This window comes from Notolabrus celidotus, chromosome 1 (assembly GCF_009762535.1).
Source record: "Notolabrus celidotus isolate fNotCel1 chromosome 1, fNotCel1.pri, whole genome shotgun sequence".
Classification (NCBI taxonomy): Eukaryota; Metazoa; Chordata; class Actinopteri; order Labriformes; family Labridae; genus Notolabrus; species Notolabrus celidotus.
Window position 1 is genome coordinate 28,133,569 of NC_048272.1, and position 116,446 is coordinate 28,250,014.

The 116,446-nt window shown below is 40.8% G+C and overlaps 11 protein-coding genes across 14 annotated transcripts; 7 read left to right on the forward strand and 4 right to left on the reverse strand.

The window, feature by feature from the left end:
- Nucleotides 1-13,722: 13,722 nt before the first annotated feature.
- On the reverse strand, nt 13,723-16,481 carry snai1a (snail family zinc finger 1a). The gene is made up of 3 exons (XM_034691826.1): nt 16,158-16,481; nt 15,134-15,652; nt 13,723-14,466 (listed from the first exon to the last, which is right to left on the reverse strand). The coding sequence occupies exons 1-3, from the start codon at nt 16,231-16,233 to the stop codon at nt 14,282-14,284; spliced, it is 780 nt and encodes a 259-aa protein (XP_034547717.1). The 5' UTR covers nt 16,234-16,481; the 3' UTR covers nt 13,723-14,281.
- A 3,786-nt stretch (nt 16,482-20,267) lies between these two features.
- On the forward strand, nt 20,268-24,766 carry tp53inp2 (tumor protein p53 inducible nuclear protein 2). The gene is made up of 4 exons (XM_034677997.1): nt 20,268-20,471; nt 21,255-21,447; nt 21,854-21,959; nt 24,290-24,766. Exons 2-4 carry the CDS (start codon nt 21,339-21,341, stop codon nt 24,543-24,545), a joined length of 471 nt encoding a protein of 156 aa, XP_034533888.1. The 5' UTR covers nt 20,268-20,471; nt 21,255-21,338; the 3' UTR covers nt 24,546-24,766.
- Nucleotides 24,767-28,301: 3,535 nt separating this feature from the next.
- On the forward strand, nt 28,302-34,212 carry cyldb (cylindromatosis (turban tumor syndrome), b). The gene is made up of 14 exons (XM_034700584.1): nt 28,302-28,428; nt 28,811-29,305; nt 29,580-29,709; nt 30,353-30,600; nt 30,697-30,865; nt 31,413-31,545; nt 31,734-31,838; nt 32,104-32,183; nt 32,309-32,375; nt 32,460-32,592; nt 32,698-32,806; nt 32,924-33,042; nt 33,127-33,331; nt 33,615-34,212. The coding sequence occupies exons 2-14, from the start codon at nt 28,871-28,873 to the stop codon at nt 33,818-33,820; spliced, it is 2,139 nt and encodes a 712-aa protein (XP_034556475.1). The 5' UTR covers nt 28,302-28,428; nt 28,811-28,870; the 3' UTR covers nt 33,821-34,212.
- Nucleotides 34,213-36,350: 2,138 nt separating this feature from the next.
- top1l (DNA topoisomerase I, like) lies at nt 36,351-48,327 on the forward strand. The gene is made up of 21 exons (XM_034679880.1): nt 36,351-36,518; nt 36,924-36,948; nt 38,988-39,084; nt 39,207-39,327; nt 39,855-39,907; nt 40,006-40,098; nt 40,201-40,270; nt 40,482-40,573; nt 40,684-40,799; nt 41,569-41,690; nt 41,783-41,905; nt 42,327-42,514; nt 42,588-42,732; nt 42,977-43,120; nt 43,299-43,484; nt 43,569-43,637; nt 43,758-43,872; nt 44,088-44,215; nt 46,546-46,640; nt 46,736-46,885; nt 46,999-48,327. Exons 1-21 carry the CDS (start codon nt 36,486-36,488, stop codon nt 47,099-47,101), a joined length of 2,268 nt encoding a protein of 755 aa, XP_034535771.1. The 5' UTR covers nt 36,351-36,485; the 3' UTR covers nt 47,102-48,327.
- A 671-nt stretch (nt 48,328-48,998) lies between these two features.
- si:ch211-232b12.5 (zinc fingers and homeoboxes protein 3) lies at nt 48,999-94,979 on the reverse strand. 3 transcript variants are annotated; one of them, XM_034683396.1, is made up of 5 exons: nt 94,582-94,979; nt 92,952-93,077; nt 92,066-92,163; nt 51,023-53,926; nt 48,999-50,487 (listed from the first exon to the last, which is right to left on the reverse strand). In XM_034683396.1, the coding sequence occupies exons 4-5, from the start codon at nt 53,728-53,730 to the stop codon at nt 50,454-50,456; spliced, it is 2,742 nt and encodes a 913-aa protein (XP_034539287.1). In that variant the 5' UTR covers nt 53,731-53,926; nt 92,066-92,163; nt 92,952-93,077; nt 94,582-94,979; the 3' UTR covers nt 48,999-50,453. The 3 variants fall into 3 exon arrangements, with proteins under 3 accessions (XP_034539287.1, XP_034539280.1, XP_034539292.1); XM_034683389.1 differs by lacking the exons at nt 92,066-92,163; nt 92,952-93,077; nt 94,582-94,979 and adding an exon at nt 62,027-62,314; XM_034683401.1 differs by lacking the exons at nt 92,066-92,163; nt 92,952-93,077; nt 94,582-94,979 and adding an exon at nt 61,012-61,121.
- Nucleotides 64,761-68,873, forward strand: fam83d (family with sequence similarity 83 member D). The gene is made up of 4 exons (XM_034683425.1): nt 64,761-65,431; nt 66,873-67,040; nt 67,197-67,321; nt 67,501-68,873. Exons 1-4 carry the CDS (start codon nt 64,946-64,948, stop codon nt 68,387-68,389), a joined length of 1,668 nt encoding a protein of 555 aa, XP_034539316.1. The 5' UTR covers nt 64,761-64,945; the 3' UTR covers nt 68,390-68,873.
- mafbb (v-maf avian musculoaponeurotic fibrosarcoma oncogene homolog Bb) lies at nt 86,494-88,287 on the reverse strand. Its single transcript, XM_034683450.1, has one exon. The coding sequence runs from the start codon at nt 88,009-88,011 to the stop codon at nt 87,031-87,033; it is 981 nt and encodes a 326-aa protein (XP_034539341.1). The 5' UTR covers nt 88,012-88,287; the 3' UTR covers nt 86,494-87,030.
- On the forward strand, nt 90,542-93,032 carry si:dkeyp-97e7.9 (DEP domain-containing mTOR-interacting protein). Its single transcript, XM_034683436.1, has 9 exons — nt 90,542-90,624; nt 90,734-90,912; nt 91,034-91,157; nt 91,344-91,522; nt 91,729-91,941; nt 92,035-92,172; nt 92,295-92,365; nt 92,696-92,800; nt 92,907-93,032. Exons 1-9 carry the CDS (start codon nt 90,542-90,544, stop codon nt 93,030-93,032), a joined length of 1,218 nt encoding a protein of 405 aa, XP_034539327.1.
- adnpa (activity-dependent neuroprotector homeobox a) lies at nt 94,632-100,238 on the forward strand. The gene is made up of 4 exons (XM_034683413.1): nt 94,632-95,032; nt 96,457-96,569; nt 96,867-96,959; nt 97,056-100,238. Exons 2-4 carry the CDS (start codon nt 96,462-96,464, stop codon nt 99,387-99,389), a joined length of 2,535 nt encoding a protein of 844 aa, XP_034539304.1. The 5' UTR covers nt 94,632-95,032; nt 96,457-96,461; the 3' UTR covers nt 99,390-100,238.
- Nucleotides 100,239-100,764: 526 nt separating this feature from the next.
- LOC117815988 (bcl-2-like protein 1) lies at nt 100,765-103,925 on the forward strand. Of its 2 annotated transcripts, none has more exons than XM_034688155.1 (3): nt 100,765-100,917; nt 102,199-102,838; nt 103,685-103,925. In XM_034688155.1, the coding sequence occupies exons 2-3, from the start codon at nt 102,314-102,316 to the stop codon at nt 103,823-103,825; spliced, it is 666 nt and encodes a 221-aa protein (XP_034544046.1). In that variant the 5' UTR covers nt 100,765-100,917; nt 102,199-102,313; the 3' UTR covers nt 103,826-103,925. The 2 variants fall into 2 exon arrangements, with proteins under 2 accessions (XP_034544046.1, XP_034543962.1); XM_034688071.1 differs by having other exon boundaries at nt 100,769-100,895.
- A 6,791-nt stretch (nt 103,926-110,716) lies between these two features.
- gata1a (GATA binding protein 1a) lies at nt 110,717-114,832 on the reverse strand. Its single transcript, XM_034689259.1, has 6 exons — nt 114,721-114,832; nt 113,083-113,294; nt 112,489-112,986; nt 111,710-111,855; nt 111,480-111,605; nt 110,717-111,384 (listed from the first exon to the last, which is right to left on the reverse strand). The coding sequence occupies exons 2-6, from the start codon at nt 113,291-113,293 to the stop codon at nt 111,097-111,099; spliced, it is 1,269 nt and encodes a 422-aa protein (XP_034545150.1). The 5' UTR covers nt 113,294; nt 114,721-114,832; the 3' UTR covers nt 110,717-111,096.
- Between the last annotated feature and the right edge of the window lie 1,614 nt (nt 114,833-116,446).

Genomic DNA, 116,446 nt, shown 5'->3' on the forward strand with positions numbered 1-116,446 from the left:
AGACAACAGCTGCTAAAGGTCTTGTTCTATATGATGTCATTAGTGAAACTTGTTAGTTGTGTGTGATTTTCTTAGCTCACACACGTTAATATGTAGAATACACTAAAAACACAGGATCCACACCATAGGCGTTTCTAGCCCATTTTTGGGGGGGCTGAAGAACTCCCTAAATTGAATCCCAGCACCCCTAAAATTGAGAGATTATTACTTTTTTTACTGTATGTTTTTTTTAGCTTTATTTTACCAGGTAAAAATGTTTGAGAACCAGTTCTCATTTACAAACATGACCTGACCAAGAGGCGCCAACAGGAACACATACACATGTAAACTACAGTTAATGTATCACTAATGGAGAAGTGATCAGCAGGAGCAACAGTCAACTACAATCTGTTGAAGTTTAAGCTTGAAGGTTGCTAGTGGAGTCAAAGTTGAAAGTTTGAGGGTGTATTGTAAGTCATTCCAGTCGTTAGCTGCTGCAAAACGAAAGGAATTACGGCTGAAAACAGTAGAAGTACCGGGGATGGTGAGCTTGATGTATTCACTGGACCTAGTGCGATATGAGGCTTGGGTGACGTGAAGAAGAGAGGACAGGTAGGGAGGTGTCTTGCCCAGGATTGACTTGTATACATAATGAAGCCAGTGGTGATGTCCTTTTTAACAAGCTAGAAAAGTTTCAAAACCATACAGTACTTGGTTGAAACGTAATATTTTAGCAACAAAAATACAGCAGCTCTCTGGGTGCTCAGCACCCCCAAACAACCGATCCTAGAATCGCCCCTGATCCACACTAGGGGCCACGTGTTACTGTGGGGGGTCTGAAAAATGGAAATGTTTGGGAAGCCTGGGTGAAGGCACCAACAGCTGACATGAACCAATGCATTCTGGGCTTAAATACAGCCATGAGCAGATGCCATGCATCATTCCACCCTCCTCCATACAATGAAAGAGAAGTGTTTACTACATTTTAATGAGTCAACCTTCCTTTACTGATACAACTTCTCATCCTCATATTACTGGCTGTCTATGTTGTTGACTTTTTGCTGAAAGTCATAGCTACTTCATTCACAACTACAACATTAGTGATGTGAAGTATGACTATTTTTCCCAGTACCTTTTCTAGCAGAGAGCATCAGCCTCAGTCCCACCTAAAGCTCCCTTCCAGGCCTCTTAGAGATCCTGCCAACATTTAACAGCTAGTCAGAGCTATGTGAGGCCCCAGGATGTTGGGCAGTGAGAAGCTGGAGCAGGAGCAGGTGAAGAGAGTCCTGAGGGAAGGCTCTTTGCCCCTGCTTCACTCCCTGAGACGAAACAGGAGGATCAGCCCGGCATTCAGAGAAGTGCTACTCTGCGGCAGCAGGCCAGACACTCAGACAGCTGGCACAGTGTCTGTCTCGATCCTCCTCTCCTCTCACACTGCATTTAGCGCACAATATGACAGTGTGTTAGCAGTCTGTTGTCGTCTGCTAATTGGAAGCACCAGAATAGTGTGAACATTATAAGCTGGGGTCCTCTTACCTGTGTCTGATGCAGGGTCGAGAGTGGAAGGGGGTCTGCATACAGAGGTCATTTTTCTAAGAGGCATAGAATTCATACTGACAGTGTATTATTGATTCTCTTGACTACTCATTGTCAAAAATAAAAAATCAAGCAAACTTGTCCTTTTGGTTGAAGCTACTGTGATCCTGACCAATGCTACCCTCTACTGCCACACAGGACTAATCACATGTCCCCACTCTGTCCACATGTCAGATAGGCATGTTACATTGTTGCTTTTGTTATGGCATCATGTTTAAAGTTTGTTTTCTATGTTTCTGTTAGGAGTAGCAACACAGTGACTTCTTTAAATAAAATAATCTACAGGAGCATCATGGATTAAAGGTTAATCCATGTTTTATGGTGACCATTTCGATCATCATATCCAGAAAGGTTAGGTTAGGTTAGGTTAGGTTAGGTTACTTTATTTGTACCTGTAGCTAAACTTGTTTTGCAGCCAGTGAGATGTTAGGTCAATACAAAATTACAAGATAGATGTCAGACAGAACAAACTACTTAATGTGCAAAACATACAAAAATATCTTAAAACTAATCTAACACTAAAAATGGTAAAATGAACAGACATGATAAAATCATAAAGATGCTAAAGGTTCCATTTAAAACGCATATCAGAGAATGGTCAACCAATAAAAACGATAGAATCACATGAATAAATAAGACAATCTGGGCTCAAGTCTTAAAATTGAAAAGTGTAGTTAACCTTTAAAGTACCTGTTCAGTTGGGTGGCGGCAGGTATACTGTACAAAGAGGGTGAGTGGGGTTGAATATTTTTTGTTGACCGCCATCGTCATCGTCATTATCATTGTTTATTTAGATCTTTTTTGGTATTGATTTATTTTTAGTGTTTTGTTAATAAATAGAAAACTTTCTTTGGACTTTGATTTTGATTTATGGCAAGACGCGTCACAAGCATGGCCTCATTTAGTCTCTGCGGCACCTTTCAATCTGAGCCCCTTCATATAGTGTTTGGTTGAGTAATATTTTGATGACTCCAGCTGAAGTTGTGTTTCATTACCACAAACAACTCTTGAAACCAACTCTGAAGTCAGGGGAGAGTTTTTTTGGGAGTCAGTCATTCATCAGTACCCAAAAGGCCTTGTAATCTTGACTTTCTGACTTTTCTGATGCAGTGAGAACACAAAAAGTGCTGTTGAATGGTTGAAACATCTTCACTCACTCTTTTCTGGTCGCCATGAAGTTTATGTGTATTATTGTAATTACCTGGATATGAACAAATAGGTCAGTTTGTATTCTTTATTAAGATCAGTGCTTGTACTGGATCCCACAGAGACATGACAGATCTCCCCTGAACTTTGACCCAAGACCAGGATATTGACCAGACTCAGGGTTTGGTCTTAACCCTTTATAAGGTCCTCTTTCTCATAACTTCTCTGTTGGCATTTTCTTCTCAGTTTACTCTGCTAAGCCCATACTTTGTTGCTGTTCGTGATTGCTTTGTGTAAGTTTTCTTCTTAAAAACATCATCCCTGTTTTTCACTGATTATATCAGAAAGTTATGTTATTGTCACACTGTCAACAGGGAGAGGAGAAAACATGAACTGTACACTAGATGTGCTGTAACTCCTCTCTGTGGATTGATTTATGAGTATGATCAGGTTATCTGTAGTGTTGCTTTTGCTAGTCAGAATATATTACTGTTGTTATTGGGTTTTGACCAATCAGAGTAAAGTATTTATCATGAGTGAGTAGTAAGAAAGCCTGGTAATAAATGATAACAAACTATACTCTTTCACATAATAGTCATGAATGACATTTACACACACATGAATGTTTCAACAAGTGTGTTGTTGAAATATGGTAAATGCTAAATGGATTGCGTTTATGTAACACTTTCCTTTATATAACCTTTTAACCACTCAGAGCTCTTTTACACTGCATGTCACATTCATCCAGTCACAAATTTAATGAATTGAATGTAGCATTCATACACTGTTGGAAAAGGCTGCAATGTAAGGAGCCCATCAGTATTGATTGACCTCATTGGCACAGCCACCAGGGGCAGATCGGGGTCAAGTGTCTTGCCCAAGGACACTTCGGCATGTGGAGCCAGACATGGAATTGAACCCCTGACCTTCTGATTGAAGGTTGACCGACTCTACCACTCTACTGAGCCACGGCCCCCCAAATATAGGAATTTGATGACATCACATACTTCCTGAAGTAGAAATGAAGATAATAATTTCAAATATCAGATCTTGCTGTGTACATGTTTTTCATTAAGTAGTTTTTTTCCAAAGAAAATATATCCCTGACAGCCAGTTGATAAGAATTAAAGTTTCCTGTCAGATTCCATCTGAAATGATAACAATTCTTAATGCAGAGATAATGCAAGAAGACAACCTCAGCGGTTCATTTTTGGCCACACTATGCATCCAAAGGTTACAGCAGGTGGTTTTGGCCAAGACTTTGCTAAACTCCTAAAGAACAATATGCAGTAACATGTCAAGTTTTAAACACTATGAACCTTCTTCAATTTCAGAAACAAGCAAGAGCAACCTATAACAAATGGACGTTTATAGAAATGTTGATGAAATGAAGTTATTTGCCTGCAGGCTCTATGATGTTCACTATCTCACTAATGTCATTTCCTGACACGTCTTAAAAAAAGACACAAATATGCAGACACTGGACTTGAGACTTTCTATTAAGTGTCAAACATCTAACAGTGTTCAGTTTAAACTACTGGCATTAACAAACTATACCAGGTGTCTTATGTCAAATAGGTTTTATGAAATAGTGGTAACAAGTAGAAAAAAGATCTGTGAACTGATTGAAGTGATATGCATGAAGGACTTGTGTGCTTCTGTATCAAAGGAAAAAACGTTTCATGAGAAACACACAATCATGAAGATATATGAACTACTGGTTAGATTTTTTTAGGACACTTCAACAACCCTAGTATTTTAACACACTGTGTTAGATTTGTTAAACCTGACCGTACATAATCACTTGTTGAGAAACTTAAGGTTATCATTGTGAACTCTCTGTTCCATTAACACAACATTCCCTGTATTAACGTTGTGAGGCAGTTTATATCGTATTCACATTAAGTGTGAGATTTGGAGAGTTTGATAGTTGAAGGTGACTTTACTTTTATAAATATAGACATGGACACACCAAACACACACACGCGTGCACTTCCAAAATGCATTTTTTATTATTAAGGTAATACTGCTGCTCTGTCGCTAATCACCAGCAGAGGGAGCCAAGTACCTGTAAGATCCCTCTAACATCCCAGTTTGGAATCTGTTCACATGTGGTCAGCCCAGTCTCAGAGGAAGCACAAAAGGAACCTTGTGAGAGGACTGCACCTTGCAAGCAGCTGGTTTTATGCCTGTCAGAAACAAAAGCTTCATTTTACAAAATAAAGTTTCCTAGTTTCCTCTAAACCAGCATTGGGCTCTCAGTGAGACCTAATACAGTTGTATGATTGTAGACACTTAAAAAAGTAATTTCACTAAAGTTATTACCAAGGTGTTCCTCTCTGTTTCTCAATGACAGGAAGGGGCTATCTCACAGGAAGTGGAAGTAGGAGCGTCCCTCTCTTTCTCACTCACACACAAACATACACACACTCCCCCACAGTCGTCCACTCGCCTGCCCATCCTGTAGCAGTGAGCCTGTGTAAGCCAGGAACACCCCCTCTCTGCAGGGCTATGGCTGCCTGCTAGTATTTTGGTAATCGTCATCCTCCCTGACCTGCTGGCCTGATCCTGGCGCCAGGAGTCTCCTCGCCTCCCCTCCGCCTCCCCAAAGCTGACTACCCCCGACCCCACGGATAATTCAGACCAGCTGTTGCAAGGTGCCTTGCCTACTCCCACCCACTTATACTCACACTTGCCTCTTCTACAGCCTTGAGTTTGCATCAGGAAAAAAAAAAAAAAAAGGCCCAGCTAGGAGGCCTCTCGGTCTTTGCATGGGGTTTCACTGTTGCATAAAATAAATCCAAGTCAATCACAGGCCTGGTTCTTGTTCTGCAACAAATCAGCACTGTGTCTGGATCTGATGTTGCAATATGGAAACACACATTTAATGGATGCTGTGACAGGGAGTCAAAGCTGAGATTTGCTTTCCCAGTTCTTCACTAGTGTCACTGACCTGAATTTCTCTCATTCCTCGAACCGCTCAGTCTTAATGAAGTGGAATGTGTGTCACTGTGAAACCAGAATCCCGCACAGACTTGAGTTTTGTTGTGATACGCTTCTGCAGAGCCATCTCTTCATTGGAGTCACATGAAGAGCATGTGCGTCCACAATGATCAAGTGATACCATGAGGGGAATTGAGAATTATTGCCAGGGAATGTTCAGGAGAAGGAAGGGAAAGAAAAAGCACACTATTTGTTACCAATCATTTTCCTGATTTGATGTTACAGAGGAGGGAGCGTTCACAGTGTATATGTTTGCCCCGTCTTTTATTACATCTGAGTGTTTTTGGCATTTTGGGGCTCTGTGTAAAACAAGGTGCCTCTCTGTCTATGGCTTAACCACAGCAAGACTTTGGACTGAGATGGAGGGGAACCCCAAGCTTTTGATCCCGGCTCCACAAGCCTAGCACTGCTGAGTAACGGCCCACAAGTGAACTGCATACATGTATATGTGTGTGTGTGTGTGTGTGTGTGTGTGTGTGTGTGTGTGTGTGTGTGTGTGTGTGTGTGTGTGTGTGTGTGTGTGTGTGTGTGTGTGTGTGTGTGTGTGTGTGTGAGTGTGTGTGTGTGTTGGAGGTTTAGATTGTTTTTTTTCACGGTGGTGGCAGTGGTGGTAGCGGTGCGGTTGCCTTGTAGAATAGCGGTGGATGGTTGTCAGAGACAGAGGCCTGATAGAGGGGGGTGGGGGGCTGGTACAAAGAGCTTCTCTGGTGGAACTTTGGAGGAAAATAGTTCATGCTGCACTGGGATTTCCTGCCTTTGCCCTGGCTAGCCCCCCTCCTCTCCCACTCCCGTCTACCCACTCTGTTCTTGACGCCCTTTAGCAGCATGGAAACTGCTCGTACCATTTTTCAGCTGGAGATGGGTGAAGCAATTGATTTAATGGAAAGGACTGCAGGGATCATGAGGCAAGAGATTCAGTTTTGATCCAGACGTTTGCTATCAGGTTTTCATAATTCCATTTCCTCCCTTAATCTGTCCATGCACAAGCTTTGGTGCAGATGAATAGTTCTAACCGTGCACAGTCTCATTTATGACTCACATTGTCATGCAACATTTTAGGATGGTGTTATTTGATCTCTTATCACACACAGCTGGAATACACATTACTTTGCCCTGACATTGGTCCTGTGATTGAAAGCACAAAAAAGGAACAGCAGTGATGCTTGTGTTAAATGTAGGAAGGACAGGTGTTTGTCACCATTTGGCTGCCCGCAGACATATCGCGTGGGTGTCAAAGAGGAGGTGGATGGGAATGTGGGGCTCTGGGTTTAATGTTATAACCAGTCCCCTTCTCTTGCAGGGCTTTGATCTTTGGTGTCAGTGGCGGAGCTAGGGGGCATGTGTCACTCATTAGCAGTGTGGTGAGAGTGTGCTGGCTCACAGGTTTTTCTTAGTGTGGAGCAGAGTGGAGAGGATGCTGTGAAAATGGCTACTCAGAGGTGTTCCTGCTAATAATGGCGTCAGGGCTTGGGGGCGGGGAGCTAAAACAGGGGGGGGGGGGGGGGGGGGGGGGGGGGGCGGTGTCAGGAAAACATTGCAGTTTATTTTGGTGACTGTGTATGTGTTGAGCATTTTTTTTCATTACTCTTTGTGGTCCACACACTTATGTTAAACTGATAGCACAGGAAGTGGAATAGACGAATTCATTGAAAAGCCCTGCTGCCAGCACTCAGTGTCTTAGGAGAGGAGGGAAATGGAAACCAGATGTCTGAGATCCACTGTGAATATGTCAAAGCTCTCAGACTATGTCAGTTCCTGCGTGTCCTATTGGTGGACTGAAAGTTTTCTGCACAGTCATCAGTAATGTCTATAATACTCCCTCCCCGTGGACATCTCATACAGTCTTGGCTGCAGCTTCGAGCTGGAGACTTTGGGAAAGAAGCCTCACTGTTCCAGAAGATGTTTTTTCTTTATTCCTTAGGTTTCAGACTTCACCACATTCCTCAAATTTCAGGGTAACTTCCCATATCCCATGGCTCAGTCGGGTGGCAAATCTCTCAGCACTCCTTTGTGGATAGATTGCTTTCTCTTGCTTGGGAAAATAACAAGCTATAGAGTAATGACTTAACAAGCAACAGGATAATGGCTTCAACATGTGGAGGACTATGTGCATGTGTCTGTGTGCGTGCATAGATTTGGGATTGCAGGAGTGCTTTTTTTACTCTGTGTGTGTGTGTGTGTGTGTGTGTGTGTGTGTGTGTGTGTGTGTGTGTGTGTGTGTGTGTGTGTGTGTGTGTGTGTGTGTGTGTGTGTGTGTGTGTGTGTCTATTGTTTGGGAACCAACTGTGCAGAATCAACTGCTTCTCTGTTTGGTTGGAGTTGTTTGAAAGCTGGGCTGCTGATGAATAGATCGTTCTGCTCGGGGTCTGGAGTGGAGCCTTTGGGTGCGTTACAATGACAGAGATGGCCTGTGGGGTGTTCGTGGGAGTGCTGGGTGTTTTCCATCATAACCAGCTGCTGCATAAGCCTCCCACACAGAAAAGCAACCCTCAGTGTGTTTGTCTGTTCACCTACATCTGTGTGTGTGTGTGTGTGTGTGTGTGTGTGTGTGTGTGTGTGTGTGTGTGTGTGTGTGTGTGTGTGTGTGTGTGTGTATCTGGAGATGTTGAGCAGTGTGACACCAGTGTAGTAATTAATGACTCTATGACATCTGTCATTTGCACTGAGTATAAATACATGAAGCAGGTTGTTGGTGTTTTCTATCCCTCAGTGTTTTGATGCTGTGCATCTGTTCCTGAGGCATGCTGCCTTGATTCTTAACTTTCTTTGATCTCTGTTGGAACAAATGGGAAGCACTCACACCTCCGCTTTCAACAGTGACAAACAACACTCCTATTCCTGCCTACCTCTCATGGCGGTGGGGCTAAGACTCTGTAAACCTGTGAGGCTGTTTATTGGGAATAACATGCTACTGACACAATCGTGACTCAATTAACAGTCCTCTTCCTGTCAGACATATTCATGTGTGCGACACATTCAGCCTTGGCATGACTCAGCATGCCCACGTTAGTCTTCTCCCTTTCACACACAGCTTTATACGTTTCAACAAATCAAAACCCTGGAAAGTAAGCACCAAGCAGGGAGAGAAGCTGTTCCCAGCACACTGCCTGGTGCTGTTTACACACTGTTACACCATGACAAGTCCTAACAGGTGGGCAAAGATCTGCATCATCTCTTTCATAATGCTCTGTAAAGGCCTCAGGCTACAGCTCAACGTTGCTTTGCACCTTGTCTGGGAAAATATGCTCAGGTGCATTCCAGTGTGGCAAACAGGTGATATTTCCTCCACTCGCAGGTGAAGAGGAGTTTAGTATGGGCTTAATGGGCCAGGTGACTTTCTCTGTTCTTAGCTAGTGCGATGGATTAATGGATTCATGGAAGGAAACATCAGTCTCTTATTATGTTGTTCCACTACTTTGGTCTAGACTGAAATACCTAAGGATGGATCGCAACAAAATCGTGATTTTCAATAGGAATTTTAATGATTTAACTGATCCATGGCTTTTACTGCTCTAACACCATGCTTTTAGCATGAAGTTACTTTTAGTGAAACATCTCTTATACATTTGTTATTAACAGCCCTGTCTGCCTTCAATAATGTATTATCCCTGTGGTGACAAGCTTTTATTGTAGCCCCATCACAAAGTCTAAATTAATTTTTGTGCTGTTCGTTTGTTGAAGACTAAAATCTTACAAAGCTAATGACATTGTCATCAGCATCATCTGGATTTTTTAAAATTAGTGTTGGTGGCAAACTGACAAATGTGACAACATGCTAAGCGTAGATGATGGCCAAAAAAGTATCTGCTTCTCATTAGCGTGTCACTTCTTAGTGTGTTTGGCATGTTAGCACAGTGTTTTCCCAGGTCAGAGCACCACTCTATCTACTTCAAGAGAGAGCTGCTAACAAGACACTTTTTTGTTTGGCTAAGAGAAGTCATATTGGAGTTATGACTGTCTTTGTTTTTATTTCTGTTAAGGTCAAAAGAAAATAAGTTTTGTTTTCTTTTGTGTTGAGAAGAAAAGCTGCTCCACAGTTTGCAGAAATGCCACATAAGAATTTAGGAGTATTGATTGTTAGAAAAGCTGGGTCAGGATACTCTCTGAGAATCTCTTGTTTCCTGTCCCAGGGTAGAAGTCAGGTTTATTTTCTCCTCTCCCGTCCCTCAAGCCCATGTGTGAAGCAATGCCCAGAAGGACACACAGCTCAGGCGCCATCCATCCCTCTACCTCTCCCCCTTTCTCTCTGCTCTCGCTATGCTTCTCACTGGCATGGAGTCCACAGCAACACATGTCTCTGATCAAGTCCAGCCTGCGTCATCAGTTAGTAAACTCCAGGCTCCAGGAAAACCAACAGAGAGCACATTCATAGCCGGCGACCCTGTGACTGAGTGTGTGATTCATTACTCTTTAATATGCACCCCCTACCCCAATCCTCTAACCCACCCAACCACTTCTCCAATCCAGCCTCTGGGCAACTCCACAGCCTGATCAAATCCATCATTAAGCATACTTGTGGTGTTACCGCTGTTGGCCCTCTTGTTTACCAGATGCAGAAATTGTGTCTCTGGCTTGTTTGCAGCTCAGTAGAGAGGTATGAGCTCTGCATTCTGACATTTACATCAGAGCTCTGAACTTTACTATGTTCACATGCAGACAGCATGGCGGCCAAGATCTTTTAGGGACAAGAACACCCACAAAACCCAGGAATAAAAAGTATCATCACCCAGATTTTAGAAAGTAATGAAGTACTCTTGATCCAGTTACAGACATTAGTAGATGCTTTCCTTGGAAGTACGAGGCCATAAAAGTGACTCATGAGATAAGAAGAGGTTTCAGTGGAAGGATAGGATACTAGTTTAAGTGTAATGCACTACCTTTCTATTCATAAGCATAAAGCATGTTGATAGCTCTGTTTTCATTTCCCAAGATGGCTGCATATCACATCTGTCCCAGCATTGAGGGGATTCAATTTTACACATTTAAATACCAAAAGAGCTTGATGATGCAGCCATGGTTTAATTTGATTGCCAGCTGCAGATAATCTATTCACTATCAAGTGTCTGTAATGTATCCGTGCATTGTCCTCTTATTCCCAGGTGATAGTCACAAGCATGAAAAGCGATACGCGCATAGTCAGTATCTTTATTATGAATCATCATACACAAACACCACAGTCTTGGACTAGCTGTGTGTTTGAGGGCTTTTCCTGGGAGAGAGCTCTCTCCAGCTTTTGTGTGTCATGAGTGCAGGATGAGTCCTGTTTATGAGATGCTGACAGCTCCTTCCTGTCTCCCAGGCCATGAGCCCCAACTGCTGCTACTCTGAAGGCCACTCTACAGTTCCTGGCCACCCAACTCCACCCTGAAAATGTTGCCAAAAGAGCAGCCATGGGTGGAACAGCTGATAGGGGGATGGGACATGGCGCTGGTAGCGGCAAAGTGCAGCAGCAGAAATAGTGCTGGAGCTCTGCAGCGCCACGACCCAGGCTACTTTTTGGGGGTAAAGTAGGCCAATGTAAACTCCTACTTCCTGTCGGCCTTGTCTCAGAGGGGGAGAGATGATCCTCCTGTGAAGAGCGAAAGGGCTGCTGCTCTGTGGGGACTGTTTCCACTCACTACACACACACACACGCATACACACAAATAGAAATACAGCTAGAGAGGCAGGCAAGAGAGTGAGTGGGAGTGAGCAAGCGAGTGAGAGAGCGAGGAACACACAAACACAGTGGGGTTCAGGAATGTTAAACACATGCTTTATGGCATAAATAGCAGCCACTTTTGGTAAATTACAGTGAGTGCTCTGGCACTGTAAAGCACACAGCAGGAAAACGCTCTCAGATTTCAGATCCAGGCCCTCCACTCTCCCTGAGGAACATGAAGCGGAGCATGTTGTGTTTTCTTTTCTCTACTAAAAGGCAGAAATAAGTACAGTAACTTCTGATGCAGCACAGACTGAAAATATATGAGCATTCTGTGGCAGAAAAAGGCTGTGCCACTGTGGCAATGGTGACCTCACAAGACTCAGAAGACAAAAGACGGTGAGTTATAGCAAAATGTTTGGTCAAAACATATCAGTTCTAGAAATGCAGCACTTAATGAACATTGACCACATCAACGAGATGATGAGAGAAATTACACAATACAAACCATCAGAAAAGTAGAGACAAAAGCCATCCTTGAAGTAAGTATGAATTAAGGATGTTTTCAAATGTGTGTGCTAGCAGAACTAACACCCTCACCTCAGGACATAGCAGCTGACATCATCAAACAGTCCTGAGATAACCTTAAACAGCTGAGAGTTTAATGACCCTCTTTTCCAAGAACATCCTGGGAAAAGACACAGGAATATAATGGTCAAAGAAACCACAATCAAGGACTCTCATGTTACCTCTATATTGGACCTGGTTGGTGTTTGGGCTGAGATGTTTGAGAATCTGTAAAACAGTTTGGTAAGAAGTACAGAGTGTGTGAGGTGAGCCTCTGCGTCAGGCTGCGGTGGTCATCCTGGCTGGTAGCTATGAGCACATTTCCCTGACTAAGAAGGAAATATGGAGCTGTGCCGTGGAAGAGCTTACCTCACTCCTGCTGGACTGGCTGGGCCTCAGCCCACGCACAAACTAACTGATTGACTAACTGACTAGTGGCTTGACTTACTGACTGTGAGTAGAGAGCCATGGGAACCTACAGCTCCAGTCTGAGCACACTCTGACTCACTGTCTAGGCAGAGGAAGAAGAGAGTGTTATACTCTCCTTAGGGAGGAAAAAGTATACACACACTGCTATCACAGCTATAGCTTATGAGATTTTTTTTCAAGAGCCGTAGCAAGAACTTATGACTTCATGTCCAATCAAAGGATACTTGAAAGGAGGAGTTAACTTTCCCTAAAGTTCTCTTGTAGCTGCAAACACACACACTCACATTCACACACCCAGCAGTATTTGCACAGCAACAGTGAGAAGTAGACGGCAGGTGGAAACTGGAAGCAGGTGCAATCAGTTGATCCCGTCCATCACACAGTGTGCTCACCTTCACATCTGCAGTTGAGCTTTACTACAATAGCCCCTTCACTCTCCACGTCTAATGTCAAGATTTAACAGAAATCTCCGTTAATGATCAAACAGAATTTAACAACCAACGCATCCTGCACTCATATTAACAAGGTATCATTGAAAAGATACAACCACAAAAGCAGAATTGAAATAGCAAGGGTTAATAAACATAAATTACTTTATTGAATGAAAATGTATCAATGTATACAACGTACAAGAAACTGAAAAAAAAGGAACACACAAGCATACAAAATTGAAATAACACATAATCAGCACATTGCACTATGAAAAAACTGCCATAAAAGATGTAGGAAAGTTAAAAAATTCATCTTTGAACTGTCCATTTACATGGCTCTGATCACATTTACACAGTCATGTCTCCTTAGCGTAAACCTTAAACATTTTTTGGTCCCAGCCTTAGTTCATTTCAAACAGTTTGGTGCTATTTTTTGATAATACTGCAATCATTGTTTCTCTTAAAGCTACAAATACTGAGGTAAAAATGGCACGTTTGGTTTCAAAAGTCATACAATTTCAAGGCACAAATTCATTTAAGTTATAAAATATGGCTTTGGCTGTTATTAAAATTAACACTGTGGTAACTTAGAGTGCATGGCTTGCAATGTCATCCACATTCAAGTGGTCCTGCAAAGTGAGGCGTCTCTGGAAAACGACAGACAGAAGGTCTTTACCTATCTCTTAAACCATCAGATTAAAGAGAAGGTTTGGATGTAGTCAAAATAGAGGCTTACAACAATCCCCACTGGTGAAAACGACTAACTGATGCCATTCTTTTGTAATGACATGCTTCCTCTTTTTTCTTAAGCAAACCAAGGGCAGTGGAAGTCACCTGCTATCAACCAGCGAAGGTCATGGCTATAGCACCTGTTAGCACCTCGTCTATCTACACTACAGTACCAGGGACAGCTGTGTGTGCATTTGCTTTTGTGTGTGTGTGTGTGTGTGTGTGTGTGTGTGTGTGTGTGTGTGTGTCTGTGTGTCTGTGTGTCTGTGTGTTATGAGGCATGCTGAGAGATTTATTCCACCCACGCACCCCTACCTCTCAGCAGCTGTGTCTGGGCCATGATCCTGAGCTAGCCGGCACCAGGACGGAGACAGGAACACCTCTTACCCCTATGAGTTCACTACATATTTTTTCTTTGGAATGGGCACGATGGCAACAAAGGGGTTGATATCAAGTGAGTGTTTGTATTGCTCTGTTCAGCTTTGGTCCAGCCTCATGACCTCAATCTAGATTAGAATAAAAAAATCTGCTCCTCAGATGTTGTTTTACAAAGCAGAGAAGCTAAAAGGCTTGTAAAGTCAGATCCAATAATTATGCTCGAGTCCCTCCAGGTCTCTTAAAGCAAGCCACTTCATGCTCTTTGTGGCTTTACAGATCATCATCAGGCCAGCTGGGCTTGCGTAGATGCCTTCTCTGGGGCTACTAGACCACCACTGTCCTGAGCTCTTAGTGGATACCCTTTGTCCGTGTCTGTGGAGTCTCACACCGTGGTGGAGCAGCACCCTGAGGAGCTGTGCTTCTGCAGCAATGACATGCGGCTAAAGGTGCGAGAACAGATGCCACACTGATACTTCTTCACCTCTGCATGTGTCTGCAGATGAGCCCGCAGGTTGGAGCGGTCAGCAAAGGCCCTGTTGCAGTGTGGGCAGGAAAATGGACGTTCACCTGGGCAAAAAAAAACAATGGAAGTTAAATGACTGGCACCCTATTTAGATGTGGCAATAAAACCTGCCTTAATTCAGTGACAAAGTCATGTGTCTGAGTTCACAAGAACTGAAAATTAACACCTCAAACACATAAACACACTCCCACACACATTCAGAAGATAATAAGGAAACACATGGGTAGGCTAGTGGGGTCAGAGCCTGACTGAATCAGCATGATTCAATCAGAGCCAAATCAGATTAGCACGCTAACAAGTTGCTGCAGGTACTAAGTGCTCAGTGGTTACAGAAGCCTTCAGGCATTCCTTTAACCTTTTGTCACTCCCGTACCCCCTGATCTGCTGTCTTCCCCAGCAGCCGTGATAAGATAATTAGCCAACGAGTCATTGTTGCAGAGACATTAAACACAAAGAGTAATCAATGAGAGCAGGGTGTACAGAGGGCTTCCCCATGTGGTAACGTCGTCTGATCAGGTGTTAACCTCATCAGACTGATTGTCATGTATATTCTGCTGCCTTACTTCCCCTCTGAAATGATGAGGGAATGACCTCCTGACTCACAATGACAGTAACTTACAGCTTCACAGAAACAGGTACAAAGATATGACAAGTCTACCTGATGAATCAGGATGTGTGATGTTGTTGAACATTGTCAGACATGGGTCTTACCTGTGTGTGTGCGGATGTGGCCGCGCAATAACCAAGGCCTGGAGAAGGCTTTGCCACAGGTGGTACACACACAGGGCAGGGTGTGTGAGCGGATATGCATCTTCAGGGCCCCCAGGCTGTTGTATTCTTTAGGGCAGTGTTTACAGAGGAAGGCTGGTCTTGCTGCTGTGACCTGTGTCTCTCTTTCCTCTTCTTCCTCAGGGGGGCTGATGTGAGTCATAGAACCTGTGCATTTCATCCTCTGGCGAGGGGCATACGTGTGTACGGGTTCAGGGCTGGGGGGGTCTGATGTGCGTCCTTCATCTTCCTCTCCACAACTGCTTGCACTGCTGCTGAGGCTGGATGGGGAGCTGAGGTCCAAGGGTCCTGCGTTGGTGGAAGGCTCAGTTTGGGAGGTGGGTAGGTAGAGGGTAGGAAGCACACTCAGGTCCCAAACCAAACCTGTTGTGAAGCAGGTGGCAGAGGATGTGTTGTCCCCTGAAGGAAACTCAGCAAAGGGAAACCTCTCCAGTGAAGTGTCTGAGACAGGAGGCAGAAGATAGTACAAAATGAGCCAGTTTCAGAGTATACACAAAAAAGTTGTTATTTCTTAATTATGTTGATATCAATTAATCTCCACTGTCTAAGTTGTAAGTTTCGTCAGACACTAAGACACTGCCAGTGTCTGATAAAAATATTGTTTTTCTCAGCACTTAATAAGTGTATGGCTGGAGCCATGAGACGGTTTCATGGGCCGTTTCCTCCCACGTATTCACAAGAGCTTGTAACATGAATGAGGCTCTGTCTACTTACAGAAAGGGGGGAAAGTACGTCTAACGGGCCCCGACTTGAACGGGGAGTAGCCGGGTTTGAAGTTGAACCAGGCACAAGAGGCACAAAACTGATTTGACTAAATATATGTATATTTGACCAAAACAAAGCGAGGACACCAACTCCGTTAAACAGGTGGTTTTCTATCAGGTTTGACATTTAAGTAAGCATGCTTTCATAACTCATAGAAGAAATAGAAATCCTCTCAACTTACCATTCTGATATTCCAGTTCACTGTAGTTAGGCTTTTGTCTAGCGAAGTACTTTTTGACCAAGAAAGATCGAGGCATTGTGTTTGTGAGTTGGAAATAACTGTGCGTTTAAGTATCCTGTTGTAACGACGCACACTTTCTACGAGAACAAAAGAAGTATTCGTGGTCCACAGATCCTTAAGAAACAAGAAATGTCCTGGTGTTGTCAAAAAGTTTGAGCGGACTTCGGCGGACAAGTTTGAGTGCAGCTTCCATGCACTATGACTAAATGCTGGCCTGTGTTCTGAAATACTCTGACACAGGCAGTAGGGGTGTGCTCGCCCTGAGGGCCCTCCCCACCTCCTCCTCCCCCAGCCCCCTGTATCACCGCACAAGTGCGCAGGATGAAGCCCTCACCCTCACACTCATTACAACAACAAAAAACGCAAACCTCACACCACTGACACTCGGAAACCCAGTGGTGTTGATCTGGACGAGAGCAAATTATCAGTTATTCCTTGTCGAGTCTATGTAACAATTAATACTCATAGCTTACGTGTTTGGGGTCTGAAATCACCACGGGGTCCTGAGTTACACAAATATGCGTCTATGGATGCATGGTTATGTGATGGAATTAAACTTGCTAGTTGTACTGTATTTTTGAGATTTATCTTAAACACCAGACCCACTGCCAGATACCAAATATATCCCTATCCCTATAGTTTGACATGCTTGCTGAGATACATCATCAAACTATTTCAACCTGTCAGTATATCACAGACCTTACATGCATTCACATGCAAAATCAAAGCTATTCCAACTCTTAATTTGCATGTTCTTGTCACTTTGAGCTGTGTTCATTAACTTGATGCAATTATCACCAGGTTCTACTGCGGCTATTACGGGGATTTTTAAAGGACTCAAACCTAAAATAAAGAAAAAAATGATTAAAAGCTTTTTACCAAGTTTTCTTGTTCATTTATTGTCATTAGATTAAAGTAAGAAGGACTCTAATTGTCAATTCAAATTGCTCATGTGTTGTTTTCTGACAGTCCATGGTTGTAAAGTTGTTGGCTAACTGTGTAAAATTGGTGGCGTCACGGTGTCATCAGACCTGCCTCATTTTAATTTGACACACACTGTATCAGTCTGAGAGCCACATGAATACATCAGCAGAGTATTTGCGCCACCTTCTGGAATAAACTGAGTGACAGAATAATACATTTTTGGACTGACAAACACACGGTGGCGCTGGTGGCTTCATGTATTTCTTAACATTTCCTTATAGCTGCTTCCAGCTTGTCTTACATGCTCCATGTATTTCATGTCCATGGCCATTTTCTCTAAGACTATATCATGTTATCTCTTTCTGTAGTTTTTAGTCATTTTTAATCGTAAGGTGTTATTTGTACTCTATGTTAACTAATGGCAATGGATTTTTGACCTACTCTGGCATATTTACAGAAATGTTAATTAATACGTATGGTCCTTGATAATAAAAAATGAATCAAATTAAAAATAAGAACAGAAATCAACATGACTGGAAAACTCCGACTGGTACGGAAGCCTTAAAAGGACATGATTAAATACTTTTATTTTCCCCGTTTTCTCGAGATAACAAGTTAATTCACTTCTTTTCTGGAGATCTTGACTTATTTTTCTCGTTATCTCAATATAACAAGCTTTTTCCCGAGATAACAAGAAAATAAGTCGAGTTCTCGAGAAAACAGATAAAATATTTTAACATGATTTTATTTCATCATGTTCTTTTAGGGCTTCTGTACTAAAAATAAAAGGAGCAATTTTATACATAGGCTATGTACGGAAGCCCTAAAAGGACATGATAAAAAACATTTTATTTCCTCAGTTTCTCTCGAGATAACGAGTTAATCTTCTTGTTATCTTGAGAAAACAAAGCTTGTTATCTTGAAATAATGGGAAAAATGAGTCGAGATCTCCAGAAAACAAATGAAATAAATTCTTTGTCTCAAGAAAACAGAGAAAATAAATCTATTTAATCATGTCCTTTTAGGGCTACTGTACATTTGGTAAAGAGTGACTTCAGGTAATAGGAAAGACCTGTTTTAGAAAATTTTGCCTCAGTAAAAAATAAAAATAAATTTTGTTACGAGACATTTATTTTACAGGTTGAAGATCAAAAACACTAAAAGCGAGCTTCGTCTCTGGATAAAATTAGATTAATGATCCCATTATAGAGAAAAATAAGTAGAGATCTCAACATAACAAGCTTTTTTTTCTCGAGATAATGAGAAAATTAACTCGTTATCTCGAAGAGAAAAAAAGAGAGAGAAATGAAATGTATTTAATCATGCCCTGTTAGGGCTTCCGTAGACTTGGACTAAATACCTTGGTAAAAAGAATTAGATCTCTTGTTGAGCATAAATCAAGCAGCTTCAGTAACAATCAAATCTTCTTTTGTTTATTAGGCCTTAGGCCCTAAAGTAGCTATTTTCCACTCTTCACTCTCTTTGGTAAAGTAATGACCGACCAAACGTGACTGAAACTGAATCAAGGAATCATAAATTATTGCCCACAATTAATTATTAGGCTCACAACAGTTACAGTAAAACCTTAGGAAGTCAGACAGGCTGCCATGACTCACAATTAAGAAGTAGACTTACCACCATTGTGGTGTAAAATCATTCTGACATAATATCAGCATTGCTCAAGCTTTAATAATTGGCCTGAGTGTATGGGGAAATGTCAGTCCTCCCCTGTAAAATAGAATAATTTGTGTAAAGTCATTTAATTTTGAAAATGAGTTGTAAGACACTTACATCGTTTGAGGCTGTGCTTTAAATATCAAATCCGACAATGATTACTGCCATGGCTACAGTGTTATCACTCATTTGAAAAGTTGGCATCAATATGAAAAAAGGAAATTACATATTACATTTAAATCCATCAGATTTTCCTCTAAGGTGGGATATTAACAATGGACCCACACTTAGCCAACCATTGCTCTACACGGAAAGTGTGAAGTTCATCCAGTGAATGAACTTATAGAACTTACAAAAAAATGTGTGGGTGGGGGGAATTAATGGCTAATGCATTAGGAGCTAATAATTTCACAATGGAATTATTTCTGACTATCTTTTGATATGATTTCCCCAAATGATCACAATGTTTCTTACATATCTCTGCCTGAATCAAGCAACTCAACTCTACAGAAAGGGAAAAGGTTTGTTACAGCAAAAAAGCAATATAAAATGGCCTCACAGAGACGCCTCACAGAAAATTACTATACTCACGGCGTACCACCATGGTACGCTGTGAGTAGTGTATAAGTGATTTTGTGAATCATTTCTTGACTACAATGCATCAGCTTCTTATCCTGAATGTTCATCCCTCAGAGCAGGGATTCCCAAACTTTTCAGCCGACGACCCTCAGAATATAGGTGCCTAAGACTCGCAACCCCCACTGTGCCTCAAAGTGATTTAATGTGGCTTCATTTAGCTGGTCTGGAGAAAATTAGCCTACCTACATGAGCATGTGGCTGTGTTTCCTGTGCCGTTATGAATTCACCTACTGCTACTGATGCTTTTGATAATTAACTGTTCACTAACCTTAAACTTAGGAGTCATCTGGCAAAAAGAAAGGCATACAACTCATTACATTTTCTATTTTCTAGGTTCTATTTCAAGTTTAGCAACCATTTTTGACAATATTTTTTACTATAATGGGTAAAATGTACTAATTTTAGAGGACTTTTAAACAAAACATTCTGGAAAGACATCTCACGACCCCTATTTGTCTCGCCACCCCCCAGGGGTCCCGACCATAGGTCCCGACCCACACTTTGGGAACCTGCCTTAGAGCAGTGACTTAGTCAACTCAAAGTACAAACGTTGCTTCTGTTTTTCAGCAGTGTTATATGTGTTGGACCAGACCTGTTAATTAAATGAAGCGCACAAATTAACAGCGTGTTTTTATTAATTGACAGTAGGGTTGAGAAGAAGACGGGGTAAACGAGCAAAGAACCGACAAGTTGAAAACATTGATCACTTCGACTGGTCTCCCTCTAAATTTTACAGTCTATGATCTCCCTTCATGTTTCAGTCTCGCGAGAATCAAATCAAACCTGAGTCCGCGGCCTCTGATTGGTTGTTTCCTCCTGGTGGGCGGGGACACAGGCGGGTCATCTGCTGCTGTCTGTGATCGGTTGAAGATTTGAAATACAAAACAACAGCCTTGCGTGGATTTAACAGCTGTGGGGTTTTATTTAAAGACCTATCAAACATTGAATTTACCCGTGATATATTTTCATATTGCGTCTCTACGATGATCTGCGACTGAAACTGAGAAACCATATCAGGTAAGGACACAGCAGGGTTTCAGCTTATTGAATTGAACACCACGGGCGATAGGCGTCTGTTATCATAGCTACTGAACATTATTTAGACTATTGGTTTCATCATCAATATTTACTGCTGCATGCCATTGATGGTCTCATTTGATGGAGCTTGCAGCTTTGAAAACTAACACGACTCACCACCGAGGACCCATTGTGACCCAAATACCTAAATTAATGTTTAAAAATACGATATCATTGAGACAGACTCAAATGCATAAGGGATTTATCATTGTATCTGCACGAGTGTTATTTCTGTAGTCTTGATTCGCGCCTCTCTTTATACTGCTGAAATAACTCATTGACAATACAACAATGTAACAGTTTGAAGTGCTGAAAATAACATAATGACAACCAGCTTTCAGCTCAGTGCAGTGGCTTTCATAGCATCTCGGTCAATCTCAGAAAGGTGCAGGGGACTCTGGATAAAGGAGCCCCTCCCCCATTTATCAAAAGACAGATGGACCCTAACAATGAAATTCTGAGGGAGTGGGCATCATTATTATAACAAGTACGTTTAAAGAACTTTCATTGGACAGATCCAGTCAGCTGACCCACATTGCTTGAATTTGAAAAATAATAATGAATGAAGATCTCTTTGCATCAACCACTGCCAAACAGTCAAACAGGGATTAGAGATAGTGTTACTACTACTATATGTATTATTATAGTATTCTATGTTGCTGTGTTATGATGTTCTTTAAGCAAATAAATCCCTATTTCAGATGGTATTTTTCTTATCTTTAGACTCAGCACCTGAGCCTCCTGCTGGACAAAGAAAAGAAAAACAGCAAAAACAAAGACCTTTAGGAAAGGAAAGGAGAAGCAGTAATGTTCAGAACAATAACTCGTCTACTCTTTGGTGGAGAGGAGGAAACCCCTCAAGAGGTCAAGTCTGGGGAAGTGTTGGAAGAAGAATGGCATGTTGTCAGCCATCAAGGTCAGTTATGGATATGTTTTTGTTCTAAGTAAACTATTTCTATTTACATAACAATATACACAAATGTACAGTGTAACTGGTTAATAGGTAAATCTGGTAAGTTATTTTGCAATATCATGCAAATTGATAATGTTAATGAGGACTTGTTAAGTGATGTGAAGAAGGATGCCTTTAAGCTACCTCAGCCTAACAGTTCAACACATTTCTTTGTCTAAAACAATCTGTGTAACTCATGTGTAATGTGAGATATTTTCGATTTTCTGTCTAGTGGTTATGTTAAGCTTAACCATTGTGCACTGAGATTTTATAATAGTGTGCTTTTGGTTTAAAATTTTTTACAAAATACTTACCAAACTCTACATTTTTTTGTCTACTTTAATGATAAAGATTAATTTTGTCTCCACAGAGGCAGTTTTAGCCGAGAACCAGGGTCCAGAGCTGACTGAAACCCAACAGACATCAAACTCTCCCCCTCATGGAGACACTGTTACACACTTACAATCTGACATCAGGTAAGCAACCAGGAGATATTTTACCTTGCAATATTTTTAACATTGAAAATCCAAATACATTTCACAAAGGCCAACCAACCTTCAATAAGGACACAGTGATGAGCATCATATCGGTCACCAGTTATGAATCAGAGAGCAGAGTGGTATACAAAGTCCAAAGGCATAAGAGTTGAAACTGCAGCATGTCTATAAATCACATCGGCATAATCTAAACCAGATAAAAACTGTGCTTCAACAACTCTTTCAACAAGACAATGGACTGGATTTGTTCCTGTACAAGAAGCCAACTTTGTGTTTTAACTTGGTGGCAAGACTGTTTACATGTTTTTTAAATGTAATGTCATTATCGAGCCATATTCCAAGGTATTTAACTTGGTAATGCTCAATTCTTATACCATTTAAAGTGGATATGTGCACATTTTCATATTCAATATCTCTGGCCCTGGAGAACAACATTAAGTTTCTTTTACTTTCATTTAGTAAATATGTATGATTAATGAGAGATTTTTGAAAATTATTCAAGATAAGCTGCAAATTGTTATACAGAATCTGCAAAACAATAAGCAATAGCATCATCTGCATAAAGGTGGACATGACAACTGTTCAAAATGGAAACAATGTCATTGATATAAATAGTGAATAGCACTGGGCCCAAAACAGAACCTTGTGGCATACCTCTATTCATCAACAAAAATTTAGATCCGGTCAGGAGGACAAATGTAACACATTGACACCTCTCAGACGAATAGCCCTGAAACCCGGCACCTTCATCCAAACCTATATGAGATTACTTTGTTAAAAGTAGATGATGATCAACTGTATCAAAAGCTTTCGACAGACCTATCGTAAGGGCAGCACAATGCTACCTTTTATATTGGTGTAATTTGTAACTCATGTAATGGCTGATGTGCTATGATTTGGAACCAGATTGGTGTGGTCTGAGAATTGAGTAAGTTGAAAGAAAGGACTTGAGTTGATTTAGGATTATTAAGGATTCCATTACTTTTGCTAGACATGGTAATTTGGAGATTGGTAGATAATTATTCAAATCTTCCCTAGCACCACCTTTATGTTAGGGGTCCACACATTACATTTTCAGTGATTAGTCGAGCTGCCAGTCTTTGGCAGACAGAGTCCAAATTACCCTTACCACTAGAGCTCCTGAGATCTAAGGATAGTAGTGTATCTAACACTTGATAGTGTGAGAAGGGTCTAAAGGAGAAACGAGAGACGTGGGCCTCAGCACTCACCCTGTCAATATGTGTGCTCATTGCCTGACAGCTATGCAGTAGTTCTGGTTAAAACTATGTTCACCTCTTAAATAACGTGCTAGATACAATCAAATCCTCCGTGTTAAGGCAACTTGCAAACAAACTCATTATATGGTTATAAATAAGACTTCAACATTTCCCTATACATATTAAGATATAATGAAAAATGTGATAGCTGTGAAACAGAAAAGACAGAACTGGAGATGAAAAAAAAGTTGTTTATGTACATCAGTGAGTGCAACTTTTTAGTACCTCAGCCTCTGCACACCCCAGACACACAAGCTGTGTAACAGGTGCTAGAAATACACTCACTCCTTGTGCTAACTTATACTTTGGATGACAGTGATAATCCCACATCCTACTCAATACTCAACTTTCTACTTAAGGTTGTGGCTGGCAGTAAGCATACCAATCATTTATACATTTGTGACTTGGCTGGCCGATGGTGTTGTTGTGAAACATACTGTCAAATTATTTACACTCAATGTTGACTGTAAACAGTGTTATTGACTTTGAATCTTACAGCCTATCATGTCATATGTGCTAGGTGAACTTGAAATATCTCTTGTTATATTGTCAATCTAAGATCCATTCTTTTTACTGGAGCGGTAAACATTTTCTCCATAAGCATGAGGACCACATTGGATGTAATGACTGTTTCAGGTAATAGACAAACCCTCAGGTGTTAGGGAAACATGTTTTTAGCTTCTCATATACCTGATATTTGATCACATGACTTCTAAAAATCATACATTTATAGTCCCACTATTTTGTTTAAGTAAGTGATCATGGTATGAGTGAGACAATGCCCTTACAGGTGACAATTATCAGGACTGTATGGGCTCAGTGTAAGCAACTATCCAAATGCATCTAGCCTCCAAGTTGTCCATAATTGATAATAGACACTTTTTTCCCCCCCATGTACTCATTATTCTTTAAACCAAACTTTTCAGTTAACTCTCATTTTTGTTTTATTTCTCTTAAACTTCAAATGAACTACTCTGACAAATAAAGACTGAAATCTGTGACATTATCTTACTGGCTTTTATATCTCTCCAGTGTGTTGGACCAAGAGACCACTGTTCAAAGTAGCAGCAGCAGCGACCCTACCAGCCGAGCCATCGCAGGCTCTGTGTTACATCCTAAAGCTTTGCTAGAAGTGACGCAGTTAAATTCCATACAGAAGGCTAAGACCTGGGCAGACCGACACCACATGACTCGTAATGCCATTCAGCGGCAAAACCGTATACGCCAAGGAGTCCATCATCACTCCTTCCCGCTCCAACAGCCAGGACATCGCAACCTGAGCCACTGAGGCCCTGTTTGACCAACAGAAAAAAATCGTCAAACAGACATCATAGTTATGAAACATTTCCTACACATATTATGGGCTTGTGCAGATTTATCCAATCTCGATGTAACCCATTACAACACTTGAACACTCTTACCCAGGTAGTAGGCAGCTACATTTAAACTCGTACTGTATTTATAATGAAGATGTTCATCTCATGAAATAAAAAACACTATGTTCTATTGTTTTTGTGTGTGTGTGACTTTATACCTTAGATAAGGAAAAGATGCAGCCTATGCAAATGTGCCCTCTTACGGACATAACGTATCAACATGAATGTACCTTTATATTCTTGGTTTAAAACTTTTTTATACATGGAAATAAACAATGATGACTGCAGCTTGTCTTAATGTATTTGTCAAATCTGTTGTTGATGGTAACATGTCAAAATGACTTGAGACTTCTGAGTTTGACTTCTGAGTTTGATCTCCTGTGAGATCTCACAGGATGGGCAGTAATTGCACCTGCTGTGTTTGAAATGTACAGTATGTTCAGCTTAGGACACACTTTTATAATAGGGAGTGTCTGTTTATTGAATTAGTCCACATCAGTGGAGATGGATGTTAGGCTTGAATCAAAACTGCAGCAGTAGTTAACGTTCAGTTGCAAAGTTTTGCTGGGTCATCCCAATTGACAAAATTATCACATTAATAAAATGATTATTTCATACAAAGAACATTGTATTACTGGGAAGCAATTACTTTTCAGTACCTATCCACATAAATAAATGCAAATCCAGACGTTCAAAAGCAGCATTCAGATATTACCATGTAAGACAGCTCAAGAGATGTCAACAGGAAAACAAATCTACAAGAAGATCATGAAAACAGGAAAGACAACAAATCAAGACAGTAAATAAACAGGCAGATGTACAGTCAAACAAACAAAAGAATCATAGAACAAACAGACAGACAGAAAGGAAACCAAACAATTGTAACAAAGGACAGACAGACACATAAACAAACAATCAGATGGAAAAACAAACCGTGTTTGACAGAAAAACAGGCAGAGAGAGGGACAGAAACGGAGTGACAAACAAATAAACAAACAGATTGATAGATAAACAAACAAAGAGATGGACAGGAAGACACATGGACAGACAAACAGAAGGACAGAAAAAAAAAGTGGGAGGGACTAACAGCCAAGCAAATAAACACAGAAAGGGACAGACCGACAAAAAGGAGACAGACGAACAGACAAACAAATAATTAAACAAACAAACAAAAACACAGACAAATAAATAATTAAGGATAAATACAGATGGACGGACAAAGAGATGAACTGACAAACAGATGGACAGACAGACAAATAAACAAACAAGCAAAAGGTATGGACAACCCCACCAACAAACTAATAAACAAACATAAAAAGAGGGGTGGAAAATCAAAACAAACAGAATGACATACAAACATATAGAAACAGAACGATAGATGGAAAGACAAATAAACAAAACAACAGATGGAAAGATGAACGATCATACCAACAGAAGGTCAAATGGTCAAAAATACAAAGAAGCAGGCGACAGAAAGACAAACACAGAAAAATATTGAATCTTCTTTCAAAACTTACTAATTTCCTCATATTACCAAACAGGGTAATGATAAGATCTGATATTTCAATGAATGTCCTGTTTCCTCTTTAGTCTTAATAAAACAAGGGACGACCTTGAGTATTTTACCGAACAAATCAATACTCACAAACCTCCACACCTGTTTGTCACTTTTATATCTCACTTCCTAAAGATACAGCTGGATGCATGTAGCAGTCATGTGATCATATAACCTTATGGTGTGACTTGCATGGTGATGCCTTTACTGCAGACAGTCTGACGTAAACACTAGATATGTTTGGTATGTGCTACTGGGTTCACTGACATTCTTTTATCTTATCTCTTGTCATTATGAAATTGCAGTTCTTTGAGCAAGTCAATCAGGAGCTGAGTCACAACACGGTCTAGGGTCACTCTTAGCATTGCCATCCTCGACTCTCCATGGCCAAACAAAACTTGAGGGCAGGCATTAACTAACCAGGTGCATTAATAAACATCACCTAATAGATCAGTCAAGTGTTGTTGTAAAACATGGCTCATTGCTTGTTATAGGTGTTTTAAAATGACTTAGTCAAGCAAGGAAACGGGCTTTCATCATCTCATATTACCATAACAGTGGTGCTGGCATGGAGTAAATGTGAGATCTACATGGCATAAGGCAGACAACAGAGTTTGAGTTTGATTACCTAAGTTTGGTCACTTCAGATTGTTAAAGTTTTGGATTATTATTCCGTGAAAGATGCTTTCTTATTTTTCTGTATAACAAATTGGTTGTTTTGGTGCATTTCAGGTACTGAGCACAGCACTGTCCTTCCATAGAGAGAAAAATGACAGCCTCTCCATGGAAACACTTCATCCCCAGTTTATGCCAAAGAGGGTACTTTTTTATACTTGTAAGTATAAGAGAGTATTGAGTTATTGGCCTTTGGTATCACATTAGTCATTTTCCAATATTCGTCATTTCTTGCTGTATAAATCCTCCTCGTCATGCCTGTGTTTCCAGGAGAGACTAGTGTGTGTGATTTTTAAATGAAAAGGACTATAAAATCTCAATGAGGGAAGGCAATGTTGTATGAATGTTGTGGTCCAAGGCATCCTGAGGAAGAAAGATATCATCTGGGCTATAACACTACCTCAGTTATCTGAAGTATAGTTTTCTTCACTTGTTTCACTTAAATTTTAAAGGGCACATCAGCAAATGGTAGATGGGTAGATAGGTTTAGCTGCTGTTGTGATACTCTGTTACTAATCACCTGCACACAGAGAGCAGACCTCTGACAGATGCTCAGTGAAAAAGGAGGCAAGACGAATTGTCTAGGCATATGAATTGTCCTAAAAACTGAGGAGTTATCTCTTCATACCTGACATCTGATCTGACATTTTGACATGGAGTTTTAACAAAGAAGCAGCACAGTGTTCATGCTGGTTGAGGACACATGCTCACTTTGCTGAAGAAAATGAGGGCTGTTACATAAAACCGATGTGCTGTCAAGATACCAACACACATTCTTACCAAAATACATCACATGGTTGGACATGTCACGTGTTGAGCAGACAAACATGTCACTCAAAACCTGGGACTCTAGGCATGTATGCTCTGTATGTTTTGACAGAGTTTGCCTGCAGATTCTAATGAATAATATTGCACTGATGATTTATCATCGAGGCAGTGAACCTCCCTGTGGTTTTAAAAATGACAATGGAGCCTCACTATTCTGAGACATTCTTTGGCTTATCTTGATGTCAAGTGTAATGACAGTGCAGCTTAGATTGAGGATAATACGCCGAGTGTCACAGGTCATGAGATTGATATGAGAATATGTCAGGAGATCATTTCCCCAACAAGTAATCTCTAACAAAATGTTGAATTTTGTTGAATGAATTAAATCAAGATTGTATGTTGACACTCAAGGACCACTTGTTGCACATTCTTTTAGAATGTTGACAGAGTTAACTAGTCTAATGGGAAGCTGGTGCTAGCAGCAACAGCAGTGAAAACATGTTTCAATAGGACATACTGTATGTGCTCTGTTTTTCAATCATATGCTACACAGTGTGTTGTGGTAATGTAGTCAACATGGGAGTTTCAAGGCAAAGGATTGTGTAGCTGTCATGAGGGCGTTGACAGTCACATACAGGTCAGTATTTAAATGCCTGCAAGTTATCCCACCCACTTAGTTCAAACCAAGAGGGAAGAACAGACACCACAGGAGTGAACCTGCTCTGACGAGGAACTCATTCATACAGCAACTGAGAAGTAAGATGTCGCGGAGTAACAGCGGCTGACAAAATAACGCAGTAAGTGAGACATACCAATAACTTAATAAACCGATTCTCTGATAAATACTAATGATAAAAATGTGAAACAGTATCGTAAAAAGACGCTCGTTTTGTTTGTCGCAAAATTATCCTAGAAACTGTTTTTCAAGGTGGATGTTGCGGGAAAGTCTGGCAATGTGTAACACGCAAGTAGACTATAGCTAACTCCGAATTTCACGCACAATAGTCTACTATTTTTGTCATGCTTTCTTGGTAGCGATGTTTTCTTTAAAGGAGTAATTACTGTTAAATATAAAAATTGTGATTTTGATTTGAAATACGTGAGTTTTCTATTGTCCCCGTACTAAAACTCACAAGGGGTTATCCTTTTAACGAAGTCCACTGTTGTTGTATTACACAGGTTGACTCCAACTCTCCAACTCTGCTTCAATAATTTATTCTGGGAAGGTAAAGGGTTATAATGGAGCCGAACAGTAAAGTAAAGGAGAAGTTTTTCATTGTGTTACGCGGAAAGTCGAGGAAGGGCTTCTGTCGAGGATGCATCGGCCGTGTGGAGGCAGAGACGCAGCAAGGAGAGCTGATGGGGCTGCTGTACGGCGGGGGGAGCAACGCAGGGAGCCCCAAGAGCGGAGGCATGGTGAGGAGGGAGGACACATACTCCCTGACCCGCCACCAGGCTCAGCTACTGCTCTTCGTTTCCTCCATGGGCAAACGCTTGGAGCTGCTGTGCAACCCACAGCTTTTTTCAGCCATCTGTGAATTATCTCAGGATGACCTGGTGGTGGTGAGACACAAGAAGGGACACATGCCTGGCCTGGTGAAGAACCTGATGCTGATTGGAAGGAAGGAGAACAAAGATGACCTGCACATGCTTGGCTTTGAGGTGGAGTTTGTGGTGGGTGAAGTTCTTTGATTTGTTTCTTGCAGACTTAAAATTATTATGAAAGTTTTCTCTAAAGCTAATTGTGACAGATAAAGAAACATAAAGAAAACTGCATCAACAGCTAACTAATCATCTCTAACACTCAGTGAACAGAGTTGTCAGTTGCCAGAGAGATATGTGACTCGTGGTGTCCTCTGTGTACTGGGTTCATAGGCACAATTGTTAATTTGTGTTGTGTAGTGTGAAAATACATGTGATATGTGTGTTGTCTTTGTGTTTCTTACAGGAAAATGATCACAAAATGCCAACAAAAAAACCTGCTCCTCTGCCCCTGTTCAGTGCTGCAGATATTGTCCAGGTTGTCCCATCCTGCTCTCTTCCCCTAGGGCTGCAATGGAAGGATGGCCAATGTGGGGGTAAGTAAACTGGTCAGAGTCGATATGTGGCACTATTGCACAAATTACTTGGAAGTGACTTCCCTGGGTTTCTAAAATGGTAAATGCACTATATTTACTAAAATTCTTTAGTCTTCTGACCACTTGGACTTTATACTTCATGCCAACATTTACCCAGCCTTTAATAAATGTTGTTAAGTGTCTTGTCCAAAGACCCTTTAGCATGCACACCTGAGAGGCTGGGAAATACTGATCCTCTAATCAGTGGATGATTCTCTCTACTTCCCATGCCAAAATCACTTGATTTGATTCAATGTTTTGAAACAAAAAGATGCCCCAAAATACATTGTTACCCTCAATACATTCAGTGATGTAATGTGCTTTACAAAGTATTTAGAAAAATCATGCGACTACAGAGAAAATAGTGTCCCAGGACACAGCTGGAAAAACTGGTCCTGTAACACTGGAATGCAAGCAGGTAGATTTGTCAAATGGTCTGGCATTTAGCACACTGTGAACCCTCAGGTGTCTACGTGCCTCATATTTAGACATGTGCAGTTGACAAAGGTCAATCTGATGACACAGTATGTGATGAACGAAAAAAATGTCATATGACTTACTATCAACCTCTCCAACCCCAAACACCCTCCTTACCTCTCCTTAGGACTAAACAGAAGAGCAGTGACGCGCATCAATTCTATGCCGAACATGGGGTCACAAGTAAGACAAGGGAAAGAGAACCATACAGAGCGGAGCGTCTCTCAGAGCCACAGTTCAAGCCCACTGCCTCTGCTTTTGGAGGTTGGATCCATGGTGGAGGTGATGTCCAACACAGGGGTCACTGTGTATGGGGTCGTCCACTGGTTGGGGGTCCCTGTAGGGAAGCTGGACGAATGGGCTGGGATTGAATTGGTGGGTGACTAAAATGCGTCATAATTAAAATTTCCTTTCATTTCAGGGATTTAAGACTCATCATAACAAATAGTTTTTTTTTTTCCATTTCTTTAGGACTATGAGGTAAACGGTTGCTCTGATGGCAAGTATGGAAGCCAGAGATATTTCACCTGCAGAGGTAACCGAGCCTTGTTTGTTCCCATCACCAAGTGCAGTCCTGACAGCAGGTTTGTCCACCCCTCTACAGCAGCAGAAACTGTAAAACCAACCAACACACCTCCAGGTTAGATACTTCTCTTGTTTATGTGAAACATGCATACACCTGTAGTTCAATTTTACATGTTAAAGCATTTAATATGGCTGATATATTAACCAATGTTACATATTGTTGCTAAAATAAAATGAAGGATTTGGCATAGGTTGATATTCTTCAGTAATATCCACCCTGATCTGTGGTTGACTGAGTCTTATCTTGCACAAAATCAGAGGGCTGATCAGGGTGCCAGTGTTATGTTATTACATAAATCCTTGTGCTTGGATTCTTACACAACCTCACGTAATCAGGTTTGAGGAACTTGGCAGTGTGTTATAATCATATGCTTTCATACTGACTTCATTAACTTCCCCTTGGTACAATTATGCTATCAGCAGGAGATAGTAAAGACTGACATCTTAAACAGCTCACAGTTATGACTGTGTTTTGAGCCTTGTGAGGGGCTGGTGCAGGAAACTACATAAGTCCAATTTTTTTTTTCTCCTGAAAATAAGATCTGTGCCAAAAAGCAGTTTAAAGAAAACACATGTTGACTGGGTTTGCTTTTTGTTTTCAGTTCCTCTTTTTGAGGACTCAGAGGAGGATGCCCCACCTATCCCTGAATCAGGAGCCTTGTCTTTGTTGGTGGGAAAAATGAAAGGGATTCAGGGACACATTAACTCATGTTACCTTGATGCTTCACTCTTCAGGTAAAACCTGTCCACCAGCCCTTAGGTATTGCATTCTCAAGTAGTGTGCTGCATTCTCAGCTCAGGTTTATTTATTCCTTTGTTATCTGTAGTAATTTCATTCAAAGGAGATCATGTACAACTTACAGAGCACAGTGAACTCCAGTCAGATAAGTGTTTTATTAAACAATGTGCTTTTCTGTCTCCAGTTTGTTCAGCTCAGCCCTGACCCTGGATAATATCTGCCAAAAACCTGCTGACACAGAGCAACCCATAACCTGCACTCTTAGGAAAATAGTCAACTGTCTACGCAGGTAAACAAAACCATGTATTCAAGACAGTTTCTGTTATTACTTATTCTGCAACACTTCCAAGCCACGGCATTTTACATAATTACAATTGATGAACAAGTACTGCTCGATTCAATGATATGGGTACTTTATAAACACATTGATAAACAACAAGTGCACATTCTTGCTGCCTAGGAACTTTTTTCTATTCACAATTGTTTTGGTGTATGCTGTGACTTCAGAGTTGAAGTCTGTTTTTGCTCACTAATACCTTGTGTATTTATTGCAGACAAGGGTTTGTGCCTGCAGAGAGTGTGATGAATTTCCGCACACAGCTTGGCTGTGACACCTTTCAAAAAGATGAAAAAGGTAAAAACTCATATTTGTTATATTCAATGTTGGAAATGTATGTAAGTAAAAAGTCTTTGGTGATGCACTAAACTTAAGCTTACCATTTCAGTATTCTATGTTTTTATTTATTTACTTTACTGTAGACCCAGAGGAGTTTATCACAGTCCTCTTTCAGAAGGTGCTTTGCATGGAGCCTCTACTCAAGCTCAAGTAAGACCCTGAGCTGCTTTGCATTAAATCTTCATTCTGTTTTGACTTCGCAAAGATGAATCCTGAAATTCAGCTTCTTTTTAGATCAAGATGTGAAACATCTCAGGGTGCTTACACATTCCAGATCTTTCTGGAAAAAGATCAGATGGGACAGCTGCCCACCGTTCAACAGCTTCTCGATACATCCTGCATGTCAGGTGACCTCAAGTTTGAAGAGGTGAGTGTCTACTCCTCCTACCAGCAAAACAAGCTCTTGTTGGTAAATTGAGTTTTCCTCCTCTAGTCCTATAAATGCAATTTTGCTTCTCTAATTGATCCCCAGATACCATCCTGTCTAATGGTTCAGATGCCAAGATTTGGAAACAAGTACAAGATGTTTTCACATATCATCCCCTCCACTGAGCTGGACATCACAGATCTTCTCTTCAACTGTGAGAAAAAGACATTGTCAACAACATTTTGAGATATAAAGGGCTCAAATAGAAAACTTCTGAATATTGTTTTTGAAGAACTCAAAGATGATTTTATGTTTCTACTTTTCCTGGTAGCTCCAAGGGAGTGCTTCATCTGTGGGCATTTGGCAGAGTATGAGTGTCTTCAGTGTCTACCAGATCGCAAACTGCAGCCAGGGAGAATCAAACAGTACTGTCCTACCTGCAACACACAGGTAAGCCAGATGGCCGTTTTCAGATGAAGTATCACATTTTCTAAACTTATTACATCATCCATCTACTTTATATATTTCTTGAAGGTGCACACCCATCGCTTGCGGCAGCATCACTCTCCTAAAGCCCTGACAGTGCCATCAGATGTAGCAGCTGATACTTCAGTGCCCAGACACATGATGCAGCTGTTTGCTGTGCTCTGCATACAAACCAGTCACTATGTGTCCTTTGTCAAGTACGGCCCTGATCCTCAATCCTGGCTTTTCTTTGACAGTATGGCAGACAGATGCGGTAAGGTTGATTCCAACTCATTTTTTTAAATATAATTTGATGTTACGGGTTGTCTCTTGACTGTAATTGAATTTAACAAATGGCATTGTAGGACTAATGAATAAGAATTTTACTTTAAGCTGTATGCAAAGTCAAACCTGTTTTGCTTTCGTAACAAGTTTTTCCTCATGACTGCCTTTTCTGATAAGGCGGCCTCAATAGTAATAGATAAAGTGACATTGTGATGTCTGTGGCTAGTCTTTATCTTTCCTCAAGCTGATGTCTAATCTGTGCTTCCGTGCAGGTGATGATCACCATGGTTATAATATTCCGGAGATCCAGGCCTGTCCGGAGCTTGGTGACTTCCTGTCCCAGCCAGAAGAGGAGCTAGCTCGAGCAAACCCCACACAGGCACCTGAACTGGTGCGCAGACTGCTTTGTGACTCCTACATGTTTTTATACCAGAACCCAGCCAAACCACTTTCAAAGTCAAACCACCAGGAGTCTTAAGCGCGTGTGAGCAAGAGGACACAATGTTCCCATAACAGTGTCCAAATAACCTTGCATCCCTGCTTAATCAGTTACATTTTATGTTGGTTATTGCATCCAAACAGCAGGAACTGACATGGATGCTTTCAGCATAAGAGGGAAAACAATATTGTTGACGAGCAAAACAAAATCGTGCTCCAGACAATTGACTTTAAAGGAATGTACTTGTATGATTGTGTAAGTAGAAGAACAGTGAGAAGTAAAATCTATTGAATGTCTTTGTGATGTTACCCTGATTATTTATTCCAATAATTATGAAGTAAATTGGAACATGTTGGTAATCTGAATTGCTTTATTCATATGTGTCTTTTCCTATTAAATGGGTAATTAAAGTATTTTAGAGTGCCTGCTGACATTTTGTGTGGTGTTTCATAATTCTTGGTTGTCAGATATAATATGAAAAATTTTGTTTTTATTATTTTGGTTATCTGATGTAATACTGTGTAATGAAAGTATATTGTATGTCCTACTTAAAATATGAGCAATGCAGATTTTACAGGTGCATACTAGTAGGTGTATTAATATTTCAACCATAAAATGTAAATGAAATACACCAGGAAATCAGCAAAGAATGTTTGACATAATTGAAGGTATAAAAAAGATAAAAACAATTGTGACTTAGAGGTTCATTGATTTGGTTTTAATCTTTAGAGAAACTCCACAAGAACACGTGACCACCTGTCATCAGGTTTGAAACAACCTTGTGGAATAGTTTTGATCTGTCATATTACATTTAAAATCAAACATTCTGAACTAAATGGAGTAGCCGAGGTTCTTCTGTAAGATCAGGTGAATTCTACAGTACTATCTATCTAAGATACTGCCCTCTTGTGGAAAAGAGTCGTAATCTTAATTCATTCACATTTGTTCAGTTCATCAGCCCTCACTTAGATTTTTTCCTCAATATCTGAAGAAATGAATGCATTTCTATGTAGATATTGTTTGGGATAATGAACTAGATGGTACATAAGAGTGAACATGACATGATATTGTTAAAAATTCTGCTACAACTACTAAATTGAAATAGCTTATGAAAAATACATAATTTATTTGTTTTTTTTATGCTAAAATCAGTATTAGCAACCAATTCAAAGACTTTGATGGCAGCCTGTGTTGTGTCAGCTAATGTGACATCATTGTCTTTATATTGTTGTAAATCTTCTCTGCCTTTACAAAATTAAGAATGAAAGCAGTAAATAAAGTGTATTTGTCTTTATTAATGCTATTACCGTCAGTCACTTACCATAAAGCTCAAGTGTTGTACTGACCAGCTTCAGAGACACATAATTCAGAGCAGGGGTTCCCAAACTTTTCAGTCCGCGACCATCAAAATATTGTTGCCTAAGACTCACGACCCCCACTGTCCCTCAAAGTGATTTAATGTGGCTTCGTTTAGCTGGTCTGCAGAAAATGACCCTACCCCTACCTATATGAGTATGTGTCTGTTTCCTATGCCGTTATGAATTAACCCACTGCTACTGATGCTTTTCATAATTCACTGTTCAATAACCCTAAACTTAGGAGTCATCTGGGAAAAAAGAAAGGCAGAAAACTCATTACACTTTCTATTTTCATTTTTTTTTTTTTTTTTTTTTTAAATTTAGCTACTATTTTTGTTGATATTAAATGTACTTTTTTTAGATAACTTAAAAAAAAACCAAAACATTGTGGATGACATCTCACGACCCCCCATTTGTGTCTCCAGTAAGTTTTTAAATTATGTGTCGCCCATTCACAACTCTGTGTGACCATCATTATGGTAAAGCTATACAGTATCAAACTGCACTTTGAGTGTCTGAAATTACTTTTAATTAGTGCTGGGCGATACCAAACTTGTATGATTCGATATGATACCGATTACTTTTTTGGCAATTTATTCGATACCCGATACCGAGACTTTCAGTGATTTTTTTTTTAAACAAAATGCAACCCTTGAAAGACAAGTCCCATGACAAATACTGTTAATTTAAAAACTTTAATATGCAAATCCTTTGCTGGCCTTTTTTCAACAATGAAATAAATGTAGAAAAACACATAAATAATAAATATAATCAACACCATCTATTTCAATTATCTGAGTGGAAGGCTTAAAGCAGCCTCTTCACCATGACTACTGTTAAAATGACACTGTGATCATGATGTCTTTGAATTTGTCCGTACAAAACTTTGGAGCAAGTTACCCTTAAAGAATCAGAAGTGACACATGCGCTTTTATTTCGCATTCATTAATTAGTATCGATTTTTTATTAATTAGTAATTGATACGCACCGAATCGATACGCCCACCACTACTTTTAATGTGTCTAACTAAAAGCCTGACCATTTCCATCACTGTCGCAACAACACGAGGGTCCAAGAGATGTGCTCCCAGAATTGCAGTCCTGATACCCTCCGGCTTTGGGACGCATACTATTGGGACAGTCTATGGGAGCAACACGTTTTGGGAGGAGGAGGAGCAACGCTGCCTCTACCATTTAAATTGAAGCGCATGCGCATTTAAGTTGAACTGGGACTTCTTTCTCTTACACAACTGTGTCTTTTCTTCATTCTGGTCTCATCTCCTGGCCGGTGTGTGGTAACCCCTCACGTTGCTCATCTTTGATTTTTAATTAAACACCCCGTTGGAAATGAGTGGAGACCTTTCCCACAGTGAGGACCAGGTAATGACATTACTTGTGTTCAATAGACTCAACATGATCCTGTCCTGGTTTTATTTGCTTGGTTGTGTCAGGGTAACTTAGCTAGCGCGCGTTAGCCTAGTAACTCATTCTGTTGTTATCAGAGCGATGACACGTCCAGTCAGGGTCTGATTTGTAATATGTCGAAAGGGTAGAGTCAGGGTCGCTTTCAGACTTGTTTGGCCAAGCATAAGCGCCATTAAAAGCCACGTAACGCTACATTTGGAGTCGGTGTCAGCTGTAGCCTGTGTTAGCATTAGCAGCGTCGGCTTCAGCACCTATAACACAAGCTAGCTAAGCTAACTGTACCATTCAGCAAGTTCAAAGTTAGTTAGCCGGCTAGTTAGCAACTATCATATTTAACATTTATCTCTTTTTAATCCTCAGGTTGACTGTGGCTCTCGTTTTAATGGTAAGTTTTGACATTGAGCTGTAAACAGGAGAGGTTTGATGAGTCTCTGACACACATTTACTGTACAAATGTAACGTTGCGTTAGTTTCAGTAGAGGACAGAAATGGCGTCCAGAGACTAAGTCCTCTGTCTCACTCACAGGCTCCTATTGTTCAAAAGGGAGCCCTTATAAAAGCTTTTCCACAAGTTCTATTCATAACCCGAATGGTTTAAGGCACACACCTTGAGGTGTTTTATCAGTTTACCATATTAGAAAGTGTTTTTGGTGAGCTCTTCATGCCGCATTTCCCACCTGAAAGTAAGGGTTTGGGGGTTGAGGACTTAGTCTCTGCGCCATTTTCTTTTTCGGTGTAGCGGCCTGACGGCGCTGCGAGCTGAGCCCAGACTGTGGAGTACAGATGGCTGTGAGGAGAGGAGACATGCTACAGCATAGTGCGCCGTATAGATACCATGTGGTGACCACGAAGAGTCTAACCTTTGATAAGCGCTCTTGAAAACGCCTTTCATTGCTAAAGGTATTTTGTTATTACCGGTACAGAGACTTCACTTTCCCTATCGCCTGGAGAAAGTGGACTGTAATAAGTTAGATTCACACTTCATGATAGACACATGCCAATAACTTGAATAAAATGTATCATCGCTTTAAGTCAAATTAAGTTCGTGTCTGTAAATATCCCACATTAAAAAAAAGGAAAACATGTAAATGTGTTTTAAAATACTATTATCTTTTTTTAGTTTTCAATATTCAGAATCTCAAGAATACAAAACAACCAAATTACCCACAACACAATTTCTCCAAACCGTCACAGAAAATAAGATTTTATTAGTCAGTTTACTTCAACTTTTGTTGAAATTTAATATAAACACTAACCTGTCTTTGACATTAGATTTGGCTCTTCTGTTTGGATCTGGACAAATGGCTCTGACAGTATTAGATCATGTAGCAGCCATACATACTGTATTTTTGGACTATTTGGTCCTTTTTGTGCTTTTACAATATTACAATGTCATTTAGCAGACGCTTTTATCCAAAGCGACGTACATACGAGGACAACACAAGCAAAGATCTAGACAAGAGGAAACAAGATCAGTAAGAGTAACAAAGTGCTTCAAGTCCTTTGTTTGATTATTTTTAAACAGCTTTTTACTCGTTTAGAAATCATGTATTTGGTATTGGAACATCTTTCCACATGTCAGCTGAGAGTCTTTAAGACATGCTCTCTAGTTTCTCCTCAATCAACTGATGGAGGGCTTTTTTTATTGAAACACAAGACAATGTGTTTGCTTGAATTATGCTATGCAACTAAACAACTCTAGTTTTAAAATGTGGCGTTTTAAAGAGGATTCATATCATAGTGTTGAACAGAACACAAAATAAAACCCAGTCTGCTCATGTAGCCATTTTGCCCATGGATCAGACTTATTCAGCCAGGATAAACATGTTGCTTGATTGTACTATACTAGCATACTAGAGGAATATTTATAATTAGGTTTTGGGACTTGTTAGTAAATCAGCAGCGGTCAGTTGTGTTTGTGATCAGGTCTAAAAACTTGAGGCATGTACAACCAATGTTTGGATGTAGTGTATCTGAATGAAAAGTTATGGGATGACTTCTATTCAATTTTGAGAACTGGCTTTTGTAAAGATGATGAAAGTCTACTTTGTTCAGGACCTGTTTCAACTTGCCTCACTCATAAACAATGACGCTCATACCCGCAGCAGAAGGTGCTATGCTACTTTGCAATAGATTTCCCGTCTACACAGTATGATGTTCAGATTTTCACACATGTTCACACTTTTATTGTAGTAATTAAAATTGTTTTTGCTTGAGTAGGTGGCGTTCTTCATTGTCAGTTTTTAGGATTATTGTTTTTTGTGCAACTCTACATTACCATGCAGTTAAGATGAATACACTACAGAATCTCGTTGGTAATACTTGTACAAGTAAACATTGTCACAATCCTACCTTTGGTAGTTCATTGTGGAGTTGTTTGGATGTGTTATCACAGAGGAGTAGGTGATATTGTTTTCTTCTCAGACTCTCACAAGCATAAGGACAAGTACAAAGACAAGGAGCACAAACACAAGGACCACAAAAAGGATAAGGAACGAGAGAAATCGAAGCATGGCAACAGGTATGGACTGTGTGCCTCAGCACTGATAATGCTTCAAGTGGACAGATATTCAACATTATCACTTTTTAAAGTCACAGTTTGAACCATCCAAATAATTGCCCTTTGTATGTTTAAAATTCCAGTGATCACAAGGATTCCTTAGAAAAAAAACACAGAGACAAAGAGAAGGAAAAGGTGAAGCACAAAGATGGCAGCACAGACAAATACAAGGACAAGCACAAGGAGAAGAGGAAGGAAGAGAAGGTGAATTAAGATTCCTGTAATTTATGAAAAAAAACGTGTGGTTGTGATATTAGGGCGGGGGAGTCTGACTTATTCTGCTGTATTTTACTGTCAAATATGTGCTTGTCAACTTGGCATTTTTTATCAGGAGCAAAATGTAAAACTCCTGCACATGAATGTGGATGTGAACTTGTCTAAAAATGAAAAAGCAGTGATCATCACATCAAATCATGTAATTTACGTGGCAGCTTGAAAAGTTATGTGTTGACTAAACTGAGATTTGGTAAACTTTGAAAGGATGTAAGTATTCTATATTCCTAGAGATGTATAAGTTTTCATACCCAATGGTAGTCATTTTAATGTTATGGCTTCTACTGCTTAGAACCACACAATTATGATGCATCGCAAAAAATAAAAATGTTAATTGCTGCAAAACACAAATGATGCTCTCTATAATGAACAACAACATTTTGAAGGAAGTGATTCACTGTCTGCATAGAGCTGATTATCAGTTGTGTTAATTTTTTGAACGTTTTTGTTACTTTTAGATGAAGTCCCTTGATGGTAAAATCAAAAAGGAAAAGGAAAACGGATTTGCCAGGTATATTGGGGCTCTACATTACACTTCAATGCTGTATTAGATCACTGAGATTCATTCTGTATGTAACTTTTTTTTTTTGTTTTTTTTGTCTCGTGCAGCCCTCTACATGTGAAGTCTGAGCCTGAAGAGGACTTTTACCACTCTCCTAAACTCGAGAAATCTCTAAAAAGAGAACGGGATGATGATAATGAGTATGTGGCCTATACAATTAGACACCTGTACCAATACATCTGGGCTATAAAGCTATTAATAAGAGAACTCCATGGGACTGAACCATGTTTTTTTCCCCCCAGCGCTGAATTCAAGCCGAAGAAAATCAAGACTGAAAATGACAAGAAGGCAAAGAAAAGAAAACCAGAAGAAGTAAGCAGAGTCTAAAAGCAGAAGTCAGATATGCATTGTCAGTTACAAATGCAGAGGGGCAGCTTTCCTCTGTTTCCTAAAGCACTGATTCAGAAAGCAATTCATGAATTTTGTAAACAGTAGTTACAAAGCCTTTTGTGTTCACACCGATTTGTTTATTCCACAAACTTTCAAATTAAAAACTCAATTGCTTTTCTTCCTCCTTATTTAGGACATAAAGTCCAAAAAGTCAAAAAACAAAAAAGGACAAGTCGCAGATGGAAAAAAGAAAGCAAAGAAAGAGCCTGAGGAGAAGTGGAAATGGTGAGTTTTTAATGTCAGCCATCTTTTTACTGTACATGTAGTTTGCTATTGTTGGACAGAGAAACAGATCTTTCTTTGGAATATCAAAACTCCTCTTTGGTTGATTCCAGGTGGGAAGAAGAGAGATACACAGATGGCGTCAAATGGAAGTTCCTGGAACACAAAGGGCCCGTGTTTGCGCCACCTTATGATCCTCTTCCTAGCAATGTCAAATTTTACTACGATGGTAAGATGGTACCAGAGTTTGCTTTGGCCTGTATTGGCTGGATTTTGCAGGTTTTGTGTGTAGTTGTTGGTAGATAAGAATATCAGCAGCCGAAATGTCCAGTGGGAAAAAATGCCAAATTCAAATAAACACGGGTCTTTATTCTTTATTAGGATCCCCTTTAGCTTCCACAAAGTGGTTGCTTGTCTTCCTGGGGTCTGAATATAAGATGGGTTTCTCCCTATGAAATACATGTGAGAAAATGGGATTGTCCTTTATATTCAGTGTCAACACTTTCACATACCAACATATGTTCACTTTGCAGTGAAGTACCTGATTATTTTTACTTTCACCCAAATGCCACAGATTTACAGATGGACATAGGCACAAAGAAAACGGTGAATCCATAGCATGTCTGACGGCATAATAACGGGGTCTTTCTTCCCCTCCCCATCTCAATGACATGCTGTCTCAGTGCGTGATCACATTAATAATTAGAATGATAATGAACTTGACTTGTTGGGTTATAGCGTTAGATTTTACTGTTTGATTGCTGGTAAACATAGGCTATTAGGTATATATGGCTCTTCAGAGCGTATGTCTGATTGTTGTTCTATATAGCCAGAATTCTAGAATGTTACCGGCCAACTAGCAGCCAAAAAAAATCTACTGTAAACCCCGGATGGTTCTCACTGGAGAATTTGGCAATACAACTATTGGGAACTTAAATGGACAATGATGAGTTTGCATGCCACAGAACACAAAACACTTGCTTTTCTTGCTCTTTTAGGTAAGCACATGAGGCTCAGTCCAGGAGCGGAGGAGGTCGCAACATTCTTTGCCAAAATGTTGGAGCATGAATACACATCAAAAGACATCTTCCGCAAAAACTTCTTTAAAGATTGGAAAAAGGTAGCAAAAAAACAAAAACAATTTCAGTTAAAAATGTCAAATTTTCAGTCTTGTTGAAAGACTTCAGCTGGGTTCTCTGTTTTGATTTGCAGGAAATGACGCCTGAAGAGAAGGCTAAATTAACAGACCTTAAGAAGTGTGACTTCACCGAGATGAGTGACTACTTCAAAGCCCAATCTGAAGCCAGGAAGGCCAAGACAAAGGAGGATAAACTGGTCAGCTTATATAAATGGATTGTAATTAAATATAAGATAAAAGCTCTGTAATGTGTGGCCTAAAATCAACCAGGATACAAAAACACAATGTCACCTGTTTTGGCTTTTCTTAAAATATGTCCTTCACATATTATTGATAATGTTCAAACAAACAAAGTCTGCCAGGGACTTTTCTGTCTGTCATTCTTTGCCTCCACACGTTGAGGTGTTGAGTAAGTTATAGTTTGATTTACTGATGCTACTGAGTTAATCATTTACAGTTGTGATTGAGCCATGGTTCATCACAGTCAAACACATTTTTTGCAATATTTGTTGCTAGTAATCTTTGGGGCATTTTAGAGGTCCAACAGGGATTGTTCAATCCACTGAGCTCAACATTACTGGCATTGAGATATGAGTTTTTCTTCCTTGCCATTTATAGAAAACAAAGGAGGAGAATGAGCGTATTCTCCAGGAGTATGGCTTTTGCATCATGGACAACCACAGGGAACGTATTGCTAACTTTCGCATTGAGCCCCCGGGCCTGTTTCGTGGACGTGGAGACCATCCTAAGATGGGAATGCTTAAACGTCGCATCAGGCCTCAAGACATCATCGTCAACTGCAGCAAGTGAGTGAGCGTCTTTTTGATCATCTTTCCCCGGTGATAATGAACTGGTGTTAAGGGATGTGCTCCTCCATAGGGACTCCAAGCATCCTGCGCCTCCTGCAGGCACAAAGTGGAAAGAGGTTCGTCATGACAACAAGGTGACTTGGCTGGTGTCATGGACTGAGAACATTCAAGGCTCCATTAAGTACATCATGCTTAACCCCAGCTCTAGGATTAAGGTAGGTTGGAGGGGCGTTCTGCACTAAGAAGCCTTGGATATGGTTTATGATAGGTCTCCTTTCTTTATTTTTTATTCTTTGTATGACTACATATGATCCCAGTCTGATCTATATATTCTATCCTTTGCACATTTAATGACCACAGGCTGTGTTTTTAACTCAGAGTTTTGCATAAATCATGGCTCTTGCTAACTTGGTCATTTATCCAAGAATGAGACTTCAACACTCCTTTTTTTTTTTGTAGGGAGAGAAGGATTGGCAGAAATACGAAACTGCCCGGAGATTGAAGAAATGTGTTGACCGTATCAGAACCCAGTACCGTGAGGACTGGAAGTCTAAGGAGATGCGGATCAGACAGCGGGCTGTGGCTCTGTACTTCATCGACAAGGTGAGATGCATGCCTACTGTGGACATAGATCCTACGTGTGTGTAGCGTTTGAAGGAGTTTAATGCGGTATGATCTGATATCAAGAACAGATTTTACTTGAGCTGTTGTTCATTCATTTGCTACAGTGAGAGTCGTGTCTAGAATCCATTTCTAATCCAGCTGTCTTGGTGTGCTCTAGTTGGCTTTGAGAGCGGGTAACGAGAAGGAAGAAGGAGAGACTGCGGACACTGTTGGTTGCTGCTCTCTGAGAGTTGAACACATCAAACTCTATCCGGAAAACGATGGTCAAGAGTACGTGGTGGAGTTTGACTTTCTGGGTAAAGACTCCATCCGCTACTACAACAAAGTCCCTGTGGAGAAAAGGGTAAGGACACCCAAGCACTGGATGTGATTGTTTCTTAATTTTAAATGTACAACAACAGCTGAATGTGTTTTCTGTCTCCTCTAGGTGTTTAAAAATCTCCAGCTGTTCATGGAGAACAAGGAGCCTGATGATGACCTGTTTGATCGTCTGAATGTAAGCAAATACGACCTGTAAAAAGCAACAAAAACTCGGGCTACACTTCTGCATAGATCTTAAGAAGTGACTCAACAGTGCTGCTTTGGTTAAGCTGTAACTCCCCCCTTCCTTCCCCAGACTTCAGTTCTGAACAAGCATCTTCAGGAGCTGATGGATGGTCTGACAGCCAAAGTTTTCCGTACCTACAATGCCTCAATCACCCTGCAACAACAGTTGAAGGAGCTCACGAATGGTTGGTGTCTATCTGCGGTCAAATAGTTTAAAACATACATTTTAAAATCATCCAGCAGATAACATGTTGGGTTGAAATTAAGACACACAGAGCAGATTCATAAAAATCCTGCTTGTGATCAGTAATGGGTTCTTTTAAATTCTTTATTTTTATTTTGCATTCGGTTGAGGGAAGAATAAAAACAAACTAATCATAATCTTCTTTTCTCTCTTTAGTGGATGAGAACATTCCAGCCAAAATCTTGTCCTACAACAGGGCTAACAGGGCTGTGGCCATCCTGTGTAACCATCAAAGGGCTCCACCAAAGACCTTTGAGAAGTCCATGCAGAACCTGCAGACAAAGGTAATCAGATGATTTTGAATACTCCTCAGAAACACTATTTTTAAACTAATTATTTTTGTCTCTCAATTTAAATTGATGTTGAATTATCAGTTATGTCTGTTTTTGATTTCCACTTAGCCTTGAGTAGTGTTAACAGTGCTCAAAGGTATATTTGAACATCTGTTTTTTTTATCTCCATCACTGAAAGAATTTCCTGATAACGTAACTTGACAGTGCAACGTACTGTATGTAAAAATGTGGGCACATTTCCTTTGAATCAAATTACCATTTACAGTCATTTTAACATAATGAACGTCTTATTTCATTTTAAAATAACCAGATGGATCGCTGAACATTTAAATAACAAAATATTGACATCAATTTATAAATTAAAAAAAAAAGCTAACTTACCCTGTAATTTTTTTAAATCACTGAATTTCCTCAAATGTTGCTCTTGACATGTATCGAAGCATCTAAACCTATTAACATGTGTCCAGGGTGATGGGATCACAAGTGGTCAGCACTAAGCACAAGTGTTCACACTTTGCATTAACATACTCCTGATGCATCTCCAGTATGATCAGATCTCTCTTTCCTGCTTCAGATGCTTAAACCTCCTTTATTTTCTCTTTCGTCAGACAATCACATGCCTGTATGATAAACTGTTCATTTCCTGATTGGCTGTTAGAGCCTGTGGAGACATTTGTCATGTATTATATCAGATGTTTATACATCTATACAGGACAAACTGCACTGTTGATGCTCTAAGGAAAGCATTGAAAAACAGACATAAGTATTAGATGTGATTGTGTCTTCAAACACAAAAATAATCTGTAGTGTAAGTCGCCCTCTATATAGTACAGTCTGTCTGTTTTTTGGGGACACCTATAGGGGAAAAAAGTTTACTGTCCTTTTGCTTGAAAACTAGTTCTATGCTCAAATCTACCTCCTTCAAGTACGATCCATTATAACCACACTGCTGGTTGCCATAGTTGAGCACGGCTCATGGTAGTGCTGACAGTTGTGAGGTATGGACTGACCCACTACAGGCACCAGTTTGTTGAGACTCGAGCCACCCCCCCTTGTTGAGCCACTTGTTGACTTTAATTGAAGTCTTTTCAATCAAAGCAGCCCTCCACAAGGTTTATTTACATTCGTCTAATGAGAGAGAAAAGTATCAAAAAGTGGCACTGCTGGACTGATCTGCTTGGCTATGTATCCAGCATGCTGCTTGCTTCTACAAGCTCCATTGCCTTTGTATAATACTGTAATGAAATAGATGACCTTTTATACCTGGGTATAGGATGCAGCTCTACATTAAGATAACACAAATGGTAAAAAATGTGTCTTGTACACCAAATTATACAGTTTACCCCCCCTTCCTGCGTAATTAAAATTTTCAGATGACGCAAGTAGTCATGGGTCGGTATGAGATTCTGACAGTTTGATAAGTAAAAATAGCTCAAATTGACTGTTTTGTGATTACAGTTCTAAAATGTGTTATTTTAAATGTCTGTGACTCTGGGTAAAATACACATACACGACTACAACCACTAAGAAAAATCCAGAATAATAATACAATAATTCTGAGCAGCAACACCAGCACCTTGTCCAAAAGTGATTCACTAATGAAACACTCTACCCTTAAAAAAAGAAGCTGGGTGCAGCTGTTTCTCTCTCCATTCACGCTGCATATTACATTCTCCTCCTTGGGCACAGCTCTACCAAACTTAAATGGACTTAGAATATGAGCTAACTGTGGCTAGCAAGCCAACAGATAGATAGATAGATAGATAGATAGATAGATAGATAGGAACTTTATTAATCCTTTGGGAAGGTTCCCTCAGGAAATTCAGATTTCAGCAGCAGATAACACCAAAGGACAGAAAACAGCACGCAGATACACAAAATAAAAAATCACAGGTTATATACAAATAGTTTACCGTACAGTAAACAGTAGCAGCAATATACAAGTCTGTATACATGCATCTCACCTTACGGTGTCTCTGCAATACAGTTGACTGACAATGAGTTTTACGTGGAATAAATATGAATGATTTTGAAATGGTGAATTTTCAAATGGCAGGATTCTTTGAAACCAGTAAATCCGGCCATGTATAGCCTGTGTAATGCGATGCCAGTCCACCCATGTGTCATGGGCATGTTAAAACCTGTAGTTGTGGCAGTCTACTCGTGATCCACTCACTAAAACATGTTGATACCATAAACACAACAAATATAATTTAAGGGTCTGTGAAATGTTAGGAGCTGCCATGCTATATATTTTTACCCCAGTACAATAAACAGTGTTTTTACTTATTGAGACTGAAAAAGAACATTCTTCTTCCTAGATTGATGCTAAAAGGGACCAGCTCTCTGATGCCAAGAGAGAATTGAAAAGCGCCAAGGCAGATGCAAAAGTACGAAGAGATGAAAAGTCCAAAAAGTAAGTTTTTAAATTTTAGTAGGAATAGTTCTGGTTTTGTGTGACCCTGTGAAGACCATGTCTAACCTTGTGTGCTGCTGCTGCCTCCTCTGTAGGAGTGTGGAGACCAAGAAGAAGGCCGTTCAGAGGATAGAGGAGCAACTCATGAAGCTGGAGGTGCAGGCAACTGATCGTGAGGAGAACAAGCAGATTGCCCTCGGCACTTCCAAGCTCAACTATCTGGACCCTCGCATCTCTGTGGCTTGGTAAGTTCAAAATTAGAAAAGATTGTCTGTAGGGAGAGAAGGATTGTGTTGTGTGCCGGAAACACCATCTTTCCTTCCCCTCATTTAATTCTATTACCCCATCTGTGTTCTAGGTGTAAGAAGTGGGGCATCCCTGTGGAGAAGATCTACAACAAAACACAACGTGAGAAGTTTGCCTGGGCCATCGATATGGCAGAGGACGACTATGAATTTTAAATCCCAGTTTGTGGTTTTAACTATGATACACCCATTTTTATTGGATACTTGTTTTTTTAGCTTAAGTCAATTTTACTCGATGGCCAGACCTGCCAGGAATTTTAGACAGTTTGAGAAGAAAATCAGTGGCAACATGGTAGGATGAAATGAGGCCATGTTGAAGTGGCAGGAGTGGCTGTGGGTAGTCTTAAACATCTGATCTGAGATCAGGCGTCAAGGCCGAACTACACCCACAACTGAGCATCAAGGCAGAGTCCCAGTAATTGGAAGATACTTTTATCTTTGTTTTGCTCCCTCCATGGAGACAAAATGTGACAAGCCTGAACTTTGAACTCTATTGTCCTACAGCTACTGTATTAAAGCAAAAAGAAAGAAATGCTTTTATCATTTTATTTTTTCTTGTTCACTTGCTCTGTATTTTAGCCTCCCATGTATTATTATTGAATTCTATATTTTGATAGACAAAGTTAAATCAAATGAATCCTTGACTACACCCACAGGCCTTTCAAGGAAAATGGAAATGTGAGTTCAACATTTGAGGGGTTTGTGTGTGCACGTGCGTGTGTATGTGAGTCTTGGCCTATGAAGCAATCTGTTTGGGTGAATATTTTAAACTGGACAATATTGGATTGTTTAGCATGAAAGAGGATGTCTGGGCAGGCAAAGGGCAAAAATAATGCAACCATGTCAATATTTACTTAAGCAAGCAGAATGTGAATATCTTGTTTTACAGCCTCCATCAGGGACTTTTCTTTTCAGTGTAAATGTGAACCATTCATTTTTATCATTCTGAGCTGCAAGCATCCTCTCAATCTATCTGCGTTGCCATGTCTACATCTGATTTTAACTTAATTTAACAATTGTTCCCGGAAAAAAATTCCCAACTGTTACTTGAAGAAAATGCTATGATAATGTATTTAAAGTCAGTTAATGGAAAGTGTTTGTCTTTCCAGAAGGGTATGTGAGGGATATCCACTTTGCCAAAAATTACCAATCTGTTACAATTTTAGGCATTTTTTAATTGTGTAAAGAATGAGGATAAAGAAATGTAACATTAAATGTGAATTCAGTTCTTTTAATTCCACTCTTATGATAGGAAAATCGATGTAAGTAGCTGTAAAGTCAACATCCTATTCTTGTTTTACCTTCTGTCATAGCCTTTGATCATGTTTTATTTGAATTTTATGCTCAGTGTAGGTTGAAAACAATAAAATCCTACAAATAAATACAAAGTGTGTATTCTTTTTGTTCTCACTTAGGAAATGGATTATGGGATGAAGTGCTTTCTGCAGTTCTAAAAACACGGACCTTTAATCTGAGCAGAGCCCTCAAGTAGCACAGCTGCTTGTTGGTTTTGGACTTGCAACCATGATGGTGGGCTTGCCAAACATTTTATGTGTTCTACTTGCAATAGATGCTTGAACTCTCTCTGACTTACATGAAATGTACCACTGGGTAAAAGGGTATTGTAAAAAATGTTAAGTTCCAAATGTTGAAATGATCTCTACAAAATCTCACAGCTGTTGATGACTTTGAGTTTACTTCTAGAAACATTTCTCTTTCCACCTTGTGCCCTCCCCTGAAACGGACTTAATTTAAAACCATTTCTAAATATCTTTGAAATGATCAACCTTAATACACCTTTAAAAAATATATATATTTTATAGTAACACGTCTGCCATGGATACAGACTCAGACATGTCCACAGTATTTCAGCTCATTGCACTAACTGCATTGTCGGCTACTAACCAGCAGGTGAGGCTGTATACACTTCTTCAGTCCAAGTACTCTGCATGACACTTTGAAATTCATCACTGAATAAATTAACGGGTATCCATGGTCCAGTTTGTATTTACTCCTGATAGAGGGTGCTCTGCAAATAATGAGACTTCTCTGCTTGGTGTGTATTCAGTTTATTCTGTAAAGATTCAGAAGTGTAGAAAGGATGATACAACAGTGCTTTATGATCAGACTATTTCATAAAAGTTTTTTAAGTGATCATAACACCGTAAGTCCAGATTCCATTTATCGCAAACCAAAATAAATTTGTAACATTCGACACAAGTGCATACACTGCTGGTAGGAGATCAACCTCCAATTTCACTTTGGATGGTATAGCACCGTTCGTAGCTATTAGCAGCTTGACAAAGATGCAGCTTAATAGGATTCATGTAGTGACTGTATGTTTATATAAACACAACAAAATTCAGAGGAGAGCAAAGATCTCCTCATTTGGCTCTCTAGCTAGCACAATATCTCACTCTGTCAGTGTCTAGGGATCAAATTGATAATTTTGCTTTAACAACATTTTGCCAGTAACAATATTTGATACAATTACAGCTTAAAGTTAAACATCTCCAAGTGTACAGAAAGCAGCACAAGATTTTTTCACAGATATTGACAAACAGTGACCATTGATGCACTGGCTTTTTTTTTTTTTTCAGGACAGCACAGTAGCTGAAAAGCAAGGTGATGGACAGATAGGTCATATAAACACATGGACAGAGCTGAGTAAGGCAACGTTAGCGTGACAGGCTTCTCTCTGTTCAGTTTGCAGGGCAGTGTAGTGTATTGATCTTGACAGAGCTGTCAATACCTTTGCTGTGGGGCAGTGTGATTTTTAGCATTGCTGTCTTCATTAGTGCATTGTATATAGTCTCTTGCGTGTAGCTGAACTGCAACGTGATCACCATCATTAATACAGATCTAAATAAACCATGTTTGATTGCATCTGGACTTACAGTGACTATAGAAGAGTAAATAGAATTGAAAAACCATAAACGGAAAAAGTAAAATTCAAGGCAGTGCTGAAGTACTGGTTGCTAAAAAAGTAAAAAATATCACAAAGCCAACAATAACATTTCCTTGACACATCTTTTGTATGTCCAGTCAGTACAAACCCTCTTTTATAGTGCAGTTTCAATCATATATTTATATTTCTCCATCTGACCCAAAAACAATATCTCTTGGCCCTATCCTATCTCGCTGATTCAAGTCAGTTTTCCAGTCAGTGTGCGTCTTTTTCTCTTTCTTTTCTTTGATCCCTCTTACTGACCTCATTGTGCACCCTCCCCACACAACCACAAAGAAGCATGAAAGGCTTAAACATCACAGGACTCAAAGGTGAGAAGTTCTTTCTTTTGACGATGGCAGGAAGTGATGGCAGATGGAAGAGGAGGAGGAGGAGGAGCGGAGGAGGAGGGGTGGGGGGTATTCACAGTTACAGTCAGAGTCCAACGGTCCAGCTACAATCACATCTGCTGTCATTTTGAACACTCTTTTTCGACCATGACCAGGGGAGTAAACCAGCCTTAAAACATCATGTTCCTCCGGCGAGATTGGGCCTGCTCAGTCACACCTCCAGCAGCTCCATCCTTAAGCCATCCCTATCAGCAAAACACACATAAACACAACATTCACATATGTGATTAAGTGACTGGGCAGTTTCTGTTTAATTGTATTGCAGTTGTACAATTGAGGTACTATTTATATGGGAGCATTGTAAAAGGAGGCCTGTGTAAGCATTAACATGCCCCTTCGAAATCCCTCTCACCAAAGACAATTGTCATGATTTATTCACATATATTAGCATGCGCTCTAAATCTATAATTCAACAGCACAGACTCTTACTTGTCTAAAAATAGCTTCTTAAACACAGACCTTTGATTGTGTGAATAAGCTACGCAGCATGAGTACCTGTACACACTTTTCCTGCCTCCTTTTACTGTACATCACACAGCAATGACAACAAACAACAAGCTGTCATGCTTTTATCAGTCTGCCTGTCTTACACTGTTTTTGTTGTCTTGATTGATAAGCCCTAAGCTTGGAAAACATCACGAGGCACAGGCAGTGAGAATTGTATTCAACCTTAGGTACTTGTGTTGCACTTTGTAAATTCAAGCATCATGACTTCAGTACCTTGCCTGATTGGCATCAGCTTGTTGTTCAATGAGTGACTGACTGGCCCCTGGCTGCTGGTGGTCCTCCGCTCTCTCTGACCATGGATCCTGCAGGACTTCTGGCTGGGCTGACTCCTCAGAATGGCCTTGGTCTCCATTCCCCTCGGGTCCCATCAGACCCCTCAGCGGTGAGTATGAATCCTGCCACACAACCCGCTGGCCTGAGTTTAGTCCTGCTTCTCCTTCAAGGTGCCTGTTCATGTCGTTTTCAACAAGTTTCTTTTTTACCATTGGAGAATCCTTAGGTGAATCAGCTTCAAGATCTCCAAGGCCCCTCGCTTCCTCTGGATCTGTGGGTGGTTGTTGATAGTTCTCCAGCCACTTGAGCTGCCCGTTCTTGTGGCTGTACCGGCTGTCGCTGAACCAACGCACCACTTCTGACTTAGGAAGGCCTGTCTGGACACTCAAATCCTCATACTGCTGACTGCTTGGCCAGCGGGTGTTGGAAAAAACTTTTCGAAGGGTGTGCAGCTGCTGGGGGGTCTTGTTCCCCCAGGGGGGTGAGAAAGATGGCTGAGAAGCAGACAGCTCAGCCATCTCAGTCTTATGTTCTTTACGTACAATCTCAGATGTCTCTTGTTCATTCATCATCAGCCTCTTGAAACTAATCTTGATGGGGTCAACTTTCAGCTCTGGGCAGCCTCTGTCCCTTCCAAGTGGGTCCTCCTCCTTGATGAGTTGTTGTAAGATTGACATACCTTTTATGGGAAAGTCCTTGTTGCCTTTGCCCTCATCTACACTGGATGAGCTGCTTTTTGTAATGACAGTGGTGCTGGTGCTTTCAGTTGGGGATTTGCTGGCATGGTTCAGGTAAGGGACACTGTCATTGCAGGTAGTACTGGGGTACTCATTGCTAATACTGCTGTTGTTGGTGTTGTGAATGTAGTTGTTGTGTTCATTGTCACTCTTTGTGGTGAGGGTCTGCTCTTGTGGACTGGTTATGCTGCTGTTATGACTGTTGCAGGTGATGAATTTGCTGGTGTTATCAATGATGACTTGACTCTTCGTACTGTTTGAACCTTCAAATCCCATTGGTAAACTGTGGCTTTTGACATTTGGTTTCCCATTAGTGTCAGCAACACAGTGCTCATCATTATTGCTAATGTTTGTAGAGCAAGTGGCAATGCTGTTGATGCTGTTGGTTGGGCTGCTGCTTTGAACTAGTTTCCTGGTGACAGTTTCACCACCATTACTACTGCTGGAATAGCTGCTGATGCTGCTGCTACTACTGCAACTACTGCTGCTACTGCTGCTTCGACTGCTGCTGGTGCTACTGACACAAACGCTGCTTACAGCCATGTCCAGGCTGAGGCCATTGCTCTTGTCTGGCTCAGCAGGGGATTGAGTATTCTTGGTGAGTACCTTTGTTGTTCTGATTGCTGATGGAAACTTTGGGGGGGCAATTGGAGTAGAATATGAGACCCTAGTGACATGGGGATTGGTTGACAAGCTGGCCTGGGTGGTTATGACTCCAAGGGGCCTGGTTGTTATACTGCTGTAAGGTACTTTGGCCATCTGAAAGTTTGGTCCTTTTGAGCCTGGATGGGCAGTGACAGTGTGGTGGGTTACTATATGATTGATGTGCCGTTGTGTAGGAGGTTGCTTTCGAGGTGCTCCACCTTGGAACACAGTGTTGAACATCTTCCTCCTGGCCTCTTCAATCTCTTCAGGTGACCAGCTTATGCCCTGCTTAAGCCTTTGGGCAGTAAACCACAGTTTAATCTGTTCTTCTGGGAACTCTGAGACCACTGTTAGGTAGCAAAGTTCGGCTTTGGTCGGGTAGGGGAACTTGCCAAAGGAGGTCTTAAGAAAGCTGCTGGTGTCCATTGCTGCATCGTAGGTAGGGATGCTGCTGAGAGGGATCATAACCTTTGGAAGGTCTTTATTGGAATCAGTGGAGGAGGGAGTATAAAGGGAGGGAGTGTGCTGGTGAAAGACTTGGTTGGACACTGTCGACTTAATCACATGAGTGACAGTGGTCCTCGGCATAGCTGGGGCAGCAGTAACACTGGGAGCCCCGTTTTGGAGTTCAGGCACATTTTTCAGCATGCTGGGGTCTACATCCTTTCCAGTGTCTATCTTTCGTACCTCAACGGTGTGAGAAACCACAATCTTTTTGTGCTCCCCCTTGGCTTTCATCATCTTTGCAATTGGTGTTTTGGTGAGGGAGATCCCAGATTCTCTGTACTCTTCTCCATTGTCTGTGAATAGGCTTTGCTCCACAGTTGTTACTCCATCCCTCTGGTTAACGGTTAGGGAGGCAGTGACCAAGCCCTCCATTATCTTAGGGTGGGCATTAGCGTTATGCAGAGCCAAAGCCTCAAAGCGAATGACCGACTCCCCACAGTTCAGGCAGTAGAAGGTGGGCTGGGCCCTGAAGTCTAAGTGGTAATTGTGCATGTGATCCAAAAAGTAGTTTAGATCTCTGGACTCAAAACGGCACTTTGGACAACTGTATGTACCTCCTTTCTGCATCTCAATGCCACTTTCTGATTTGGAGGAGCTGTGAGAGAAATGGCCAGATTCCTCTCCAGAGATGCTGAGTATGCTATCTTCTGGGATTGTTGGCAGGAGTTCTGGGAGTGATCCCAATATGATTTCCTCACGCACATGTTTGGATTTGGATGGTATCATGCAGGGTACAGTGGATTTCCTCTTGCTTGCCATTGTGCAGCTCTTTGTAGATGGGAGAGTGAGTGGTTGCTTTTCCGGTATGATGAAAACAGAGGGCAGGTGGAGAGTGGAGATCGTTGAATGAAGTTTCGTGTCATGGACCAGCCACTATGAAATCACAGTGTTGCTTCATGCCCTCTGCAAGTTAAGGACTCCAGTCACATGGACAAGTTTAGCAGCACCAAAGATCCTGTTAGAAAAGAGTGAAAAAAAAAGAGACTTGTGACTCTTTCCATCTTTGATTTAATAACTACTATACTTTGAGAGAAATAAGACATATATCAAACAATCAAGCATGACATAAAGGTAAGAAGAACTCAGGGAGAGTAACAGCTTCATGCACGGTAGTTAGTGTAGGTGGAAATACTGTGTTATCAGTGTAGGTGGTTTCATCAGAGATTACAGCACTAATGAAAAAGAACCTTTAAAAGAGCCTTTTCATCATGACAGTCAGTCAGTGATTAGTACGGTGAATAATATATTAAATTCATGTACAGGAGAAAAAATATTCTAAAAAAGGTGTGGGAGAGGACAAAATTATAGTTCACATTCAAAAATACATCCTGGTGATTACTTGCAGACTTTAAAATATTTAATACCTATAATAATAATCATAAAATATATCAAACATTCTACAAAAAGTAAATAAGAAAATGTTGTTTTTTTAATGAGAATAATATACTGAATCACCCATCCACACAAACACACAGTCCTTTAATCAATGCAGCCTGTCAGTGTTGTGATTATTTACTTAGATTCACAGACTTCTATCTCGCTGTCACTTATTATAGATTCAGAAAAAAAAAGAACATGAAAGTTAACAGAGCCAGAAATGACAATCTAATCTCAGAAATGTTTGTTGTTTTTCTTCACTGTTGCCATGGGTCTGGCTCTTTTTTGAATTTTTGATGGCATCTGTCCACATTTTATTTTTGTTTGATACTAACATCGGGGAGATGGTAATAAAAAGGCTGGCTGGAGCTAAGATAAATGTTTATGTTCTTATTGTGAAAGTGTGAGATGGTATTTTTGAACCAGAGTTAGCATTGCTAGAAACGGCCTGCCTCTCCCCAGGAAAGTGTTAATATCGGTGGATAAATATCGTCCACAGAGTGCCTTGGGGATTTTGCATCTATTGAGTGGGATGCACTTCACTACTCCAAATTGAGAATGCTTTATGTGTCTAACCTTAACAGCTGTTTCACATTGTCTGCACACACATTTATGCAAACATATGCACACAGGTTTGTCTGGAAACAAAATGTTTAAGTTGTCTTCCATGTAAAGACAGATTTTTTAATGATGTGAATTATTACCGTGGATCAGGACAGTCCTATATATTACATGTTGAACATGTATCTCATTTTCTGGATCTCTCTGTCCTGATCCTTTGTTTGATACTGCAAAGCAGACATGTGATCACACAAAGATGATCTGTTTAACTACTTTGCTGGACAGGGATTGAGTATTTGACTGCGATTCTTGGATGTGAGCCATATGTTTTACATTGGATGCTACAGTGTACCTTCTTAGCAAAAAGTAGCGTCAAAAGGGGAAACCAGGTGACCAGTGAGTGTGTATGTATCCCAGCAGTCAACCAACAACAGCACTATTAAGGACCTGAAACATTCTTGCAAGGTCTTAGAAGGTTAGTACAAACACATTTGAAGGCATTTACAAGCTGCAGGCCCAAACCATCCAAATCTACATGTGATCAACAAGCAGCGTGGCAGTCCATGCATGCATACAAACAATACACAGACCACTAGGTGTATGAAACTATTAGCACACCATATCCGCAGACTTTCTTTTCCCATAACACTCTCTCCATTAAGACTGTCTCTGCAGTCTTCGACAGTCTCTGGTTCCTCTCTGTATTATGAAATGTTCGCTCGCAAAGCCACAAATATTTAACAAAGATTTGGGACAAAACAATGGGTACACTTCAGTAATTCATTAGCATAGCAGCTGGTTCTTATAGTCATTCTCGTGTTTGAATATTTGATATGGGAAAGAAGTGACAAGAAAAAGATGATAACAGGGGAGACACTGCTGGGCAGCCGATGCCCTCTGCATGATCCCCCCCCCCCCCCCCTCTCTTTCACACACACACACACACACACACACACACACACACACACACACACACACACACACACACACACACACACACACACACACACACGCACGCACACACACACACACACACACACACACACCCACACAAACACAACATTAGTGAATTACTCTCTTCTTCCTTTCTGAAGATGGAGAAACGTTTATGCACAATATGATGCTAAAAACTCTCTTATCGTACCAACACATCTCTCCATCACACAGGCATCACTGCTTCACTTTCTCCTGCAGGCTGAACATTCTTTAAAAAGCATCAGTTGGACAAATTCAACCATCATACCATCTAAAACCTGGTATCTATTGAAACCCAACATACCTCAATATCTTGTTCTGCATTTGTTGTTTAACTTGGTTACTATTTCACATACTTTCAACATTTTGTCTTTGTCCCATTGCATTTGTACACAGTGAAAAGCACTCCCACAGACTTTAACCACATCCACGTGCATGTTCAACATGGTCGGCTGGATGGTAAATAAAAGATGAACCTGTTCCAGAATTAAAACCCTCAAATGACTGCCCGAAAGTACACACTGATCCCAGACAGAATGTGACGTCCTCCATGTGACTACTTCTTTTTCAGTCCAACTGATGTTTTCTGCTTTTGGACAGGAAAAAAAAACCTAGAACAAAACAAAACAAACAAAAAACAAAATAAGTAGGTCACCAGCATCTTATGCAGTAATCCCGGTTCACTGCATCCAGACGTGGGCATGTGCTGTATGTTTTGCCGCCAGAGAGGTCATGATACCCTCTGACAGCACACTCGATTAACCCCTAGTGAGGACACGCGCTCACTGAGTTTGTTCCACTGAACAAGGGATTTAGAAGTCAGCTTCACACAACAGAGGAATGCAGTCATGTTCATCCGAAACATCTGTGTAAGAGACGTCACTATGCTATATGACTTTGTTTAGTTGTTCTGAAGTGATTCTTTGTTTGCACTCCAGACGGCTCACTATTTGCCAAGACGATTTGGAGAAGAAAGAGATGGAGATGGTAGCCTGGTGTCGGCGTCGGGCTGCGACAGAGGAAAAGGGGGTCTGTGATGAGACAGAAGCTGACCTAGTACAGAGGCTCCCCTCCCAGGAAGAACACTCTACTTCCTACAAGAGAAAACCCAGAACAAGCCAAAAGTTGGGAAAGGTTACATAAAGAATCAGGTCACCTATCAAAAGAATGGGCCGCTTTATCTGACGAGTGAGACGTGCGATCTGACACAAGACAAGAGCTCCCCAGACAGGGAGCCATTGAGTAGTTCCCTCTGAAAAGCCAGGCCTTATATTTCAGTGGCAAGGTAGACAACCCTCAGACGGCCACTGTCCCCTGTGTGTGGTACGTATGTCCTCACACTGACACTGGCTCTGTGGAGCAGGGAGAGGAAACTGTTTTCATCTCTTCTGACCAGGGGAGTTGTATCTGGAGCGAGGGGAAAGTGGCAGAGCTCTAAGACCAGCTCTCTGAACACCCACGCTCAAGAAAGGCAGAGGGGCCTTGTTCGCTGAACTAAAACCACATTTGAACCATTCAAGTTCTCTCAAACAAGCGTTTCAAAACAAATGGGATTATGCTAGGTTTAAATTCTGATGGGGTTTATACGTTCCGCCTGATTTAATAACAGCTTTAAAATTTACAGGAGGCCCTCCCTTATGTGCTCTTACGCTGTCATTTCCATAACAATATAATATTTACATCTCATTAATATTTAATTATATACCCCATACTTTTACACAGAAAACCGCTGAGTGTGGTGCTTCCATTTCAGCAAACCAACAACCAAAGAAAGCAGCATGTATTCTCTTTCATCACCTCATAAACTGCTGCAGTAATTACAATATTACAACACCAAAACACGGCCAATCTACAGCAGGCTGCTACCAGCCGAAAGGGAGGCGAGGCTGCAAAGTGGTTGCTAAACATTAAAATTAAATTCAAAACAGTCCACTGATTCAGACACTCCCAGATTGTTGGGTCACCTACAGTTGACATTAACAAACAGAGATCTGCGTTTTTTTGGTGCTGCCTGTCAGATGAATCAGAATGTGAAGGCTGGAGGAGGAAGAAGGACAAAGGAAGACGAAACTCAGACATTTGGGAGTGAAGTGAGAGGATGACTGATGATGATGACAGGCTCTGCTGTTTCAATATTCCTCCCTGCTGACACCTCGTAGGCACACATCTCCACACACCCTCCAAACACATGCACACACACACACACACACACACACACACACACACACTTACACACACACACACTCCCTCCTTATCTCCCAACATTTAGCACCTGTACTGTTCTGAAAATCTTTCTCTTTGAACAGAGTAACTGGCAAGGAGTCTCTTGATGCGACAGTCGCGGAGGAGCTAAAAAAATTTGCATAAAATTCTCTCTCTTATGACAATATTTGTATTGCGTGTAATTTGCTTTGACAGGGATCCAAAACTGTCTTGGGAGTTTGCTTCATAAATCAGCCAAAAAACGACCTGCTGTCTGCTGGGTTTGGGGCAGAGTGGGGGGACTCCTGACAAATACATTTTAATGATCAAAAAATCTGTTTTGCAGGAACATTTTCTGCAAAATGTCCATTAAATAGATTAACGTCATGTGAGTGGATCAGCTGGACACTCAAATACTGTATAAGCCAGAGGCCGAGAGCAATTACTGTCTTGCACAGTGGAGAGATTGGGAACAATGGCGCCTCATTTATAGGGGAAACGTGATCCAGTGCTATGAGCTTTTAGACGGCTGACTGTCAGATTGGGATTGTTCTGTTTCCTGCTTGTCTGGGAGACTCCACTGTCCATCAGGCTACCAGTGTGGGGCTTTTTGTTGACAGTAAGGGTGGACAGGTTTCAGTTTGGGGACATCTTTGTGCATGAAAGGCACTGTACGCCTGCCAGCATGAATAAGTGTCGGGCTCCAGCGTTACGTGTACTGAAAAACAATTCAGAGTCATCAGGGTCCTTTGCACAGTGCTAATACAACACGAGTCCACGCAGTCTTCTACGGCCGACCAGCTAAAGACGTGGTGCTTCCTTTCTACAAGGGCGTGCTTGTGTGTATTAGTGTCTGGATGTGTGAGATGCAGGTGTTGTCAGCCATCTCATCCTTCTCTTCCTCCTCTTTACACACACACACACACACACACACACACACACACACACACACACACACACACACACGCACACGCACAGACACACACAACCACTCCCCCCTTACCTCCATGACTGCAGCCTCGTCCACTGGGAGACCGGTCGGTGGTGCCACTCATGTGTTAACATTGCCATGGCAACCCCTCTCTTCCCCTTGCCCACCACGCCACACACACAGCAGAGTCACTCGCCCACACCCACCAACCTCAAGATACACACACACAAACACACATGCACACACACACACACACACTGAATTCCCCAGACTGCATCCAGAGCAGGACAAACTTAATCCACATGCCCTGCCACCATCTTTGAAAAGTCGATTCATGGTTAAGTCTCTTTTGGACAACTTCGAGTGAGGTCTGCAACAATACATTGCCTTTTTTCCAGTCAGGGCGTAGCAATTGAAAACGTCTGTTAAACTGTCCTTATGTTTGCGACTGAGGTTGATGAAAGAAATATCAGAGCTGAACCAACTGTAAACGACCCGTCACTGTTATTGTCTCAGAGTCTACGGCTGCATGCTACATACCTACTGCCTGTCCGAGCATCTTTGTTGCACAGTTCTGTCCTGTTGGTGAGTGCTCACTGCTAAAATCTTACATTGTTGCCCAAAACCCTTGTATCCCTCGCCCGGCGAATGACAGACAAATAAACCATGGTGTGTGTAGAAAAAAATCTGAGTCATACCTCCTTTTACATCACTTTTGATGAATAACTTCTTCAGTTCTGTTGCCAAGACTAAAGGCATTCATTTGGCAACTTAAGAAGAAAAGGAAGAAAGATGGCGGCGTACCGCACATTGTACTGTCCATTCCAAAATGGCTGACATCACAGCCTCCTCTAAGTGCCAAAGCCTGGCAAATGCCAGCTCCTGCTGACCAAACCTTTCTTGTATGGGACAGAGAAAGTGGTAGGGGCTCTATCCCCACCAGCCCAGAGGTTTTCCCCCCCACCATTGCACGGGCACTTCTTTGGGTGGAACTGTGCAAACATGCTGTTTTAGTGAGGCTTTTTTCAGCAGCCTGGGCTCTGATGCTGCAAGGGTCCAATGACAAAAGCAATACCAAAAAGGATGAAAGAATCAAATAAAAGTAAACCTGTATAGGACTTTGCTGTTTCTGGTGGAAAAATAGGACCCTGCCTTGTGGTTTAGAGGAGAAGGAGGTACTCTGCTCTCATGAAAGCTTATTTGTATAAAAATGTGCCAGAAAATAGATCTGGTTGGCATTAGATAGTTGATTTTCTTCTCTGAACTCAAGGAATGTTATACACTCCATGTCGGCTAAATCTGCAAATCATGACCATATGACCTTCCTCTGTATTTTCTGGCTGAGGATTCATTTTGAGCTGAGGGAGGCACACAAAAACATAACATCCACAGCGACTGCTGCTGAGAAACAGAACACTAAATCCTGAAAAGTGCAGTTTTCCAGGTATATACGGGGTGGCTTGTGCAGAGACGCTACAGAGGGGAGTGGGCAGCCTTGGCCCACTGCATTGTGTCTGTGTATACAAACACTCTGCTGTGGCCATAACGAAAACTGTGAGCTGTGCCTAATTGCAGGGAGTGAGGGATGAAAGGCAATATGCCTGGCCTCATTAGAGCAGTTCCGAGAAGGGAGATGGAAGACTGTTCCCAGGGATCCACAAAGGGAATTGACATTCCCCAAGTGTAAGCGTATTGCTGGAGTGAAAAACTCCACACACACTGAACTCACCGGGCCAAGCTGAACCCAATCTGCCGGATCCGCACAGCGAGAGCTCATTTACCTTTGTTTAGCCAGTCCTCACAAATGCAGAAAAATGAACCATTTAAGTTCTGAAATGTCTACTTTAGACTGAACTGTACTCCATACTTGGAGACGCTTTCCCTCGTCCAAACACCTACTCTTTGGCTGAAGTGTTGCACAGTCATTTCCATGACCTACATTATATGTAACAAGCTTACATAGTTAAATAATTAAAACACGTTCCAAATTTTACCAGTGATTCACGCCTGTCTCGTTGCCTGCTTGAATAAAACGGGGATGTCTCTTGTGTTATGGACCCACACATGATCCACGAGGCAACATTAGTCAGCACAGAGGTCCCTCCCCTAAAGGCAGTGGGAGACACATGGCATTAAAAGCTGGGTCAATATTTATGTACAGTTTCAAAATGTGACCTTAGGAGAACTCTTTTTTTTTTTTTAAATCCATGCCTGATTGATAATTCACAGTTTACAAAATATCCGTGTGCCCCTGAAATGAGCAGCCCTTCCTCTTGTACTGTATATGTCTCAGTGTGAGTGTGCGTGAACGTGTATGTGAGTGTGAGTAGGGCAGCAGCACATGTTGGCAAGATGAAGAGGATGAAATGAAAGAAAAAGAGTCCCGTGCATAGACATAGGCCTACCTTTCTGCTCAGTCAGGAGGACGAAATGTGTAGAGAGTGAGCGATCAATAGATGAAAATTGATACTTGACGCACAGTTTGAACGTCTATGGACTCGGAAGCGTCTTATGTCAGTCGATAAGCCTGCTATAGCACTGTGTTCAGAAGTCTTTCACAACTAAAAGCACTCACACTCACAGCAGAGTGGGGAAATACAGCGCGTTGGGCAATAAAATAAGCAGATACGCCACATTGTATAGCGCGAGAGGGAGCGCAAATTTAGCCAGACGGGGGATCCGTTGTTGTAACTGTACAAACTGACGAGTTAACCCGTTTCACTCCATTCACAAGGCTGTGAGGCAAAACACTGCCTCGGAGCTTACTTCCCAAAGGCGATCTGGCACTCTATATAACCTTATGAATATTCCCCAAAATCCTCCACCCCCTCCTCCACCTACTGTCGCCATTTTATACATTGGCGACTTCATATAAACTGCCTTGACTACAGCACCAGATGAAAATTCAATATTCAATAGCGAGACATAATTTCAGTAAACAACTTTGGAGATCGCACCTTGCCAATATTGAGAGGTATTCGCGTGTTGGAAGAGTAGATGTGTCCTTACCTCAACAGTCGGTGGGAAAAATGGAATCCGACATTAATACATAAATGAAATATTTTGGATTAGCTCCGATCGTTGCGTTTTGAGAAGAAGAGGAGGCGAGCAGGGGGTGGGAGCTCTCCTCAAGTGAACCCGGTGAACTGGCGTGAACCCGTCACTGACCACGGCAAGGTACATTACATTACATTACCTTTCCACCCCTCTGCTACACTGTATGGTGACGGCAAAACAACTATGGTCGGCGGTGCAGGACGAGGCAGCTCCAAAAATTATAGCGAGTGTATTTCCTATGAACACGTGATTCAGAGCGTCATCCAAAATCCAAAAGCCCTTTCATCTAAAATTTTGGAGAGGGGCGGGGATGAGATGTGTGTGTGTGTGTGTGTGTGTGTGTGTGTGTGTGTGTGTGTGTGTGTGTGTGTGTGTTTGTGTATGTGTGTGTGCAGTGCACATTTGGGTATGTCGTTATAGGGGTAAGGCAATGCTCTAACAGATTGGGTTATACATAGCTGCAATGGCGCGGAGCACACTGAACAGATGGATTGCATTGTGTAAATTTGGGATTTGACAGGACTTCAGTAATCTGCCGTTTCACAGCGAGCTCCATGGCCCAAAACGTCCTCTTAATTAGGTCACGTTTTTTTCAATAGATTGGTGCCGTGTTCGAAAAAACTCTCTTGATAGGCTATTGTGAATATTAATCGTGGTGGGAATTGTCATTTTAAGCCTACCGTCTCAAAATAGACTTTTACGCACAAGCAGTGGTGGACCAGTTTACGCAGTACGTGTAGCCTTTTTCTTTATGTCCAGTGTGAAATCTGAACAAATTGAGACATTATTTATGCTACTTACTTTCAAATATCAGCAATGTCCTATTGTATAGATTAGGGTTTATTCTGCATTATTCTGACTCGTATGACCTTGTTGGCCTTGCGTGCGTAAAAGCAATGTGGCCAGCGGTTATGGCCAAAATCAGACAAAAATGTTTACAATAAGGCAATGATGTTAAAGATAAAAGTAAAGAGCCCGTTATAAAACATATTTTGTATATTTTTAGTTGGAGTTTGTTTTAAATCTCAACAAGACTTACAGTATATTTGGGTGACAGCGCAGCAATAAAATGAATTCAAGAGCCCTCGTGAGTCACTGACTATTATCAGAAGGCAACATTAGGTTATAAGTCGATTTCGAAGTAGAATAGATTATGGTTATGTGTAGACAAATGAAATATGTCTGGGCGTGTGTTCTGGGATTTTCTGCATGTATAGCATAAACACAACGTTCTCAATGTCAGTTGTAACATATGAATGTACAAGGCAGAGCAAAAACAGCCAGGCCACGAGTATTTAGGAAAAAAACGTATTTGCTTATCCCTCCCACTTTGTCCCGAGTGGGTTCAAACCTTGCTTGTAGCTGTGGCTGTATACAATCAAGAAACACAAAGATTATATACGAGGAAGATGAATCACTCAGTGGCAAAATGAAAGCCCAGCCCGTCGTTGCAGTCCGCAGCAGTGAATTGCTGTGCGTGATCTTGTATAGTAAATGGATTCAGACATTTTGCTGAAATTGGAACTCGACCTTTCTTTCATCACAAGATGTCGTGCGTAAACTGATAACCTCACCGAAAGATGATCAGTATATAAGCAGTTTCTTGATTATAAAATACAATTATTGTAATTCATATAGGCTATAGCGATAGTACAAGGAAATAAATCTATATTTTCCATTAGAACTACTGTTGAATATAGATACGAGCGTCATATGTCATATTATTTTGGCCTTTCGGATCATATCCTTGATCTGAATTTATTTGGTGACTAGATTCTGCAGATTTAGGCTTGACTCAAGAAAAGAGACAAAAGTCCATTCTTTTCATTGACATAAGTAAAACACAATAAATAGTTAGATGAATTATTTTTATATTATGAAGACTTATTGTTGTTTAACTCCAGTTGACGCGCAGCATCAGAAGGTCAATGCCGCCCGTAGCCATGGTTACCCGGAGTCTTCACAGCTGCGCACAGTTTTTTAAGATGCTCAAATGTTTCCGGACAATTGTAATTTTGAGGACACATTATATATGAATGAGCCTAGCCTCGTATCCCTTTGACAAAAAATAGAAGCATTGTTATGTTGAAGTCCACAGAGTGTCCACCACATGACATGATACAATTATCTGCGCTCACTGATGTCTGAGTGTAGGCGTGACCGGTTGTGTTTATCTGCTGGACTACTACCCTACAGCATTTTACCTAAGACCTAAGACACATTGACCAGGGTTTCTTTTAAACAAACAAGACCACTAACGAGCTGCCGGCTCCATGCTGTGGGCCGAAAACTCAGATGTAGTGCAATAATGCTTCACACAACGAGCAAGTGCTGCTCCACTTGACTACAAACAGCTCCGCGAGCTTCAAGTAAGCCAGAGTGAGGTAAATGAGATGATGGGAAACATGTTTTCACAGCATGTTCAAATTATACTACCATGCAGAAACATCAGCCGCATTCACAGTTAGGGTGAGGGCTGTATTGTTTTTTGGTGCCAGGTGAATAAGATATCCAGGATTCTGGGCATGGGAATTCCCATCGTCCGTGATATCAGGAAAAAGAGTCAGAGTGGGGACTCTGTGTGTCATCGAGCCGTGTAACCGGATCAGGGCAGAGCAGAGGGACGTACAGGAGGCTTGTTTGCCTCCAAATGAGCCAATAAGATCGACTTTACATTAGATTGACAGTCTATCTTAGCGAGTCCAGAGATGCCTTTCTGGGTTGACAACTATTCCACAGCCAATACGGATCCACGAGGGACAGGAACGGAGGGAAAAAACAAAATACGAATTTTCTTCCTGTAGGTCAAACGTTACCTGCCACCTGTGGTACAATCTGTAAGAGGGGAAGTGGTGAACTACATCTACAACTATGGCTCTGTCGCAACTTCTAGATGACTCCCCTCTCAGGTTAGGTCAGAAACTCACCGGGACCGGTGACCTAACCCTGCAGGAGGTCTACAACGAGAGACACCGGCTGGCTCTGGAAGAGTTGCTGTCGGGAGGTGTGGACAACTTTCTGGACTTTCTCGGGAAAGAGAGGATCCCAAACTTTTTGTCAGACGATGAGATCAAGCGCATCAGGGGCGCCGCCGTGCCCCCGCGGTGCGTGTCTTTCCACGGGGATGACCAGGCTATAGAGCAGTCGCTAAGCAGCTCCATGGACTGCTCTTCCGTCACCTACTTCCCCGAAGTGTCGGACGTGGAGCCGCCGCTACTGGAGATGGGCTGGCCCGCCTTCACCGCGGGCTCGTACCGGGGCGTCACGCGGGCCGTGGCGCACTTCCAACCCAGCTACGGGGAGTGCATTTACAGCTGCAAGGAGGCTGTGAGGCGTATGATTAAAAGTGCCAGAGAGGTATGCACAAAGACACAATGCAAAATACAGCTTAATACTTGTTTGTCCATAAAGAAGTTTTTTTAGAATGGTTGGATTATGAAAACACTGTCCTAAACACGCGATGGCCATCACGAGCATTTTTAATTTAATCCCGCCTTAGGGGATATAATGAACTCTATATATCAATATCTGTGTCCGTATTTTCTTAATTAAATCACATCACAGTTCAATTGTAGTTTCTAGATGTGATATTCAATAGGCCCACGTGCTTTTTGATTCTATATTCACTGATTTTTGCGGATTCAACACTGCAACGTGGTTTTTATAAAAACTATTTGTCAAATTAATACACAAGACTGTTGAGTGCGCGTGTGTTTTATATATAAATTACTGATGGTAAAAATATTTTGGTAGGAAAGTCTCCTTTGTATCGTTCTTAAAATACATGCATGAGTGTCCCCATGGACTTCCTTTGATCAATCTGAATATCTGAAGTTCAGGATTTTGAAATCTTGAACAGAAGGAAAGCAGTGACCGAAATGATAAAACGATTTAAAAAACGGTGTATGAATATTCATGCAGATGTTGCTGATGGGAGCTGTCAGTTCAGCCAATGGTTTTGAAAGGAGACATTGCAGCATGAAGGGAGTGTGTGGCTTCTGCAGCACCTCAGGCCTGTGAAGGGCCTGCATGCCAGATGTGCCTCAGCTTGCTTTAGCTCTTTTCTATGAAAGTTTGCAATCTCTCTTTCATTAGGCAGCTTTAAACATTGGGTATCCTCTCTGGTTCAGCTGAAATGTGAGGATGTACAACCAGGAGAGGATTTTTGTAGGATTATCCTTCCTTTTATAATATGCACGTAGTCTTTATTGTACAGCACAACTAGCATCCACAGCCTCATTGTCCAGCTCACAGGATCAGTCTGACCTTGTTTTCTGTTAACTTTAATACTTTCTAAAAGAGTTTTCCTAAGAATAAGCACCCACACGTAATCATGCAAAGAAGAAGGGGAACGAAGGACAAAGCTGCATGTGCATACACCAGTTTGAAGCGATAAATCAGAGATATGTAAACACCTGTGTCTAATCCTCCACACACAATCTTTACCAGAGCATGTGAAATTCCATTCTCCTCTGCGAAAAAGAAGAATCTCAGTGCGAATCTAAGCTCAGGAAAATGGAGGCAAGCCCTGCTTGCACCTTCTTGTCTCCTGTATGAAAGTAACTTGTTTGCTGACCAAGCGTTACTGCTGATTGCCATGGTAACAGACCACAGTCAATAGAAAGCTAATCAGTGCACGCATTATTGGGAGTGGGTCTTGCAGAGATTCACATCTCTGTTTGAATAAGGCCTTGCATTCGATAATAATAAAAACACATTCATGTGCTACATCTGGGAGAGCACTGCTGCAGTCCTAAAAACATCTCTATTATATTACTTCTGTAATTTTCCACTGCAGGTGATTGCCATAGTTACAGACTCCCTGACAGACCTGGATATATTTAAGGATCTTCAGGAGGCATGCTCCAACCGCAGAGTCCCCGTCTACATCCTGCTGGACCAGTCATGTGCTCCTGCTTTCCTCAAGATGTGCAGAAATGTCGGCGTTCGCTTAGATGAGCTACGGGTATGTGGTTGGATCAGTACAGCTGGGTGTGGCTCTGTGTGCACAATACCACAGAAGATGGCATCAAATAGAATGACATCCTTTCAGGTTTGATACAACTTGGCAGGTCTTTATTAATCTGTTACTCCTACTCTCTCTTTGTATTAATCCTCACAGCAAATGAAAATGCGAACCATAACTGGTACCAATTATTACATGAGATCGGGAGCGAGGATTACCGGGGAAGTTCACGAGAGGTTTATGCTGATTGACGGAAACAGAGTGGCAACAGGTTCCTACAGGTATGCCCACAAACTGTCTCACCCAAAGTCAAATGTTGCAGCTGTCAGTTATAAAGCAAAGGGGGAAAAACTAGAATTTCCAGACTGAGGAGGAGTTTTTCTTTTTTTTGGTTGCTGTGTTTTGAAATTAAAATCTGTTTATCTTGAGTCATGCTTGTTTTTGAATGTCATTCCTGCAGGTTCAATTGGACTGATGGTAAACTAAACAGCAGCAACCTAATTGAGCTTTCTGGTCAGATAACCGAGAAATTTGATGAGGAGTTCCGCATCCTCTACGCCCAATCTCTGCCCTTAAACACACGAGGACCACCAAGCGTCCGAAACAGTGGCATCTATGAGCACCTCCTCATCAAACACTCCGTCACCTCCTCTCCTCGCCTGGCCGGTGAGAGGCCATTTAGTTTGACCAGCACACCCAGCTGCAAGCCCAAAACCTTAACCATCCAGCCCCCACGTGAACCCTCTACACTGGATCCCTGTATGACAAAAGCAGTGCCTGAAACATCCACCATGGGTGAGGACTGGTTGGAGCAACAGCATATGCAGGAGGAGATTCTGGCTGGTAGCACTGCTCTGCACCACCCTACTGATGAGCTAGCAGAGAAAGTGCTGGTGACCCCCAACATCATCTCCTGCCATGCTTTCACCCAGACCAGCCTTTCAGTGACAGACAGCGACACCCAGACTGACCAGGAGTCCTCACATCACCTCAACAATGTCATCACACTGCCACAGACGGTTTCAAGCCAGGCCATTCCTCCCTCTTTTGAGTCTGCGGGGCACGTCTCAGCAACCAAAGGAGCCGCAGATGAATCCTTAAAGGACTGCTTCCGTAAGCTGTCCAAAGAGCGCCAGCACCACTTCTCCACCATCCGCTCCAAGCTGGAGCACATGGTGTCCGGCCTGTCTCAGAGGAGAGAACTAGCAGACCTCACCAACATGACTCAGGGGGCTGGTGCTCTCAGCAGGCAGAGGGTACACAAAGACTGTGGGCAGGAACCAAACCCCAGACTGCTTGTTGAAAGTGCAGGCATGGGCACATGGCCAAGAGCCAGATGTGCACACTAGTTTGTCCTCAGGGATTTTGGTGATGGAGAGTAGTGGGGGAAGAGCTATGGCAAGGTTTCTTGTGGATCCTCTGTTTTGAATAAGTGGTTTTGGCTTATGCAGTAGAATTCCAAAATTCCACTATTTGTCTTCTTTTCCGCAGTGCCTGCTTTTGTCCTTTTCATGCTGTGTCATGTCCTTGTCAGAGCAATTTTCTTTATGTTATGGTAACACAGAATTCTTTATGACATTAAGAACTCCTGGAAACTATTATTTTAACCAAAGATACTGTAATAATCCTTTTATGACCTTGTCAGTTTCATGAGTATGAATCACTGAGATGAGTATGACTGTATAAAATCTGCTGTAGTGCGTGTGAAAATGCACCAAGGTGCTGTTTTTGTCTAAATCACATTTGGCTGCATCAACTGCATCTGATCAACATTCCAGAGAGAAGCTGGCTCTCATTGTGCTTTGCTAATAAACAAAGTACTATTTTGCTGGATGAGTGTGTGTTTTTTTTCTTTGAAAATCTGAATACTTACTACGTATCCATCCTTAGTTGTAACTTTTAATTTTCTTTATAAAGCACATCTTAGAGAGAATTTGTTCAGAAGTTTCAGGATACAGAGGAAGCAAACCATGCCAAAGTGACTTTACAAAGAAAATAAGCACCTGCGCCTCGTGCACTGCAGTGTCTTCATACAATTAGTTGAGAGGCAGCATCTGTGATACTGGCACCTCTGCTGATTATGCAGCCAATCACAGTTTGTATCCAGGGAGGATTTGGAAGAGAAGCTCTGTCACAGATTACAAACACAGATTAGGAGTAATGCAAAATGAATGCTTCTTTATACACACAGATTGGATTTTACAAATGCAAATTCTTTGTTGATGTATTAAGTTTTATATTTGTGTTCCAAATAGAAATTTGTCAACATTATATTTGCAAAGAGGGATTTCAGATGACTAATCAGTGACAAAAATGCTCATTTTCATGCAGCAGTGAAGCAAATGGCTGGCATTTTTGCAAAGCTCCACATTATCAACAATCCACTTACAGTTATTCTGGGTCTCCATATAAACAAAAACATGGTTTACCAGGAACTTGGTGTGGCCGAGCCTGGCACAAACAGAGTTTCAGTCTTGATATCTCACACCTAGGCACAAAGGTCCCACTGTGAATGATCAACACGTCAGTGTCTTGGCTGTGGTGAGAGGTGTGCTGACTTATAAATGTATTGCTCTCTTCAAGCTTTATGTGATTAATGTTTAACTATTTTAAAGGGAAAAAGTGTAAATATGTCATACAAAGATAATCATATATCATAATTCACATGTTGAATGTGGTTTCAATCCGTGATGGAGAGGAAAACAGAATTGTGTTTGCAGATGATCAACTTTGGACCAGAATTAATTGAAGTATTTATTTCTTTCAATCCAGTTGTCCTTAAATGTAGGAGTCACACATGCAGAGTGTTTTTATTTCCTCTGATTTAAACACTTTTGATTTCCTTGTTCTGTGGTCATAAAATGGAGATAATTTGAATTGCCTCATAAACATACTTGGAACAGCCTATTTCCAAATTTGGTCGGCAGTCAGTGTTCTAACACTCCCAAAAACACAAAGAGAGAATTCAATTTTAATTTGAATTCTGAAATAGACTTTCTTTAATGAAGTCAGTCATTACTTGTGATTGCTTATATCTCATTTTTTGTTTAAGTGGCATTAACTGAGGACATTAATTGAACTACTGAAGTAAGGCACTATTTTGAGTAATTTGAATTTAAATAAAGATTTTGAATCATTCACTATTTAACACGTATTATTGTACTTTATACTCAACAAGACTAATCTGACATCTACAGTAACTACATCCTATAAAATATGAGATGAACTTGAACTACCCGTTAATCTGATGGTCATGAAGACAGATATCTGAAAGTATTATGTTTGTCCTTGTTAGCAGTTTAGTTTAAACGTTATGACAGAGAGGAAGAGAGAAGAATCTTAAAAAGTGACATGATGATCACAGTATTGATTAGTTTATTATTGCCCTCATATAAATATGATGGTAGTGTCATATAAACTTACGGATAGTGTACAACAAATTAAATATTAAAACATTGTATTAATTAACTGTGTCCATTCTTTCATAAAAAAAGTAAGTATTTGTCTACTTTTATGAAATAAACGTTAAGCGCTTCTTCTACCACTGATGCATAAGTTAATAATATGCATACTTTTTGTTGCTTTGATGAATAATTACAGCTTTTTCCTTTTTATTGACACAAAGATGACTTACCAATATGAAGTTATTCACCGTAATCTAATACTGAAAATGTTTTATCTTATCTTTGGTATGGTTCGGGAAATATGCTAGAGAGCCAAAACGATGCAAGATTACAACCAAACACTACATATAGCATGAAATTATATTATATATATATATATAAGGGCAATAAATTGGTCATTGGTTCATTATTACCATCAGCCTCAGTTTAAACATACACAGCAATAAGGTAAGAACAGCAGGCCTGTCAGTGGCTGCTCCTGCAGTGTGTTTCTACTGCCATGCAAACACATCAGAAGCTTCTGAGTAGCTGAAGGAAATTGATCTAGGATTAAATACAATACTAGTGATAAGTGAGAAAATTGTATTTGATTTTAATTGGCTGCAGCAAGGCAACCACTAACTGTAATCAAGGAAGCAGTGGGGGATCCACGGCACAACAGCCTGTCCCTATTAGACTAAGCTTATTGGTAAACCAAGAAAGTCACATTTTACTCTTCATGGTTGATAATCAAAAAATGATACCAATGCTTTATTTGCATCTTGATTCTCATAAAGGTGCCATTTTCAAAGTATTTACTTGCACCTCACTGGTGTTGAACATCAGATGTTACACTTGCAGCATTCAACCACCAGAGAGAGCCCTATCCTCAGCAAAGACAGCTTGCTGACTCGGTTTTCTTTACTCCGTCCTGTGTTTGAACTTTAGAGAAACCAGTGTATTCATTCTCAAAATTAAACAGCACCATATCAGCTTTCCCTAAAATATCTCAGCTGAGTTATCCTGATTTATACAGAATTTTAGAGCTTTGATTTATGGATTATCTTGCTGGCTATGTCTTTGTTTCAGGATGTAAAATGATGCACGGACATATTCAGAAAGGACAAACAGCCAGCGTCTGATGTCCTTTTCAGGTCACTTTCGATCCCTGGAGAATTGTTGTGGTTAAAACCATTCTGTGGCATGCTGGGTAAAGATGTAACATGATATCCTGCCAAATCTTGTGTTAAAGCCTAATCCAGTCGGTCAAAGCAGCATGTGCATGCTTTGTGCATAATGACTAATAATATCCATAGGTGTCAAATAACCCTTTTATTGCAGGTGTCTAGAATAAGGGGAAACAATGTTAGTTGTGTGTTTATGTGTTTAGGTTCATGCTGAATATGTGTGGGGTTTTTTAAAACTGGGTGGCACTCATTCCAGATGGATGTTTGTAGGTGTATTTTATGTTTATTTCCTTTTAATTAATCTTGTGACTTTTAGTATAATAATTGCAGAATTTAGGGTCAGGGTATAACTGCAGTATTTAACACTAACAGCCCCTGCACCCCTCCTCACAGCCCATCAGAGTCCCACAGGACAGAATAGATCAGGATGATGCAGACAGACAGCTCTCGTCATACAATAGATTATCGGATTTATTTCCATCATGGTGTATAAATATGCACACTCCCTCTGTGGCTTGCTGTGAATGCAATGACGAGACTTCTAAGTGTGACACAATGGATTATGTTACGTAATATTATCACACAAGGTAAAAGAGAAATCAGAGAGGTGCATTCTGTGCCAGATTTTTAGATTTTGGTTCTGCCTCCTGTATGTCACAAAAATCAAGTTTGGCTTTTACACAGGCTGTCAGAGTCAAACGGCTCTCCTGGTGCTGAACATAAACCTTTTAATTACTGCAAACATGGTTGATGAGTTTGAAGCTTGATTACTTGGCCTTCATTAGTCAGATTGTGAGCTATAGTGACTCCCAGAGGTACAATTTGGCATCTCTAAACACTACCAGCCTCCGTGTTTAGCAATTACATTTACCCTACAGTACACCAAAACAGGTGTGTACAGCCGAAGACACACACTCAAGCACACACAAACAAGTGCATGTTTGTGCATTCACACATTTTGGTATCAGCTTAAAAACAAAGTAGGCTGTATGTAAGAATTTCAGTCCGTACTTTAATTCAAAGGAGAAACCTGACTAATAGAAAACACTGATAAAATGTGCTTAGTGTGCTGAGTCCTACTTTGTTTAACTCAGCCTGTCATAATGATTTCATGTTTGCTGTGCCATCTTGGCTTTGTTTTCCATCAGGGCGGCCGGTGGTTGTCACTACAGCGAGGAGGAAGCGTTCTGCCTCAGGCCACAACACACTGATAACGAACACTCAGCTCAATGGAAAAATAAAGTGTGTCTGAATTATGTGGTCAGGATTTGGCAGTTGTTTGGGTGTGTTAGTCAGATGCAGTGACATGAGTGGATGTTTAGTTTGCACAATAGTCACTTCCTGCGCAGTAATGCTGATGCCAGGCCACATAGGTTAATGCAGGTAAAACTCATTGTTGATAGGCTCTTTGTGCTAAACTGCATGTTAAGCTTAAACATGCTGTCCGGGTGCAGCCTTGACACTATTTTTAGACATGTACAGCTGCTCCGTAGCGCCCAGCCATTCACTAGAGATTTATGGCATCAGCCCCTGAGAAACAGCTGTAGTCCTGCAGCTTGGTCGTCCAAGGAAAGCAGGAAGAGGTCTGTTAAAAGTAATCTAGTTTGCTTATTTTGTTTTTGTTGAGAATTAAATAGAGTTATCAGTGAGTGGGATGTCTCGTGCTGGAGAATGGTGAAACCACAAGTCTGGAGCGTCCAGTGCTGCAGCAATGAGTCAGACCATGGTCACAATGCCACCTGGGTCCAACACATGTTCAACACTTGTGGAGAACTTCTCCCCCACAGCACCATGTGTCCTTAGCTCAGCATACTGCTACATCTGAAAAATAACAATAGTTTTTTACTGATGACGGTGACTCTGTGTTTTCTTACAGTTCCCTGGTGACGAGGGAGAAAAGATTCCCAGGACTTTGTGTTGGGTACGAAAACAAAGATATGTCCTTTTGTTCATTTTCTGCTCCACTGTTCCTCTTGATACTTTATCTACAGTCCAGTTCACCGCAGTCTAAGTCTGAACAGGACTAACACATGATCACATGTTAATTGGCAGGGGGACCCAGCTACAGTAAGCAGAGAGAGAGAGAGAGAGAGAGAGAGAGAGAGAGAGAGAGAGAGAGAGAGAGAGAGAGAGAGAGCGAAGATTGTGTGTGTATGTGTGTGTGTGTGTGTGTGTGTGTGTGTGTTTGTGTGTAGGGAGTGGGGACTAAATACACAGCTCCCCCATTCACACTATAGTAGCTAAGCTTAAGTTTAGCTTATCACTGTCAGTTTGTTGTCTCCATTATTCAAAAGGACACCTTATCAGCCGAGGCGACTCGTATTAGCTCTCTCAACTGTGGGCTCCACACAATGATGTTCTACATTGCCCCACATTAACTCTGGTGTCTATTTCAGCAGCTCTCTATCCATTTATTGATGCATGTCTCTCATTGATCCCGGTATTGATTTGCCATGCAATCCATTACCCATCTGTCTGTTTCAGCGAGCTTTTAAATGATTCGTCAGATTGAGCTATCAAGGGGAGTAGTGGTGTAGTCCAAAGGTTGGTGATACATCCAAGGAGCAATGAATGCTGTGTGCGTGTGTGTGTGTGTGTGTGTGTGTGTGTGTGTGTGTGTGTGTGTGTGTGTGTGTGTGTGTGTGTGTGTGTGTTTGTGTGTGTGTGTGTGTGTGTTTAGGGGTTGTGTACAGGTATCGCAGGCATTGAGGTAAGAACAATAAAATGGCTATTAAAGCCTAACACTTTTTTTGCACCCACTTTTTTTGCACCCATTAAAATGTGTTGTTTAACTGAACATCTTTTATAAACTGTAAAGTACCAATGACTCTGATCTTAATTCAAATAATTCAAATTAGTTGTGTTCTTAATTATGGTTGCATTGTTGTGCTATTCTAAAAAACTAAACACTGTTGCTCTGAAACCTGCTATCAGGTATCAGAATACAGTTTCCTGTTTATAAAATGTGTTGCTAATTTATTTCTCAGTCTTTTAATACTGATGTTTGTGTATGAACAACACTGAACATGTGGTCTAAGAAAACTGTCAAATAAAACTTGTTAATATTCAATTTGTTCAATAACTTCAGTTATTTATTTCAAAGGAAAGGCGCAATAATTTGAAAAATATGATGAAACTGTATCCTGGCTATTTCTCTGTGATAAATAAAGAGACATGTATGAGAAAGGCATCATATAGTCAAGAGAGCTGCTGACAATCTGTGTAAATGTAGAAATCCAGAGCAGGTGGTTTGGCTTGGTGGTTAAATCACCCTACGTACAGAACGGTCCTCGAAGAAGTCTATTCCCAACCTGAAGCAAATTTCTGCATGTCGTCCCTTACTCTCTCTCCCAAATGTTCTACTCCATCCACTGTCCTGTCTCCCAGTGAAGGTATAAAAAGCCCCAAAGTACACTACTTCAACTCAAAAATTTAGAAGTTGTGTTTCTTAGTAGCAAAGAAGTTGAGATTTAGGAGGTTTTCACCTGACACAGCCATATTTATGAAAAACACACCCTTAACACAGAACCTCTCCCTTAGTTCTTAAAATGCATTTTCCAAAGACGACTTCTTTTACAGAGAAAAGTGTTTGGGTTTCATAATTTTGGAATAATGTTCTGAGCTTTTCAAAGAACATTTTAATCTTCCTGTTAAAACATACTTAAAGGGGAACAAAGAAAATGCCAGCAGCCAAACATCGATGAGGGGGACTAAGATGTGGGGGTTTCCAGATTGAGATGCAAGATGGATTCATATATATTCATGAATTCAGTCAGAAAAGTCAAACGGAAGCAGTATGATAATCTTGCAGTAATTGCATTTTTTCCCTCCAACTGTTTTTGGCAGAGCTGAGAGCCACATCCAGAGACATGTGGCGGCCAATGTGGTCTCGTAGAGTGTCACGGCGGTGGATACATTCTGACCCTGTACCCAAGGCCAGTTAATTCACAGCAGGGTCAAGTGGTGGTTATGCCAAATGAAATGGATTCATGGCTAATGGGAAGGCTATCATTAGTCATTGGATGGTCAATTATATGTTTAATTAAGCAAGACAGACATCAGATAATTGAAGTATTGACTGCTCTCTTTCAGTCCCATTTGTCTTCGGATTGAGGGAGAGCACAGCTGAAGTCATATCAGATTTGTTTGGAGGTCTGACATCCTGATGAGGAAGGAAATAAAATCCTGTCCTTTCATTTACTCGCCTGCTGTATTTGATGTCCTGACCTCTGACTGAGGAACTTTTTGGTTACATTTTCTGACGGGGCACTCTTTCTCTTCCAGACCTCAGGAAATGCCATTATAAGCCGAAAAAAAGGGAAACATCCTAAAGGACCATATTTCAAACTATCAAGCTGTTTTTTTCTCCATACTTGTCAGTCCGCTGGATACATGTCAGCAGCCGTCTGAAAAGTGCTGACATGGCTGCCCTCCTGTCCGGCAGCCCGCTCCCTCTGTGTGAACTTGGATTTAGCTCAAGGGTATAGCCACCCTGCTAATGTGATGTAGCTCCAAGAAGGAAACAAATTGGCCTGACGTCTCATACACTGCCTTGTCTTGATTGTGTGATGGCTTCTACTGCTAATGTGTTACGATGGGTAGACCTGCACGGAGAGGGAGGCGAGTGTGTGTATGTGTGTATGTGAGAAAGAGAGAAAGAGAGGGAAAGAGGGAGGATGGGGGAAGGGCCTCAGTCTGCAAGATCAGCACAAGTGGAATTGCATTGATTCAGTTAACTGCAGAGTTGGAGCGTGATGTGGAATTCTGTTTATCAAGGGTGGAGTTTACACGATAGGCTCCATTTTGATCTTATTTTCTACATAGCATTCATAATCAGTTTCTGCTGCCTTATTTCAGCCCTTAAGTATGAGCTCATTTCTCTATATTTAGCTTAGCCCCACCAGGAGCTTCATATGATCAATAAATGAGCAGATCTGTTCATGCTATTTGAATATCTTTGTGGAAATGGTCACATTGTGTATTTCCAAGCGTTTTTTTGCACCAGAAACATTACTGGAAACGCTTGCACAGCTCATACTGGCAGATACACACAGTAAACATCATCACAATCTGTATTAATCTGCAATATCAGATTCAAACCACTGATGCCATATTCTGTTAATCACCAAGAAATGTGCCACATGTATGTCCTGAGTAAATGCAGACTTGCGTTTTATATTCAAACTGGATCGACCCAGAAAGACATCTGCTAAATCTTAACAAACCGCTTAATTAATCTCAAACATTGTATTAATTACTGGGGGTAAAGCACAGAAACATGGCTCTGCATATGCAGGGAAATTCTGCATGCAATTCTTGGAAAAAAAGATCTGATTCTGAATAAGAAGAAGTCTTAAACTGAGTGCTTGTAATAAATGTTTCAGATCAGATAAAACAGGATGATATTCTGCAGGAAAAATATATGCCTAGTGTGTGTTTTTTTTCCCACTCGCTCAGTCTGTCCGTGTTTTCATCCGTAGAGCATACACATATTTTGCATTAAGGAGGCTCTCTCTTAAGTCCTAAAAGGACCGTGTTGTAAACCTGTTTTGTTTTGTATTCTTTACCTCCCTCCCGCTCTCTTCCCTCTCCTTATTTCACCGTCTAGTTGAAGGGAATTTGTCTCTAAGGGTTTATCATGACTGCCTCATACCCCCTCCACCCCGGTTTGTCATTTTGCTGATCCAGACGCTTTTTCATATTTCAGTATTCTTATCATCCACTGGCAGTAAGATGATCCATTTCACTTATTTCTTAGAAGTGTGACTGTAGCCCAAGTCAATATCTCCAGAATGAGTCCAGTGGATGGAGGGCTGGCCGAGGCGGGGCAGCTAGTTAACGGCTCTGGTGATGGTGGTACTGGTGGCGCAGGACCTTTTTTTTATCCAGAGTCAGCAAGGGTAAAATGTCAAGCATTTCTTAGGGAAGCGGCTCCATAGGATTCCATTCGAAGCTTTAATCTTAATTGAGAGCATCGCACATTGATATTCCATAGGCCTCTTTGCCCTTCGCCTCTCAGCTACTTTCATTTAGAGGACAGCCGTACTGCACTAGAGCATGGGGATTGCTTTGTCAGACAGCCAAGAGGCCAAAGGCAAGGTCAACATCTCTTTGTAACGGTGGCTCACTGTGGAGTGAAGGCATCACCTCTTTGAAGCTGTCATGCTTTAGTCAAACATTTCTGAGTCTGCCCAGAGTGAGTCTGAAGGAAATCTATCACCTTATGACTTTATAGCAGCACAAAATATTTTGGAGCACTCATTGTTTTTATTATTGTCATAGAAGGTAAATTTAGATTGTTTTGCAGATGTCTTGTGTGTGGAGCTAAATAAGCCACTTTTCCCATCCACAGCTTATAGCTAAAAGAAAGATGATTTAATACACAGAGGACTTAAAGAGGTGTTGGCATGTGTGGCACTCAGAGTCCAGATATCATTCAATAATGCTTATTATTTACTAAAATGATCGTTGACCCTAAACACAGACTCTTCACATGAGATCTGTGCCTTGTCCATGTCGGGAGCTACCAATGTACTATTACATAGCTCACAATGGGTGCAGTAGCATCCTCTAATCCTCAAACAAAGGAGGGGAGACTAACTGGCCCAGCAGATGCAACGATAAGGCCGATATCATCAGGTAAACTGAGCAGAGGAAGAAGGTGTGGGACGGCAACGCTCTCGCCACTCTTATGGGAAGAAGCGTCATGCTACCTTTCCAGGAGTGATGAAAACAGATGGAAATAAACACTCTCTCTCTCTCACACACACACACACACACACACACACACACACACACACACACACACACACACACACACACACACACACACACACACACACACACACACACACACACACACACACAGAAACCGTTTACAGCTGAGTGCACAGCCCCTATCTGTGGGACTGAGGACCGAGCTGGCCTCCATTTCTCATGCTCCTGTCTCAGCCTGCTGCTGACACAGATATACTGTAAAGAGATGGCAGTGCAGATAGGTATGCATGTGCATGTCAAAGTAGCCACGGGGGTTAAGCCGGTCTGAAAACACAAAGAGTGAAGGGATAACAAATGATCCATCGGCCACACTTTTCCCATTAACCTCAAACATTTATGTGACACTTCAACCTGATTTGGGGTGCACTGCTTTGAGATAACAAGTTTAAGTCTTTGAAGCAAACACAAGTGTTTTTTCTATTGATGAAACACTGTATCAGGATTAAAGGATTAGTCCTTTAAAGATTTGTTTTGCTGGTACATACTATGAATAACAGGTTCCTATGGAAGGACGGCAGCTCCTGACAGATTTATCAGGTGATCATGAGCCTGATAAAGCTTCAGAAAAGCTGCTCCTATTTCAAAGTTGTCTCCTCTGGTTCTGTGGGAAAGCCCGATGCTCCTGCTTTCCACTCCTTCCACCAATCAACCAACGTAACCTTTCCAAACACCTCAGCTGCCACCGACCAATCATAGCTAGTCTCCAGATCTATCCAGACAACAAAGCATATCAACTCCTCAGCAGGATGTTGGGAAAGAATCTTTAAAGAGAGGGTTCACTTTACCACAGAGATCAATAAATCTATTTTAACCAGGGAGTGACACCTTAATCTTTCCAATAAAATGTAGACTACTTTGTAACTTATCAGGAGAAGTGAGACTATTGAAAAATACATTTCACATGTAACTGCCCCTTAAACACATTTTGTTTCAGAGGTTGCTCTTTCATAGTGTTTCCTAGTTTAGCAATAAATGACATAATCAGGTTCTTCTAATTATTGCCATTGAGTCATATGAACGTGGTTTTAGTTAAGGCAACTACACAAAAGAGCGGATTTAATTTCTGTGTGGAAAGGAGATGCGTAGGGTCCACACATGAGTCAAGGCTGTTCCTCTCCTTGGGATTTAAATATAGCAACACTCACCATTACTGCTGTCACTCACAGACTTATAGTGACCTTTTGACCCTGGCTGTACAAAAGAGACTTGAAGCTGACATACTCACTCCAAATGTTTTTCACCAGAGCTGGCAACCGAGGCAGGGACACATTCAAATATTCCCTTTTTTCCTGGGCGTTGATTTTATCGGCCTGCTTCCTGGTGGGTAATGTTTTCATACATTTGTCTGGTTTTGTCTGAGGTTTCTTCAGTGACCCAGAAGACAGTTTAAACACACGGGAGGCAGGCAGCTGAGGGGTTCCCACAACAATTGGACAGATGAAAGTTTCTCACCAACTGACATACTGGCTGAGGTCAGAGTTTGTTGCGTTTCAATTCAGAGGCCACCAACCTGTGTTGTTGTATAGCTGGGACATGTTAGTGCTGCAAGCACCTTCTCAGCCACGTGTGGGCGATGTGTTCCTTTACACAACTCACTGTCCCCTTCCTGACACTTGACAGCCTCTTTAAAAATCATTCGCAGTTGTACGCCAATACTGTCCCAACAAGAGTGCCTTTATTGACTCATAAAGCATATAAATGCCTTTTCATTTATCTAATGATAAACAACGTGATGATTTGTTGTAATTCTGCACACCAACACCACAAACTATAGCCTCAAAAAAGCTTTGAGTTGGATAATCGTCTAGGACAGGAGTCACACTGCTTTAAACTTGTCAAAGTTTTCATAATCAATGCTTTAAGTGTTACCAAAGGTTGTCTGTCCAACCTTACAGTTATTGTTTAAAGTTGTATTTTCGTGGAGGAATCTGACAGATAGAATCATAAGGTTTATGATTTTGTGTCTGAAGAAAATGTCAAAGTGTTAAATTTGTTGGAAAATCTAGATGCTAAACATATCAAACAGTCTTTTCAAACAAAGCTTCGGAGAGGTTATTCTGAATATGAACGATTGATGTAAGCTGCAGTGTCTTAGCAAAGCCTAGTGAAGCTTCACAGAGCCACTAGCATTGTTGTTGACTTTTAGGCCTATAGTGTTAGCATTGATCAAACTTGTAGTAATAGGGGAATATCACCCAGCTCAACAACATTTTAAACCCACGTTCAGTTCATAAAAGACCATGTACCTTACCTGCCAAGAACTTAACATAATGGGGAACATTCAGAGCTAAAGAGCCAGATGATTCCCTCAGGAGTTGGAGGGGACCAAACACAGAGCTAAAAAGAGTGCATATTGTACCAACATTTCCCAGGTGGCCAAAAACAAAATGTTGCTTTATACAGTATATGCTGGGATAGTTTTAGGCAACTGATTTAAGGTTTGCCATTAACTCAAAGAAAAATATAAAGACTGTCTGAAACATTTTTATTCACTTTCTATCATGAAGAGATTCCTACATCAATTCTGTTTTTACAAAATTTAGCTACTCTGAGTCTTACAGTCACAGTGGGATTTCCAGACAACTCCCACCTTGAAATAGAACAGCACATGAAGCCCCTTAAGTCACAAATCATTATTGTACTCTTTTAATTTTTGCAACAATAAGAGCCAGGGAGTAGATTGATCTTGCACGTGAACTTAAATTCAGTGTGACATTTTATCACACCCTCAATAAACGTTGTTTACTCGTAACCTTCATAACCTTTCATTCTATTTTTTTGAGAAGTCAGGGCTTATCTTCTTTTTCTTTTTTTTTTGCCGTTAAATCCCAGAACAAAGTACTTCCTGTATTTTGACCACAAAAAGAGAAAACATGTACAAGGGTTCACTGTAGAATAAAGGTCTTCATCACTTTAAATAGACGCCTTATAAGCTGTTGTCCAATCACAGACTTCTTTTCCTTACAGTCAAACCACAGCACAGTGTGTTTCGGTTGTTGTAGCAAAGGCTTAACATCAAGCATGATGACAAAGATGGCCAAAGAAGAAAAGAATGGGCGTGAGAATTCTGTTCTGCCAAGTCCTCCAGATGGATAGAGGGCAGGGACGGATGCGGCTGCGCTAAAATTGTCTGAAAAGACAAATAATATGGCTTTAAGTTCGGCAGAGTACTTCTGAGAAACATGAAGGAAGAGTTATGACTCAAGGGAGATGTTAACATGACACATTAGTGGGAGAGTGACACACCCAATTCCAAGGAGGCCTGTGAGACTTTACCAGAGCGCATGACACCGTCGCTACATTCTCATGTCAGCAACACCCGCAGAAACTTAACAAGAACAGTGTTAAATGGTACGTGTGTGGTTACAACTGTATTTTAAACTTCTACCCCCATTATCTGTTTGTAGGCTAATCCATGTTAACTCTAAGACAACCTAATATTTAACCTCAGGGGCTTTGTCTTGTAAGCACAGTTGTTTTTCTGCAGATGCAGCTCTTGGAAATATAAATTTTTTAGGGCCCTTTTCAATAAAAAAATCATACAAAATAACTTTTGTCCATCTACATATGCTCACCAAAAATCACCTTCATCTTTCTCTTTTGTTTCTCTTTTGTTTCTCAGTAAGATAAATGTATGTATTTTTCACTGCAGCACCAGTCTCACCATGACTTTTCCTGGATGTGAGTTTGTTTTACACCAGAGACATAACAAGGTCCCAAAGGACTGGTCCTGCTTTCCACGTTGTGTTAAAGTTGCCATGGTGCATATGCTGGTGTCTGAGCACGATCTGTCCCTAAATCAGCAAAGCTTTGCATGCAGCTTCTGAGAGCCTGATGCCCTGTCCTATAGGTAGGTTGAGTATGGGGGGCCAGGGGCTGGGGACTGTGGAAAGGGAAGAGGCTGCCACAGGGGAAAGCGCCTGAGTTAACCTTTGTGGCTCGTGTTTCTACTGTGCACTAATGGATGCCTGTCATCATTATGGACAGAAACAGGAGGGCGCCTGCCAGCTGCATGACCCCCATAAAACAGAGCAGGAAATCCTAGCAGGGTATGAAAGGGAAAGAGATCTCCTCTCTTCCTTTTTCTACTCTTCTCTTCTTTTTATGATCCCTCCTCCATACTACACCCTTATGCTGCAAAACTGCAGTGTCACTCAGAGGGATATACTGTTTATCCTGTGAAGTAAAAAAGTCAATTTCTTTACCTCTTCTAACAGGCTTAGGGTGTTTTTAAAGGTTCTGTCACACAGGGAGGAACCTGTATAATCATTACATACAGTAGTTCACCCTTTGCTCTGTAACCAAAGTCCAGGGTCTGTAATGTGACAGGACTTTGTCACACTTCAGTCAGTGGTGTCCACTTAAACGTGACAAGCTCTTTATCAGAGGGCCTTCCTATCAGATCCCAGGAGTTCATGCACAAACACGCTGAACACAACGTCCCGAGGAAGGCAGATTCCTTATTACCACTACCAAGATAGCAGGACTTTATTGTGGGCTACACATTAATCCACTCTGTTGAAGCCTGCAGAGCCCATCATGTGATAACTTTAGTCATTACCAGTGGTACAATCATAATTACTCTGAAAGCTTTCAAGATGTGGCAACAGCAGTAAAAATGCTTTCACAGTCCAAGCAAGAGCTCATGCATCAGAAAAAACAGAGACACATTTCTTACCTAAATGAACTAGTCACAGTCACATGATGGAATTGAAAATATGTGGAGTAAGAGAGTGCAAATGCACATGAACTTCTTTATTTGCATACACATGTCTGCGTGTGTGTCTGTGTGCCATGTCCATGGAAACGTCTGTGTGCGTGTGTGATCACTGCATGATTCACAATGTTGCAACCAAGCCCAGAAACGACTGGACATCCTGACCGGAAACCACAGCCGCCGAAGCTGCTTTTTCCTGCGACATACAACCTAACACTCTCACAAAGAGTCACTTGACTGGATCCACATGTAGGAAGTGAAAGAGGAAGCCCCCCTATCCATCCTGTCCACAGTCCCAATCTCTGCTCTGAGCTTCACATGAGGCCAATCTTATAGATGATTGCCAGTTTGAGCCTCAACTGTTGCAGAACCAGCTGAGGCTGGAAACAACTTGTTATTGGGGGTCAAATGCCTGGTCAATTGACATTAAGCCATAAAAGATTAGTGATAAGCATTATCATAAATGCAAAATTATCTTGTGTATCAACTGGATTGTTTGAAACAGTTGACAAACTAATTTGTATTTAACAGATTGTTTTGTTTCTTATCGCTGTTTCTTATGTGATGGACAGTCAGTAAGAGCTCTTTCTTAACAAGATACTCAGTTTCATCAGTCAATGCAGACCGATTCAAAACTGTCCAGAAAAGATAGCTCGATATCACAAGCAGAGGTGGTGAGTGATGTGTGACCATAGGGTCTGTTGGCCCCAGCCTTCCCTCATGGCTCGAGGCCTCTGGCTGTGTTCATTGGTGACAGTGAACGCAGCCTGGCAGCCTGCATTCCTCTGCCTCCCCCCACACAATGGTGAGTATCTGCAGCATTCCTCTGTCTGTGTGCTCTGTCTGAGATGCAGCCAGGCCTTGGCAAAGCCCTGAGGTTGGCATCATGTTTAACTGATTCTTACACACAGTTGAGTGTTTTCACATAGCACATGTGTACTGTGTAGAGGCGTGTCATGGTTAAATCTAAAGTGCACGTTTTCATACTATGTAATGAAAAAGTCCTCTTCAGATGAGATTTTGTTTAAGCTGCTTTATCATCTCATTCTGAATCTTCTTTTCTATGCAATCGTTCATTTTCTCCATCTGTTTAAAAAAAAATGCAAGCATGCCTACTCTGAGCTGTTTTTCACTGCTCTTTATCCTTCTCCAGCTTTTTTGCTCTCTCTCTTGTTCTGATGCCACAGCCGTGCAGACACCTTTCCCTCCTGCTGACTCAGTAGCCAGCCTCAGGCGCTGTGGGCTGGGGGTGTTGGTGGTGGGGAGGAGGAGGGTGGAAAGGGGGGGGTGTGAGGCTCCCACATCAGGCCCACCAGCCTATCACATGCGAGGGAAAATAGCTGGCTAATCGTTTCTACAATGGCACCCTGCACACTGTCACACAGTACCACAAACCGCTCTCATCGCCAGCGCTTCTTTTTCTGCTACTGTATTATTCCGCTGTTGCTTAGAAATCCACATGTGATGAATGCAAGTACGCAAACATACGACATTGAACAAAGAAATGTTCTGTTTGAAAAACCGCACCCACCAAAAAACATGAGTTTGTGCAATGATAAATTTAAGGAAGTATAAACACACATGCATTCTCCCTTTTTTTTATTGTGCTCAAGAACATAAACTCAAAAGCAGTTAAATCAAAAATGACATATTTAATTAGCATGTTAAAGTAAATATATGGTTTTGGACATTTTAATTTGATCATAAGCGCTCTGGGTTTTTACATTTCACCTGTTATTTTATGTATGTTAGAGACAGAAGATGAAAAAAAATTATGTCTTGACTAAATTAATAAATACCTTCAATGATATGTTTTTTTTTTCTTCTGCACAGCAGTTATCTGAGCAGGTTATCTGTTCTTATGTTTAGCATTACACTTCTATTTTCTTTTAAAAAGAAACTCTGCCTGTTCACAAAGTCTCTGATAAATGAGTCCTTCCAAACTACATTAAAATACAGGGGAGCATTATTCATGACCATAACCATCTGGTTATTTTCTGCTGCATCCTTGAAGTTCACAAACACACTCATCTGCATCTTGTTCTCCCCATGCAGTGGGTCGACCTTCAGGGACTATAGTCCTGTTCTGGGAAGGAAAGTGCTTTTGCACCTGTGGTTTGATTTTAGTGCTGCTCACCCTCAAACAGGGGTGAGGTCAAACCTGCCGGGGTCACACATGAAGAGAACCTGGTTTCCAGGCTAAAGAGAGGGGCCATTAACAGAGCCACCTGCCCAGCTGAACTCTCACACAGGAGGATTGGTGAGAAAAGACTGTGCTGAGATTTCCAGCGAACAGGCCCTCACAGAGGTTATAAACTCAGTATACGATGTGAACAGTTATCACATTGGCCTTGGAACTATTACGGTCATCCAAATGTTATTGTAGTCCTGAACTGAGGATGATCTGTGTTCAGGAAATTTGCAAGAGGATTTCAAAATGTAACAGGGCAGAAAAGAAAAAAAGCACACATATCGAGTGGAAAAAATCCCCCCATGCAGGCCAGAAAAGCTGAGAGCAGTGGGTTGTTGTTTCTCTCTTCCTCTGTTAATGAATGTAGAGGTGATCTGTTTGTCTGGGGAAGACAGCAGAAGGGAAGCCTGATTTCCACTCTATTTTATCTGTGCCCCACAGCCTCTGCCAGGCAACCCCCTGTGCTTTCACATGCAGGGGTCCCTCAGGAAGCAGCACTCCATGAAGGGCAAAGGTCAGGAAAGGAGAGAAAGCCACTCGTCCTTTCATTCACCACCGGACCAACAAACACACTGCGGCTGTTTCTGTGCTCCCCTCTTTGGCTGTCTAACAAAATACTCGCACCATGATAAAATGTAATCACATGACTTCTTCAAATGGATCCTGTGAGTTAAAGGAAATTTGTACTTTTTGTTCAGTGAGTGTTCTTTGACAGAAGACATTTGTAGAGAGGACAATGTTTTTGAACAACACACAAATCAGTCAATTAACTTTACATAGTGGTGTCTGCCATCAGTGTGTGATTGTGGTGTGAATGGGTGAATTTGACATGAAATGTAAAAGCACTTTGAGTGGTCAGAGGACGAGAGAAAGCGCAATATAAAACACAATCCATTTCTTTTACTTTTACTTTCACGAGCATAAACAATATATACTGACTGAAAAACTTCAATGGATCAGTTTCTGTGGTATTGAAAGATGTTTTATTTTGGTTTGTTTTTCCTTTTCTGGATTTGGGAATTTAAAAGCACGTCTTTCCTTTTATAATGTGAGTGTGACTTTTTTCAAATAATAAAGAATCCTCTTTAAGTGTAGTATAACCCAGCTGACAATTTGACTATTATGTAATAATGTTTAGTAAATGTTTAACTGTATTGCAATAAAAAAAGATCTGGTAGAGAGTGAATAGGAGACACCATTTTAAAAAGTCACAATGGATTTATTGATCCATCGTAAATGACAAACATAGTAGAAGAAAAACAATTTGCATATTTATATATTATCTTAACAAGAAAAGCAAATGATGAACACGTCTGTCCAGCAGAATCAGCTTCATAAAAATAATACAAGGTAATTTCAGCATCATTCTACTGTGTATTTTCAATTTTGAAGAAGCATGGAGACAATATATAATTCGAGATACAAAACAACTAAGCAAAGTAAAATCAACAAAAGAAAATTAGCAGTAACTAATGTAGAAGATTTAATGTTTAATATTAATAAAACGGGAATATTCTCTGATTTCAAGTATCTCCTTTCAAACAAAATACAGATATGCCTGTGTACAATAAAAACATCTCATACATGTCCTGCATGCATGCTTTATTGTCATTTCCATATAACTTGTTGCCTAGTTGCATCTATTACAATTATTTGAGTGATATCCATATGTCCATCATTTATTACAACTTGCCTCCCAAAGTAGAAAGAGCAGTCCAGCAGGAAATTTAGAAACTCACATTAAATACTCTGGGGAGGAAGGATTGTCACTGGTGGACCCAGTTTCGTGGTAACAGTTTGCACCAGACAGTTTCTCACATTTTTGTTTGTATGCATCTCTTTCCCGGACCAGTCTGTTGAGTTCATGTTTCAGCTGCTCAACCTGTGACGCCAGGTTGGTCTTTTCATGCTCCAAGATGTGTTTCTGTTGCACGCGCTTGTAGCGGCAGGACTGTGCGTAACCTCTGTTTTTCAGGGTCCGACGCTTCTGCTTCAGACGCATCACCTCGTCCTTGCTGAGGCCTCTGAGGAGCCGATTAAGCTCCCTGACCGACATGGACACTAGCTGATCATCTGAGAAGTTGCCATCGGCGCTGGATCGCCGGTCGTGGCGGCTATGCTGGAGGTGGTGGTGCGCGCCGAGGATCTGCTGGGACTCTGGCGACTCAGGGGAGTCGCAACCCAGGTCATCTTTGAGAAAGGGGTCTTGGCAGTGACTGCTGGGGATGCCTTGCATGTCGGGATGACCCGGCAGTCCTGGGTAGTGCTGAGCAGGCTCGCCAAGATGTCCGTACCCCTCGTATTCAGCTTGAAAAGATGGTGGATGATGACTGTGGGGTGCAGATGGGTGTCCCTGATGCGCCGTGGTGCCGATTAAGGCCTCCATTGCGTCCTCGGGGGTCAGACCAAAAGCTTGGGGGTACATTTGCTGTGGGTAACCCCCGTTGTTTGGTACCCAGAACTGGTCACCTCCAGGGTTATTTCTTTGCTCGTTTGGATTGAGGTTTGGTGATGAGGGTACCGAGTTGCAAGGTGTGCTGGCAGGAGTGGAGGAGACAGAGTCTGGTCTCTGAAGCTGGCTGCACGGCCCGATGAAGGAGCGCTCTATCCCTTGCATTGTCTCTTTCTTGACGCCGAACTTCATCAGGTCAAAGTCGCTCACAAAATCCATGTTGTTTTTTTGCAGTCCCAAATGCGAATGCGCCTCAGTGGTCATTTCAGGTGGCAAGCTGCTCTCTTATATGAGCCTCAAATGTCCCAAGCTAGTTCATGCAGTCACTGAAAGCGCGCTTACTTTTGAAAAAAAGAATCCAAACTTTGATCACAGCTCAGAGAAAAAAAAACACATGCGTGCGTAAAAGCCTCCCACCTGATCAAACTCAATGCGAGCTCGTGATTCCGCACCGTGCAGCTCGTTTGTCTTCAGCACTCGTACACGGAAAGTCCAGTGATGCTACGAGGTCTGAACGCACCTCTCTGTCTGTTCAGGAGGAGCGCACTTTCTTCATAAAGCTGCATTGGCATGATGTCACGCCTTCCAGACTACACCTCCATGCTCCTCACCAATGAAAACACGCGGAAACAGAAGATTTGCATAAAATCTGCTACGGGTCTGTCCTGTGCTCACGAGCTGTTCGTGATGATCATTTGACCAAAACCTATAAAGTCTTCACAGCGGACGCAACATTATTATTTTCAAAATGCCTTTTGTTCATTAGCATTATACCCATATCCCGGTTTTCAGTCAAAGGTGATTATACAGTAGGGCACTTTAAATATTTCAGTGTGTCATGTAGCCTACCTATTCTAACACTTGCTTAGCAGGCCTACTTTTAATACATTTCACAAAAATTCACAGTTTCACATTTGATCTTTCATTAGCCTACATAATTGCTCTAAATATTAAGTATTTTTTTATCGGACCGACCTTATTTTTTTTCATCTGAATAATATTGCGACCTGCATTTGGTTTACATATACCAAATGTAATTTGAACAACAAACAAGGAGGCTGTAAGACAATTCATTTGACATTTAGTTTTGCCTGTATACCTTAGTTTGTGCACAGAATGATACTGACATCTTGTGGCCATGTGTCTGCGCTTCACTGAAATACTCACTCTGCAGTCTAACCCACCACAGGCTTCAATAAGTTCAAGAAAAAACAATTGTCTTTCTAAGTTCTGTACATCGAGGCTCATTTTCTATTATGAAAATATAAACAACAAAAGCTCGCAGAGCTTTGAGGTTGTCCCTTGACAACATCTCAGCAACTTTCCTAACAGAATGAAAGCTTCTTGCGTGTTCCCAGATCTCTTGTTGGTTTCAGTGCTGTCACCCCTCGTGGTGTCAAGAGGTGACACAACTGCACAGGATGTCAGAGGGTTAAGCAATGTTCCTGCCCTGGGGTGACCCTCTCAGGCAGTTCTTACTCCAAAGATAGTGAAAAGCTTTGCTGACAAGATAGAGGACTCAAGCCAAAACCAATACAAAATACTGTCTGAGAACAGCATTGCATTGTTTCAGTCCAGTTTGGTTTCTGGGAATAAAGGAAGAGGGGAGACAGTGTGACTGAGCAAGGATGGCTCAGGGACACATGTTAGGATTTATGCCAGCTTAGCAGGGCCACAGTATGTGGTAGAACTTATGCAAAAGAGATAATGCTAGCAGCCTAAGTGCCCACAAGCAGCAGACACTCTGAGTACTTGTGCCGTATAAATACATGCAGTAAAACAGTCACTCTCAGATAAAGGATGGACAAATTATGACACACCAAAACAATCAGTATCAGTCATCATTGAATCAACACTTCTTTCAGATAAAATATTATCCTATCTTGTTTATTTATTTGATATTTATTCTGTGTGCAAACCTACTTAAAAACTGCACCAATCGGGAGACTGATTCATGGGTTACAGTTATAGCTAAGCATAGTTGGGTGTTGGCTCTGCCAGTTCCATTAAAGTAAGCTGAATTTATGCACTGTCTGGTAGGCTGAGTGCTTTCACATCCCACGGTTCACTTTAAAACATTTTTTTGTTGCCATTGAGACTGAAGCGAAAGCATGTATCAGACAAACAAGCAACGTCACTATGTTTCAGGGTTTCTGTTACCAGACATCCCTATGATGACATTCTTATGCAGCTTAGTCCAAACTTGACTCATTTTAAAGGAGTGGGAAACTTTAACGTCCCCAGACTACCCAAAAGCTTTACTTTTTTTGGGGGAACAATAAAAGATGTTTGCAGAATGCTCGTAAAGTGCAACCTCAAAGCAGAATTCTATACTCAAATTAACACATCCTGCCAAAGTATCATAAAAACACAAACTGCATCACAGCCTCCATTAACTAACTGATTATAATTACAGCTATCAAGTGGATATCAAGCATCTTTCATTCATTTGTTGATAAATACTAAAAATGTGACAACAAGAAAGAGAAAAAAAGTCCTGTCAGCAGTCAGAACAGCCAAAAGGAAAACAGGTGGAGCCTCCTGCACTAAAGAAAAGATAAGACAGGCCAGATTAATGTGAACATGCACAATACTAATCTGCACTTTTGGTGGATGCTTTCTGTTCATGACATCCTGACAGAAACATACCACATCATTGTCTCTTCTACTCTTTGTATACACAACATCTTTCCCACATGGCAATGGGGTTCTGTGTAATTCAGGGGCTGTTTTGTCAACACAAAGAGTCATAACTAAAAGTGAGCTTCGGTCACTTTCTAGTTGTAAGATAAACATGGAGCGAACAAGTAGTACTAGGAGAAGAGCCATGGCAAGACAACATAAAGCTGAAGTCATGATTGCAGGAGAGCAACTCAGGTATGACAGGAGAGAGAGGAAGACAATGCTGTTGCTTGGTTTTTAAGCCTTAAGGTCAGAACTATGGCTTAGTTGTGATGGTTGTGGCTAATTTGAATTTAATTTCAAGGTTGAGGCTCCATGATGGTAAGCTGATCAAGGACCGACGGTACCATCTGCGCACATATCCTAACTGCTTTGTGGCACAGGAACTCATAGAATGGCTGGTGAGCCATAAGGAGGCTCCTGATCGAGAAACTGCTGTGTGTCTTATGCAGCACCTCATGGATCAGGACATTGTTCACCACGGTGAGAAGGAAGCAATGACACAAGTTTTAGTGAGGACACATAGGAGGGTAATAACTAATTGTAACTTTATTGAAAGACTCACTGAATTAAAAGTAATTTGATACTGTATATATTTTTTCAGTATGTGACAAAAGGCATGTCTTTAAGGATGCCAAACTGCTGTATCGTTTTCGCAAGGATGATGGCACATTTCCCTTCAATACAGAGGTGAAAATCTTCATGCGAGGACAACAGCTGTATGAACAGTAAGAGCTGTTGTTTGTTTTTGGCTAAGTTTCTCTTGTTCCTGTATAACCTATGGGTGTTTTGTAAATCATAGTCACAATAACACCACCAATATGATTAATAGGCTGGGGTGTGGGATGTTGCAATGCTCATTTAAGTTAATTTGCATGTAATGAAACATGACTTGTATTGTATGTACGTTTAAGTCTCATCGGGGAAAAGGACTCCATTCTGCAGCTAAGAGAGGAGCATAGTGTTACATATCAGCGCTCCTTTCCAGGCTGCCAGTTAATTGACTGGCTCCTTCAGAATGGAGAGGCAGAGAGCCGGCGTAGGGGGATAGAGCTGTGCCGAGCATTGCAGGAGCATGGCATCATTCAGCACGGTGAGGAAAGTCCTCAATTGCCCATTGATTGATGTATGACACCAGTGATGAGCCGACTGTCAGCAGCTGCTGTTAGTGGGTGGCCAGCTGGGACTTTTGCAATCTAAAGCAAATGTACTCATCAACACTTTGTAAAAACCTCATTAGTTCTGGAACCAGTTTGACTTTTTATTTGTGCTCTCTCTTTCTTCCACTCCCACCATTAGTGGCAAAGAAGCATGATTTCTTTGACAGTGGGTTGCTCTATCAGTTCTGCATCAATTTTCGCCGCCGCCGCCGCCTATCTGAGCTGTTACATGAAAGTGAACAAGACAACAATGAAGGAGTCGCAGTGTCTACAACAGAGGACAACCATCTTGACAGTCCATTTGTTCTGCGCAAAAGCCAACCTCAGGAGGGCAACACTCCCTTCAAGTCGGGTAAAACAGTAACACTGCTTTTCTTTGGATCAATGCATTTTCCTTATAAATTGCTAATAATAGCATAATCATTTCCTGATAAATGTATTACAGTGGGGTCCAGTAAAGATATGAAACAGGTTACCACTGGGCGTCGAGGTAGCTTGAACTCCCTTCAGCTTCACACAGATGGATTCCAAACTCTTGTACAGCTGTCCTCAACTTCAGTGGTGAGATGCAATCCTAAATCAGGCAAGTGTGTTATTAATATTCACATTTTAAAGACAACATATTTCATATATTAATCTTTGCTTTCTTTTCATCTTCCAAAACTGAGAGATGGTAAATTATAAAACGTTGTTTTACTTTTTCAGTAATTCAAAGAGTTTTTACATGTGAAGAGCTTCTGGCACTTGGTGCACCCTTCATCAAGAGAGTGTTGACAGTAAGTTAATGATTTTATTTAAGACTGTAATGTATGTCATCAACAGGATCATTAAGTCAGTTTAGCATGAACAACAATCCTCTAGAGTGGAGAATCAAAGCATTAATCTGTGAGTCCAGTATTTGATAAAACTGTTTTCTGATCGATAAACTCTATGATATCAACATGCGCCCTCATTTATTATCCACTTCAAACAAAATAGAAACATAGACCCCCTCTGTCTTATAGAAATGTTGTTTATCTACAGACAATGACATTTTTTGTCTATATGATAGCTTGGCCATAAATTCTACTGAATGTTATACTAATTCCAGCTTCCTATCATGACAGGTAATAGGAGATGCTCTTGGCTGGGGCTTTGTTATCAGAGGCAAGGCTCCTTGTTATGTGCAGGCAGTAGATCCTGGAAGCCCTGCAGCAGCCGCTGGAGTTAAGGTTAGATATAATGCAGGCTATGCTACCCACATCGAACAGATAGCATGCTATTTTAACCTCTCAAGTGTTTGAAAACAGAAATTCTGACTTGATTTTGTTTCTAAAGGTGCGACAGTTTGTGTGCCAGGTGAATGGACAGTGTGTTCTCTACCTTGACTACAAGACAGTCACAAGATTGGTGATGACAGGAAGTCGTACTGTAGTACTGGAGGTGATGGAACCACTGGAATGAGGACGACTTTCTTCAAGCTTTTTCATTTAGAAGCCGTAACATTTTCTGGGACAAAATAATTTTTTTTATCAGTAACTGACTTCTATTAGCATAAATGAATCAGTAAAAGGAATAGTTTGTGCTGGTATTACATGCAGGGGCGTGTCCAAAACTTTTTGACCGCGGTGGCCCAACTGAGGCTCTCACATAGGCAGGGGCGGCCAGTGAAATTACACATAAAAAACATTTACCCTTTCTGTCTTCACAACCTACTTTCATTGAAGAATTAAACAGCTGTTATATTCCTTTTGACTTAAAAGAAAAGAAACATGACACAGTGGTATAAATCGTCTAAGCTTAATTCTTTAAGGTCTTACAAAAGATGTTTTTTCAAATTCACATTTGAGGACACTAATGAAGAAATCTACTGTCAGCCTTTTAACTCATCCCAAATTATAGATTTTTACAGAAACCCCACCTCTGACAAGGCAAATAACCAATCATAGGCTGTTTTCGAAACAGCCTGCTACGTACTACCATAGACTGTATAAAATATGGACGTAGTATCCGTGACGTCACCCATCTGTTCCTGAGAGCTGTTTTGAAGCCAATCGACGGCAGCAGCCATATTGGAAATGCGGAACTCAACTGGGCAGAGTGTGACGTAGTGTGAGCCTCTTAGCCAATGGCTGTGTGTTCCCGACCGGGAGTCATGTCCTTATTTGGGCAAAACTCATAATCTTAATATCTTCTGAACCGTCACGTTAGAAAAAAATTCACCCCCCGTACAGTGTGTGCCATTAGAGAGATTAGCGTTGTAGGGCCAAGCCGTTTTTTGAACCAGGCTGTAAACATGTTTATTAATGCTGCAAAGATCGTCTTTTTCCCATTCATATCTATGTGGTTTCCGGTGTTGCTGCAGCCAGCCTCAAGTGGATTTTCGATGTATTGCAGTTTATATCACTTCCGCATTGGCTTCATCGTTTGAGACCGGAGTTTGCCGCTTGCATACTACCCACTAATCTGTGTTGCAGTAGCCTACGCTGTGCCAGACGTCACTGAATTTCTGGTTTCGGAAAGTGGAAGTAAACAACGGCCAAGCTAATAGTGAAACTGCTTCTTTAGCATCCACTTATAATTTAAATAGTTAGGAAGTGGTTTATATGGAATTTAAGAATTTTCACAGCACCTAAAAACGGAGTTCCCCCATCAAAAAAAGAAGAGCAAAGAGTTTTTGCATACTGCAGATTTTGCTCTTGTTCACATGCCACTTACTACATACTGAATTTTGGCCAAATCAGTACAAACTGCTTGTACAGTATGCGGTTTCGAAAAAAAGCCATATTTTAGGATTTTTGGGTGGCCAATTAGATTTCAAGGGATGCCACCCTTGGCCACCTCTCTGGACACGCCACTGATTACATGAGCACTGTATCTTGGTTGCAGTAAGAATTAATAAAGTATAAAAAGGCGTGTCAATGATGTTACTATGAGCCTGTTTCTCTGAGTAAATACAGCCAGCTTTTTAAGAAAACATATTGTTGTATTAATTAACGCGAGAAATACTAACTTTGGGCCGTCCAGCCCATCGATGGTCCAGCCCCTGCCAAGTTCCCTGCTACGACTTCCGTCGTATTGACGTCGCCATTTTGAATTGAGAGTTGTCTCGTTTGGTGGAGGTAGCGCAGGCTAAGGGACTGGCCCGACCACCGGTGCAAGCACACAAGTGCTCAGACGACTCCGTGAGGTCTCGGCTGATACTATTGTATGAATACAGTGTTCTTGTTAATTGTGCACCACCCTATCCTGCATTTAGTTTCTTCTGTAAGCTAGCTGTGGCAGCAAAGCAGATGTGACAGCTAAGTGGCTAGCTTAGTTAGCTAGCTGTGGAGCATCAGACCGGCTTTGAGGAGTGACATCCACCGTGAGTCGGCACGCTGCGACCAGCCAGCTATCTGCTCCGATCAGCATTCATGTAGTGAGGCGAGCTGTGTAAAGCTTGTCATCAGACATATTATCAGGTGAGTGAAATGCACCAATTGATCCTGTTGATGTTAATGAAGGAATATGAAGCGCTAGCCGGCTACATATTGTTAGCTGTGACTATGCTAGGTGACAAGAGCGCGCAACTCAGCTAATGCTGCTAATGTGTTAGCACTAATCTACAAACATCATGAACTGTAAAACTTTGATTAATATATTAACACTAGTCTACAAACATCATGAACTGTAAAACTTTGATTAATATATTAACACAAGTCTACAAACATCCTGAACTGAAAAACTTTGATTAATTTATTAGCAGTGGTGGACAAAGTACACAGTAGCAGTAGTAGTGCAGTAGCTTCATTACTGAAGTCAAGTATAGATACTCCAGGTCAAATATTACTCCAATACAAGTGAAAGTTGTTCAGTCAAATTATTACTGGAGTTAAAGTACTGAAGTACTTCCTTTTAGAAATACTTAAGTATTCCAAGTACTTCTTAAAAACATCTCAAAACGTTATATTTTCACAATGCATGAGTGCAGTCAAGAATACATAGGAGTACATTTGGTTACATTATGTTTATCTAGAAACCATTACTTGAAATCTCTAAAAACTATACCATAGAATAAAAACAGAAACTAAGTTACTCCAAGCACAGACAACTTAGTTTGAAATGCTCATCTGGGATGAAACAAATGTTATGTAGCTCAACACGCTTTCTCAGGTTAGACAGTGAAATTTTGTATGTTTGGGCAGAGTGGGAAACAGGGAGAACATTTCAAACAATACGTATCATTCTACATTTCAAAAACCTCTAACACGGGCTGAAGATATGACCATGGGTGCTCAGGTGGAGAATTATAGTCATCATTACCACCTCTAAATGAACTGCCTGATCTGAGTGATGCTCTGTGTTTCCTCCACGTTCAACTGAGGGATCAGATTTCAGATAGTAGAAGGAAATTCATGAGCTGACTTCAAAGCAAAAGTATGAGTAACTAGAGCACTGATAGAAATGTAGTGGAGTGAAAGGTAAAACAATTGTCTTCTAAATGTAGTGGAGTAAAAGTAATACTCAAGTAAAGTACAGATACTTTAAAAAAATGTACTTAAGTACTGTACTCGAGTAAATTTACTCTGTTACTGTCCACCACTGGATATTAGCACTAGTCTACAAACAACATGAACTGTAAAACTTTGATTCCCGTCGTCTGTGGTTAGAGAAGCGGAATAGATGTAGCTAACTTTTAGTCTTTCTCATACTTTATTGTTAAATCCACCCTAAATTGCCATTGAGAGCTTACTTTAAGCATGTGCTTCACTGGGCCACTTGGGAATTGTAAATAGATGTCTTGTGATGTACGGTAAATGTGTTTAAAGCTGTTCAAGTGATGTGCCGAATGTTTATGAATGTGTGAGCCTCAAAATAATATAAAATTTGTATTTCTTTTTTTAAGGAGAGATGTATCAGCTTCCTGTGAATAACCTTCCTAGAATCAGAAGAGCCAGGAAGCAAGTGAAGAAAGCACTCGAAGACATTGGATTGGAGTACTGCAAAGAGGCTGCAGAGGTGAGCTTGATGAATATGTTTGTGGAAAAAAAAACATCAATATCAAGTTGCCATGACTATGAGAGCTTTTATGTGGTTGTCTTAAAACATATCTTGTGTAGGATCTATTCTTCTGTCTTAAAGGTCTGTAGAGAAAACATTTTAACTCACAATTGAAGGAAATGGACACTTCTTTGCTAGCTCTGTTGCCAGTGTTAATACAAACAATTGTATAATTTTACACACAACAATCATGTTTGTTTAAGAGATGTTCCATATTATGATTAAAATTTATTCTCTGTCCTATTTTTTCCCAAGGAATTCAAGGACTTTTGCCCAAACGAGCAGTTTGTTAAAAGTAGTCTTTGCCTCGATATCTGTGCATGGGACCCATCATACTCTAAAGTACAGGTAAATCTTGCTTCTTCTCAAATTCCTTTACAAAGTACAATACCAAATAATCATATTTAGCTTCAACTAATGGCTGTTTCTTCTTCTTTGTTTTAGGAATATAGATCAAAGCCATTTTGCTGCACAGAGTGCTCATTTTCTTCCAAATACTACTCAGGCTACAAGAATCACTTCCGCAATGTGCACAGGAAAATATTTGACGGTAAAATCTTGCTCAATTGTCCATACTGTGCATTCACTGCAAGCAAGAGAACTTTGGAGACGCATGTAAAAATATTCCACATACCCAGTACAGTACGCCAGGGCTATGGCACCCCACAGGGAGCTGCACTGGGAAAGAAGGACAAAGCCCATCTTGACAGAGCTAGACAGGGAGAAGGGGTGGAGAGACCAATGTACTTTTGCAAAAAATGCACATTCCGGGACACCCTCTACAACGTTGTGAGAAGGCACATATACAGGGAACATTTTCAGCATATTGTATCACCATATCTGGGTATGGTTTCTGATTCTTCTGTCAAAAATGGTGCTAATTCTGTCAACGGCAACAACATCCTTTGTAAACGTTGCCAGTTTTCCACTCGTAGCTATGAAGCTCTAGTACAACATGTAATAGAGTATCATGAACGCATTGGCGCACAAGTAACCACCATGATTGGACATGCTAATATTGTTGTGTCCAAAACCCAGTCCTTCCCTGTTTCTTCTCTGAAAACCCCTTTAGCTATTAGCAGGGGCACAGTATCACAGGGCCAGGCACCACAACCAGTAATTGGCTATTTAAAACCTGCGGCCCCGGTTGTCAAAAGTCCTTCTACCATCACAGCCAGTAAGGTGCGTGTCACACATCCTGGCAACAGCGCTGTGGCAGAAAATAATTCAGCTGGTGTAAACACAGCTCAGACACAGAAGTGGAAGATATGCACAGTTTGCAATGAGCTTTTTCCTGAAAACCTGTACAGTGCACATTTTGAGAATGCGCACAAGGCAAAGAAAGTTTGGGCACTGGCTAAGTACATCATGAAAATCCACAACTTCACCAGCAAATGCTTGCTCTGCAACCGCTATCTGCCTAGCGATACACTGCTTAACCACATGCTTATCCATGGGCTTACCTGTCCACAATGCCATGCAGCTTTCCACAGTGTTGAGAAAATCATGGAGCATGTGGCCCAGACTCATCCCAATGACTTTGTTGGACCCCCTGGTGCATCGCCTCTAACCTTTGATCTCACAGTTAAACAAGATAAGTCCAGTAATGTACAGCTGGTTGTTCTCACTTTCAACATGAAAGAATCTGTCAACGGTCAAGGTGAACCTGTACCTGCTCAGAGTAGTATGCCACCTCTGGTCAAAGTCAGCACTCCAAAAACAATGCAGAGGAATGAAGCAGTTGGCGCCGCAAGTTTCCCTTCACTGCCTCACAGAAGTGAGGTTGGGAAGACTTTGTGTCCGCTGTGTTTCACCATCCTCAAAGGTCCCATCTCTGATGCTTTGGCCATGCATCTAAGGGAGCGACACCAAGTGCTTCAAACGATGCATCCCGTAGAAAAAAAGATGACATACAAGTGCATTCATTGCTTGGGAGTGTACACCAGTAACATGGTTGCCTCTACAATCACACTGCATCTTGTGCAGTGCAGGGCTGTTGGTAGGAACCAGGCAAGCCAAAGCTTCAGGTCTACCTTGACTCTGAACTCATCAGGAGCTGGTTTCATCAAGAGGCAGCCACCAGTGCAGGCCACCTCCAACCCCAAGCGGTTAAAACTGAGCAAAGAGTCAAAGATCTCATCCACAGCGGTTGGAAATCTAGCCGATTCTGCTGGCCTTGCTCTGGATCCCAGGAGCTACGAGCACAAGACATATGAGGCCAGGAAAAATTTCCTGACGGCCTACTTCAACCGGCGACCATACCTTTCAGCTCAGGAAGAGGAGAAGTTGTCTGCAAGTCTCTGGCTGTGGAAGTCTGACATTTGTGGTCACTTTGCAACAAAGCAAAGGATGTGTGAGAAACGATGTCAGACAACTAAGTTGTCTGTGCTTTTAGGCTTTGACATGCATGCTGTCAAGAAAGTAAAGCATGACTTAATCTTTGAAGAGAGTTACTCTGGTCCATCAGTAGTGACACCTGGAGGTGTAAAGTCTGGTACTCCAAACACAGACCAAAACAAGCATTCTGACGCACTGAACTGTACCTTAAAACTCAGAACATGCACAGAGACCATTTCCATAGACTCTGACAGTGATGCAGAAACAGAAGATAAACCAGAGAATGACAATGTTGCCATCAACCAACATGAGAATGTAAAACCCCAGGACCCAGCAAATCTGACAGAAGAGACGGAACCATCGAACAAAGAAGAGCTTTCTACAGATAAAGAGAGCGCTTTGCAAGATGAGAAATCGAATGCCTGGATGAATTTTTGTTAGTGTCCCTGTGTGGCAGTGTGCCTTGGTTCTGAAATAGCTCCGTTTTATAAGTACTTAAATCTAGCTCAAGTAAAAGAAAACGGCGTTAAAATTAGTTATCACACACTTTTTGAAAGGCATGGGTCACAAAGAAGCTTCTGTTCCAGCTGCAGAACTTGTTTTCAGTGTTGAAAGAAGTGACATTAAATGCATAATAATATGAGATGTAATTAATATTGTATATACTTTTGCCATTATTCTTTCTTCAGGCTCTCTACACAGTCTGTCTTATTCTCACTCTAACTTCCTAAGTTCCATGGTTGTTTTTCTCAACTTTGAAAAGAACTGTATTACGTTATTTCACATTTAGAAAGTGTAGAATATGCTTATTGCTGATGTACACGTTTTAATAAATGTTTGTTTAATAAAAGCATTTTAAGTTTTCCATACACAAATGACAGAGAATGAAACGTGGGCTATGCGCCAGTTGTGATGAAAGTCTTTTCTTATAAGATAATTACTAAACATTAATGAGGTTCAATATCTAAATACAGCAGCAAATTGTGATTCTCGCCAAACCAATATTTAATCTTAACATTTAATTCATAAAAGAAACACATTCCCTATTTAAACTAGTGTTAAGTAACATATATAGATAAACTGACACGTTAATAATAATGAGACGGAGAGCAAGAAGAGTAAATGTACTTTAACGTCATCCGATCTGGGGCTTGTACAGGCTCGAAGGTTCTGAATGGTGGTGGGCGTATTGATTCTGTGTTATTGATATATGGACATTTACACGCAACTCATTTGAGTATCGATTACTCAAATAAAATATCGATACTAATTAATAAATGCGAAATAAAAGCGCATGTGTCACTTCTGATTCTTTTAGGGTAACTTACTCCAAAGTTTTTTCCACCGACAAATTCAGAGACCTCATGAGCGCAGTGTCATTTTAATAGTAGTCATGGTGAAGAGTCTGCTTTAAGCGTTCCACAATTTAAATAGAGGATGTTGATTATTATTTATGTGTTTTTCTAAATTTATTTCATTGTTTAAAAAAGGCCAGCAAAGGATTTGCATATTCAAGTTTATAAATTAACAGTATTTGTCATGGCACTTTTTTTCAAGGGTTACATTTTATTTAAAAAAAAAAAAAAATTATTGAAAGTTGCCAAAAAAGTAATCGGTATCGTATCGAATCATAAAAGTGTGGAATCGCCCAGCACTAGTTCTGAAACCCTCATATTTGTGATTCATGAACAACCCTGGAACAAACGTACAAGCTTCTCTAGTGAGTTTGATTTGTTTCAGGGGCCCCTTTACTTCCGGTCCCTGCTGGGCGTTCATTGGTTCAGCTGTATAAGGAGGCGGGACTTCTGGCTGGTACAGTAGAAGAATTGGCCAATGGCCAGCGTGCATCACTGTTGAGGCCTCAGAGTCTACTGTTGCAGAAATGTCCATATTGTGTCTGTATTCAGAACTACTGCTTTTAGTCACTTCATAGCTGCAGTCCCAAAGGTAAAGAGTCCTTTAAACAGGTGTAAGTATAACTGTTAACAGAAACTACCTAATAACAACCCAGTGGCTTCAGCGTGAGGTTATTTTTGACGCGTTTTTAATGGACTGTTTATAAACAGCTAGTTAGCATACAAAGCTAAAACTGGTAGTATTTGTTGTGTTGTCAAAGCTGTCAGTAATGGTAGGTGGGCATCTAGACTCGCTACATTATCATCGTTATGAGTTAATATTACAAAGTGTTAAAATGCGAATCGAGCAGGGCTTATTGTTTCAGTGGTTAGCCCATGCTTATTGCTTCTATACAAATGAAAGTATTTTTATTACCTTTCGTGTTATCTACCAGCTTCCATTTATCTCGTGCGATTCTTAAATCATATGAGCATCCTGCTGACAGATGTAGAGAACATTTTTAACTATAACATGATGTGATTCATATTACTGGTATGCTACTTAATTCTCCAACTGAACAGTATGAAGCATTGATAATGACTTATAATAAATGGATACTTGATCTGTATTAACCCTTCTGTTATATTGCGGGTCAAATAGACCCTTTTTAAAGTCTATTTTAAGCAATATATTCCTTCCAAACCAGCTAAATGCAGCAAATATAGACAGAAGATGGAAAAAATGATGTCTTGACTAAATTAATAAATACCTTCAATGATACGTTACTTTTTTCTGCACAGCAGTCATCTGAGCAGGTTAACTGTTCTTATGTTTAACATTACACTTCTATATTCATTTAAAATGAAACTGCCTGTTCACGAAGTCTCTGATTAACCCTCCTGTTATGTTGCGGGTCAAATTAACCCATTTTAAAGTTCAAAAATCTTAAAAAATTGTTAAAAAGTATTATATCGCATTTCTAATGTCACAGTGGATGAAAGGCTAGTGGTATTCAGTGGTTTCTTCCATCTTAGGTATCTTCATTGAACCATGATCTGTGAGAATTAAAGAACAACAACGGACTAATTCTTGATTTAAATGGTCAGTAGTGGAGTTAAAAATTTGATTAAAAAAAATGTGTATTGGGATTTTTTGGGGGTTCTGACACTTTTGGATAATTGAATATGCCCCAGGTCAAATTGACCCAGGAACATTATTGCTGTTCCAGATAAACGAACATAACAGGAGGGTTAAGATGAATTGCACAACTTGAGCAACTGTTAGGACTCTTGTTCGATGTGCTTATGGTAAAGGACTCGCTTGAAACCAATGGAGGCTAAAACGCATTTGCATTCTTTGCCCAAAAAGTTACCATAAGAATCAATTGACTTTCCTTATCCTTGTTTGCCTCCAGGCTACGTAAGGTGGACAGGCTCTCATATGGCAGCTGACAGACTGAGAGGCATGGCTGAAGAAACCACAGGGTCTGATTAGGCTGGCTGTATGTTGGAGGTTTGCAGTTTGAAAATATGTCATACAGTAACAGAGAGCTGGTGGAGTTCTTTATAAGCTACAAACTGTCTCAGAGGAACTACCCAACCTCTGTGCTGAGGAGAGAGGATGCTGGTGGAAGGACTGAGGGAGTCATGGACAACGCTGTTGCCAGTAATGGCTTACTGGTCAACAGCAGGAACGGGGGCGACCAGCCGGGGTCGTCATCGTCGCAACAATGTGACATAGAGGCTGTGAAGGCAGCTCTGAAGGACTCAGCAGATGAGTTTGAACTGCTCTTCACACAGGCCTTTAGTGATCTTTCCTCACAGCTTGACATCACTCCTGACACAGCCTACCACAGCTTTAAGAGCGTTATGGATGAAGTTTTCAAGGATGGAGTCAACTGGGGGAGGATAGTTGGCCTTTTTGCTTTCGGTGGTGTACTGTGTGTGGAATGTGTCCAGAAGGGTATGGGTGAGCTGGTTTCCCGCATTGCAGACTGGATGACCATATACTTGGATGAGCACATCAGTTCTTGGATCCAGAACCAAGGAGGTTGGGTAAGTCTGCAGGGGGAAAACACAACATGAGGTTTATTTAAGGTGCTGTAATTGTGTCAACAAATGTGTATCACTCATCTAAAAAGAAAATCTTATCTTAAATCATTTCTTTTGGAATATCTCCTGACTGAAATGAGGATTGAAAGCATGTTTTTAAAGGAAAGGGGATTGATTTTTGTGGGGCAGCAGCAACAAAATCACTCAAAGGCATTGGTGGTGATTATAAACATGTCAAAACATCCCCCATTGTCCTTATTGATCTATAGTCCTAAGGCAGATTTAAATACATATCACAGCTTCTTTAACATTCTGCAGTTTAATGTTACTGGATTTCAAAGACACAGGAATTTAGTTTTTAGGTTTAGAATTCTACTCCACTGCATACCATAAATTTCATTTGTTTTCTGGAAGACTGTTAAAAATAATTTATTATGAAATCAATGTATAAATAGTCACAAATAAAACGTTGGAATGTGGAAAAGGTAGATGTTTGCATATGTAAAAACAGCTGTTCAAAATGTAAGTGCATAGATACCTATATACTGCAAAATCAATGCATACAGTATGTGTTGGTGTAAGGCGTATATATGTCTCTGCAACCTAAATAGTATACACACTGGAGATAAAACATGCCCACACAAAATGATCATCTGATGTATTTCATTTTCATCATTTCATTGACATAAAAAAGATCATAGGATACAAAATACACATTGTTGCAAAGTTACCAATCATTTTGACCAAAACAGCAGATTTGTAGGGTAATGCTCCTTTAATTTCTATGGAAAGAAACCATTGCTTGCTAAAACAATTTGTCTGACTTCTTTTCTCACTGAAATCTTCTAGGACTGCTTTGCTGACATTTTTGGACGTGATGCCGCTGCAGAAGCAAGGAGATCTCGGGAAACTCTCTCTAAATGGCTGCTGGTTGGCATGGCGCTGCTAATGGGAGTAGTGGTGGGTGTTTACATCGCTAAGAAACAGTAAAAGCAAATCTCTTTTACCGCAACACATCGTGTGTCACCAACAAAGAGGAAACAGAAAAGTTAATGTTTACAAAAAAATAAACAGTCTTCTTGTGCACTGACATAATGTGGATTGGCTAAAGCAGATTGTGGGAGTATAATGTGTAGCTTGGTGAGCTAAATACTTCCTGCTTTGTCCCATTTCTTTTATATTTTTAACGCATGGCAGAGATTTACATCTGTTAAATGGTGTTACTCTCCAGACTGGAAGTGCTTTAAATGAACCTGATAAGCTAACTGTCATTGAAAAGAATCAGCTGGTTTGATGAGACTGCTTGTTTTACTTCTCCCATGTTCTTTATCCAAGGACCAGTTTTTACTATTAACAAACAGACGGCTTACAAAGAATATAAGTTATATTTTCTTTTCACTGTGTAATGGCAAGCTGTACTGAAGTTTTAGGCATGCTTCAAAAAATAAATATATTTATGTTTTTCCTTGTGTCTATATTTTTTGGATTGTGTTAAACAACCAGTGTACACTTACACACGTCTACATTGTTCATCCAGCTTATCCCATTGGACACTGAATCACAGAGTAGAGCATGCTACTATTCTATAGTCCCAAACTATCTCCATCTTCTGAAACACATGCAGCTGAGCTTTATAGCTGACTACAGGATTATTGGATTATTAAAAGTGTTATGTGCACTTTTATTAATCTTTTTTGGGGGAGCTTTTTAAGCTTTTTAAGTATCTACAGTAGTCATATTAATGAACAATTAGTGCAAAGTCCTCATGGAAAGAGTCTTCTAGCTCCAACTTTACTGCATTGAAAGTCACGTCTTTAACTGTTGAATTCAATCTTAAATCAGTACAAAATTGGTCTTAATTGCATATATTGATAAGGAATTTCTTAGAATGGTAAAGTTCAGGATAGTGGCCCAATATAGTATATATATATTATAGAAAGTATGGGAGGCTGACATTTATACTAATTAATACATCAAATAGTGAAATTAACCAAAAAATATTGTAAATTGAAGGAAAGGGGACTCAGAGATATTGTAGATCAAAGAATACGTTATTTTTTTAAACCGAATGTCTTGTGCTTTTTAAAATACATCATATTATCAATATACTTCTGTCCTCTAGAGCAGGGATTCCCAAAGTGTGGGTCGGGACCCCCTGGAGGGTCGCGAGTCACGTATGGAGGGTCGTGAGATGTTTTCCAGAATGTTTTTTTTTTTTTTATCATCAAAAAATAGTACAGTTTACCCAATGTAGTAAAAAATATCGACAAAAATTGTAGCTAAATTTGAAATAAAACCATGAAAATATAAATGTAATGAGTTTTCTGTCTTTGTTCCCAGATGACTCCTAAGTTTAGGGTTAGTGAACAGTGAATTATCAAAAGCATCAGTAGCAGCAGGTTCATTCATGTCGGCACAGGAAACTCAGCCGCATGCTAATATAGGTAGGGTCATTTTTGGCAGACCAGCTAATGAAGCCACATTAAATCAATTTGAGGGACAGTGGGGGTCACGAGTCTTTGTCACCTATATTTTTGGGGTCGCGGGCTGAAAAGTTTGAGAACCCCTGCTCTAGAGCAGAGGCTAAATCCATAAGATGCTACTTTATCTGACAACATGTTGTTGTTTTTCATTTTAAATAAGATGTAGTTATCACTCATTGTCTGGAGTGTAAAACTTCTCTCAATTTATGATCAGTTCTGCACCATCATAATATGCATCCCCAGTGTGTATGACAATATTAACCACACACACATCTATAAACGTGTGTTATCTCTAAAGAGCAGTGTTCAGAGTTTTACATCCTGTGGCAGTTGGAGGTGGGACAGCAGTAGCTGTCATGTTGCATCCTTACCTTTGGGTGGTGCTAGTGTACTGTGTTCCAAAACAATTAAACCTACAGTATGTTGAGATGAAAGCTGAGGTGGTTGCATTTGTTCCAAATGAACTTCCTTGCTGCAGGGTACATGCAAAGAGTCAAGCATTTACATGTGTTTCGTGGGCAGAAAAACGGTCTCCTTCTCAGTGATGTTGCTATTTACTTAGAATCGAAGCATTTATTCTCCTCTATTTTTCGTCTCCCTAACTGTCAAAGATAAAACAATTCATTATTAAAATACCTTCGTCTTTGTTTCATTATTTTTGTACCGTTAAAGACATTGTACAACTCTCCTGGATAAAACAGTTTGAATGGGAAAAGAGAAAAACACTGAAGGAGCAGGAGAGAAAGGCCCCTAACGGATTACTCTGTGAGTCAACTTGCCTGTGGTTGCTAATCTTTCACCGGCATTTGTTGCCATTTCCCCAGGGCAGAGCTGACAGCTGCAGCAGATAAACAGCAGATCGAGACACTAGAGGAAAAGTATAAATTATAGATGTGCTTGCACAGACATAATTTTTTTTTTTTCATACAGTTGTTTTACTAATTGTTAGACCTGTCTTAGGAGGGAATAATATGAATTTTGAAGGTGGTTCTGCTTTGGTGTTACTTGGGGCAAGCCTTAGGTAAATCTAATTGAAAACCCCTCTTCTCACTCTGTTACTTCAAAGGCTATCAATATATAAAAGTCTCATTATGGAGGCCTCAGGGGACTCAGGGGGAGGCAGGGGAATGGTTCAGTGCTTCTTAGTTTAATATACGCTGTGCAAAGAAGACAGATATCAACTCAAATGGTGATTTTATTTGATAACTTACTCAGGAAAAATACTCATAATCCAAAATGCTGCCTTTGTCTCTGTGTGTGTGTGTGTCTGTGTGTGTGTTTTATGCAATGTCATGAGTGAGTGGTGTGTCCAGATGTTCACAGGGTTGAGCTTATGAAGCTGAAACCAAATGTATAAACGACTCTTGTCTGTCTCTTAAGCCTGCAGTGAAGCGTGTACAAATCTGCTGTGAAAACACAACAAAGTGTGTGGGACCATTTATAGACTTGCCAAGTGAAGCGTTTTTTGTGCACCCACACATTATGAAACCCGACTGGATTCATTTGAAACAAACTTGTCATAACACAGTGATTTTGAAAGTGTCTGAACTGTGTTGAACTTTAACTTTACAGCAGCCCTTTAACATGACAACAGTGATGTATTTATTTGTTGGTCTGTTGGTCTGTTCTCTAAGGCATCATGTCTAAAGTGTACACAGTGCCTCTCTCTGACTAACTGACAGGGAGTGTGAAACTGGCGGTGCCAGCAGCAGGTGGATGGATTACGTCTGTAGCATCGGAGATAACCTATCAGTCACCCCCCAGTCCTGAGTGAGCGACCCCAGCCCTGCTACTTGACATGAAGAAAAAAAACACTGCACAAAGAGAACACTTAACTTTCATACCTTTTAAGTAAAAGGACTTTGCAACTAATTGAATGTTATTCTACATTAAAAGATTTAAATTGTCTCGAGATAAAATTCAATCAAAGTAGTTATCTTTGAGAGCCTTATCTAACCAGATAGTGAGACTTTGTTACAAGTTTATCAATATTATACAGTTATCTTTGCTTCACTTGCTGCAAATAGGATTGCAATAAAACCAATCTCAGCATGTTTAAAGATCTACACAACACAAATAAAGAACTGCTGTAATCTACATTGATAACTTGCAAAAACAGAAAAACATCCTTATAAAGCCAACAAGACTCTTCTATCCTAACTTCATGTGTACTTCATTAACTCTTTACAATTATTGTTTGCAGTTAAAGTTACTGATACAGATACATTTTAAAACAGAATGTATAGCCAGGAAATAAAGTTTCATACAGATGAATCAACGCATTTATTGACTGGATTATGCTGAATTGAATGCATGCTGCAGCATGTGTAGTGACAGGAAGGAAGAAAAAGATAACCATTTTCCCCATTAGCTTCTTTCCCCTCCCACTCTCCCAGTCCCTATAAAAACACGAATAATTTATAATCCCTTCTTCCACAAACAAAGCTCCAAATGGTCAGAGGCAATTATTTCTTAAAGAGCAGGTAGTGCACTAATATCCCCCTAAAACATTGCACTTGTGTAAATGAATCTGTAAGTTGTAAATGTATCAAAATCATAGGGGAGGCAGATCCTTCAAGTACTGGGCCCTTCTCCTTTGGTATAATCCACCTGTTTGACTCCAGGACTTAAATGTTTCTTCTTGGTTGAGTCTACCTTGGTTACGGTTGACTCAGGCTTGTCTTGGACTCGTCTCTTGTTGTGCTTAGACTTCCCTTTTTTTTGGGGTTGCTTTCTAGGTCCATCAGTGCTTCATTAAAACCCTTTTATATTTGCTAAAAGGTTTTGCTGGTTAAATGTTCACTTTGAATGCAAGATTGAAGCCTGGTTTATGCACTGACTATGCCAAAGTTATGCCGTAGTGGCCTACACCAACGTGAGCACCACCTACTTGCACATTTAAGTGTTAGCATCGCTCTGCAGTACTTTGCCTTAATGCTAGTCGGCCCAGTGATTTCTGTGCTAGTTATATAGCCAGTTTCTGGCCCCACTGCATTCTCTGTTTATTTATGCACAGGAAACCATGGCGATTGAATCTGATTATATACGTTGGAGTTGGAGCTGGAGCTGATAAATGTTGAGTAGCAATTGTTTATAACACAATTATTGCAAAGAAAGAAAGAAAGAAAGAAAGAGAGGAGACATTGGAGGACATGGAACGTAAACAGCATTATTTCAACATGGTGTAGGCCAGGCTACATAGGCTCCTGCAGAGGTAGAGGGTTATGGGAACCTACAGCAATGCTAAATCAGAAGCATAAATCAGGCTTTGCATGTGCAGTAAAAATAATGGAATAATTGGGCCTCATTCATCAACATCTTACTAAGATTTTTCTTCAATTTGTCCTGAAGACGGTTTCTAAATCTTCGGCTGATTCATGAACCTGTTCGTAAGTTTCTTGGCCACCCTGAAATACTTATCCATGATTGGCTATTTGCCTTGTCAGAGGCGGCACTTGCAGAATATTGAAATCAACTATTTGGGTTGTATTTGACAGGCTGGAAGTACCTTCTTTGCATTTCAATGCGGAACATTTTCTTTAGTTGGAACTTTGAATGGTGACCTTCGACAAACATCTTATGAGGCCACTCTGTTAAGTTACCTTTCAAAGTTAAATAATATAAAATAACATAACATCTTGTTGTTTCTTTTATTTTAGAAGTTAAAGAAGATTGAGACAACCCTCCCAGGTTTTGGGTAAGTCCCTAATTTTTTACCACGCCTGGCTACCCCTACAAAATTCTGAGCCCCATTTTGGCCACCACAATAAAAGAAGTTGCTTGATGTTTCCTATTAGCATAGGTATGACCCTTCAGTACTCATATAAGGGCATGAGACTACAAGCCGTGTGGACTCACAGGAATCACAGAGGATTAGAAAAAGTAGAGAGACTTTGGAATGGGCAAATTTATTGATAAATTGATTGTGCAGTAGACTCCCAAGTAAAAAGATACTGAAGTTGTTGTGAAATGGGGGTAGTGCTCCTGAAAGTGAAACACAAATGTGCTGATTAATTTTGTAGCTACAGTAGTCAATATAAACAAATGAATTTGATAGCATTACTTGCTCAGAGAGAATCAAAAAGATGAAGTGAAACAAAAAGAGTTGATCTCAAATCTGAGAGGAACATTGTCTGAGAAGAGACTCTGACCATATGTCAACTTTATTTTTGTCAGAATCAACATGACTTGACAGTGATTTTATTCTGTGAACAGTCTTTATAAAACCATATACATTCGTCACATTTATCATTTAATAGCTGTGTTTAAAGGTGAGTTATAATGGATGTGAACAAGTTTTCCTCTCATCATTATTATTGTTTGAATTGTTGCCCATGTTATTGTTTTAAGCTTTTATACATTTTTAATTATTTTATGCTTGTAGGCCTTCATACCTGATTAATAAGGCTGGTTCTGATCTGAAATGTTTATTGTGTTTAAGTGATTAGTTTGTTTTCATAAGTTAACAGTTGGCAATTTAAAACAAACATTGATTTAATGAAATAAGATAAGACTACACTTAAATTGCGCTTTTATAAATATCTTTAAGGATGCTAAATGAAGGAAAACACAATACACAGTCATTGTGGGCTGACATATTTGCACTCTAATGTGTGTAAGAGCACTCTTATTCGTTCTCTGATTTGGTTCTTAGCTAAGAACATATACCTGATAAGAAAAGTTTTGTGAATGTCAGAACATTCCCTAATAACTGCTTTAGTGAATTTTAAGAACAAAATTCTTCTTATGAATGTTTGGTGAATGATGCTCATTCTTATTTTTTACTTGACTTGTGTACACCCATCAGTGTTTACTATCCATACATCCATAATGATGGCTTTCATCGCCCATCAGTATTTAATCTCCTGACACAATCAGAAATCCATGAAAGTTCTGCTTTCTTAAAGCTGGGTCTCTGGCCAGATTTGGGACTAATAAATCAACTGTTAGGAACTTAGATATCATGAAACCTATCATATCAGCCTTTTTTGTCACTAAGTTCCCTGTACCGTCTGACATTTTGCATTCAAGCATGAGAGTGGAATTTTTATGCAGAACTCAATTTCCCTTCACAACCTCAGAGACGTAATGAGTAACAAAAATAACCCTGTGTGTACATTCAAAATGAAAGCCCTGTCTTCTGACAGCTAGCAGTGCTTGTTGAGATATAAAACCCTTTCCTAAGTACTGCACTTGAGTTGAATGTTTGCTTCTTCTGCAGAATAGAAGATTTGCATACATGTACAATTACACTGTCAAAGCAGAGCACTGCCTGCACAAAGAGACTATTCTACCTGAGCAGGGGAGGACAATAACACCACTCAAGAGGTGTTACTGTGGTCAGCTGACTGAGCAGAACAGATACACTTAAAATTCAAATGACACCAGAAACTCCAGCAAAATAAAAGTCTCACATTTTATTTCCTTTTTTTTTTTGACAGTTTCAACATCGTAATGTTATCTTTTTTAATACAAAAGAGACCTGTGTAAGCCCAAAAAACAAAGTACATCATAAGAAGGATTAAGACTCGGATAGAAGTCAAATCAGATTTGCATTTGTGTCTACACCTAAGACAATATTCTTTCTGACATCAAGCACTTGATAACATCTACAGATTTGGTGCTTCTCCCTGAAATATAGTGACAGTTTAAAGAAAACCTTATTCACATGAGTCATTACAGGAACACATATGTACAACTTCACACAAATAACTGTCAAGGAAGCAGGCGTAATACTTCCCAAAACATACACAGCTTTCAAGTGCCTGTTTTGTTGTTTCACACCAGAGTGGGCATCATGCCAGTGTTGAGATGGTGTGTGTAGGGTAAAGAGGCAGAGGGATGCAGGGATGATGCTGTCTGGATGAGGTGAGGTGTATGGCTATAGGTGAGGAGAGTCCCAGGGCCAAGAGAAAAGGGGCCTCCATTGCCGTCCAAGGCGTGTTGCTGAGTCATATCTGAGTATTGTTCCAGCATGGCTGCCTTCTTGCTCTTCTTGTTCTTGTTGGACACTTTTCTGTTACGTGTTTGAATGCCGTCCTTCTTCATGGTAAGAGGGCGGTTTATCTGAGAACAGACAGACATAAGGTTATGAGGAAATGAGGGCGAGAATTTGGAGAGGAAGAACAAAGTGGTGATTTTTATGCAGATGACTGTCTCACATTATGCAGTTTGAAGTAGAGTCCACATGCATTACACACGGGTTCTCCATTGGCATTGCGTCTCCACAGTGTTGTTGTGCTTGTGTGACAGTTGGCACAAAGTGTTCCAGCCCGCTTGCTGACAATCTGAAACAAAGAAAATAAATAATTGACGTCTTTGAGCTGGTTGACATATTGTTTGTTTTGTGTTGTGTACTTCACAAAGTGAAAATATTGTTAGTGGATCATACCAGTCTCTTCTTGGGTCGGATTAGAGGTCTGTTTTGGCCGTTCATCTTGTGGTACAGTCCACAGGCATTACACAGGTAGTGGCCAGTACCATCCCGCCGCCATAGAGGGGTAGCTGTGGCTCCACAGTTAACGCACTCTCTGGCCTCTGATTAAATTAAGAGTATACCATTTTTATTATCCATGAAGCAGTTTGCTTTGGTAAAGAAATTCTATGTGTACATTTGAAAAGAAAATCTCCTAGAAATAAGTCAGCCAGTATTTGGAGACTTATCTTATGTGCTTTGGCAACAACATGTCTTTGTTCATGCCAATAAAGCAAATTGAAATCATGTTCTTTTTTATATTAAATGTGGAATTTTGGTTCAGTTCAAATCATAAGAAAGTTTCAGCTGCACACATGTTGGCTGCTTATTTTCTTTTCTGAAGCTTTCAAACATGTAACGTTTCAATCCATTTCATTAAGATAGACCTCTTGTGATGTACAATCTCATATTCAAGGTGGTCCTGAGCAAAAAAATCCATTTACAACATAACAAAATTGTTGCAAAACATGAAATGTTAGAAATGTTCCAATTTCATTTTCTAGCCTGACAGAACACACTTCTCCACTACAGAGTCTTTCTTCTTGGAATTTGACTTTGTATCCATCAGCTGCAACTAGGAAACTCCATCTTGTGATGAAATTTCATTTGAAATTCCTATCTTAAAATTATATTTTTAGAGTATTGACTGGTATGATATTTATTAAATTAAAGATCTCATGAAATACAATTCCTACCTGGAGTGGATATCCTCATTTTATTGTGGAGCTTGGGGGAGAACGAGGGGCTGATCCATGCTCCAGGGCTTGAGTACAGAGCAGCAGAGTTGTACTCTTGTGGACCTGTCATGTACGAGTTGTAGGGGCTCAGCATATGTGGGTGGGAGTGGGGTGAGGAGGTGTACACACTACCTGCAGCAGGTGTGAGATTCAGAAAACTACTACTGGACCCCCCCAGTGGGCTCAGGCGCTCAGCCTTTAGGACCTCCTGCATCCTGGGACTCTCCCTGCCCTCTCTGCTCGGAGAAGAGTATCCGTCTCTGGGGGTGTTGAAGGAGGAGATGCCAGGGGTATAGAGGGAGGTAGGGGTGTGTGAGTGAAGCGTGGTCTTGGTGAGGGGGCTGCTGCTCCAGGTGGAGGAGGGGGCATTGTATGACGAGCTCAGGGAGTGGCTCCCTGACCCGTCCAGTAGCGGAAAGTTACTGAGGAGGCTTGGCGAGGTGAACACCTGTCGAACTTTGGAAAAAACAGGAGGGAGTAAGTAAACTGAGATGATTTAGAAGATGTCTGCAAAGATGGATATGATGGGTAACAGTGGCTGGGAGCACTGACCTGAGCCGTGTCTGTAGGTGGATGGTGCTCGGCTGTGACTGGGGTTGAAGAAGGAGGGCAGGCTGGAGTAGTCTGAGTCCTGGCTAGAGAAGAACACCTCTCCATCCTCCCCTGGAGGCAGCAGGCCAGGCTCAGAGGAGAAAGCGGCAAGAGGGTCAGAGCTCAGCAGAGCCGGGGACACCCAGTGGGACTGTTCAGATGAATCCTCCATGCTGACAAAACACACCTCAAACTTAAGCACTACCATCACTGGGTTGCAAGAAATCTACAGCTCCTTTGATATTTGCATCAAATACAAACTGTTGGCATTATTGTGCAAAAACTGAAAGCTGAAATCATATTCTGTATTTTGTCCTTGCCAGGAAATAAGTGTCTCAACCAGCTCAACTCTTTCTGATTTACTGTTACTTAGACAGAGGCAGATACATTATCAGCCCTCTTCACGTCAAAATACCAAGTATTTTGAACTTATTAAGGACATGATCTCTCGACAGCATGCTTCTTTAAACTTCCTTTTCTAGGAAAAGGAAGTTTCACAGTGGCTGAAAGTGAAAACTAAAAATAAATGGATCTAAAAGTGTAGTGATGCAGCCATTGACCAAACGGTTACTCAGTGGCCTTTCATCGTAGGCGTGCCAACTAGAAGAATGCAAAAGACGAGCCCTCGGGGACGCCCTGAGGGGTGAGACACAACACCCCAACTAAAATAAAAGCAAGTGAACGGAATACAATTGCAGATTTGCTTAAGTCTGAGTGTAAAACTGCCTAGAAGAAGTTAAGATACTTCCACATACGTTTTATGTTGTTTTGTTTCTTGTTCTAATAGAATTATATTCACATCTATTTTTCTATACAAATAACTCAAAGTTGTTCAAAATGTTTAGCCCCTTTGGCTGAAAAGCCAATCTGCAGCCCTTTCAAATGTCCCAAAACTGCTTTACAGACTGTTTGAACTCAAAAAGCAGAGAGCGTCACATCAATATTATGAGCTGCAATAACACGCCGCACTCATTCCATATCTTTAGAGGAAGGAGAAGAGGAAGAGAAGAGGCTGATAGTGTCTGATAAAGTCTGAGAAAATCTGATAGACAGCATTACTATACAGCTAAATATATCCAGCTCCACCAATACTATGTGACCCTAATCTCATCTGATTAATAGAAATCTGCCAGACTATGTCTGTGAATGTAAAAGCAAAGAGTGGGGCAGCATGACTACGAGAGAAACAACAGGCAGCAATAACTACATTTAGATAGATTTAACCCGTTTCAATTGCTTTTCAGATACAAGCTCCTTCACCTTCAGTGAGAAAGATGTTTTTACTCTTATATCACACGTTGATGTGAAAGACACTCTCATATTATGAATTAGTTTGGCTCCAGGACACTCAGAATGATAATAATATTAATAGCTAATTAAATTAACTTTATCACTCAGTTATATATCCAATGGTAATAATTATGGGACTGAATACATACTGAAAATAAGAGCACAAGTCACAGTCAATCAAACAATAGATACCTTGAGGTGATATTTAATGTTCAGAGGCAAATATATAATATATAATATAAATATCAATATATATTTGTCTACAGACGAATAAGAGCAGCAGCAGAGAAGAGCCGAGGGGTCACCTACCTGTGTGGATGTCACAGATGACAGATGGAATCAAAAGGACCCTGGATTTAACGTATGATACCGAGTAGGCGGCGAAGTTCAAGTGGTTACCTCGGTATAGGCTGATGGCTACAAGAGCTACTTCTCCAACCCCCAGTGAAGTTTAGGGTTAAGAGACGGTTCGTGGGAGGGGTTGGGGACAACTTTTTAAAAGACACACCTCTTTGGTTCAGAGAGAAAAACAAGTATGAGGGCAGATATAACATTACTAATCTGAATATTTGATAATGTCTGACTTTAATATATGTAGAGATAGTATAAATATTGAGTGTCCTGTCAAAGACTTTTTGAATCTAAAGCGACCAGGTCAAAGTGAAGACCCTGGAGGTGAATGTCAACCTCAAATCGTGCAGGTTCCTCTTCTTTTGTGACTCTGAGTGCTATTAATAATATGCTCCAAAATTAAGATTTCAACAGAAAAAGCATCACATATCAGATCCAATATTTGGCCATTAACCAACACTGAAGTAGATATGACAGAGACAAATCGCAGGCAGACTTTGTCACAGAGACATGTAGAAATGTCATTTATTATGAAGGACATCATAATGCTGTCCCATGCAGGACAGAAAGCATGCAGGATGGGTTTTTGTCTGTTGATAAAATGTGCATATAGCCTCTGATAAGAGTGAGCCTGCATGGAAAAAAGTGCACGAACATTTGAACAAAGCAAATATAAAATGCAAAGACTCAATTTCTTTGTGGTCCAGCAAAGCTTAGAGTGGAACACAGTAATGCAAATTGGGAAAGGTGCTGCAATCATGGGGGAGAGATATGGTCTGGACACGTCCTGGCCCTGCACAAGTCCGACACTGTCCCTGTCATTTGATAGTCAAAGCAGTTCCCCAACTTTCCTCTCTCTTTGTTCATTTACAGTTTTCAGGTAAATCAGAGGAGAAAAACAGTTGGGATGAATTGAGGCCTCCGTTTATTTGCAACAATGGGCCTTTTTTCTGTCACTTAAAAACCCACAGCAGTTATAGTAAAATGATATCAGCATAAGGGATTATAGATGCAAATGGTTGCATTAGTCAAAAATAACCCAAGCAGAAAATGTTTCTTAAGTCATCTATTTCCCTAAACTGTTTTCCACTTTTCATATAGCAAGTGGAACTTCTAACTGAGACAAGCTGCAAAATATAGTGAAGATCGGAAACGTCAAAGTTTCACTGAAGTTTTTACAGACGGGTATCAGGAAACTGAGCCAATTAGAATCTCCTCTCCAATATTGCTGCAATTAAATAAACTGAAGTCTGTTTGAGGAGGATATAGGACCCTACTCCACATATAAAATAATATTTCATGAAGATCAGTTGTGGTAGTGAAAATAAATATTCTAATTGTGTGATCTGTCTCTGAAGAGCAGTAATGAATGTCTTAACAAAGGCTTTGGTGTGATAGTGTGGTGATAAGGGGCCATTTTAATTCCGCTTTTAAATTGGCTTCCCGATTCAGAATCCCTTAATGTCATGTGTAGATCTTACTGAATATGAAGGGTGTGGATTTATATTTAACATGTCCAACATTTATTACACAAATCAGACTTTTAGTGTCATCCATGTGTTGAATGAAACATAAGAGGACTTCTGTTAAACCTGAAAAAGTAAACCCTCATATTTTAGATTCCATCGAGGATTCATTACTTCAATGTTTCCAAATCCATAGCTATACTTATGTAGACCCTTAG

What these genes read in the sequence shown, in the direction of transcription:
- snai1a (XM_034691826.1), bottom strand. Translation starts at nt 16,233, where the DNA reads ATGCCTCGATCTTTCTTGGTCAAAAAGTACTTCGCTAGACAAAAGCCT. An exon ending in TGAACTGGAATATCAGAATG is followed by an intron (nt 15,653 to 16,157) that starts GTAAGTTGAGAG and finishes CTCCTGTCTCAG; the next exon opens with ACACTTCACTGGAGAGGTTT. An exon ending in CCACATCCGCACACACACAG is followed by an intron (nt 14,467 to 15,133) that starts GTAAGACCCATG and finishes TTTTTTGCCCAG; the next exon opens with GTGAACGTCCATTTTCCTGC.
- tp53inp2 (XM_034677997.1), top strand. Translation starts at nt 21,339, where the DNA reads ATGTTCAGAACAATAACTCGTCTACTCTTTGGTGGAGAGGAGGAAACC. An exon ending in GCATGTTGTCAGCCATCAAG is followed by an intron (nt 21,448 to 21,853) that starts GTCAGTTATGGA and finishes TTGTCTCCACAG; the next exon opens with AGGCAGTTTTAGCCGAGAAC. An exon ending in CACTTACAATCTGACATCAG is followed by an intron (nt 21,960 to 24,289) that starts GTAAGCAACCAG and finishes ATATCTCTCCAG; the next exon opens with TGTGTTGGACCAAGAGACCA.
- cyldb (XM_034700584.1), top strand. Translation starts at nt 28,871, where the DNA reads ATGGAGCCGAACAGTAAAGTAAAGGAGAAGTTTTTCATTGTGTTACGC. An exon ending in GCTTTGAGGTGGAGTTTGTG is followed by an intron (nt 29,306 to 29,579) that starts GTGGGTGAAGTT and finishes TGTTTCTTACAG; the next exon opens with GAAAATGATCACAAAATGCC. An exon ending in AATGGGCTGGGATTGAATTG is followed by an intron (nt 30,601 to 30,696) that starts GTGGGTGACTAA and finishes CCATTTCTTTAG; the next exon opens with GACTATGAGGTAAACGGTTG.
- top1l (XM_034679880.1), top strand. Translation starts at nt 36,486, where the DNA reads ATGAGTGGAGACCTTTCCCACAGTGAGGACCAG. An exon ending in TTTCCCACAGTGAGGACCAG is followed by an intron (nt 36,519 to 36,923) that starts GTAATGACATTA and finishes TTTAATCCTCAG; the next exon opens with GTTGACTGTGGCTCTCGTTT. An exon ending in AAGGAAAACGGATTTGCCAG is followed by an intron (nt 39,908 to 40,005) that starts GTATATTGGGGC and finishes TGTCTCGTGCAG; the next exon opens with CCCTCTACATGTGAAGTCTG.
- si:ch211-232b12.5 (XM_034683396.1), bottom strand. Translation starts at nt 53,730, where the DNA reads ATGGCAAGCAAGAGGAAATCCACTGTACCCTGCATGATACCATCCAAA. An exon ending in GCTGATGCCAATCAGGCAAG is followed by an intron (nt 50,488 to 51,022) that starts GTACTGAAGTCA and finishes TTTTGCTGATAG; the next exon opens with GGATGGCTTAAGGATGGAGC.
- fam83d (XM_034683425.1), top strand. Translation starts at nt 64,946, where the DNA reads ATGGCTCTGTCGCAACTTCTAGATGACTCCCCTCTCAGGTTAGGTCAG. An exon ending in TTCGCTTAGATGAGCTACGG is followed by an intron (nt 67,041 to 67,196) that starts GTATGTGGTTGG and finishes TAATCCTCACAG; the next exon opens with CAAATGAAAATGCGAACCAT. An exon ending in GTGGCAACAGGTTCCTACAG is followed by an intron (nt 67,322 to 67,500) that starts GTATGCCCACAA and finishes TCATTCCTGCAG; the next exon opens with GTTCAATTGGACTGATGGTA.
- mafbb (XM_034683450.1), bottom strand. Translation starts at nt 88,011, where the DNA reads ATGACCACTGAGGCGCATTCGCATTTGGGACTGCAAAAAAACAACATG.
- si:dkeyp-97e7.9 (XM_034683436.1), top strand. Translation starts at nt 90,542, where the DNA reads ATGGAGCGAACAAGTAGTACTAGGAGAAGAGCCATGGCAAGACAACAT. An exon ending in GCATGGCATCATTCAGCACG is followed by an intron (nt 91,523 to 91,728) that starts GTGAGGAAAGTC and finishes TCCCACCATTAG; the next exon opens with TGGCAAAGAAGCATGATTTC. An exon ending in GAGATGCAATCCTAAATCAG is followed by an intron (nt 92,173 to 92,294) that starts GCAAGTGTGTTA and finishes TTACTTTTTCAG; the next exon opens with TAATTCAAAGAGTTTTTACA.
- adnpa (XM_034683413.1), top strand. Translation starts at nt 96,462, where the DNA reads ATGTATCAGCTTCCTGTGAATAACCTTCCTAGAATCAGAAGAGCCAGG. An exon ending in ACTGCAAAGAGGCTGCAGAG is followed by an intron (nt 96,570 to 96,866) that starts GTGAGCTTGATG and finishes TTTTTTCCCAAG; the next exon opens with GAATTCAAGGACTTTTGCCC. An exon ending in CATCATACTCTAAAGTACAG is followed by an intron (nt 96,960 to 97,055) that starts GTAAATCTTGCT and finishes TCTTTGTTTTAG; the next exon opens with GAATATAGATCAAAGCCATT.
- LOC117815988 (XM_034688155.1), top strand. Translation starts at nt 102,314, where the DNA reads ATGTCATACAGTAACAGAGAGCTGGTGGAGTTCTTTATAAGCTACAAA. An exon ending in TCCAGAACCAAGGAGGTTGG is followed by an intron (nt 102,839 to 103,684) that starts GTAAGTCTGCAG and finishes GAAATCTTCTAG; the next exon opens with GACTGCTTTGCTGACATTTT.
- gata1a (XM_034689259.1), bottom strand. Translation starts at nt 113,293, where the DNA reads ATGGAGGATTCATCTGAACAGTCCCACTGGGTGTCCCCGGCTCTGCTG. An exon ending in AATGAGGATATCCACTCCAG is followed by an intron (nt 111,856 to 112,488) that starts GTAGGAATTGTA and finishes TAATTTAATCAG; the next exon opens with AGGCCAGAGAGTGCGTTAAC. An exon ending in TCTACTTCAAACTGCATAAT is followed by an intron (nt 111,385 to 111,479) that starts GTGAGACAGTCA and finishes GTCTGTTCTCAG; the next exon opens with ATAAACCGCCCTCTTACCAT.